The following is a 117840-nucleotide window of genomic DNA, read 5'->3' as shown; positions in this document are numbered from 1 at the left end:
GGCGGTTAAGAACAGGTATAAATTAAAATAAAATTAGATGGTGTATATTGGAATCAGCACAATTGTAATGTTTAAAACTAAGTCGCCTATAAGCAAACTCTTTAGTTTAAAAAATAAACTTTGATATAAAGCAAAGGGTGTGTTTATACTGTCGCAAAAACGAGCGAAGCGAAAAGGAAATGCCGTCACTCAATATGATTACTCCAATTTCATATTTCGTTTACGTCTTCCACTTCTACCGGTAGAGATCTTACCTATATATTTTATATAATACTATATTATATTAATATATACATACATAAATTCACGCCTGTAATACCTAATGGCGTGACAGAGATCTCTCGTATTTACTTCAGTATTTTTTTTTTAAGAGCATTAAAAGCATCCCCCAATATTAAAAAGGCCACATCGAAGCAATTTATCTAAACAGCAGTATTGCAATTTGACATTTGCGCATATAAAAGTAAGTGCACAATGCTAACAAAAAAAACATTATTGCTTTTTAGATGGGTGAGGATAGAAACTGCCTATTTGCCCCACCAGGTATCGCTGCTGTTGAGTGTTAGAATAGAATAGAAATGTTTTATTGCGACCATGTGTTAAGAGTTTTTTTGTAATTATTTCTTTTTATTTTGGTGCAATAAAGTGTATTTGTATTGTATTGTATTGCTGCCGTCTGCATTTGAGCTTCTAGTTTTTATCTTCATTGCTTAAATGTGGCCTTTTTAACCTTTATGGCCTATACATGAAGAAAGAAAAAGAAATGGCGCTTTTATACTTAAGCGTACGATAAAAAAAAATGTATTGCTTGAAGTGAAGACAATAATATGTTTTGTATTTAGATTCCACGCTTTAACAAGAGTGAGTGGGAAAGATGATGTTGTCTCGTTCGCTTGTGTATCCTACCTATCTTAGTTACCTTTCGTTAACCTCGTCACAAACGAGGAAATGATTGATAAAATGTACTTTATCTTAATATAATGTTAAGCGTTACGGTCAACAGCGAATGGGAAAGACTTATACTTCTCTCTCATTCGCACTCGTTCGTAAACTTAAAAAAACAGGGTGACCTCCGCCGTCTGTGATGTTATGATAAAGCGGTTATTATACTGTCGATGCTGTTGATGTGCCGATCCAAGGAATGTTCCCAGTATCCGAACGTTTCCAGCGTGTAAGCACACGCCCAACGCGATAAAATTATCGATCGGAACAATAGATTTAGTCAAAATCGATAAGCTTGTTTTTTCCCTAACATGCGTGGCACGTGATTTCGTTCGTTTGACAGAACGTCAAAACTTATTTGGGTTCACATATTTGCATCAGTAGACATAATTATATCGTCAGAATCGATAAAATGAGCGTGACAATTTTTTATCGCGTTGTGCATGTTCAAATTCAAATTCAAAAATATCTTTATTCAGTAGGTAACATAGTTACACTTTGAATCGTCAACATGTTAGCGACAGCATGTTAGCCCTGGTGCAGTAAAAAGACTTATATAAAAAGAAAAGTATTATCTAACCCTTTGGCAGATAAGACCAGGGGGGTTAAAAAGGCCACATGAAAGTAATTAATTTAAAAAAGCAATATCTCAATTTGACATTTGCGCATACTTATATAAATCATGGCATCTGTGCATGTCCTAACACCTTGTCAGTGCGCTCAAGTTTTAAGTTTTAATATTTTTATTATATTTTATATAGGTGGAAACCTGTTATTGGCTTAGTTTTTTAGTATGATATTTTTGCTATAGTTGTTAAGAGCTGGTGGTCTCCCAAATATTAAATAAATAAAAGCAAGTGTGCAATGCAAACAAATGTCAAACAGCAATACAATACAATACAATACAAACACACTTTATTGCACCAAAATAAAAAGAAATAATTACAAAAAGTCTCTTAACTAAGTACATGACAAATAGCGGCCTTATCGCTTAAAGCGATTTCTTCCAGACAATCATAAGGTGAGGAAAAATGCAATATTGCTTTCTTAGATGAATTGCTTCGTTGTGGCCATTTTGGCCCCTCAGATAAGAAGGAATAATTTGAAAATGGAAAGCCAATGTTACATACTGTTAAAGAGTTTTTACAACGGGAACGTTCTGGAAGTGGAAGCATTGACGAACAATTTGAAAAAGGAACGTGAGACGTGAGTGCATTGCCGGGAACGGCTCGTAGTTGATTAGCTAGCCTAATAACCGCTTAAGGCAAGATACACACAGACGGTCAGCGCGCGATGGCTACTGTCAGCAGCGCGACGGGCAGGAATGTTGCTGTGACGCTGTGGCCCGCGTTGCATTCATCCGTGTCACAGCAGAACGTACGAGCGCCCCACCATTCTGTGGACAACGGCTTGTGTTAGATCTTCAACTGTCGTGTGGATTGTGAGGTGGAGTACCATCCTCATCAACCAATCAGGGTCACTATTGAGCCGCCAAAGGCCCCTGACATGGCTCACATAACGACTACTTACTTACAACAGTAAGTAGTAGCCGGGACCAACGGCTTAACGTGCCTTCTGAAGCACCGATCATCTTACTCTCGGACAATTTGGTGATTAGCCAGAAATGTCCTAATCAAACAAGGGACCACAAAGTAATTTTTGTTATATGTCTCCACCGGGAATCGAACCCGGGACCTCCGGATTGAGAGCCCAACGCTTAACCACTGGACCACGAAGGTCGTTGTGTTAGATAAAGACTTATTACACCTATCGACAGGCTAGACGCGTCAAGGTCACGGTGGTTGCTATGGTTACTCCCCACCAACTCCCGTTTCCCGATCAGATTGTCTAATAGCAAATCGTCGGGAAGTAGTCACGGAAACCACGAACTCGAGCGAGTTGGTAGGGAGTAACCATGGCAACCATTGTGACCTTGACGCTTCTAGCCTGTTGGACAGGTAGGTGTAATAAGCCCTATAATCATTTCAGTTTATCAGCTACTTTAACTATAATAAAGTCTATTGTATTCGCTCTTGTTATACGAAGGGCGTAATATACGATCCCGACGACCCGATTACTCTAGCCATTGAGGCAGCCAATCAGCTCGCGACACTAGAGACTTCAGGACCCCGATACCGACCCCGCCGGCGTGGTCGATGATTTCCCTCATTCAGCGCTTACCGCTAAGTCTTTCAAATATTTTTCCTCTCAGACGACGCCCTGAGCCGAGGTTCGCGCCCCTCAGCCGTTGTACCGGGTGAGAGCCTTCAGCGCTCCTCATTTGTCCGGCCAAGTAGTTAATGCCATCTGCGGCAAATCTACAATAAGTCACGTCAAAAAAGAAAGGGTTTATGAGCGCGACTTTATGTAACCCTCCTTTCATAAGACAAAAAAACTATGGCAGTAATAAATCACGTTCATAATCAGATAAAAGTAATTATCTATCATTGGCAATCATAGAATAAAGAATAACTAGCGACCCACCCCGGCTTCGCTCGGGTGCAAAGCTGAGGAAAAATTGCAATTATTTACGACATCACATTAAAAACCTCAAAAATAACAGTGTTTCTCCACTATTTAATGGATGTTATTACATATATAAACCTTCCTCTTGAATCACTCTATCTATTAAAAAAAACCGCACCAAAATCCGTTGCGTAGTTTTAAGATTTAAGCATACATAGGGATATAGGGACAGAAAAAGCGACTTTGCTTTATACTATGTAGTGATACTGCTTAAAGAATGGTCACTCTCCGTCCCCCGCGCCAAGAGGAAAAAAACTAGCACAAATCATGGCTGACTTTGCAAACTGACGTATGTGCAATTTTTTTCTAATTTGTGTAATCTTATTGACAATGGCAAAAGGTGTAAATCAGATACGCCAAAAATTGCAGATACGTCAGTTAGCGACATTAGCGACGAAATGTAGGTGGCAGCTCTGTTGAGTGTTCATTTTGACAGTTCTCCATAATGTCCAGCTAAAATTCGTAATAAATCGCTATTAAATGTGGAGCTACGTGGAGAGTATCCCGTCATTTGCGGTAAATCTACAGTAACTCACGTCAAAAAAGGTACAATATAACGTTAATTATCTTCAGTTACTTGATAAGGAAAATTAGGAAAGCGTTGCGTTTCTCCAACTTTCTTTTTCATTTAACGAATATAATTGTGTTTGAACGGAGTTAGGGAGAAATTATAATTAATGTATCTATTGAATACATAAACAGCTTATATACGTCCCACTGCTGGGCACAGGCCTCCCCTCGATCAACCGGAGGGGGTATGGAGCATACTCCACCACGCTGCTCCACTGCGGGTTGGTGGAGGTGTTTTTACGGCTAGTAGCCGGAATCAACGGCTTAACGTGCCCTCCGAAGCACGGAATCATCTTACTTTTTCGGACAATCAGGTGATTCAAGCCTGAAAAGTCCTTACCATCATCATCATATTCTTAGCGTTATCCCGTTGTCCGCTTACCTAACCTGAAGATTTGACATATCAGGTATTGTAAAGAAACGACTGCCTGTCTGACCTTCCAACCCACGAAGGGGAAAACAACCCACACAGGTTAAGGTCACATACCTCCGAAACGCATTAAATAAGGTAAGTAGTGAATAGGTACATACTGGTGCTAATTCCTGTAAATACCATCTAATTTTATTTTAAGTTATATCTGTCATTTTCTTATCCGCCGAAAAGGAAAGAGACGGGTAATCGACAAGCATAAAATTTATGGAACACACGTCAATTTTAAGCACAAATCTAAACCAACCGTCAATAATTTTACATCAGTTAATAACCCGACACATTTAAGTAGACAGCACGTCAAACGGATTGCATACCAGCGACGTACCTTTTTGATTCGCCCGGGTTATTCATTCATTTACTCATTCTTCCTAAAATTAAGAGCTGTGAATCATCCGTCCCTTTCCTTTTCGACGGATATGAAAATGACGGATATAACTTAAAATAAAATTAGGCGGTGTCTGCAGGAATCGGGGCCATTGTATTTTTTATTTGATTGATCTTTATATTACAATAAAATACGGCCTCTGTGGTCCAGTGGTTGAGCGTTAGGCTCACGATCCGAAGGTCCCGGGTTCGGATCCCGGTGGGGAAAGATCACAAAAATTACTTTGTGATCCCTAGTTTGATTAAAACATTACAGGCTGATCACTTGACTATCCGAAAGTAAGATGATCCGTGATTCGGAAGGCACGTGAAGCCGTTGGTCCCGGTTACTAAATACTGATGTAAGTAAGTAGTCGTTACATGAGTCATGTCAGGGGGTCTTTGGCGGCTCAATAGTAACCCTGACACCAGGGTTGATGAGGTTGGTAATCTACCTCTTAACCCACACAAGAGAAGAAGAATAACTACTCCTACTGTATAGTAATTACGCTAATAAATATATTTTAAATTCAATCAGGGACTTTCCAGGTTATGTTCCGCAAAACTCTCTCTTCTCATTGCTCGGGTAAATACATACATACATAACATACATAAACTCACGCCTATGTCACACCGGGGTAAATAAAAAAAAAAAAACTCGGGCAAATAATTATTTCAAAATATAATGTAATGGCAGAGGTGTATGTAAAAGTAATTGCTGCTTGATATTTGGATCACATTATGTATAGATTTATATTGCTTCCTATAGACACCCTCAGGCCAGTTGTCTTATTTTTAGTACCGGGTGAGACCCCTCAGCGCTTTTCATTCAAATTTAATTCTAAAATATCTTTATTCAGTAGGTAACATAGTTACACTTTGAATCGTCAATTTTTACATAACGAACGTCTCAACCGCCTAAAACTACTGCAGCTTCTCACAACCTGTATAGCCGGGGAAAAGAAGCTTCGTTCTTAAAAAAAAACATATAATATTGTTATACAATTAAGTAATTTAGCTGCCTAATATCAGTTCTCCGACAGTTAATCCCATGCATTCATTTCTTCTAAATAATCACTAACTTTAACATTCCCAAGCAGGTAATGCCTTCAAGTGATGTCAAAAAATGTCCTAAAAAGAGGTTAGGATAGAAGACAATAGATGCCAATAGCTCTTCGTCCATCCTCCATCATTCCGCCATAATGCGGTCGCGGCTGTAAAACTCAGTTCGCATTTCACTGATCCTGAATTATTGTCCGGCCAGAGCCGCAGTTAGAACAATGGTTCTTGTAGCGGACCCAACTAGTTGGCCACCTAGTTCCGCTCACATGCAACAGATGGCGCCACATTCAATAATGCAGTCTTCAAGCGGTCGTGAAACGCGATATCGAAGTTTACACGGCAAGACGCATATATACAACTTCCAACACAACACTGTCGGATCGTCGATCCCTAGTCACACTACTAACTTGTGGCTAGCGGGGTACTATGCTCAGTTCGGTACCCCGAAAACATCCTTTGGCGGCAGTACATCTTTGCCGCTAAAGTCCTAAGGACTTGAACGACCTCCGTGGTCCAGTGGTTGAGCATTGGGCTCACGATCCGGAGGCCCCGGGTTCGAATCCCGGTGGGGACATATCACAAGAATCACTTTGTGATCCCTAGTTTGGTTAGGACATTACAGGCTGATCACCTGATTGTCGGAAAGTAAGAAGATCCGTGCGTCGGAAGGCACGTTAAGCTGTTGGTTCCGATTACTACTTATTTATTTATAAAGTACAACCACATCACATACGTATATTAAAACATTTTACATTTATAAGGTTACGGTTTTGTGACTAATATATGTATATGACAATTACGGCGTACGTAACTTATACAATTAAGGGTACTTAAGTATTTAAAAATAAAGTAAAATTAGAATTACACATCAAACATAAAAATTAGAAATTAGAAATATATAAGTATAAGTAAAAAAAGTAAACTATAAGTAAGTAAGTAATTAATATCTGTTGAGCTTTAAATAATCTAAAATTACTCTATAATTATTTCTTTATACTTAACTTACTGAAGTAAGTCTTCTTCTATCGTGTGGGTTGTGAGGTGGATGACCAACTTCATCAAGCCTTTGAAATCCACGTCACGCGAGGTTGACAATAATAAGAGATGAACTCAATAGAACTCAACGACGATGACCATTTCGTCATCGTCGTATTGAGTTCGTCGTGGATGAGTGTCGTTTATATAGAGGAGCTCGGTGGCGCAGCGGTAAACGCGCTCGGGCTGCGTTTGTTGAAGTGAAGCAACTTTCGCAAAGGCCGGTCATAGGATGGGTGACCACAAAAAAAAAGTTTAAATCTCGAGCTCCTCCGTGCTTCGGAAGGCACGTTAAGCCGTTGGTCCCGGCTGCATTAGCAGTCGTTAATAACCACCAATCCGCACTGAGCCCGCGTGGTGGTTTAAGGCCCGATCTCCCTATCCATCCATAGGGAAGGCCCGTGCCCCAGCAGTGGGGACGTTAATGGGCTGGCGATGATGAATGTTGTTTATCACTATAAAATCCTAGTTGAGTTCGTTTCAGCTGGCAGGGTCATATTGAACTAGCATTTCGAATCACGCTGCTTTGACATGACTTATTGTAGATATGCCGCAGATGGCATTAGCGACTTGGCCTGACAAATGGGGAATCACGCTGCCTTGGCCAAGGGATTCTATGGTTTTATTATACATCAGGGGACCCACGCTCCATCCCTGTCTCGGGAGTCCTATCAGGCATAGAAAGGCTCTCGCAAATATATTACGGGTTCCGTACCCTCATTAGGTTTTGATATATTGTGAGGAACGACATATTATGCTCTAGTTTGGCTAAGGACCATTCAGTAACCTTTAAATAGGGTTTCGGAATCTAATTGCTTGTGATTATCCTGGGCTCTGTGTAGTGGTTGTGTAGGTAATCACTTAGTCGCGTCAATTTATTTAATCATCACTGTATAATTGCAGATGACAACTATAAAAGAGTCCATTATCCGAAAAGTTTGACCATCGGGAGAATTATTCCTGTTGGACAAATTAGTTTGACTACCCAGTTTGAACATTTATGAAACAAATAAAAGAAAAGGTGCAGGTCGTGTCGTATCATGAGGTGAAGAATTTGGCAGGAAGAAGAGAGGAATGGCGATTACTCCACCGACAAGAGCGCTGCTCTTAAATAAAGAGAGATGCCCAGTTTGACCACGTGGTGTGGAAGAAGGGGCGAAATCCAACCCTGGACTGGTAATCAGTTTTTCTTTCAACAGTTTTAAGACAGTGATTAAACAGAAACTTTGTGAAAAAGATTATGCGTATTTAGATAGAAATGCATGAGAATAAGTTTAGTAAGAAAGTTCCTGGAAACAAATATTAGGAAGCCAAATTACTGAAATTGCATTCAATCTCTTTTTTTAACGTTTAATAAAACTAATAAATAATTGAATTTTATTAAAAATTCGCAACATCATCAAGTTCAAAATGGTTTACTCATAAATCGTTTCGGAGTGAACCCTAAAACAAGCAGTAAAATAAAGCAGAATATGTGTAGTGGAATAAAATAACTGCAACTTAACTGCCGCTTGCGCAGTTTATGGTAATTGTGTCCGAACCAGATGCTTGTTTCATTTTCGTGGATTACTCTTGTTTTGAAATAAGAAACCTTTGTAGTCTTGTGGTTTATCAGCTTGCCTCCTAAACTACCTCTGTGGTCCAGCGGTTGAGCACTGGGCTCACGATCCGGAGGTCCCGGGTTCGAATCCCGGTGGGGACACATCACGAAAATCACTTTGCGATCCCTAGTTTGGTTAGGATTATACAGGCTGATCACCTGATTGTCCGAAAGTAAGATGATCCGTGCTTCGGAGGGCACGTTAATCCGTTGGTCCCGGTTACTACTTACTGATGTAAGTATGTAGTCGTTACATGAGCCATGTCGGGGGCCTTTGGCGGCTCAATAATAACCACCAGGGTTGATGAGGTTGGTAATCCACCTCACAACCCACACGATAGAAGAAGAAGAAGCTTGCCTCTCAAGCAGGGAATGCCTGTTCAATCCCCAGTACCGAAATTGCAACCATGAGTTATTTATTTATCTCAATTTTACAAGTCACTATGGTCCTGTGGTTCAGGACTTGCTTCTCAAACAGGGGGTGCCGGTTCAATCTCCGATCCCCGACATGGACATTATAGACGGCGATACGGCTCTTTTTTTGACGTGACTTATTGAAGATTTGCCGCAGATGGCATTAACTACTTGGCCGGACAAATAGGGAGCGCTGAAGGCTCTCACCCGGTACAACGTTTAAGACAACAGGCCTGAGGTTGCCCAGTTGGGCGCGAATCTCGGCTCAGGGCGTCGTCTGAGATGAAAAATATTTGAAAGAATTAATCGACGCTAGTGGGTCGATAGCGATAAGCGCTGATTGAGGGCAGTCATCGACCACTCCGGCGGGGTCGGTATCGGGGTCCTGAAGTGTTTGGTGTCGCGAGCTGATTGGCTGCCTCTATGGCTAGAGTAGCGATACGGTTCACCTATCACGTTGGTCTAACACAGTTCCGTGAAACGCGCGGATGGGATACCGAGTTCTTTATGCTGTAACTATCTTCTTATAACTTTTAAATTTACCTTCTATTTTATATTTTTCTAGTTAGTGAGATAGACATAGTTTTTTATATAAGTACCTTCCTATATTTTTTATTAATTAAGCTGGTTTGTGATTGGCTAAGACTTTTGAGATTTTTGTATAAATACAGCGACACTTCCTAAATAAAACATTAATATTCCAACTCTCAACTACTGCGTTTCTCTTCTCATAACACGCACTGAAACAGCCGCGCCACAATGCTATGACGCTTCCCCTGTCTGTCCGAAATGGGAATACAGTCATATTTATTCATATATATTTATTTTACTCCAAGTACAAAAATGTAATAGGATGCCATAGAGCTAAGAACCTCAGCTGATACACATCAATAGGAGCATCATTTAGGAGCAATCAATAGGAGCATATAATAATGTATATTTTTGAATTGAATTTGAATATATACACCATTAACACATGTTTATGGAATACGATGTTCGTGCGTCACCTAACAGGGTCCACATAATACCAGCGTCGTGGTTCACGCCGCGACTTGTGCTGAGTGAGGCCCTTTTATCTCAGGACGTCCACCACCACCTTATGGTCATTTCGACAAACATCCGTCTTGCTTTTTTGTAATTGTTTTAGTGGAAATTTGATATGATGTTGTTGACTTTTTTTGTGTGTAGCGTCCTTTTATAATAAACTTTTTCTATTCTATTCTATTCATTTATAAAGCAGCTTTCAAACCGCATTGGACGACAAAGTTACAAATGGTTTATGTCCGGCGCGATGTCGAATAAAACATTTATTTTACTCTGTGGTCACTTACAAAATGGCCGATGGACTGTCTTGTGTGCTGGCATAAGCTCACGACTATATCTTAATTGATGTAGCCAAAACTACATCCATATCGAGGTGAACTAAGTAACCACACCTCACCGAGCTTTCTGTTAGCACAACGTGATAGGTGGTGAGCCGTATCGCCGTCTATAACGGTCGAGCTAACTGTGTTACTGAAAACTGCACTTAAGATTTTTTGCCATTACATTTTTGCACTTGGAGTAAAATAAATAACCAATATGTTCCCAATTTAATAATCAAAGCACATAGTAACGGGTTCTTACCGCGTTTAAATGGAGAAAACAATGTAAAACAATGTTCCCAATGTTATGTTATGTTAGTGGGCTCTGTTTTCCGCATTTAGACTCTAAGATGGCCCATTATGCGTGTAATTGTTGACTACGTAAGCCAACCTATCTCCTTCCAGAAGCTCAGAAGCCTCCTGGGGTTTTCTATTCCTTTGAGGATTTTTACCCGCATGTTCCCTATTTGGACAGACAGGGGAAGCACCATAGCGTGTGGCTTGTGAGTTGAATTACCAACCTCATCAACCCTGGTATCAGGGTTATTACTGAGCCGCCAAAGGCCCCTGACATGGCTCATGTAACGACTACTTACTTACATCAGTAAGTAGTAACCGGGACCAACGGCTTAATGTGCCTTCCGAAGCACGGATCATCTTACTTTTTGGACAATCAGGTGATCAGCCTGTAATGTCCTAACCAAACTAGAGATCACAAAGTGATTTTTGTGATATGTCCCTACCAGGATTCGAACCCGGGACCTCCGGATCGTGAGCACAACGCTAGGATCATAATGAGATTAGAAAGCGTAGCGTAGGTACTATAAGTTTTATAATAAATATGGTTATAACGACCTGTGAATCATTATTTATTGTATTTCTTTTACGACCGTTATTATACTTAAAATAAAAGATGCTATAAAATAAAATATATTGCCATAATAGACTGCCGATATGGAATAAGTTGGATAGAAAGGTTAGATAAACGTCGAACGGCTATTGGTCGAAACTCTCGATATAATTCGCTGCGTGTGCGTGAGCGGTTTCGTGCCGCGAGGGCTGGAGGTCCGACTTCGGTTCCCGACGGGGACATTGTCGATATCACTTAATGAAACTTCTCTAGCCATAGAGGCAGCCAATCAGCTCGCGACACTAAACACTTCAGGACCCCGATACCGACCCCGCCGGCGTGGTCGACGATTTCCCTCATTCAGCGCTTATCGCTATCGCCCCACTAGGGTCGATTAATTCTTTCAAATATTCTTCCTCTCAGACGACGCCCTGAGCCGAGGTTCGCGCCCAACTGGGCACAGGCCTGTTGTCTTAAACGTTGTACCGGGTGAGAGCCTTCAGCGCTCCCCATTTGTCCGGCCAAGTAGTTAATGCCATCTGCGGCAAATCTACAATAAGTCAAAAAAAAAAAAAACTTAGTGAAACTATTTTTTTAGCTAGTACATAACTATGACTACTTAATGTATGAAAAAATAAATTCCAACTCTTTTATTCCAAGTTATTTTCCGTAAAAAGAAAAATATTCTTTCATCCATATCGCTTCGGGCGGTCGAGTCGTAAAACACCAGAAACTAGAATTTAAAAAATTAATTACTTTTTTTTGCGCGTGGTGTTATTATCCAGAACAAAGCCTTTAGAGTCCACAGTCTAATTAATTAGAATGCGGTGTACAAACAATGTTGGAGTTTAGAAAAGGTTTATAAAACTGCGGTTTATCTGGAGTCGATTAGCTGTTGCACACTCCGGACACTTGATACAAAGCACCTTGTTTTACACAGACACTACACATTGACGTCTATACGCGCATCTGTGTGTGTGACGTCTGACACTATACGATTCTTCTTCTTCTTATCGTGTGGGTTGTGAGGTGACGTACCAACCTCATCAACCCTGGTGTCAGGGTTACTATTGAGCCGCCAAAGGCCCCTGACATGACTCATGTAACGACTACTTACTTACATCAATAAGTAGTAACCGGGACCAACGGCTTAACGTGCCTTCCGAAGCACGGATCATCTTACTTTCGGACAATCAGGTGATCAGCCTGTAATGTCCTAACCAAACTAGGGATCACAAAGTGATTTTTGTGATATGTCCCCACCGGGATTCGAACCCGGGGCCTCCGGATCGTGAGTCCAACGCTCAACCACTGGACCACAGAGGCCGTACTATACGATTGAAGACTAAACTAAGACCGAGGGGGATGAGGTAAACCTAGCACAGCCGCTGGTGGGGAGCGGAGAGTTGTTGTTATGTACGTAGTATTATTACTTATTCTGTGGATGTAGCTAAGGCGAAGTTGAATTGACTTGTATGTAATCCGCTTATGCCTAACACATGAAATCCACGTCTTGTGAGATTCGCCTCTTCTACAGGGTGTAATTGACACCAAAAAAAAAATCCAAAGGAATTCCATAGTCTCTGCTTACCCCGGTGGGAAATAGGCATGAATCTATGATAATTCAGCTCATGAGTCTGATTTTATATTGGAAAATTCCACTTCAATTATTCCTCTTAGTTTTTTGCACTGTCTTCCTAACACACAAAAGTATGGAATTGAAATTTATTAAAAAAAAACGCAAAGAAATGAATTTTGCGACGGAAAATTCCACTTCATATTAACTCAGGATTGATTACAGTGTCAATTACACTTCGGTATTAACTGTGGCTATTTACTTATTGTGTGTTCGCTTTTCAAAAGATTTGTTTTAAAAACTGTCGCGATCTATACGCTTTTATACAGGATTGGTAGCGAATAAAAAACATACATAAACTCACGCCTATTTAAGAAAGAAAGAAACGTTTATTATAAAGGAACACCACAGTAACAAATACAAAACAAATATATAATTTAAAACACGGAATAACACACAGCTTACAAACAAAACACATAATAAAAACAACATTATTAAGTACATTATTTCCCGCCGAGGTAAGCAGAGACTATGGAATACCATTTGCGTCGATCCTGACATACTTCTCTTGCTTCCGCCACATTCATCAATCGTTTCATACACGCACGCCGGTTCAGAGTAGATCTTACTGAACCTTTTCTATGGACATCTCCAATTTGGTCAATGTACAAAAAACAAAAAAAAAAATGTAAAAACTTAAAACGCGTTTGTCATTTGTTTTTCTTTCTTTATGTCGTTAAACAGACAGAAATATTGGATGTCCTTTCTAACGTGGTGGACCATTATAATTACTATGGGCAGATTCTGATTTTTGTAGATTTGCCGCATTTACTTGGCCGTACAAATGGGGAGCGCTGAAGGTCAGTCACCTATCACCTACAGCACATTCTATCCATCTTGGGGTTCGTGTCATAAGTTCAATATTCTTTATTTAAGCAATGGATGAGTCTTGCACAGGACCGGAAAGGATGGCGTGAAAGAGAAGAGAACTATGCCCAGCAGTGGGTGGATACAGGCTGAGTAGATAGATTATTTATTTGCATACTATGTTATTTCCTAATTGTGGCTTGCCTTTTAGGGATTAGGGGTGTGAATTTATCCATATATATATGTATGTTGACCACAAAAGCAGGAAAAACGTAAGATAAAGAAAAGAGGCGTCCCCGAGCTGTCAGTTTGCGGGTAAACTGCTTTGTGCAAATAATCCCTAAACGAGGCATATTAAATTATCTTTATCTGGTTGAAAACAAAGCGGTAGATATAGCTTTGCTTAATGAAAACTAACGACGCGGTTGCTTTATCTCGCCAGGCTTATTTCAGCCTCGGAACTGTTTATTGTAGTTTAAAATTATTATAACATTTTATCCCTCTTTTAAAATTCTAAGCTGCACGGGAGCGAATATAAAAACATATACATAATATCATCACCCGTGTATACCTTTTCTTCTTCTATCGTGTGGGTTCTGAGGTGAATTACCAACCTCATCAACCCTGGTGTCAGGATTATTATTGAGCCGCCAAAGGCTGTGTATCCCTAAGGCGATAGTATATAGGGTGTTAATGACATTAGCCCCGATTCCTGCAGACATCTCTTAATTTTACTTTTAGTTATACCTGTCATTTTCTTATCCGCCGAAAAGGAAAGGGGCGGATGATTGACAGCTCAATATTAGGAAGAATGAGTAAAAGAATGAATAACTTGGGCGAATCAAAAAGGTATCTCGCTGGCATGCAAACTGTTTGACGTATGGTGTCAACTTAATTCTGTCGGGTTAATTTTAATTTTGTGCTTGTCGATTACCCGTCCCTTTCCTTTTCAGCGGATAAGGAAATGACAGATATAACTTAAAATAAATTTAGATGGTGTCTACAGGAATTAGCACCATTGCAACAAATACTAATGGGGATGATTCAGACCATGATTCTGAGTTAATATATTCATTACTTTTTGTGCGTTTTTTTTTAATTATTTTCACTTTTGCCATGGAAAATTCCACTTGATATTAACTCAGAATAATGAGTTGAATCATCCCCCTCAGTATTCGTTACGATGTCACTTACACCCCGTACAAGTACGTACAGGTGTCAGAAGAATCTTTTAAAGTTTTGTCATGTACACTCCTCGTCGTTGTGACGGTTATGTTTAAGTCCCATGTCCTATGTTAAACTATACAGTAGGATACATTGTTTTAAGTTTACGCGGTTATTATCATAATTAAAGCACATAATAACGGGTTCTTACCGCGTTTAAATGAGGATATGAGACTCTCGATATTTCGACACTGTTGCAAGTGCCATGATCACGGGATGACTGATGAGATTGGAGTGGAGTAGGTAGATCCATAATTTTCTATATATTTTTTAATTTTCATTTTTCATTTTTTTTTTATTTTTTTTCCGTTTAAACGCGGTAAGAACCCGTTATTATGTGCTTTAGTTATACAGTAAGATATCCGAAATATTTCATATCTTATTGTTACAACTGGAAAGTAGCCAATTAAAAGAAACATCTGTTGGCATCACCTTTTTCGCTGCACGTTGGCACGCAATCCCTCACTGTCGTTAACTCGCTCACATATTTCTGAAACAAACAGACAGACATAATTAGTTGCTTATTTATAAAAATAAAATTAAGCTCGGTGACGTGTGGGTCTCCCACACCCTATCCATCCATAGGGAAGGCCCGTGCTCCAGCAGTGGGGACGTTAATGGGCTGGTGATGATGATAGTGGTATCTATACGTAGTTATCTACTACTGTCGCTTTGCCAACACAATATCGTAAGACAAAAGAGAGCTTTAGTTCGTACAAGTAAACATTTACCGGCTTTCCCTTTCATATAAGTAGGATTGTAATGTCAACATTTACACATCACACAATATTGGTGTAGTGTTAGGCGAACAACAACAAATATGTCAGGATAAATGTTATCTCTACGAGCATTTGGTGCGTCACGTAACCCCACAATAAAGACCGGCGCGGTCGACGATTTCCCTCATTCAGCGCTTATCACTATCGACCCACTAGGGTCGATTAATTCTTTCAAATATTTTCCCTCTCAGACGACGCCCTGAGCCGAGGTTCGCGCCCAACTGGGCACCCTCAGGCCTGTTGTCTTAAAAGTTGTACCGGGTGAGAGCCTTCAGCGCTCCTCATTTGTCCGGCCAAGTAGTTAATGCCATCTGCGGCATATCTACAATAAGTCACGTCAAAAAAAAGCCCTTTATTTACTATTAAGTGTAACATAGTGTGAATTAAGCTGTCTTATACTTAATAAGACACTCAGTTCATTTTGCGATGGCTGTACCTATGACAACTCATGAGCTAATCATTTTTATATTAATCAGTTCATCAGGACAAACCCCTTTGGGGTTTATTGATGTCATTTATTGTTTTTAGTTTATAAGTTTGTATAAGTTTAAAATAAATAAAAAAATAAGGGGGGAGTATTTGTAGGCTACGTGCGTCATCGACGCGAGTCATACCTACCTGACTAAACACTTTACGTATAGTTATAAAAGCAATTACGTTTCTAATAAAGAGTTAGTTCTTGGTACCGCGTCTTCGTCATTTCATCTCCTTAACACAAAGGACAACAATAGCTAAGAGTCTATAATGGTCGAGCCAACTCTGGTCAACTTATGATAAATTGGTAACTCATTGGTGCGGTAGAGGAGCTCGGTGGCGCAGCGGTAAACGCGCTCGGTCTGCGATTGTTGAAGTTAAGCAACTTTCGCAAAGGCCGGTCATAGGATGGGTGACCACAAAAAAAGTTTTCATCTCGAGCTCCTCCGTGCTTCGGAAGGCACGTTAAGCCGTTGGTCCCGGCTGCATTGGCAGTCGTTAATAACCGTCAATCCGCACTGGGCCCGCGTGATGGTTTAAGGCCATATCTCCCTATCCATCCATAGGGAAGGCCCGTGCCCCAGCAGTGGGGACGTTAATGGGCTGATGATGATGATGATGATGATGGTGCGGTAAAGGGGTTCGAACCGGCGCTCCCCGTTTGAGAATCAAGCCGTCGGTGTGCTACACCTTTAAAACCACGGAATAATTTACTTTCCGACATTCAATTCAACGACGTTGCATTAAAATGCACAGAAGAAAGAAAACTCCGCAATGAAAACTGTTTTAACAACGGCAGAGGTTTAAAATTATTTCATTTCGTTCCGAATTCAGGGATGCCATAGACTAAAGAACCTCTAGACATCCCTAATAATATAAGGGTCCTATCAAAACATCTGATAAATAGATCAGATACAAGATTATACTTCACACACTAAGTTCTAATAAAATCAAAAATTGACAAATATTGAGAGTTATTGAGGACAGAAGATAGAGCCGTAGTAGCCCAGTTGGTACAAGGCTTGCCTCTGACATATGAAGTCGCAGGTTCGAATCCAGCACAGGCCTAAACAAAAGATTGTCGAATTTGTTTTGGGGCCTTTAGCGGCTCAATAGTAATTGACACCAGGGTTGATGAGGTTGGTACTCCAACTCATAACCCACATGATTGAAGAAGATTTTTTCTTTTTTTTTAACAGTATTCCTCCATCCGGCACCAATTCGTATCGTGACATATCGATAGGCAACACAATAAACATAAAATTTATGGAATACACGTCAATTTTAAGCAGAAATCTAAAACAACCGTCTAAAAATTTTACATCGGCCAATAACCCGACAGAGTTAAGTAGACAGCACGTCAAACGGATTGCATACCAGCGAGATGCCAATTTTATTCGCACGGCTTATTCATTCATTTTAAAATTAACGTCGGATATAACTTAAATTGAAATTAGGAGGTGTCTGCTGGAATCGGGGCCATTAGGCGTCTATTTATTTATTTGGCTGTGACGCCGACTAAGGACGCGAATAAGTAAAATATTTTCGTCTTTAATGAGGAGCTGTGTCGTTGGAATTGTAAATGAAATATCTCGGATATTTTAAGTGGCAAAACGAAACCAGATTCGCTTGAAAATAACTTGCTTGCTTTGCTTGCTACTTCGCAAGGTAAGTAGACTTACCATTACGTATACAGGGTGTTAGTGACATCGTAACGAAAACTTTGAAGTATGATTGAGGCCATGATTCTGAGTTGATATCAAGTGGAATCATGAATTTTCCGATAGGAAATTCCACTTGATATCAACTCTGAATCATGGTCTGAAACATCGTCCTCAATATTTGTTATTGTGTCACTTACACCCATACGCACTTGTATGGCTACTGTACGTACAGTCATGAGCAATATAATGTACCCACTTTAGGACTCTGTCGCACTAACATATTTGACATTTAGTGAGACTTACAGTTCAATTTGTCAAAAAAGTTAATGTGACATGGTACCAAAGTGTATTATTAATGCTCGTGACCGTACTTGTACGGGGTGTAAGTGACATCGTAACAAATGCTGAGAGTGGTGATTCAGCTGATTATTCTGAGTTAATATCAACTGGAATTTTCCATCGCAAAAGTATAGAATCTAAATAATAAAAAAAATACATGAATTTTGCGACGGAAGATTCCACTTGATATTAACTCGGAATCATGGCCTGAATCATCCCCTTCAGTATTCACTAACACCCTGTATACTATGTATTTTTTTGGGACAAATAAAAGAATATTAGAGAAATATACCTACCTAATTTCTTTTCCATACTTTTTAGAGCGAGATTTTCCCGTAGTCGGGTTTTAGTTTTTAAACAGAAGAATGTAATGTCTTGTAATGTCTTTTGACATAAAGTCGAAATTTTAAAAGGTCGGGTACCCTTCTGAACTTAAATTATATTTATTAATTTTATCAACCTGCCAACCGCTGACACAGATGTCACAGATAATTTGCACAACCTTGTACATAATGTTGTGCAAATTATGGCAACACCGTATTTTATTCGTTCTGTTTATTGTCTTTCTGTCAGGAGAGAAAAATTTACGGAAAATTAAATTGCAAAGGATTTTGATGGAATATAAAATTTTATGAGATTAAATTAATTTTTCGGGTTGTACACAAAGGGAGGGACTAGAAATGAATTTATTTCATAAAATCCAAAACCTGTCATGTGTATTGTCGTGAAATATATTTGAAAATGAATAAGCGACGATTTCATGTAATTTTTTTAACCTATTTGCAGAGCTGGCGACAAGTGGGTGTGTATGCTATGCACCTCTGTCGGGGATAAAGGCGTGATGCTACGTATATATGCATAAATTAAATTATATAAAAAAAAATCTTTAACAGAGATGGTACATAATAATATTTGCAGTTGTGACCTCCTAGTAAGTGTGAAACACCTGTGTCAGAAGGTCAAGCTCCTCCATATCCATAAGTACTTATTGGTACCAAAAGTCTGAAGTATACATACATCGTATTATAAGTAAACAATGAAGAAAATATAAAAACAAACATGTGAAAAATCAACAGGAGGGGGGTATGGAGCATACTCCACCACGCTGCTCCACTGCGGGTTGGTGGAGGTGTTTTTACGGCTAATAGCCGGGACCAACGGCTTAACGTGCCCTCCAAAGCACGGAATCATCTTACTTTTTCGGACAATCAGGTGATTCAAGCCTGAAAAGTCCTTACCAAACAAAGGACAGTCTCACAAAGTGATTTCGACCATGTCCCCATCGGGAATCGAACCCGGACCTCCAGATCGTGAGCCTAACACTCTAACCACTAGACCACGGAGGCTGTTGCTGTGGCTACCCCCCTCTGGTTGATTGAGGGGAGGCCTGTGCCCAGCAGTGGGACGTATATAGGCAGTTTATGATTATGTGAAAAATCCAGATCCAGGATGTTTCAAAGAAGGATTAGGTCAAGAGTACTCCAAACTGGCGAGCATGCATGAAGTCAATGGAGTGGAAGAACCAAAAGTGGTGTGTCAGGAACTTAGTAAGTGGAACTTCGTGGTCTCAAGCCATGGGGGTAGGCAGAGGCGTAACCAAACAAAAAATAGGCATCCCGGTGATATTCAACCTGTTTGACATGTGCTGTCAACTTAATTCTATCGGGTTATTGTCCAATATAAAATTTTGGGAGGGCTTTTTAAATTACTGCCTCAAATTGACGTGTGTTCCATAAATTTTATGCATGTCGATTGTCCGTCCCTTTCCTTTTCAGTGGATAAAAAAAACTACAGGTATGACATGAACTAAAATTAGATGGTGTGTACTGAAATCAGCACCAATATCTTGTTGAGAGTGCATACATATGAAATGATTATTGAGAAAGCAAAAAACATCGTGCTGATTTTTATAATGAACAAAACTGAAAGACATTTAAAAAAACTATGGAACGTACTGAAATTTACAAGTAAGTACTTATATAAAAAAAAAATCTTATCATGACCAAGGAGACCGTCGTTAACACTTACACGGGTAATACATTCAGGTTACATTGATTTAAATAGCCCCGTACTATTCTCTTGGTCCAGAATTAAGTTGGTCATACATCAGCAGCTGAGGCAGCGGACTCACCCCACCCCGCATTGGTGTCAGCACTATTAAAATAAGCTCATTCATTACTCTTTCTGCCCCAGGGGTACCCAGGGGAGCTCTTATGTAATCTAACCTTTAGCCTGGGACAAACATGCCATTAATTAAGATGAGATAATTTATTTCAGTATAATATATAGAATGGCCCCGATTGCTGCAGAGACCCTTGATTTTATTTTAAGTTATACCTTAAACATAGTTGGTGAGGAGTGTATTACTACATACACTTCTGCCTACCTTCACCTGATTGTCCGAAAGTAATTCAAATTCAAAAATTCAAAAATATCTATATTCAGTAGGTAACATAGTTACACTTTGAATCGTCAATTTTTACATAACGAACGTCTCATCCGCCCAAAACTACTGCAGCTTCTCACAATCTGTATAGCCGGGGAAACGAAGCTGTAAGAAAAACCTCGGCACAGGGCCCTAGACGTTCTTTAAAATAAATAAAAATAAACATAAAATATTGGTATACAATTGAGTTTTTTAGCTGCCTAATAAATTATAATATAATTGGTTCCGGTTACTACTTACTTACATCAAGTGAGTAATCGTTACATGAGCCATGTCAGGGGTCTTTGGCTTAATAGTAACCGTGATACCGGGGTTCACGGGGGTAATTCACCCCACAACCCACACGATAGAAGAAGACTTCTGCCTACCCCTTCGGGGATAAAGGCGTGATGCTATGTATAGCCAAGCCACTCAACCTACCCCGACCATTTCCATTACGGAGTCTGCCACTAATGTATTCAAATTGCCCCGGTGGAGCCCGATTGTTGTCAAAATTAATTCCCGTTGATTGGTATTACAACGGTACTCCCACCGGTGGGCTTGAACTTCAATAGGAATTTGTAACTTCAAAATCGATTATTTAAACGAATTTCAGATGTTATTAACAAAGTTTAAAAGGTTTCTGTGCAGCCAAGTAGTTAATGCCATCTGCGGCAAATCTGCAACAAGTCACGTCAAAAAACAAAAAAGGAAGGCTTTTGGTTGGCGCGACCGTAATTAAACGAATAAAGTAAAATAATAATAAAAAAAACATTCATATTTTAAGTTATACCTGACATTTTCTTAAAAGAAAGGGACGGGTAATTGATAGACATAAAATTTATGGAACACACGTCAATTTTAGACACAAATAGAGACGGGTAATCGACAGGCATAAAAATAGAACATACGTCAATTTTAGGCAGAAATTTAAAAACCCTCCTAAAATGTTATATTGGTCAATAACCCGACAGAATTAAGTTGACAGTACACGTCAAACGGTTTGCATATCAGCGAGATGCCTATTTCATTCGCCCGGGTTATTCATTCAATTACTCATTCATTTTAAAATTAACAGTTGTCAATCATTAAGTCAGTAAGTAATTACTTACTTATAAGATCTTAAAAAAACAGAAAATATTTCCGTTACCTTAAGACGATTAGCAAAAGAAGTAAGTCGAAAGTTCTCGAATTTCATTTCGGCGTTTCATCAGTGTCGGGGTATTATTCAAATGGTTTCTTTAAAAACCAACCAAGTGCGAGTATTTCTCGCGCATGAAGGGTTCTGTATCAATGACTAGGTAAACAAATGTCATATTGTTTACATGTTGCCATTATTGATAACGAGTGAAAAGGGGCATAAATGGGCAAAGGGGCATAAAAACCCCCCTTGACGTTATGTGATAGGTGGGACTCCCCCCTTCTAAAAAGGAGGATGGAGCTTCACACTTTAGAGTTTGTTTTTATGATCGCCTGAATAAAGTCTTACTAACACTGTTTTATAAGTCGTTTGTATACTAACATTCTATGGATTTTCTCCGATTTTCATTTATTTTTTATTTATTTATTTAAATATTGATTTTATTTGTTGTTATAGCGGCAACAGAAATACTTAATTAGTAAAAATTTCAACTGTCTAGCTATCACAGGTTCTTGAGATACAGACCGGTGGAAGACAGACGGACGGACAGACAGACGTCTTAGTAAAAAGGTCCCATTTTTACCGTTTGGGTACGGACCCCAAAGAATGCCTGAAGGACGACGTTTCCATCATAATAATCTGCAGTCCAATCAACAGCCAGGAACTTAGCGTCGGGTAAACAGAGCAGTTATTGTCACTTGAAGACTAGTGATGTGCTGTGGCCTGTCAGTGATCTTGTCGATAAAATCTGTGGTCCTATCGATAAAATAAATCAGGTGATCAGCCTGTAATGTCCTAACCAAACTAGGGACCACAAAGTAACTTTTGTGATAGGTCCCCACCGGGAATAGAACCCAGGACCTCCAGATCGTGAGCCCAATGCTCAACCTTTGTGCTCCCTAGTTTGGTTAGAACATTACAGGCTGATCACCTGATTGTGCGAAAGTAAGATGATCCCTGCTTCGGAAGGCACGTTAAGACGTTGGTCCCGGTTACTGCTTACTGATGTAAATGAGTAATCGTTACATGAGCCATGTCAGGGGCCTTTGGCGGCTCAATAACAACCTTGACACCAGGGTTGATGAGGCTGGTATTCCACCTCACAACCCACATGATAAGAAGAAGAAGAATACATACAAACCATAACCATGTATACTAGGAATATTTTTTTGTTAAACTTTACCATACTATGTTGATACTTTATTGCACCGAAAAGAAACAATGACAAAAGTAAAGAGAGATGTGAGAAGGGATGTAATAATATCGATATCGACAAAATAACACTTCCCATCACTAGCCAGAGCAAACGACCGCCCAATAACTCGGGCTGTCATCGCGGTCGGAAGCCAAACTGCCGTATCTCAATCGCAATAATTTTGATAGATATGTCACTGTTGAACTGGTATTAGTCCATTGTGGTGAATTATTGGGTTACGTTATTAGCTCACGCGTTGTTTGTTTCGTTCGGTTCGTTGTTATCAAGTTGGGGTTGGGAGTTTGTTATTAGCCGATGTAGGTATGGTAGAGGTATAATTACTGTACTGGCATAGAATAAAGGACACAGGGTGTTAGTGACATCGTAACGAAAACTTTGAGGAATAATTCACACGTCAATCGGATTGCATATGTGCGAGATGCCTATTTGATTCGCTCGGTTTATTCTGTCATTATAAAATTAACAATTGTCAATCATGCGTCCCTTTCCTTTCCGGCGAATAAGAAAATGACCAGTGTAATTTAATATTGGGTGTCTGCAGGAATCGGGGCCATTATAAGAATAAGAATTGCTTATTATACTATACTATACTATTCATTAATTAATTTTTTATTTTAATAAATATGATTTTTATTTTATTTTATTTTTATGTTTTATTCCCCTATGTTATGATTATGACATTAAAAAATAATCGTAATAAATCATTTTAAGTCTTGATTTTAATAATTTTTAACTTTATTTCATAATTATTATTATTATTTTCATTGTAATAACTTTTAATTTTAAAGGGACATACTTAATTATATCTTACAATATGGGTACCTACCTGAAATAAATTCAAAAATTGGTACCCATATTGTACTACCTGCATTTTTTTATTATTTATTATTGCTATCCACATAACAACAATACCAAACTACTAACGTTCTATAATAGACAAGACTCAGCATATGGCGCGACGTGAGCCACGACGATGGTATTCTGTGGACTCTGCTGAGTGAGGCACGAACCTTAGATATACCCGGCTATCCGAATTGGGAATATATTTCTAAGCTTAAGTAATGTTATGTATGTAGGCTGTTGCAGGGTAAACACGCCAGTAGCGGCCAGTTCGAAGTTGGAAAACACTTTCGCAACTAACACAGGAAAGCTCTATCGCAGTCAACTGTTCTAGATTTTTGTTGCGAACTGATAATTGTTGTACAGTTGTTGTATTGCATTCGAGTGAGTTACTTGTATTGTATTGTTTTAGATTTTAGCGGGAAACGGGTTAAAGTGGATAAGTTAGCGTTACAATTGATCCGAAGACAATTACAATCGATTGTGACAATTCTTAATAATTTTATATCTTTAATAATGTAAAAAATATAGGGCATGCATAATTAGTAGAGAATTCTAATGTTTAATTCGTTTATAATATTAATGTTTAATTAATTTATATTTGTACGCCGACTGGCAGATCACAGCGCTCTAACCTATATATATGTAAGTATAACAACCTACTCTACCTGTGTTTCACAAATAAATCAATTTGTATTTGTAAGAAAGGATCTTACTTTCGGACAATTAGGGTGATCAGCCTGAAATGTCCTAACGAAACTGGAAATTGTGCTTTTTGTGATATGTACCCACCAATCGAATTCATGTTTGGATCATAAGTGATTATCACGTGCTCAGTGGTGAAGGAAAACATCGTGAGGAAACCTACATTCCCGAGAAATGCAATTTGAGTGGACAGTAATTTGAGTGTATTGTAATTTATTGAGTTTGAGTGTGTTCCAATTTTGAGCCGTGGTAGCCCAGTTGGTAGAACGCTGGCCTCTCACTTTGAGGTCGCAGGTTCGAATCCAGCACAGGTCTTAACCAATGATTGTTAAATTTGTTACGAATTAATGTTTGGATCGTAAATGATAATCACGTGCTCAGCGGCGAAGGAAAACATCGTGAAGAAACCCACATTCCCGAGAAATGCATTTACGAAGGTATGTGACCTAGCATGTATTGGGCTGGTTTTCCATTCGCGGGTTGGAAGGTCAGACAAGCAGTCGCTGCTGTAAGAAATCGGACCTGTCAAATCTTCAGGTTAGGTAAGTGGACCCTGTGAAAAACGGGATAATGCTAGGGAGATTTTGATGGGTTTGCTCGTGGCCCCAGACTTGTCCGAAGGCTTTGACGAGGCCTAAGATGGAGCGAAAGCACCAGGGTTATATGCATTCGGAAATACAGAAGACGGCAGAGGATTCCACTTTCTAGCAGTGGCATAATGAAGGACGATGCGAAGCGCTTTGTGCGAATAGTTGGTATATCCACCATTTGTTTTTATTTGTTACGGCGATGTCCCTATATAATAAAGGTTTCATTATTTCTTTCTTTCTTTTGGAGTCCTGAAGTGATCGACAAGATGTGAAAGCATGTGAAGACTTTGTTCCTTACTTTGATCTAGCAAACCAGTGAGTAAACGTAATTAAAATGTAGAACCCCGATTCTGCCGTCGCTTTTGTAAAGGGTAAATGGCACTGCTTTGGGACTGCGCCAAATGGATAGCCAGTGGCATCGGCGATACAACCTCTAGACTCCTAAGAATCGACGGACGGGACCTGTCGACACATCTGATTAATGGGTCAGATAATGACAGATTTTGAGCAACCGCGATCGCTTCTGTGATTTTCGACTTGTCTTGAGTGAGCCAATCAAAACGCAGCGTGCCGCTTCCCCCACCCCTTACCTCAAATAGTTGTAAAGGCTTATGACAGGGCATATATAATGACTACATACTAAGTAACTTAAGTAAATAGCAGCAGAGACCGACTGCCTAATTTAACGTGCCCTTCGAAGTATGGAATCATCCTTCTATACCATCCTTCCATAGTAGGTGAATTCTTTGAACAGATTCTCATACGACCACAGTTATTTTGTAAACATCGTTATTCCAAAGAACTTTAGAGAAAGAATTATGCCATGCATTTGCCATGTACTTAGTTAGGAGACTTTTTGTAATTATTTCTTTTTATTTTGGTGCAATAAAGTGTATTTTTATTGTAATGTATTGTAAGAATTTCTTTAGAAACTTTAGAGAAAGAGTCGTGTTCGATTCCCGGTGGCGACACTTTTAAGAAATTAAAAAATAAAAACTAAAACCTTACTACGGAATGCTCTAATGCTCTATTCCCTGATTTAAACGCGGTTAGAACCTGTTATTATGTAATATAATTATAATAATAACCGCGTAAACTTAAAACAATACATTGTTTAAACGCGCCCCATTTAAACGCGGTAAGAACCCGTTATTATGTGTTTTAACTTAAAACAATGTATAAAGAATTTATTGTTTCATACTTTTTAGAGCATTTTTTAGGTTTTAGTTTTGAATTTTTTATTTCTTAAAAGTGTTGCCACCGGGAATCGAACAGGACCTACGGATCGTAAGCCCAATGCTCAACCGCTGGGCCCAGAAGGCCATGAGTTCCGGTTACGGCTACGAATTAAAAGACCGTTCCTGAAGATAAAATCAAAAAAACAAATCAAATATACTTTATTGCACAGAACTAAAATTTCAACAATCAGACATAACACATGAATACAGATCCTTCTAGATATGCGAAAAAATCCTGAGGCGTCTATTTGGTTGTATGGCCGATGCCCAGCAGCTACGTTGTACTACGGGAATGTCATTAATGTCGCGAAACAATGGCTGGTTTTTGTTCCGCGTACATTCCTGTTTTGTCATGTTTTGTAACGGTTCACGTTTACGTTGTATTCTACTTCTTTTATCGTGTGGGTTGTGAAGTGAATTACCAACCTCATCAACGCTGATGTCAGGGTTACTGAGCCGCCAAAGGCCCCTGACATGATTCATGTAACGATTACTCACTTACATCAGTAAATAGTAACCGGGACCACCGACTTAACGTGCCTTCCGAAGCAGGAATCATCTTACTTTCGGACAATCCGGTGATCAGACTGTAATATCTTACCCAAACTAGGGATCACAGAGTGATTTTGTGATATGTCTCCACTGAGATTCGAACCCGGGACCTTCGCATCGTGAGCTCAACGCTCATCGACTGGACCACAGAGGCCGTCGATTCACGTTATATGAGACATGGTTTATCATCCGTTTCGGTTAATGAAATATTGTTCTAAAGTCACTGTGGTCCTGACGGGTTGCGCCGGTTTCAACCCTTGTACCGGACTTGCACCAATAAGTTTTTTTTTTGACGTGACTTATTGTAGATTTGCCGCACATGGCATTAACTACTTAGCCGGACAAATTCGGAACGCTGAGAGCTCTCACCCGGTACATAACTTAAGACAACAGGCCTGAGGGTGCCCAGTTATACCCGGGGGGCATAGCTCAGCCGCTGGTGGGGAGCGGAGAGTTGCCATTCTATGTATACGTAGTATTATTCCTTACGTACCACTGCTGGGCACAGGCCTCCCCTCAATCAACCGGAGGGGGTATGGAGCATACTCCACCACGCTGCTCCAATGCGGGTTGGTGGAGGTGTTTTTATGGCTAATAGCCGGGACCAACGGCTTAATGTGCCCTCCGAAACACGGAATCATCTTACTTTTTCAGACAATCAAGTGATTCAAGCCTGAAAAGTCCTTACCAAACAAAGGACAGTCTCACAAAGTGATTTCGACAATGTCCCCATCGGGAATCGAACCCGGACCTCCAGATCGTGAGCCTAACGCTCTAACCACTAGGCCACGGAGGCTGTTATTTACACGTGTGTATTTTATTATAAAAACTTTCATTTTTCAAACTTTACTTGAAGCCGTAAATAGCATCTCAGATTTTACCAGTTTAGCAAAAAGTAGTATACAAGTACTATTAAACGTTCGGGCAGTAAAAATCTGCTACCGTTAAGATAAAAGCTTAGTTACCGTTTACTCTGTCCATGTTTACGGAAAGGGGTGAAATTTAAATCGCCTTGGAAAGCTTTTGAAGTTGCCATGAAAAAGTTACAATTCCCCATTGTTGAGCTGCAGTCTAGCTAAAAGATAACAGTGGGTTCACTTCACTAAGAGATTTGCGACACAGACGCCACGGTACGTTACGTTCTAGCGTGACGCATAAACACACACACACACACACACACACACACACACACACATACATAAACACACACACACACACATACATACATAAACTCACGCCGCTAACGGAGTGTGCAGAGCCACCATAAATCCAAGATAATTTGCCACTGTTGATGCAAACTCCTCAGAATTCTGATGAAATTTAATCGTGATAAGGGATCAGCCTATGATGATGGAAAAGTCACAATGCCTCTGTCAGATTTTATGACATTCCCGGGAAGACAATCAGCTGCGTTTTTTTTTTATTGACTTATTGTAGATTTGCCGCAGATGGCATTAACTACTTGGCCGGAGAAATGGGCAGCGCTGAGGGCTCTCATTTGTTACAAAATTTAAGACAACAGGCCTGAGGGTGCCCAGTTGGGCGCAAACCTCAGCTCAGGGCGTCGTCTGAGAGGAAGAATATTTGAAAGAATTAATTGACCCTAGTGGGTCGATAGCGAAGTGCTGATTGGGGGAAATCGTCGACCATGCCGGCGGGGTCGGTATCGGGGTCCTGAAGTACGATGGGAGAAAACATCTTATAAAAAAGAAAAAAAAACGTGGGAATCGGCATAGAAGCCTTGTATCAAATCAAATCAAATCAAATAATACTTTATTGCATACAAACAGATATTACAAAACAACATAATTACTATAGTACAGCCGTAACTTTTCATTTGAACAAATACAATTAGTTTATTTATCGCGTAGCCCATGGAGATGCAATATTTATCGCGTCGTGCGCGATATGCAGGCTTCATGCAACGGCAGCTGAACTGTTTGCTGAAGCGAACTGATTGACTGCATCTATGGCTAAAGTGATAGGTTCAACAAGGGGAGTTACGGGGACCTAGTATGAGTTGAGTATGCGGTGTGAGCGCGTTCCTGCTCTTTGTAGTGAGTCTACTGGTATAATTTTACTATGTCAGCAAGTACAATAAAATGCAGTATGCTAATGGTTAAGACTACCTACAGTTGTTCCCGGAGGATACAAGTTTTAGTATTCCGGTGTTAAACTGACTTCGTAACAAGAAATAAAGAAGAGGCTGTGGTAGAACAGTATTTTTTTTTTAATTATCGAGAATATGGTGAGTGCGTTAATTTTCATTTGCACTTGGGAGAATTCTTCTATTATGTGGGTTGTGAGGTGGAATACCAACATTATCAACCCTGGTGTCAGGGTTACTGCTGAGCCGTCTAAGGCACCTGAAATGGCTCATGTAACGGGTAACCGGGTCCAACGGCTTAACGTGCCTTCCGAAACACGGATCGTCTCACTTTCGGATAGCGGATCAGCCTGTAATGTCCAACCAAACTAGGGATCACAAAGTAATTTTTGGAATTCTATTGGCTCTGTTTACTCCGGTGGGAAATAGGCGTGAGTTTACGTATGTACAGTTATGAGCAATACAATGTACCCACTTTAGGACTCTGTCGCACTAACATAGTTGACATTTAGTGATACTTAAAGTTCAATTTGTCAGAAATGTTAATGTGACATGGTACCAAAGTGTATACATATTAATGCTCGTGACCGTATGTGTACGTTTAATTCCTGCTTTTTTTTAAAAACATAACATAAATAGCCACTGCTGGGCACAGGCCTCTTCTCAATCAACCGGAGAGGGTATGGAGCATACTCCACCACGCTGCTCCACTGCGGGTTGGTGGAGGTGTTTTTACGGCTAATAGCCGGGACCAACGGCTTAACGTGCCCTCCGAAGCACGGAATCAACTTACTTTTTCGGACAATCAGGTGATTCAAGCCTGAAAAAGTCCAAACAAAGGACAGTCTCACAAAATGATTTCGACAATGTTCCCATTGGGAATCGAACCCGGACCTCCAGATCGTGAGCCTTACGCTCTTACTACTAGACCACGGAGGCTGTTCTTTCTTTTAAAATTAATCCAAAATTAAAATTAATAAATTCCATTTGCTTCCATCCTGACGTACTTCTCTTGCTTCCTCCTCATCCATCAATCTTTTCATACACATGTAAAACATGAAAGTATCTTGAACTCTAGGTTTCTTTAGATTGGTCTTACAATTATAGAGATTAGAGAAAAGAAATAAAGTTACAAAAGAGAATAAACCAATAAGTATAGTTAGGGAATTTAACAGTATTTAATAGTACTGCAGAGCTATATTAATTTGAACAATAATTACCGCTTTCGTTACCATGGAAACTATCGGGACCGGTAACGGCGGTAACCGTGTCCAATATCCGGATAATACCCGGATATAACACGGGCACTACCGGTTTGTTATCGTAAACATCCGGATGTGGATCGCACTTTGTTATGTACAGCACAACACATCATAAGCTTACGACTATAACCCAATAGGGGTAATCAGAGGTACACCAATCACATTTATTTATTTATTTATAAAGTACAACCACATCACATATATTAAAACATTTTACATTTATAAGGTTACGGTATTGTGACTAATATATATGACAATTCATAATCATCAATTTAAGAGCCACGCTCTTGTCGGTGTAGCATTTTCCATTCCAGTCTATCAAACGCCAATTCCTTGACTTCCCTATAAGACACGACGTTAACCTTTTCTTTAATCTGTTCCATGTTAGCTCTTCTTGGTCTTCCCCTTCTAGCTTTCCTTCTATGATGTTTTTAATGAATTCGTCGTGTCTTATTAGGTGTCCAATCATCTTGCCTCTTCTGTCCTCAATAATTCTCAGTATTTGTCTCTTTTCCCTTACTCTTACTAGCACTTCCTCATTTGTAACTCTTTCTGTCCAACTTATTCTTTCCATCCTCCTCCAACACCACATTTCAAAGGCATCGAGTCTCTCTCTGTCCTTCTGTGTCAGTGTCCAAGTTATGACAATTAAGGCGTACATAACTTATAACTCACACACACTCACTCACATTTATCTTAAGTGCAGTTTTCACTGACACGGAGAAGGGGAAGATGAAAGACAAACTGGCTGGATAATAATATAGTGTAAAAGAGTATTTATTTAAACTATAAAAATAAATAATTATATTATTATTAACTCCTAATTGTCCAAAAACTAAGATGATCTTTGCTTAGGAAGGCACGAGTGGACCCGGTCATCGTAAGTCATCACCTATAGCATTATCCCGTTTTCCACAGGGTCCGCGCTTACCTAACGTAAAGATTTTGACAGGTCTGGTTTTTTACAGAAGCCCCTGTGAAAAAATAAAAAGGAGATGATGATGCGTACGGTTACGAGCATTAATATGTATACACTTTGGTACCATGTCACATTAACTTTTTTGACAAATTGAAATGTAAGTCTCACTAAATGTCAAATATGTTAGTGCGACAGAGTCCTAAAGTGGGTACATTATATTGCTCATGACTGTACATAAATACTTGATCACATAAAATGTATTCATATTCATATTCGACGAAGCATAGTGTGTATCTCAAATCACTGAATTTTTAAATTGACCTGTTTCCCGTTAACCGTTATTTTCGACTGACATGATTTAGCTTTTAGGTCTTAATTGCTCTGGCTAAAATTAGCGCAGATTCAAAGAAATAATTGCTTTTTGTACAACTTCATTTGTTCGTTTAATATTACGAAAGCGGTATTACTTACAGGGCGTTAGTAACATCAAAACGAAACCTTTAAGGATGATTCAGACCACGATTCTCAGTTGATATCTACTCGAATTTTTCGTCGCAAAAGTATGGAACTGAAACAAAAATTTATGAATTTTAGGACGGAAAATTCCACTTGATATTAACTCAGAATCATGGCCTTTTCTTGACGTGACTTATTGTAGATTTGCCGCAGATGGCATGAACTACTTGGCCGGACAAATGGCGAGCTAGTGGGGAGCGCCGAAAGCTCTCACCCGGTACAACGTTTAACACAACAGGCCTGAGGGTGTCCAGTTGGGCGCGAACCTCGGCTCAGGGCGTCGTCTGAGAGGGGGGCTGTGCCCAGCAGTGGGGCGTGTATAGACTGTTTAAGTATGTTATTTTATTTATTATTGTTTTAACTAGCCTTCATACTTCAATAAATCGCATCACTGTTCATACTTGAAAGCTCCCGACAATGCTTTTATTATTTATTCAGTCGGATGCGAAGCTTTGCTGAGCTTTTAAAATGCATAAGCTGTCAGGTGTAATACCCAGATACAAATAACAGACCGTCCTCACGGCACGATGGAATTCATGCGATATCGAAACAAGGAGGGACTTTCCAGGCTACGGTCCCAACAATAATATAGATGGCGCTGTCCAGCTTTAACGTGATAAATACATACATACATACATACATAAACTCACGCCCGTAATCCCTAATGGGGTGGGTAGAGCCACAAGTAATCAAAGACAACTTGCAGCCACTGTTGATAAATACCTATTTTCCTATTACTCGTGCACATAATTATTCAAAAATGTAATGTAATGGCAGAAGCATATTCTTCGATCGTGTGGTGTAGGTTGTGATGTGGAGTACCAACCCCATCAACCCTGACAGGGTTACTATTGAGCCGCCAAAGGCCCCTGACATGGCTCATGTAACGACTACTTACTTACATCAGTAAGTAGTAACCGGTACCAACGGCTTAACGTGCCTTTCGAAGCACGGATCATCTTACTTTCCGACAATCAGGTGATCAGCCTGCAATGTCCTAACCAAACTAGGATATTATCATAATTAAAACACATAATAACGGGTTCTTACCGCGTTTAAAGGATGACAGTCATCCCGTGATCATGGCACTTGCAACAGTGTCGAAATATCGGGAGTCTCATATCCCTACTTTAAACGCGGTAAGAACCCGTTATTATGTGTTTTTTGTCACATGTCGAATGCTAGCGACCGTATCGTGAAGTCGCACATCCTTGCGATATCTAGGGACCGTGAGGAAGGTTCCTTATTTTTCAGCATTTTACAAAGTTGATTGTTCAATTGCTCTCGAAAAGATGGAATAATTTTATCCAATTTTTGACGGACGTACAATGAACAATACACCTCTTTCCTGACAAAGTTAAATAGACTATATAATACAGGGTGTTAGTGACAGTGAGCCGTGGTAGCCCAGTTGGTAGAACGCTTGCCTCCCAGTTTAAGTTCGCAGGTTCGAATCCAGCACAGGCTTAAACCATTGATTGTCGAATTTTTATTTCTAATTCATGTTTGGATCGTAAATGTTTATCACTAGCGGTGAAGGAAAACATCGTGAGGTAATCCACATTCCCGAGAAATGCATTTACGGAGGTTAGCCTAACCTTTGGGCTGGTTTTCCCTTCGCGGGTTAAAAGGTAACAAAGGCAGGCGCTTGTGTAAAAAATCGGACCTGTCAAATCTTCAGGTTAGGTAAGCGAACCCTGTGAGAAACATAACGCTCTCCCAGTCGAGCGTAGGAGCAATTTGCTTTACATAGTTTACTTAAACCCCGTTTTTCGCCCCCATTTGCTAGATTAACCCTTTCTAACAAAAACAGTTTCTTTGTCTCACTCGTAGCTAATAAGACTTGGGCATAGTTAAAAGAAAACAGTAGATCAACTTGATATATGCACCCAAAAAGCGCACAGAAGCGTCTCAGCCAAGTGTCAAATAGAAAGTAATCTCACTTGTTGTTACGATTAAGATCTACCACAGCGATTTCTAAATTGGGTTCCGTAGAGAAATGATCAGAGGTCCTCGGAATGGTGTCAATAATTGAGTAGTTGCATAAATAGGATAAATTATGAAATTATGATTTTTAAGACATATCAAAGAAAGGTGACAAAAAACGTTTTCTTTTTCTATTTAACTTATTTATGGATCTTAAAAAAGTGAAATGTAATAATAACCTAACCTAACTAACTAAATTATTTATAAATTTTAATGAAAAAAGAAAACCTTAATAAGTCCGACATTTTGTCACCTTTTTCTTTGACGTCAAAGGTTGCTTTTTCATACTTTCTTAGTAATTTCGTGTTCTGACGTTTAGCAAAATGTAACTGATTTGACCACAAGAAATCTGTGAGGAAAATAGTATGCGCTCATCAGAACTTTTATATTTTACCTTCTTCAACTTACGATTTGGAACTATGCCACTGTAAATTTTAGTCTATGTCAAGGGTGTTCTTACGGCATTCAATGCTCTGTATACAGGGTGTTTTTGTGGCAACGTGAACCCGACCGCCTTTTGTTTTTAGTGGAGATTGCGTCTTTATACGACCAGTGGGGTCTTGCTGGCTTGGAGTACGCAATAATGTGGAAGTTTAGTGCGGTTATTGCGAACTGAAATATTACTTAGCATATTTGAGAAAGGGGTAGACCTAGGATAACATTTATGAAACAAATAAAAGAGAAGGTGCAGGTCGTGTCGTATCCGGAGGTGAAGGTTTTGGCGGGAAGAAGAGGGGAATGGCGATTACTCCACCGACAAGAGCGCAGCTCTTAAATAGAGAGAGAGAGAGAGAGATTTGAGAAATATACATGAGGTTGAGAAGAGAATTTTGAATCCTTATGCGGATATTCTTAGTATATTACTATTAATTATGATGTATTTTATTTGTTCCATTACTTGTTTTGTTTGTATGTGTATAGTCTATTATTTATTATTATAGTTTCTTTAAATTATGGTTAGGTGTATTTTTTATTTGAGAGAGGAAGGGGAAGACCAAGAAGAGTATACATGGAACAGATTAAAGAAAAGGTTAACGTCGTGTCTTATAGGGAAGTCAAAGAATTGGCCTTTGATAGACTGGAATGGAAAATGCTACACCGACAAGAGCATGGCTCTTAAATTGAGCAGCCAATCAGCTCGCGACACCAAACACTTCAGGACCCCGATACCGACCCCGCCGGCGTGGTCGACGATTTCCCTCATTCAGCGCTTATCGCTATCGACCCACTAGGGTCGATTAATTCTTTCAAATATTCTTCCTCTCAGACGACGCCCTGAGCCGAGGTTCGCGCCCAACTGGGCACCCTCAGGCCTGTTGTCTTAAACGTTGTACCGGGTGAGAGCCTTCAGCGCTCCCCATTTGTCCGGCCAAGTAGTTAATGCCATCTGCGGCAAATCTACAATAAGTCACGTCAAAAAAAAAAAGCTCTTAAATTGATGATGATGATGTATTTTTTAGTAAATATGTATTAATACCTCTATTATATTGAGTATTTATTATAATAACTATAGTATTATATGATCTGTGACTATAGTTTCCTTTTACTTTATTATTTCTTGTATTTATTTCTTGTTGCACCATGCCGCATCCAAGTTTGGTAAATGTTTGTGTCCTGTTAGTGGTTGCCTGGAAGAAATTGCTCGAGAGCAATACGGCCGCTCATATTGTGCAATAAAGTGTTTTTGATTTGATTTGAGAATGTGTCCCCGGTACCGGACTTGCACCAATGAGTTATTGATGTATCTTAAATGCAGTTTTCACAAACTCATATTTTATTTATTTATCGAGCTATCCATTTTCCGTGATAGCCTGGTTCGGAGAACGAGAATCTCGGCTCGGGCACTAAACCACTGAATTCAACTCTTATGAATTTCAATTCATGTTTGGATCATAGATAAGGTACGCTAAACTAGTTTCCAACTAGTCAAATCAGTTACTTTTTTACTTAAAGTCAAAACACGAAATTATTAAGTATAGAATTTGTTTGAAAAAGCACACTGTGACGTCACGGAAACACGTGATAATATGTCGGGCTTATTATTAAGTTTCTATTTTTTTTTCGAGTTTTCGCATACTTAAGATTTTTTTTAATAAAAATAAATAAAACAGCAATAAAAATTATATTTCATCAAATTACAAATAATATCTAATCAAATTACAATATACCCGTATAATACCTTAAATAGTCACTTATATAATAATTACAAATTAAATATTAATCCAATTATAAAATAGTATAGTTTTTATAGTTATTTATGAATTTTAATAAAGAATTAAAAAGATTTGAAAAAAAAAATATAAAATAAAATTAATAAATAAGTAAAAAAAAGAAAATGTTTTTCGTTAGTTTTAGATGTGTCTTTATTTATTAATCAGAATTTCATAATTTATCTTGCACCTAGTACACGACCTAAATGATAGCATGTGGTTTCCAGTCGTCTATCATATGGAACTTAAAGATAGCTGGCGAGGAGTGGGTGTACTTACCATACAATTCTGCCTACCCTTTTAAGGATACAGGCGTGATGCTATGTTATATTTTGTTATAGTGTTAATAAAGATCGAGCCTATTGCCATTAACTGGGCACAGTATTAAAAAAGAAAGACTGAATAAGTCCATTGATAACATAACATAAGCTCAGTAATTATTTATTAATTAAATATTTAATTTTATTAAAAATTAATATTTAGTAATTAATTATTTAATTAAATATTAATGCGCAACGTGATAAAATTTTGTCACGGTCATTTTATAGATTTTGACGATATAATTATGTCGTTTTGTCGATTGGTGCTAATATGTGAACCTAAGTAAGTCATGTTGTTCTGTTAAAGTACGAACAAACTCACGTGTCACGTAGGTTAGGGAAAAAACAAACTTATCGATTTCGACAACATGTATTTAATCGATCTATAATTTTATCACGTTGCGCATGTTAGCCCTGCTAGATTATATCCCAATCACATTCATCGCAAGATGAACTAAGTACCCACACATCACCGAGCTTTCTGTTAGACCAATGTGATAGGAGGAGCTCGGTGGCGCAGCGGTTAACGCTCGGTCTGCGATTGTTGAAGTTAAGCAACTTTCGCAAAGGCCGGTCATAGGATGGGTGACCACAAAAAAAAAGTTTTCATCTCGAGCTCCTCCGTGCTTCGGAAGGCACGTTAAGCCGTTGGTCCCGGCTGCATTAGCAGTCGTTAATAACCATCAATCCGCACTGGGCCCGCGTGGTGGTTTAAGGCCCGATCTCCCTATCCATCCATAGGGAAGGCCCGTGCCCCAGCAAGACAATAACATCATTTAACATTTTCAAATTACATGCAGGACGGAAGGGACGTTTTTTTTTTGTTTTTTGACGTGGCTTTTCGTAGATTTACCGCAGATGGCATTAAGCTCTGACTACCCCAATTGGGGTATAGGAGTGATGTTATGTTATGTTACCCACGGAGACGGGCGGGCGGCTAATCATGTCTATTCTGTTCGACACCGGCAGCGCAATACGAGTACGATGACAAATTGGCCTATGTGACCACATTTTATTGGCATTTTATTTTTATTCTCGACCGTTGTAGACGGCGATACGCCTCATCGCCTATCATCATCATCATCATCACCAGCCCATTAACGTCCCCACTGCTGGCGCACGGGGCTTCCCTATGGATGGATTGGGAGATCGAGCCTTAAACCACCACGCGGGCCCAGTGCGGATTGGTGGTTATTAACGACTGCTAATGCAGCCGGGACAACGGCTTAACGTGCCTTCCGAAACACGGAGGAACTCGAGATGAAAACTTTTTTTTGTGGTCACTCATCCTTTGACCGGCGTTTGCGAAAGTTGCTTAGCTACAACAATCGCAGACCGAGCGCGATTACCGCTGCGCCACCGAGCTCCTCTACCGACGTTTGAATAAAATCTAATTACCTTTTTGGTGCTTAACACGTAAGTGCGAGTGAGACACTACATGCGCGCACTTTCACTTACTCCTCAGAGGCTTACGGCCATTTAAGTTGAAAGCATAGAATAAGGAATAATACTACGTACAGAACGGCAACTCTCTCCTCCCCACCAGTGGCTGAGCTAGCTTCACCACACCCCCCCTCGCTCTTACTTTAGTCATCACTCGTATGGGCGTCAGATGTCACACACACAGATGCGCAAGGTGGGGGATGATGTTTGAGCCACTTGTGCTGTCTTTTTTATTTCTGTTAATACGCCTAGCTACCCAAGGGAAACACAACAAAAAGACTTTATAAATTAAAAACAAATAATTAAAAACTTTTTACTTCTTGTGTGTGTGAGCCCCGACAGTGGTAGTGACGTTTTGTTCCTTTTGTTTTTTTTCGCGCGTGTACGATAACGCAATGTTTGTATAAAACGAGGTATTTTGCAATTTGCAATGAAGTGTCCGGGTGTGACTTAAGTAAGACCCAGAGGGGTAGGTCAGCGTCCCATACAAATTGGTGCGGGGCGGAAAGTTACCATTCTATTATTCTTTAACGATATGACGTCGCCTTGTGGAGGTGTGGACAGGCCCTTACTCAACGATATGATTAAGATACGGCGGCAAGATGGCCGGCGTTTGAGAGCTGCGAGAATTTGGCAACTGATAAGCATTTCAGTTTGAGTTCAGTCTAGTGATGTATTCTAAAATGTATCTGTTCGGTGAAATTTTTAAAAACAACCAACCGTTTTTTTAGAAACAACCAGTTTGTTGTAGGTACGGTCACGAGTACTAATATGTATACACTTTGAAACCATGTCACATTAACTTTTTTGATAAATAAAACCGTAAGTTTCATTCAATGTCAAATAAGATAGTGCGACAAGGTTCTAAAGTAGGTACATGATATTGCTCATGACTGTACTATCTATGTCGCGTACCTATTTGCATGCATCTTTTTGTTTTTCTTTTTTTTGACGTGACTTTTTGTGGATTTTTCGCAAATGGCAATAATTACTTGGCCGGCAAATGGGGCACTCACCGGGTACAAAATTTAAGCCAACAGGACTGAGAGTGCCCAGTTGAGCGCGAACCTCGGCTCTGGGCGTCGTCTCAGGGGATGATTTTTGAAAGAATTATCGACACTAGTAGGTCGCGATGAGCGCTGAATGTGAGAAATCGTCGACCCACGCCGTCGTGGTTCGTATCGGGGTCGTGAAGAGTTTGTCGTCGCGAGATGATTAGCCGCCTCTGTGGCTGGAGTAATTGGGTACCTGAGTCACTAAAGTATTTGTACCTATTCTGAAGTACCTTGAGCGGAGGCGGATCGTCACGTTTGGTGTCTCAGCTATTTCCTAAACAAAGAATTTCAGAGTAACATTTTCTTGTTTCATACTTCTTAGACCAGACCTACGGGGTATTATGTAGAATCCTTACCCAGGGATACGGGTGAAGACATCAACGTTTGCAGAGGCGGAGATGGGAGGCATCGGTGCGGCAATGCAGGATGGAAGGGGCAAGTCACAGGGACTGTAACATGGAACCTAACAGAGGGCAGCAGTAACTGTCGGTACTATTGAGAGGCGGAGGACAGGAGTCCTAGTACGGCTTTGAAATATACTACTCTGGGCGCCATCCCACTCGTGTCAGAGTACTGCAGGGCGGAATGCAAAAGGAAATCCCCTGCCCTATTTTTCTCTAAAAAAGTAGCATGGAGAATGCTACACCGACAAGAGTGTGGCTTTTAAATTAGTGATGATACTTTTTAGAGCCCTTTTTCCGTGGTCGGGTTTTAGTTTTTAAACTTATACTTTAACACAATCGAAGAAATAATTCATGATTGTCTGCATTTTCGTAGTACTTAATTTCCCTTGAGTTTCCCCAAGCACGGGTGAGTGATATAAAAACAAATATCGTATATGCAATTAGTGACATTGTATCGATAATTTTGAGGGATGATTCAGACCATGATTCAAAGTTATTATCAAGTGGATTTTTCGATCACAAAAGTACAAAAATTAAAAACAAACTTAAACGGCCTATATACGTCCCACTGCTGGGCACAGGCGCAAAAAAAAAAAGTAAAAAAATACAAACAACAACGCGAATTTTGCGACGGGAAATTACACTTGATATTACGAGTAACTCAGAATCGTGGTCTGAATCATCCCCCTCAGTATTCGTTACGATGTCACTAACACCCTCTATGTTTAGACCATTTGTCAAAAATACTATATTTCCCACTAGTAGTTGGCAACCCTACTAGGTTCTTATACTTACTTTATATACCTAGGTGCTGCAGACGTTTTCTCTCAGGCGGCGAAGTGATATCTTGAAACAGAATACGCTGTGAGAGGGGCAATCTCTCTAAATACATGGTTTATTCTGGCGGCAGACTGAAACGTGCGATCTATTTCTTAACTGACTGCAGCGAACTAAAAGGAGGGTTATGTGTTTGACCGCTATGCATGTACAATCAAAGAGCAAAAGTGCAGTCACTGAGCCCTGAGTGGTGAAATTATGGAATTATAAAATTTATATTTTTGTGTTGTTTTTGTTAAAATGACAGCGTCCTGTCGAACATGATGGATCATCTGTAAGAGCGATAGGCTGATCACCTATCATCATACGGTTTATCATTATCCACCTTAGGACTATGTATCAAAAGTGGCTGCAAATAGTTTCTTGATTATTTGTAGTTCTGCCCACCCCTTCGGAGAATACGGGCGTGTGTTATGAGTTTATGTATGTTTTTGTAGGTGTTTTTGGTCTATTAGAGAAACGACATGTAACCAGCTGGGTCTGCACGACGACCGAGCGAATTATATTGAGCGCTTCGAGCAATATTAGCCATTTGGCGTCCATGTACGTAGATAGCATTCGCATCGTTTATTGGTCCAAGCGTTCGATTCGAGCCGCGCGCGACGTGGATCTCATACAGGCCCGGCTGGAGGTCTTAAGTGCAACCAGATATTTTTTTACTTTACAAGAAACTGATTGGACTTTTGCACCTTATCGTACGTCTGTGCCCTCTTTACTCCTAAACCACAAATCAGAATTTAACAAATAAGGTGTCAGTTATCCCTGGATTGACTTGGGATCTACGAATAAATAATAAGTCAGGAAGAGTAACAACGCTCACAATTTGACGCCACTAAAATGTACACTGAGTGGGCGGGGCTTAAAAAGACTACTCGCACCTACTTCAATCTGCCTCGCGCCATCACTGACGTATGTCATTGCTCGATTTATGCTATATTTCTATGGAAATACAATGAAATATTATGTAAAATGTCGTCATGTGTAGTTAGTTGGTGTAGGAAACGAAACAAGCGCAGCAAAAAGTTAACTGGAATAACTTATCCTCGGTAAATATAACATTTCTGTTCTCGTAAACACATTGTACTTTGGTCCGCATTATTCAAAAAGTTCCTAGCTTAATTCAGATAAATTATAATTTGTAATACTATGCAGTCAAGTAATACTAACAATTTCCAGCAAAATATAAGTTTGTCTGTTATTTAGTCTTATCGAAATTTCAGTTTTTTATTTTCCCCAAAAATGAAAACCGACTGCAAAAATGGATAAAAGCAGTTCGATACGAAAGAAGAGAGGATGATCGGCTTCCATCCTATTACAGTAAATAATAAGTAAATAAAAAGTCACATTGTAATTATAAATATTTATATATCATCCAAGTAAAATTTGAAGTATTGAATAGTTGTTTTTACTAAATACCAATTAATTCAAAACACAAAACATGCAATATAATAATACTACTTGAATACATGATTCAGGAACACGCTTCATCCGAAATACAAAACACTGAAAATTATTAAATCCACCGTTAGTTTCGTATTTTTTTTTACTTATACTCACCCATGCATTGCATAACAACATCCTTGATTTGAGAACCCCGGAAACACACGCACCAACCTCTATTACGATGCCTGTTGATAACCAATCACAGCGCTTGTCGCAATGAAGCGCGTCACGGAATCGCTACTGATTGGTTTTATGGATTTACGACCTTTTAGAATGTCGTGGGGCCAATATTTCGCCGGCGTTTGTTCATAATTACTCTTCCTGACTTATTATTTATTCGTAGCTTGGGATACATTTTCCAGTCATTCTCTATGGACAAGTGTCTTTTCTATACTTGACTAAAGGACCAAGTGAGAAGTAGACCTAATCAGAAGTAGCCAAAATGAGAAGTTGTCTACTATACGAAGGACCGGTTGTCATAAATCATAAAGTTGAAGTAGAAATAGGACTTTTTGGCGGGAACGGGAACGGGACAGTTGCTTTCTTCATTGAATAATTTAAATAATTAATACAAAGTGATGTTTTGTGGTTAGTGATCGCATAAGGCCGTAGATCCATGAATCGTAGTTGTTACCATGTTGTTGCGGAGCTAAGTATATTTTATTGTAATATCTTTTATTTTGCGTCGTCTTTTCTCACCATAGTATTGTATAACTTGCATACGTTTAGTTGGGCTACAGTCTGAACCTCAAAAAGTGTATTATTTCATAAGATTTGTATCTGTAACCTGTTACGTGTGTTTATTAAATAAATAAATAAATTAACTTAGTCGGAAAACATTCGCGATAGTGTTATTATATCGGAATATCCAATAAACAAATCGTACCTATCTAGTTTCGCTTCGTGCCAACAAGCCGCTTTAAATATAACTCAAAAGTTTAAGCGAACTTTTGAGTTAATTTGTTTGGGTTCGGAGTAGGAGTCTGCTCCGAAGGTTGGGGCTTAGGTTTCATCATTCATCGTCATCACCTTTCATCATTCATTAAAATCATCAAGAAAAAAAAATACATAAGACATATATATGGCTGTATGGGCATAGTTCCCTTTGCCTTGCCCTTCGGGGAAAACCAAAACAAAAAAAATGAAGTTGGAATTATGTGTCACGTTTGTGGTTAATGATCGCATTAAGTTAGTCGGAAGACATTCGCGAGTGTTATTATATTGGAGTATTCAATAAACAAAGTGTATCTGCCTATTTTCGCTTCGTGCCGGGAAGCCGCTTCATAACTCAAAAGTTTATGCGGACTTTTGAGTTAATTCGTTTGGGGTTCGGAGTAAAGGAGTCTACTCCGAGGGTGGGGGCTTAGGTTTCATCATCATCACCTTTCATCATTTCATTAAAATCATCAAGAAATAAAATACATAAGATGGCCGTATGGGCATAGTTTCCCTTTGCCTTGTCGTTCGGGGAAAACAAAAAAAAATTAAGTTGAAATTAAGTGTCAATAGTGACTTGATTATCCGGTGGTTAAAGGTTGTGTGACGTCACGTTAAGTCTAATGTGGCGCCCTCTAGAGGACATATACAAGGGTATTGTGTTGGGTATCAAAAGGGCTCAACTTGCCCATTGAAATATTTACATATTACTAGCTTTTACTTGCGGGTTTGCGAGTAAACACAACTCGATAATTAGTTTAATTGATAATATTGTTCCCGATAGGTTACATTGCTTCTGTATGATAAAATATAGGTACATAACATACATACTGAGTTTGCACAAAATAAGCGAAGGACGTAATACATTATACGATCCCGACGACCCGATTACTCTAGCCATAGAGGCAGCCAATCAGCTCGCGACACCAAACACTTCAAGACCCCGATACCGACCCCACCGGCGTAGTCGACGATTTCCCTCAATCAGCGCCTATCGCTATCAACCCACTAGAGTCGATTAATTCTTTCAAATTTTTTTTTCTCTCAGACTACGCCCTGAGCCGAGGTTCGCGGCCAACTGGGCACCCTCAGGCCTGTTTTCTTAAACGTTGTACCGGGTGAGAGCCTTCAGCGCTCCCCATTTGTCTGACCAAGTAGTTAATGCCATCTGCGGCAAATCTACAAATAAGTCACTTCAAAAAAAAAGCACAACATAGATGGCGAGGAGTAGATGTATTACTAAATTATTACTATGCCTACACCTCTACGGATACAAGCGTGAAGCGAAATGTTATTGTTATGTTATATAATTTCATATTCAATTTTGGTCACTCAGTCTTTTTCTGTCATGTGGGTTCTGAGGTGGAATACCAACCTCATCAGCTCTGGTTTAAGAGTTATGATTGAGCCGCCAAAGTCCCCTGACATGGCTCATGTAACGATTACTCACTTACATCAGTAAATAGTTAACGTTCCTTCCAAAGCCCGGATCATATTACTTTCGGACAATCAGGTGATCAGCTTGTAATGTCCTAACCAAAATATGGACCATAATGTAATTTTTGTGATATGTCCCGACCGGAAATCGAACCCAGGGCCTCCGGATCGTGAGTCCAACGCTGAACCACTGGATCGCAGAGTGAATGTTGCTGTATTTTTGCTGATACCAATATCTTTGAAAGCTATTTATTAAAAATGAGAATTGAGTGATAACTGTGTGGGAGATAAATGTAAGCTAAGTGTTTTCACTTTGAAAGAGTTTTGTACGAACGGCAGAGAGATAAATTATGTTAGTTGTGACTTTTATTTTGCAGAAAGGAAAGAGGAAAATGTATAATTTATGGATGTTTTTGAACTAAATATGCTTAGGTGTCAACGTGAATAGAGTTGCCCATTTGTCCGGCCAAGTAGTTTATGCTTGGACAAACCTACTTAAAAAAAAAACAAAGATGTGATATGATTTGTTATACAGGGTGTTAGTGACATCGTAACGAAAACTTTGATGAGTAATTCAGACCATGATTCTGAGCGAGTATTAGAGTATTCAGCGGAATTTCCATGAAGGTAACTACATGCTATTGTAGGTTTATCTCGGATAACATTCACTCATTGGTCCTTTTATAGATTTTATAAGATTATCAAAGTAAACAAGAAAAAAATCTGCACTATATTATGAATTAGAAGTGTGATTTTCTGAATATAGGCTTACCTATAATCACACCCCGGATACTTCATACAAAACACCTCGTTTTACACAGACACTACACATTGACGTTATCGTACAAGCGCATCTGTGTGTGTGACGTCTGACGCCATACGATTTAAGTCTAAACTATCGAGGGGGGTGAGGTGAACTTATCTCAGACGCAGGTGAGGAGCGGATTATTCCTTATTCGATGTTATATTATAACCATCACAAATAACATAATCATAACTTTCGCTTCCGGGTAACTTCTACAAACACACCCGCATCCACATAGTTTATTAATTGTTATTCCGTCAAATGTTCAATTAAACTCCCTTCAAAATTGACATCTTGTTAGTTTAGTCTTGAGTTGGTAAAGCTTGGCAGGGGCATCTGATAAGATATCTGTTCCATGAATGCTTGTAAAATAAAGAATAAACTACGTGTATAACGGTAACTCTTTGCCAGGCTACACTACATTAAACTTCTCTATACTACACTATGATGCTCAATCACTTTGTGAGACTGTCTCGCACTGTAGAGTGTCTGTAGTGTAGAGAAGTGTAGTGTAGTGTATACACCCGGCAAAATAGTTTAATGTCGTATGCGACAAATCTACCGAGAAGTCACTTAATAGTATTTTATGCAACAGTTGTATAAGAAGGGTCGAAAAATGCGAGTGGCGTGAGTTGCGATGTGAGCCTTGGCGAACATCGCAATAAGAGACGCCACGAGCATTTTTTGACCTAGTTATACAACGTTGCATACAATACTTTTTCTACGACGACGTAATTTTAAACGAAACACAAAAATTTTCCAATTTATTTTCCAACGCGCGGGAAAATGGCGGCAAATGTATACTTTTTTTTTATAGTATACCTATGGCACCAAACAAAGTAAAGGTGCCAGTTTCCAGGTCAAAAAAAAAAAAACAACAACAATGCTTTTTTGGCGACATTATAGTACAGTTACACTTTGTAAACAATGCTTTTATAGGCCATAGAGCGTACACTTTTTCAAAGAGTTTAATTATGTATGTACTTATATTAGACTTTTTGGTTATTTAAATGCCAGATTAAAGTAGAGGAGTAGAAAAAAAATATATATATCCCTATACTACGCCGCAGATTATACCACTGTTTTATAACGCAATTAATTATTTTTTATAGCATTGTAGCTACTTAAATACGGAAATAAAACTACATTTTTAATAAAAATAGGTTCTGTGCCTTATCAATATTGCAGTTTACATTATAGTGATTAGAAAAACTGCATAGCCCGTAACATGCGACCTGTCATGCTTAGTTGCAATAACTGTTAGTGTTATAAATATTTGTTTTATTTTTATTTCTAACTAGCGACCGCCGCGACTTCGTTCGCGTGGATTTCTGTTTTCGCGGTAATAATTTCCGATATTTTAAATGATTAAGATATGAATGCATGGGATTAACTGTCTGAGAACTGATATTAGGCAGCTAAATTACTCAATTGTATAGAAATATTTTGTTTATTTTATTTTTTTAAAGATCGTCTAGGGCCCTGTGCCAAGGTTTTTCTTGCAGCTTCTTTTACCCGGCTATACAGGTTGTGAGAAGCTGCAGTAGTTTTAGGCGGATGAGACGTTCGTTATGTGAAAATTGACGATTCAAAGTGTATCTATGTTACCTACTGAATAAAGATATTTTTGAATTTATATTTTTGAATTTTGAATTTGAATTAAATTTAATTACTTATAGACTCTTATGTATATAGATCAACCACTACACAGCCGTAATCATAGGCCTGGCTTTTTTGTAGGACCATTTAAGATAAACATTTCCATCATATCATACATTACATATGTGTAACGGTTTTGTCAGCGCATGCCTGAATTGCTAGCCGATGGTAGACATCCATACTCACAAACTTTCACATTTATAATATTAATAAGAATAGGATAAGATCTACAGCTACTTATAACTTAAAGTAACAGTTTGCTGTACTTAATGAGGCTTTTTGGCGGGAACTTAAACGTCATGGTTGCTTTCTTCATTGAATAATCAAAATAATTAGTACGAAGTGGTGTTTTGTAGTTAATGATCGCATTAACTTAGTCGGCAAACATTCGCGATAGTGTTATTATATGGGAATATTCAATAAACAAAGTGTACCTATCTATTTTCGCTTCGTGCCAATAAGCCGCTTCATAACTCGAAAGTTTATGCGGACTTTTGAGTTTATTCGTTTGGGGTTCGGAGGCGAACTCTACTCCGAGGGTGGGGGCTTAGGTTTCATCATTTATCGTCATCACCTTTCATCATTCAATTAATCATCATCTAGAAAAAACATAATATTTAGTTGGAAACTATCTAACTAGTCAAATCAGTTATTTTTATTACCGTCAAAATAAGAAATTACTATGGAATTTGTATGAAAAAGCACACTGTCATAGAAAAATGTGATAAAATGTCGGATTTATTATTACATTTTCTCGACTAAAATTCATAAATAAGTTAAATAGAAGAAGAAAAAGTTTTTCGTTAGTTTTAGATCTGTCTTTATTTAGGAATCAGTATTTCATAATTTATCTTGAACCTAATTCACAACCCAATTGATGTCCCACTGCTGGGCAAAGGCTTCCCCTTCTCTTTCCAACCCTCCCTGTCTTGGGCATCGTTCTGCTAGGTGTTCTGGAAGGTGTCAAGCTCTTCCCTCCATCGTCGTCAAGGTCCGGTCGACGTCAACGACTCTCTAGGGCCCAGTCAGATGTAAATTTGGCCCAGTTTTCCGGATGCATACGGCAGACATGTCCCGCCCAATTCCATTTCAATTTAGCGGATGTTTCACCAACGCCTGCTAAATAGATGTAGGAGGGAGCAAGAACACTGAAGTCTTCATAACATCACACATCTTGCAATGAAAATGTATGTATGTATGTTGACAGGACTAAAATTAGCTCTATCCCTTTCATGCACTTATTGTAAGTGCAGGGCGGCACTCATTTGGGAGCTGTCGAACTGAAATTGGGTTGGGTTTGTGTGCACCCGAATGGGCACCAATTTATTTTATTTTATTTTATTTCGTGTATTTCATTTTTATTAATAATATTAATTTTATTTGATTTTATATATAATTTAATTTTAATTTATCTAATCTAATCTGATGTACTTATACTTATAATTATGGATATTAATCTGAAAATAACCCATTATACCTTAAAATGATTTTACACAGCATAGAATAGAATTAGCACCTTAATATTCGGATTAAAGAAAAAGGAAAGTGAACTGTATGTAACACAAAAAAATGTGCCGAAAATTTTTGTCTATTAGTTTTCACTAACAAATTTGGCTCGACCGTTATAGACGGCGATACGGCTCACCAGCACCACGTATCATCATCATCATCATCATCAGCCCATTAACGTCCCCACTGCTAGGGCACGGGCCTTCCCTATGGATGGATAGGGAGATCGGGCCTTAAACCATCACGTGGGCCCAGTGCGGATTGATGGTTATTAACGACTGTATAATGCAGTCGGGACCAACGGCTTAACGTGCCTTCCGAAGCACGGAGGAGCTTGAGATGAAACCTTTTTTTTGTGGTCACCCATCCTATGACCGGCCTTTGCGAAAGTTGTTTAACTTCAACAATCGCAGACCGAGCGCGTTTACCGCTGCGCCACCGAGGTCCACCTATCATGTTAGTCTAACAAAAAGCTCGGTGAGGTGTGGGTATTAAGTTCATCTTGCTGCCTTATTTTTTAAAAACGCTGTAGTAAACTATTTTTCAGAGATACGTTGCAACCATAACGATCATTAGATTTATTCATTGAAGCAGAATACTGTTCCTAGTAACAAGTAATCCAGGTCTATACGAGTCTGTTAGTCTCATCTTTATTTTTTGTATTTGTGGTTTGTACTTAACAATGTGTATAAAATAACTACGTGTTCGAAGATGATGCGTGTTATCACTTGTCTAATGAAAATTGATAAATAAAACTCATCATCACCCTAGCATTATCCCGTTTACAGGGTCCGCTTACCTAACACGAAGATTTGACAGGTCCGGTTTTTTACAGAAACGACTGCCTGTCTGACGTACCAACTCGCAAAGGAAAACCCATCCCAATACAGGTTAGGAAAGTGAACACTGTATGTAGCACAAAAAATGTGCTGAAAACTTGTTTACTTATACCTCCAAAATACATTTCTCAATCATCACACATCATCATTTCATTTTTATGACAAAACACTATTATTCTAAAAAAGAATTATGGATACTTATTTATATGTGAATCAAATTTATACCAACAAATATAAGTCCAATAATAAGTTATACCTAACAAACCAGTATTCCTAGATGTTATTATCGGTAAGTAACTGAACTTTATACTTATTTCATAATAAATTATGTTATACACATCTACTTGTCATAATATATATTGTTTATGAATCTCTCTCGTTATCTGTTTATCTGTGGCTTTTATTTTACACATCTGTTTATTTGTCGTATCTATTATGTATACTTTAACCCCTTGGCATACTATCTACCTTTGACTAATACTTTCATATTTTTCGTAATCAATTAATTCATTATATTTTCTTCATAATTATATTTGCTTATTTTTTATTTATTGTAAGTAAATCCCGACACTTTTTGTTGGCACGACAGTTCAAAGTATTTATAAGCGTAACTTAGGTACCGGCAGAATATCAGTGTTGCTAAGAGTGGTATTTCTACTATCCTTCGCAACAACATGCTGAGTCAGTCCCTTTTCCCTGGCAGTGTATTTTTGATTTGTATACTTATCTTTATTTTCTCTACTATTGTACTGCACTGTTTTGGGAATAAAGTTATTCTATTCTATTCTAAAGTACTATTATGCTAAAGAATGTTATGCAAAGAGGATTATGATAATTAAAATTATGACAAAAACATTTATGCATTTTAAGAGAATCCCCTAACGGAAACCTCGGTGACGTGTGGATACCATACTTAGTTCATCCTGCGATGGACCCAGAGTAAACCTATAGAAAATAGGAAGGATTTATAATATGTTTTATTGTTTGTAGGTTCTTGAGACCTTCAAGTAGTGGCAAAAAGGTGTAGAGCTCATTTAGCTTAGTTTATCTATGACAAAAATAATAATTTCGATCACCGAATGGCATGGCTACACTTGCGCCATCTAATGTCGCCGAGATAAGGTCCCAACCCAAAACCTTTGAGCAGTTGTCATTAGCGCAGAAAGACGCGATGGAATTTAACAGAGATTATTGTATTAACAAGAGTACTAGATTGAATTATATAAAGTATTTTATAATTGGTGAAGGGGCTTTTTCTTTCATAAATAATACCGTATAAGTACTTACATTATATAGTAATAATGTATTGGAAACAGACACAATCCTTTAGAATTCTTTTGAACCTAACCTAACGATTTTGGCTCGCAAAGCTTGCATAATAGGGATTGAACTGAGTTGAATCGCGATTCTAGTCGTTAATGGAATAGGTATCTATTAAATCCGCACCCGTGATCCATATCAGATTCCCATTATAGTTATGCCTCGTAAAAATGGCATTAGTCGATCGAATAGTACAGTTATTCGAGTTTAGTAGTTTGGTATTAGATAATTACTTAGTTAGGAAGATAGGCTTGGTTGTATGCCAATCTGCAGGGTCTGCACGACAACCGATTTATATCGAAGGCGACCTATAGACGTACGATGTCTATCTACGAGTACGTAGATAACGCTGCGTCTATTAGTGGAGGCTCTCGATATAATTCGCGCCTCGCGCGGTACGGTTACCGTGCAGACCCAAATGTATTAGCGGCCTTAAAAAAAACCTGGTGTAACTTTTTATACTGATCACAACCTAAGAATAAGCACAATTTACAAATAAACTCGGAATAACTTATACCTTGGTGTAACGTCTCATACTATCGCTAAACCAACCCTCACCCTAGTTTAAGTTCGGATACCTAAAACTGACTGACATTGACAGATGTGATTTTGTGATTTGTTGGTTTCTTCTTGGATTTTTTCTGCGCGCGCCGCTTGACCCGTTGCTTGACGGCTTCTTGACGTGGTGCTTGATGGCCGTTTGACGTGTACGAGGCATCTCCATTATCATCATCATCATCACCCTACCATTGTCCCGTTTTTCACAGAGTCCGCTTACCTAACGTAAACATTTGACAAATCCGGTTTTTTACAGAAGCAACTGCCTGTCTGAACTTCCAACCCGCGAAGGGAAAACCAGCCCAACATAGGTCACATACCTCCAAAAATGCATTTCGCGGGAATGTGGGTGTCCTCACGATGTTTTCCTTCACCCCTGAGCACGTGATAATCATTTATGATCTAAACATGAATTCGAAAACAAATTCGACAATCATTGGTTTAGGCGTGTGCTGGATTCGAACCTGCGACCTCAAAGAGGCAAGCGTTCTACCAACTGGGTTACCACGGCTCTTCATGAAGGAAAAAACGCTTAACGCCCCGCGCACCCTGACGCCACGGTTATCCCTGAACGCGGCCTAAGTATTGTAACGATATACTATTAAGTCGCAAAACAGTTTTACAACAGTTAGTACTGGAACCACTAGCCATTAGTAACATCTGTTAGAGTATGGGGCCAGTTTTATGGCACCAGTGCCGTTTGGTGCCTAGTTTCGGCCGCTTAACATGTTTCGGTTATTAGTTTTCTGTGTACTGGTTATACTGTCTTTTTTGTGGTATGCATTTGGATGTTATCGGAGCCGTGGTAGCCCAGTTGGAAAAAAAATTGAAATAATATTTTATTTTATTATTTTTTTTTATTTTATTTATTTAATATACTTAAAAATATTTTATGCGGAGCTCGGTGGCGTAGCAGTAATCGCGCTCGGTCTGCGATTGTTGAAATTAAGCAACTTTCGCAAAGGCCGGTCATAGGATGGATGACAACAAAAAAAAAAGTTTTCATTTCGAGCTCCTCCGTGCTTCGGAAGCCACGTTAAGCCGTAGGTCCCGGCTGCATTAGCAGTCGTTAATAACCATCAATCCGCACTGGTCCGGCGTTGTGGTCTAAGGCCCGTTCTCCCTACTCGTATCTATCCATAGGGAAGGCCCGTGCTTGTGCAGTGGGGACGTTAATGGGCTGATGATGACGATGATATTTTATTCATAACATAACATAACCAGCCTATATACGTCCCACTGCTGGACACAGGCCTCCCCTCATTCAACCGGAGGGGGTATTGAGCATACTCTACCACGCTGCTCCAATGCGGGTTGGTGGAGGTGTTTTTACGGCTAATAGCCGGGACAAACGGCTTAACGATATTTTTCTTTTGTTTTTTTTATTTTATTTTCTATTTATTTATTTTTTGGATTCATTAACTTTTTTTTTAAACAAAAGAGGCGTACTTACGATGCAATACTTCGCGTTGCTAGGGCACTCGTCGAGTTTGGCGGCGGTCCGGTTGGCGCATGGCGTAATGGAGCCGACCCCGTCACTGTACTGGCCACAGCGCCAGCACTTGATGCCGGCAGCGGTCGCCACCAGGGTGAGCAGCAAACACACACTCGCTAGCCGGGTTATCGGTGACATTTTCTGAGGGAGAGAGAAAAGTAGATTAATCAACTACATCGGCTAAATGATCTGATGCGTAGTCAGAGAGTCATAACTAAAATAATAGATCAATTAAGTACCCATGCCTCACCGAGCTTTCTGTTAGACCAACTTGATAGGTTCTTTCGCAACATGTTGGTCTAACAGAAAGCTCATTGAGGCGTGGGTGCTTAATTGATCTATTATTCTGGTTATGTATAATTATAATAATACATAATGTTGGTAACAGAAAGCTCATTGAGGCGTGGGTACTTAATTAATCAATTTTTCTAGTTATGTATAATTATAATAATACATAATGTTTGTCTAACAGAAAGTTCGTTGAGGCGTGGGTACTTAATTGATCTATTATTCTAGTTATGTATAATTATAATAATACATAATGTTGGTCTAACAGAAAGCTCGTTGAGGCGTGGGTACTTAATTGATCTAGTGACGGATGTACTTCTGACTACACGTAGTAAACTTATACATATACTAGATGTCGCGTGGTTCGCTCGCAGCAAGCTGCTCGCGTGTCCTGTGTTAGTTCGAAGCTTTTTCCCGCCATTTATTTACCACGATAGAATTTGACCAAGACTTAAATAGGTCTCGTGAAATCAAAAAAGTTCTAGGTGCTATAGTTTTGCCAGGCCGTAGGATGTCTCCCTGATGCGGAGCAGTTTTCCAAGATGACGTTCCGATAACACCCCTATACATCGTTTTTACACCCGAGACATTTTCTGGAAAAACAAAAATTTGTATGGCGGCCATCTTGTTTTTCGGCCATTTTGATTTTTTTTTACCGGCGATAAAATTTGACCAAGATTTTATTAGGTTTGGTGAAAAAAGAATCGTTCCAGGTGCGATAGTTTTCCCAGGCCGTAGGGTGCCGCCCTGATGCGGAGCAGTTTTTGAAGGTCGGGAAGTATTTCCATACTCAATATGACATTTTGATCTCATCCCTCTTTCATCACATTCACCCCGAGGCATTTTCGAGAAAAACGAAAATTTTGTATGGCGGCCATCTTGTTTTTCCGCCATTTTGATTTTTTTTCACTGCCAATTGAATTTGATCAAGGTTTAAATATGTCTCGTGAAAACCAAAAAGTTCTAGGTGCTATAGTTTTGCCAGGCCGTAGGTTGTCTCCCTGATGCGGAGCAGGTTTCGAAGATTGAGATCATTTTCCGTACTCTACAAGACGCTCCGATTACACTCCCATACATAATTTTGACCTCCGAGACATTTTCTGGAAAAACATTTTTTTGTATGGCGGCCATCTTGTTTTTCCGCCATTTTGATTTTTTTTCACCCACTATAGAATTTGACCAAGATTTAAATAGGTTTTGTGAAAAAAGAATCGTTCCAGGTGCGATAGTTTTGCCAGACTGTAGGGTGTCTCCCTGATGCGGAGCAGTTTTCCAAGATCTGGAAGTTTTCCCATACTCATCGGAACATCTTGATCACATCTCCTATACATCATATTTACCCCCCGGCGCTCCTTCTGGGAGAACAACCCTGTCAGTGAGTCAGTCAGTCAGTCAGTCAGTCAGTCAGTCAGTACATGGGTTTGTAGCTTTATATAATATAACTAGATGTCGCGTGGTTCGCTCGCAGCAAGCTGCTCGCGTGTCTTGTTTTCCTGCCATTTTTTTACCGCGATAGAATTTGACCAAGACTTGAATAGGTCCCGTGAAATCAAAAAAGTTCTAGGTGCTATAGTTTTGCCAGGCCGTAGGGTGACCCCTGATGCGGAGCAGTTTTCCAAGATGACGTTCCGATCACACCCCAATACATCATTTTTACCTCTGAGACATTTTCTGGAAAAACAAAAATTTGTATGGCGGCCATCTTGTTTTTCGGCCATTTTGGTTTTTTTTTTCACTGGCGATAAAATTTGACCAAGACTTTAATAGGCTTCGTGAAAACAAAAAAGTTCCAGGTGCGATAGTTTTGCCAGGCCGTAGGGTGTCTCCCTGATGCGGAGCAGTTTTTGAAGGTCAGGAAGTATTTCCATACTCAACATGACATTTTGATCATATCCCTTTTACATCATATTCACCCCCGAGGCATTTTCGAGAAAAACGAAAATTTTGTAAGGCGGCCATCTTGATTTTCCGCCATTTTGATTTTTTTTCAACGGTGATAAAATTTGACCAAGGTTTAAATACGTTGTGCGAAAAAAGAATTGTTCCAGGTGCGATAGTTTCGCCACGCCGTAGGGTGTCTCCCTGATGCTGAGCAGTTTTCCAAGATCTGGAAGTTTTCTCATACTCAACAATACGTTCCGATTACAACCCCATACACAATTTTTACCCCCGAGGCATTTTCAGGAAAAACAAAAATTTTGTATGGCGGCCATCTTGTTTTTCCGCCATTTTGATTTTTTTTCACCGGCGACTGATTTTGACCAAGATTTAAATAGGTTATGTGGAAAAAAAAATGTTCCGAGAGCGATAGTTTTGCCAGGCCGTAGGGTGTCTCCCTGATGCGGAGCAGTTTTTCAAGATCGAGAAGTACTTCCATACTCAACATGACATTTCTATTACATCCCAATACATTGTTTTTGCCTCCGAGACATTTTCTGGAAAAACAAAAATTTGTATGGCGGCCATCTTGTTTTTCCGCCATTTTGATTTTTTATCACCCACGATAGAATTTGACCAAGATTTAAATAGGTTTTGCGAAAAAAAAAAATATCCAGGTATAATAGTTTCGCCAGGCCGTAGGGTGTCTCCCTGATGCGGAGCAGTTTTCCATGATCTGGAAGTTTTCCCATACTCACCGGGAGATCGAAATAACACCCCCCATACATCATTTTCACCCCCCGAGGCTCCTTCTGGGAGAACAACCCTGTCAGTGAGTCAGTCAGTCAGTGAGTCAGTCAGTGGGTTTGTAGCTATATATATTATAATAATAACTAGATGTCGCGTGGTTCGCTCGCAGCAAGCTGCTCGCGTGTCTTGTTTTCCCGCCATTTTTTTACCGTGATAGAATTTGATCAAGACTTAAATAGGTTTCGTGAAATCAAAAAAGTTCTAGGTGCAATAGTTTTGCCAGGCCGTAGGGTGTCTCCCTGATGCGGAGCAGTTTTCCAAGATGACGTTCCGATCATCAATTTTACCTCTGAGACATTTTCTGGAAAAACAAAAATTTGTATGGCGGCCATCTTGTTTTTCGGCCATTTTGTTTTTTTTTTCACCGGAGATAAAATTTGACCAAGATTTAAATAGGTTTCGTGAAAACAAATAAGTTCCAGGTGCGATAGTTTTCCCAGGCCGTAGGGTGCCGCCCTGATGCGGAGCAGACATCGGAAACCCAGACGTAATTTCATACTCGACTTGACGTTTCGATGACACCCCTATACATTATTTTTACCCCCGAGGCATTTTGAGGAAAAACGAAAAATTTGTATGGCGGCCATCTTGTTTTTCCGCCATTTTGATTTTTTTTCACGGGCGATAAAATTTAACCAAGGTTTAAATACGTTGTGCGAAAAAAGAATCGTTCCAGGTGCCATAGTTTCGCCAGGCTGTAGGGTGTCTCCCTGATGCGGAGCAGCTTTCGAAGATCGAAAAGTATTTCTATACTCAACATGATGTTTCGATCACATTCCTCATATCATTTTTACCCCCCGAGGCATTTTCGGGAAAAACGAAAATTTTGTATGGCGGCCATCTTGTTTTTCCGCCATTTTGGTTTTTTTCAGCGGGGATTGAATTTGACCAAGATTTAAATATGTTTCGCGAAAGAAAAATTGCTCCAGGTTTTATAGTTTTGCCAGGCCGTAGGGTGTCTCCCTGATGCGGAGCAGTTTTTCAAGATCAAGCAGTATTTCCATACTCAGCTTGACGTTTCGATCACATCTCACATACATCATTTTTACCTCCGAGACATTTTCTGGGAAAACAAATTTTTGTATGGCGGCCATCTTGTTTTTCCGCCATTTTGTTTTTTTTTCACCGGCGATTGAATTTGACCAAGAATTAAATAGGTTTTGCGAAAAAAAATCTTATCCAGGTATAATAGTTGCGCCAGGCTGTAGGGTGTCTCCCTGATGCGGAGCAGTTTTCCAAGATCTGGAAGTTTTCCCATACTCACCGGGAGGTCCAGATCACACCCCCCATACACCATTTTTACCCCCCGACGCTCCTTCTGGGAGAACAATTATGTCAGTGAGTGAGTGAGTGAGTCAGTCAGTCAGTGGGTTTGTAGCTATATATATTATAATTATGTTTGTACTCTTTTTTAATAATATCATGAAAATAATAGCTGTATTTCTCCTTCGTTTAATTTTATCAGATCCAGTGAGCTTTCCGAAAGAAGTATTTTTAAAGAAACACTGTGAGGCTAATAAATATTCCTAAGACTGTTATCAACAGACAGTTAACCTGGAAATAAATGGGGAAGATTAACGTTAAACAGTGCTTGACCTCTCATTGTTGTCCTTTGGGGGCTGGCCTAGTGAGGGCGTGAAGCTATAAACATTCTACGTTTCCCAAAAATAATATAGATGGCGTGCTATACCTAAGATTTTTTTTTAAGTGTGTAATTAATTAATGTAATATGGACCATCTGAAATAAATGAGGTTTGATTTGATTTGATTAAGGAGTGGGTATACAGGGTGTAAGTGACATCGTAATGAAAACTTTGAGATTCAGACCATGATTCTAATTTGATATCAAGTAGAATTTTCCGTCGTGTATAGATATAGAACTGCAAACAATTAAAAAAAAAACACTAAAATTTTTATGAATTTTCCGGCAGGAAAATCCACTTGATATCAACTCAGAATTATGGTCGGAACCATCCCCCTCAGTATTCGTGTCACTAACACCCATACCTACTTGTACGGCTACCTGTTTGCACTTGTAAGCGACAATGTAACGAATACTGGGAGAGATGATTCAACTCTTTACTCTGAGTTAATAATTATCAAGTGGAATTTTCCATCGCAAAAGTATAGAATTAAAAATAATATAAAAAGACTAAAAAAACGTGAGTTTTGCGACGGAAAATTCCACTTGATATTAATTTAAAATCGTGGTCTGAATCATCCCCCTCAGTATTCGTTACCATGTCACTAACACGTACGAGTGCTTACCCCGGTGGGAAATAGGCGTGAGTTTATGTATGTATGTAATAATAAAACGAATTGTAATAAATAAATAAATATCGGATTGCGCTGTGAGGAAGGTCACTAGGTTACATTCTATGTCGGACCTTTATTGTCAGGAAACATTATTTACGATCCCAAGATTCCGGATTTATTACATTTTTATTGACGTTTATTTATCGACTTTCGTTATAAAAATTAATGGCCGAAAATACCGGGATTGGAGAGGAGTTTTGTTACATGAGCCATGTCAGGGGCCACCTCAGAACCTACATGATAAGAAGAAGGTGGTAGATTGGTGATTTCAGACCATGATTCTGAGTTGATATCAAGTGGAATTTTCCGTCGCAAAATTCATGTTTTTTTTTTGTTTTTTTTGATTATTTTCAATTTTATACTTTTGCGATATTAAATTCCACTTGATATTGCCTTAGAATAATCAGCTGAATCATCCCTCTCAGTATTCGTTACGCTGTCACTTACACCCCATACAAGTACATACAGGTAGCCATACAAGAAAATTTTACTTGATATCATCTCAGAATCATGGTCTGAATTTATCATCCCCTCAGTATTCGTTACGATGTCACTAACACCCTGTATATCGCATATAGTATATCGCACCGTGCGCGGCGCGGTAGCCGTGCAGAGCCTGCAGACTGTCCGATAAATAAAATGATTTTGTGTTTCGGAAAGCATGTTAAGCAGTCGATCCTGGCTACTATTTACTTAAGTAAGTATGTAGTCGTTACTTGAGCCATGTCAGGGGCCTGTTGCGGCTCAATAGAATAGAATAAGAATTAATACTACGTATAGAATGGTAACTCTCCGCTCCCCACCATGTCCGCGTCTGAGCTAATTTTAACATAGCGTCAGACTGTCGTCTGACTGTCCTGTAATGTCCTAACGAAACTAGGGATCACAAAGTATTTTTTGTGATATGCCCCTTCCGGAATTCGAACCTGGGACCCACTGATCCACATAGGTCGTTAGGGAGTGTCTCCATTGAATTTATATCCTAGTTCAGTAAACGAAGATTGCGATAAGTGAGTTACAAAGTTACTTTCACTTTGAAATTCAATGAAATCTATAGCTTTGTTTTCAGCGAGTTGTTAAATGTCTTTAGAGGGTGATTGTTGTTATTAGTTTTGACTCTTATCGTCTACTTCGCTCGTAGGGGATGAGAGTTCAATGACCGACCTGATCAATCCTGGTGTCAGGGTTAATTACTATTAATACACCCCGGACACTTCATGCAAACAACCTCGTTTTACACAGACATACACATTGACATTATCGTACATGTGCATCTGTCTGTGTGACGTCAGACGCCATACGATTCAAGTCTAAACTATGTTCGAGGGGGGTGAGGTAAACCTAGCTCAGCCGCTGGTGGGGAGCGGAGAGTTGCCGTTCTATACGTAGTATTATTCCTTATTCTATTGAGTATTTACTTTCTCACTCTCTGCCACATACCTAACCTATAGATACACCACACCATCTAAAGTCCTATACACACCTAAGTCTGTAACTTACTCAAAGTGCCCCTATTTCTGGGGTAGGGGTTAAAATTTGCCCCGCACCGAAGGTATTCATCATGTTGTCTGATTAATGCTGAGAGCTCGGCGCACGTCGCCTGTCAACTGGCAATCACTATAGGGCCCTGTCTGGGCCGGAGATAGAGATTGTGGGCCAGAAAACAAAAACTGGCATAAAAAAGGAACAAGTCACATCCGTGATAGCTTTTGGCGTCACAAGTCACCAGAAGACCCTGTTGCAGTTAATCTTGCTTTTTCTCTCGTGTGGGATCCAGGGGTGTGCCGTTCCCTAGAATGTTCCCACTTCGGGAACTTTCCCGGCAGTAAAAAGTCGTAAGATTTATGTAAAAAGCACTTTATTGCTGCGGGTGCAACATGTTGGCACGGAGATTCCACAGATGTACAAGGGAAGTTAAAATAACCCTATTCAAGGCGTTTTGTCAAAACTTGTATGCCAGTAACCTGTGGATTCAATGCACAAGAAGAAAGTTTAGTGCCATTAGGGTTCAATACAATGACGCGTTTCGTATCCTCATGGCAAAGCCCCGTTTTTGTAGTGCATCTAGCATGTTTGCCGAGTCTTTTTTGTGATATGTCCCACCGGGATTCGAATCTGGGACGATCGTGAGCCCAACGCTAAGCCGCTGGGCCACGGAGGCAGTCCGTGAAGTTAATATTAGGGATCCGGATCATGTTACTTTCGGACAATCGGGTGATCAGCCTACAATGTCCTATCCCAATAAGTTCCTACCGGGATTCAAACCCGGGACCTTTGTGATTGAGATAAGTACGGTCTGGAAGAGAGATCTTAATATAAAAAAGGGCAGGCCTGTTCAGTGTACTGCCTACTGTAATTCCATTAGGTATTATAACTTTAGTAATAAGTATTATGAAAAAAAAAAAAACAACCTATCAAACCAGCCCACGAGTCCTTCCAAATACATTCCTGTTTACAATTGTTTCCCAGAAACTTCGCGAGTCCCAACTCAAAATGCACATAGTATAAAGCCGAAATTCGATCAAAATCGTTCCTGGCGCGTCGCCAGAATTCAGTATTGAAACCGATAGACGCTGGGCGAAATTTTAATGCGCCGCGAAACTTGGGCTCGCTAGTGATGTGCTATTTCGTGGAATTTTCCCAAAATGGGAATGTTCCTGTTGTAAGAACTCTTGGATAATCAAATCAATCAACGGCTGTGGTCCAGTTGAGCATTGGACTCACGATCCGGAGGACCTGGTTCCGAATCCCAGTGGCAACAAATCACTTTGTGATCCCTAGTTTGGTTAGGACGTTACAAGCTGATCACCTGATTGTCCGAAAGTAAGACGATCCTTGCCTTCGGAAGGCACGTTAAGCCGTTGCATGAGCCATGTCAGGGGCCTTTGGTGGCTCAATAATAACCGTATTCACAAAGTGATTTTTGTGATATGTCCCGACTGGGATTCGGACGCAGGACCTCCGGATCGTGAGCCCAACGCTCAACCACTGGACCACGGAGGCCGTTAAAATAAATACTTAAATAGCTAAATAGTAAAGTCCTTTTTTCGTAACTTTTCCGGAGTGGGAATATTCTCAGGAACGGCAGATCATTGCTTGTTATCAATTTGACTAGTTTTCGGAAGTTTAAAGGATAAAAGGATTTTGCTGGATTGTTTTCGAGGATTTCGAAATTCGAAGTTATAGATGAATAGAAAACTAAATTTTGCACTCGTACGAAAGGGTGTAAAGCGTCTCTGAGAGGCGTACTCTGTATGAGTTAGTCACTCTGAGTGAGTGAGTCACTCTGTTTAAGTCAGTCATTGTGTGAGCTAGTCACTCCGTGTGAGCCAGTCACTCTGTGTGAGTCAGTCACTGTGTTTGTCAGTCACTCTGTGTGAGTCAGTTACTCTGTGTGAGTCAGTCACTCTGTGTGAGTCAGTCACTCTGTGTGAGTGAGTCACTCTGTGTGAGTGATTCACTCTATGTGAGTGAGTCACTCTGTCTTCTTCTAAGTAAGAAGAAATTGAATTTGTAGTAAGTAGTCGTTACATGAGCCATGTCAGGGGCCTTTGGCGGCTCAGTAATAACCCTGACACCAGGGTTGATGAGGTTGGTAATTCACCTCACAACCCACACGATTGAAGAAAAGCCACTCTGTGTGAGTCAGTAACTCTGTGTGAGCTAGTCACTCTATGTGAGTGAGTCACTCTGTATTCTTCTAAGTAAGAAGAAGAAGTTAAATTTGTAGTAATTAGTCGTTACATGAGCCATGTCTAGCTTTGGCGGCTCACATAATAACCCTGACACTAGAGTTGATGAGGTTGGCAATTCACCTCACAACCCACACGATAGAAGAAGAGTCACTCTGTGTGAGTGAGTAACTCTGTATGTGTCTCTGTACGAGTTTGAATTACTTTTGGCTCTGCCCACCCTATTAGGGATTGCGGGTGTGAGTTTATGTATGTATATTAATTAGTTATCTCTGAATACCTTAAGGGATCTATGCTGCTTCTATGCTGTTCTGGGAGCAAATAAAAAACATAGAACACGTTCAGCTGCTTGTCTTCCCGGGCATGTCGTAAAAACCGACAGAGGGATTGCGTCCTCTAACATGATGGACTAATGTTATGGGCGATAGGCTGATCCCTTATCACCATAAGGTTCATCATATCCATCTTAGGACTTCGTATCAACAGTGGCTGCAAGTTGTCTTTGATTACTTGTGGCTCTGCCCACCCCATTAGGGATTACGGGCGTGAGTTTATGTATGTATGTATGTACCTTAAGGGATGTAGTAGCGAATGTGTGTTATGTGTGAAAATCAGCACAATCTCAGGCAGCTAGCAACAATGACAACTCAAAGTAGACTATGAGTCCAATTAACTTCCGCATTGTGTTTTGTTCGCAAGCATCTCTTATGTGTCGCTACGAGCCACCACGTAGAATCTTACGTAGATGTCACCCTATATTGTACACTGATAGTTGGTATTAGAACACAGAAAGGAATAAACTATGTTACGTTATTTAAGTTGAGTTATAATTAAAGCACATAATAACGGGTTCTTACCGCGTTTAAATGGGGATATGAGACTCCCGATATTATATAGGGGGTTTATATCGGGAGTCTCATACTCCCATTTAAACGCGGTAAGAACCCGTTATTACATAGTAACAAGCACATGCTTTAATTATGATAATAACCGCGTAAACTTAAAACAATGTATACACAGCGGTCTTATTATTATCTTTGTAACATCTACCCTCTGTACCTGAAGTTTATGCATTGGAGCACGGGATGGTGCAATACACATACAATTACACCAACATAACTAAAAAAACACCGTAAATAAAATATATATAAATAATAAATATACACAAATAAATATACAAATAACATATAATATAAATATTATTTGTGTATATTATATAACGCATATAATATATACACATACATACAAATAGCCTACCCCAGCCTAGCCAAGTGTTCTCACGCAACGTAAGTATATATTTTGTTTTCTTTTATTCGGCCTATAAATCTAGAGGAGATGGCTTCTAAGCGAGCCACAAATAGCACTCGAGTGGCCCAACGTGAGAGGTCGGTTACCAGTCAACTCCGATATACACCCAATTTAACGTACACCCGTTGCTTTATGGCCTCTACGTCACTATTTCTGGTAACGACCGTACCTGTTATAGCCTGAGCTGGGAATCGAACCCGCGAATATACAGCGAAAATCGAGCGCAAAGCAGTCCAAGTCGAGTTTTGGCTTTAGCAGTGGGATATAAACGCCTTAAACAATAACAGTGTTACTACAAAACAAAGACTAAAAATAAAATAAAATATATACGGTCGAATTGAGAACCTTCTCCTTTTTTGAAAAGATAAACTATGTTTAAAATATAATCCGTATACGAAAGAAGTCCCGAAGGCCGCGGCGCTACTGTCGCAGATTCTGCATAGAATTATTATGACTTGTCAAGTTAGTTTCATTAAAATCCGCCGACTTCTTTCGTGGCGCGAAATACTATTTAAAACCTAGTTTATTTTTAGTTTGTGTTTTGTAGTAACACTGAAAACATCAGGTTTTTCCTTCGGGAAATGGAAGGTCAAACTAACAGTCGCTTTTGAAAAACCGGACCTATCAAATCTTCAGGTTAGGTAAGCCATTTAAGCTGACGATCATCTCCAATGGGGTAGTCAGAGGTACATCCATAGTAAGGTACTAAGCTAACTAAGCACCCACATCTCACCGAGCTTTCCGTTACACCAACATGATAGGTGGTGAGCCGTATCGCCGTCTATAATGGTCGATAAAACTGTGTTAAGGTAAAGTTAGGTAAGCAGAACCTGTGAAAATGGGATAAAACTAGGGACATGGTGTTTATACCATATTATTTGTAATAGGTTACTTCGTTATAACTTGTACGATTAACCACAATTAAGCTACGCAGAAACTTCCAGAAGTTTTACCACGAGACACGAGTGTAAGTATGTAGGTATCAAACACGGCAAAAGATGTAAGCCACTGCTAAACTTCGCACTTTATACTCTTTGCCTACTTTATAAAGAGGTTGTACTATGGTTTGGAGATGTGGTATAGATACACCATTTTGTAAAAAGGTTGTATAGCACTCCCCGGACACTTCATACAAACAACCTCGTTTTACACCACACAAACACCACACATTGACGTTATCGTATCCGCGCATCTGTGTGTGTGACGTCTGATGCCATACGATTGAAGACTATGCCGCTGGTGGGGAGCGGAGAGTTGCCATTCTATACGTAGTATTATTCCTATATACGTCCCACTGCTGGGCACAGGCCTCTCCTTAATCAACCGGAGGGGGTACGGAGCATACTCCACCACGCTGCTCCAGAGGGGGTTGGTAGTGTTTGGGCTTGGGATCATGTTACTTTTTCGCACAATCAGGCGATTCAGTCTGCAATAATCCTAGCTAAACAAAGGACAGTCTTACAGTCATTTCGACAATGTCCCCATCGGGTATCGAACCAGGACTTCCAGATCGTAATCCCAACGTTATAACCACTAGACCCTCCATCGCATTACATGGTAAGTATAGACGTCTGTTAAAGCCTGGGATATTTTATTCTTTAGGTACATTTTGCAGGTTTTTCAAAGGATTCTGCGATTTATCTTAAACCTATTCCTATTCCAGTGCACAAAATAACGGGATTTGAAATACGTGATACTGTAAAAGTGGTATATTTGATTCAAACGTGCGAGATTGTGGAAATTGTGTCTTTTGAGTTAATATCCGATTGCGCGACGCAAAGGAGGGTAATTTGTTTATTCATAGTAGTTCACGCCGCAGTTTATACTGAGTGTGGAAGACCTAACTAGTTGACGAGCTAGTTCCGACCTCATGCAACAGATGGCGCCACCATTCAATAATGCAGTCCTGAAACGCGCTATCGAAGTTAACACAGCGTGACGCATATATACGATTTCCAATATAACACCGTCGGATCGGCGATCCCTAGTCACACTACCAACTTGTGGCTAACGGGTACTGTGCCCTGATCGATACAGCACATCCTCACCGCCAAACTGGAGTGAGCCAGTTTTTCTTTTATTCAGGATTTCTATCACCACCATATTATGATCATTTCGAAGGTCAATAATTATAGGACAATAAGGTAAATAATTTCAAAGTAAAAATAAAAATAAAACGTATATTCTGTTATCCGACATACCCGTCTAATTGCGCCGTTTCAGACAGTGAATTAAGTAAACACAATGTGAGGAGTATAACTGCATTACATGTTAAATACTGCCTCTTAATACACGACCGTCCCTTTCCTACGTCAAATATTCAGGATATTTCGCACACATTTTATTAAGGGACCTCATAGGGCCCTCATATATATTACAAGGGCCACATTCTCTCGTTATCGTATGCCCTCAGATTAGGGTCCAAATTTTGAATAAACATGAGGCCAAAAGTTGTGATAGGAAAACTTTTAATTGGGTATTAAAATAAGTGGATGCAGAAAAGTTGTCTTTAGGCCTCTTAACATTGTTGAAGTGTCTTAAGACAGATTTGTTAATGAGGGTAATATAAACCGTGTCCTAATTAACATTAACTAGGATGAGATAACATAGACAGGGACGCTAGACACTCGTGGTTCCTTTCTGGGTGTGTAAATTAAGGTTCGGCCTCTGTGGTCCAGTGGTTGAGCGTTGGTCTCACGATCCAGAGGCCCCGGGTTCGCATCCCGGTGGGGACATGTCATAAAAATCACTTTGTGATCCCTAGTTTCGTTAGGACATTACAGTCTGATCACCTGATGATGATCCGTGCTTCGGAAGGCACGTTAAGCTGTTGGACACCTTACTGATGTAAGTATGTAGTCGTTACATGAGCCATGTCAGGGGCCTTTGGCGGCTCAATAATAACTATGACACCAGGGTTGATGAGGTTGGTAATCCACCTCATAACCCACACGATAAGAATAAGAATTAAGGTAGTCTTTCACAAATTCATTTTAGGTATGGAACGGCCTCAAAAGAAAAAAAACAGAACCCTTATAGGATTACTTTGTAGCACGTCCGTCAGTCTGTCCATCTGTCAAGACCCTTTTTCAGTAGGATCATTTTATTCAGAACGTGTACCATCGCTGCACGAGAGCTTGTACCAACTATCACTGGGTTTTTTCGGTTGTCACTTTATGTGAATTTTAACATACTACATACATAAACTCACGCCCGTATTCCCCAAAGGGGTGCGCAGAACTACAAATAATCAAGAAACTATTTGCAGCCACTTTTGATACATGGTCCTAAGGTGGATAATGATAAACCGTATGATGATAGGTGATCAGCCTATTGCTCTTACAGATGATCCATCATGTTCGACAGGACGCTGTCACTTTGTCGCCTTTTACGACATGCACGGGAAGATAGGCAGCTGTACGCATTCTATGTTTTTTCTTTACGTCCAGCAGAGGAGTAAATTAAAGGATGTCAATGTTAAAGTAAAAAAAAACAAAAATATTTTTTGAAACTTCACAGAAGTAACTCATCACTAATTTAAGAGCCACGCTCTTGTCGGTGCAGCATTCTCCATGCTACTTTTTAGGGAAAATAGGGCAGTGGTTTCCCTCTTGCCTTTCGCCCCGCAGTACTCTGTCTGACGCGAGTGGGATGGCGCTCAGAGTGTTCATAGAAGTAACTAAAGTGTTAAAAAAGTAGAAGTGTTAGGATCGTGGCCCGGTGCGAATAGCGACGGGACACGGCGACGTCACGTCGACGTAATTTTCCGCGTTGCGTCGACGTGGCGTGGAGTCGTGAAAATGCGCGAATCATATATTTTATAATGAAGCAATGGAATGCCAAAACAAACTGTTACCATAACTGACGATTTTTTGACCTATGCGTCAAGGTCACGGGTGCGGCGATCAGAATCGTGTAGTCTAATAGCAAATCGGCGGGGCGTAACCATGGTAACCACGATCTCGAGCTAGTGCAATAGCGTCGCTCTAAATCTACGATTGTTACCATAGACTTGGTTTTTGTTTGCTATTACGCGGTTTTGTTATTGTGTAGTGGTGGTCTTTTAATAATAAATTATAAGCTACTCCGTTCAAAAAATTCAAAAAAAATATTTATTTTTCAAAATTGGCTTACAAAGTTAACGCTTTTTGAACGTCAAAAAATTAAATTACATATTATGTAACTAGCTGTAAAACTACTACCACATCGGAATCTGTAACGCTGAGGGAAAGATGTGGCCAGAAGACCTCTCAGTACAGGGCCCTAGTCCTACTATTTCATGTTTTCCTTTCTTTTCTTTTTTTTTATTATACATTTATTTCTTTAAGTAATTTAATTTTATTGTTATCGCATAAAACGGATATTTCCTCGTACTGTAACAGTGTAGCATTGAAAGACTCGGGTCCGTCAGTCAAGCAGCTTGTGTTGTTAAGCCCTGTTTGAATCTGCATGTCTGTGACATTTGGGCAACAGTGAAGTTACGAATAGTTTGTAGTACATTGGTTAACTAGCATTTCTCTCCTTTAGGGTAAATAATACAAGGTGTTAGTAACATACAGCTTCCGTGGTCTAATAGTTAAAGCGTTAGGGTCAAGATCTGGAGGTCCAGGTTCGATTCCCGATGGAGACATAGTCGAAATCACTTTGTGAGATTGTCCTTTGTAGGGTAAGGACTTTACAGGCTTGAATCATCTGATTGTCTGAAAAAGTAAGATGATTCCGTGCTTCGGAGGGCACGTTAAGCCGTTGGTCCCGGATATTAGCCGTTAAAACACCTCCACCAACCCGCAGTGGAGCAGCGTGGTGGAGTATGCTCCATACCCCCACCGGTTGATTGAGGGGAGGCCTGTGCCCAGCAGTGGGACGTACATAGGCTGTTTATATTGTGATGTTATGTTAGTGACATCGAAACGAAAACCTTGAGGGATGAATTTTCCAATTTTCCGACAGGAAATTACACTTGATATCGACTCAGAATCATGATCTGAATCATCCCGCCAGTATTCGTTACGGTGTCCCTAACACCCATAGGTACTTACAGCTACCTGTACATACTTGTACGGGGTGTAAGTGATATCGTAACGAACACTCAGGGCGATGATTCGTCTCATTATTCAGAGTTAATATTTATTTATTTTATTTATTTATTTATTTATTTTCATGGGATAATAAACAATTATACATGATATATTAACAACAGGTGTATGATTTTTTCACATAAGCACATGTACAATCAACCACATTATCCACGTATTAGTTTACAATGTCGTCTAGTGAGTTGAAATAGGTTATGTTATAAATTAAACAAAAAATAAATCAGCTTAGGGCTTGAATAATAGATTTTTTAAATTTAGAACTAGATACATTGAATATGTCTATAAAATGAAATGAATCATTGTATTGAGCGAGAATACGACGTAGAGGTACTCGCCTGCCGGCGTTGGTGCGGCAGCGCATCGTTCTAAACAGCGGGTAGGATCGAGCCGCTCGTCGATGAACTCTCATAGGCACGTTAAATCCAATGTCATTAACAAGGTCTGGGCAGTCTATTAAGTTATGGCAGATTCTATAAAGTGTTACAGATTGAAGAAGCATTCGTCTATTGTGTAGTGTTAACATTTAATATCAAGTGGAATTTTCCATCGCAAAAGTATAAAATTGAAAATAATTAAAATTGAATTTATAGATGAATTAAATTATTATATTTATTTAATTATTATTATTATTATTTTATTTGAATAGAAAAGTAAAATGTTGTAACGTTCAATTGTTGCTGATCACGCTTATTAGGGAAATAAATGATATAAGAAACAAAATAAGAGGTGTACAGTTTATACAACCAGTTCCCGCCAGCTTTGCCAGGTGAAAATAGAGCTTGAAATTTCATCTGATTGCGAGTAACACTATAATTTGTTGATACCCAAAACGGTCCTAAACCAATGATTTTCGAATTAATGTTTGAATCACAAATGTTTATCAGGTACTCAGCGCTGTACCAAAACATCTTGAGGAAACCCACATTCCCGAGAAATGCGTTTCGGAGGTATGTGACCTAACCTGTATTGGGCTGGTTTTCCTTTCGCGGGTTGGGAGGTAAGACAGGCAGTCGCTTCTGTAAGTAACCGGACCTGTCAAATCTTTAGGTTAGGTAAACGGACCCTGTAAAAATGGGATAACGCTTGGGAGATTACTACAATTTGTTGTTGACTAATTGCCTATCCAACATATAAGGATTAAAGCCTTCCTGCTATAAAACTTTTATTTTTGTCTCCACAATAACAAGGATCCTGTATTACAACAACTATTTTCAGAATTGTTTTTGCTCTCGTTTCTCTTCGCGTTCCTTACAAAACCACACGCGCGCGCTGTCAAAAAAAGTTGCCCGTCCAAAAACTGCAGGTGGCGCTGGGCCACCTGCGTTCAGAAACCGAATGATTTTCTAATAATTAACTTATCAAAATTATACACTTCTCATCAAAAAAATCGAAACACTTCCGTTTTCATTGTTTCTGTCCGAATTTAACACAAAAAAGAATTCATACGATGAAAAAAAATACATAAATGTATAGCTGGCAGTTTGGCCATTACAGTAATAAGCGAAAATTCTAAATTCAAAATTAGAATTTCATTTGTTTATCTTATAAACGAAATGAATCACTGTTTTGAGACAAATGTGTGTTTAGGGTTGGAGTACATTTAGCGTTTAAAAACTGAAAATTGGCGCCTATCCTTAAACTTTTTGTTTTTTATTTCAATACTGTGACTTTGGGACGTCTGAAAAAAGGTTTTTTTTTCTAAAACGTATGGATACTTCGCCCACAGAAGCCGCCCAAGTTGTGGCATTGCTGGATTCTGGCCTTAGTCAGCGTGTTGTGGCTGCAAGACTGCATCTAAGCCTGTCATCTGTTCATAGAGTCTATAAACGTTATCGGGAGACTGGTTTGTTCACGCGCCGTTCAGGATCTGGCAGGAATCGGGTCACTTCTGAGCGAGATGATCGATTTATTGTAACAACTTCTTTAAGAAATCGACGCCTTAACGCTTTTCAACTGCAGCAGCGGCTTCGTGTTGTACGAAGGGTGGCTGTAAGTGACTCTACAATTAGAAGAAGGTTGAAGGATCGTGGACTGGTACCGCATAAGCCAGCAAATGGGCCGAAATGAACTGCAGACCATCGAAGAGCGCGCCTTAACTTTGCACGTGAGCACCTAAATTGGTCATACCTACAGTGGAGCAAAGTTCTCTTTTCTGATGAGTGTAAAATTATGCTGTATGGAAGGAACAAGGTCTACAGAAGAGACGGAGAACGCTATGCACAATGCTGCATTGAAGAAAAGGTCAGCTATGGTGACGGTTCTGTAGGTATGACCAATTTAGGTGCTCACGTGCAAAGTTAAGGCGCGCTCTTCGATGGTCTGCAGTTAATTTCGGCCCATTTGCTGGCTTATGCGGTACCAGTCCACGATCCTTCAACCTTCTTCTAATTGTAGAGTCACTTACAGCCACCCTTCGTACAACACGAAGCCGCTGCTGCAGTTGAAAAGCGTTAAGGCGTCGATTTCTTAAAGAAGTTGTTACAATAAATCGATCATCTCGCTCAGAAGTGACCCGATTCCTGCCAGATCCTGAACGGCGCGTGAACAAACCAGTCTCCCGATAACGTTTATAGACTCTATGAACAGATGACAGGCTTAGATGCAGTCTTGCAGCCACAACACGCTGACTAAGGCCAGAATCCAGCAATGCCACAACTTGGGCGGCTTCTGTGGACGAAGTATCCATACGTTTTAGAAAAAAAACCTTTTTTCAGACGTCCCAAAGTCACAGTATTGAAATAAAAAACAAAAAGTTTAAGGATAGGCGCCAATTTTTAGTTTTTAAACGCTAAATGTACTCCAACCCTAAACACACATTTGTCTCAAAACAGTGATTCATTTCGTTTATAAGATAAACAAATGAAATTCTAATTTTGAATTTAGAATTTTCGCTTATTACAGTAATGGCCAAACTGCCAGCTATACATTTATGTATTTTTTTTCATCGTATGAATTCTTTTTTGTGTTAAATTCGGACAGAAACAATGAAAACGGAAGTGTTTCGATTTTTTTGATGAGAAGTGTATTATTAAATAATAATTATTTATAATTTCTAACAAACATAACCTGCGCAACGTAATAAAATGTTGTCATGGTCATTTTATTGTTTTTGACAATATAATTATTAATATCGTTTTGTCGATTAGTGCAGTGCTAATATGTGAACGTAAATAAGTCATTTCGTTCTGTCAGAATACGAACGAAATCACGTGACACGCATGTTAGGAAAAAAAACACTCTTATCGATTCCGACATATTGCATTACATTGTTCTATAATTTTATCACATTGCGCATGGTAGCTCTGCTAAAGTATCATACAGTCAGCAGTACTGTTATCAAACTCTTATTCAACTGTTTATTAGCAACCGGTGAAACTCATCGTTTAAACCATTTTAAGTAATATTTATAATTAAAACACATAATACCAGGTTCTTAGCGCGTTAAATTATGGATCTACCTACTCCACTCCAATTTCATCAGTCGTCCCGTGATCATGGCACTTGCAACAGTGTTGAAATATCGGGAGTCTCATATTCCTGATAAAAAAGTGTTTTCATTAAGATAATAACCGCGAGAATCTCAAACATTTGAATAATTGTATTTTTTTGTAGATTTGCTGCAACTGGCATTAACTACTTGGCTGGACAAATGGGGAGCGCAGTAGGCTCTCACCCGGTACAAAATTATAAGACAACAGGCCTGATGGTGCCAAGTTGGGCGAATAAGACTATCCTGTATAATTATGTAACTTCTCAAACAATTCATGGCCCGAATCATTCTGCAAGGTTTTCGTTACGATGTCACTAAAAACCAAAAAGAAAATGTTAAAAACTTAACCGATTTAACGATTGAAAGGCCTTTTATTGGACTTTTTAAAACAATCACCTATTTGATCCCTAATTTTTAACGCTTAAGCTTTTTTGTTAGAACGGAACGTTTTACAGTAAATTCCAAAATGGCGGAATATGGCGAAATTTAAAATTCGAAGCCAATTTCCAGAGAGTACTTAACGACAAAAAACTTCGTTCCAGTTCATTAGTATTTCCCGTTTTGTCAGACACTCCTCCCCCTCAATCCAATAAAACATTGGGGGAAAGTATTGGGATTGGTTCAGATCTATAGACTTAATAAAAAGTGTGTCAAAACCGTTCGTGTAAATAGTGCGAGAGAACGTAGCCTGCACACTTTTGTACGCGTAATACTTAATATATTTTATTTTTTTATTTTATTTATTATTATTAAGGCTTTAAATAACATTTTTATTTTGACTGCAGGATCAGAGTCTCACTAAGACATAGTTAAATTACAAAAATTAAGAAATAGGCGTGGATGTTTGTTAGCAACTCTTACAAGTAAAAACTACTAGACAAATTTTGATGAAAGTTATCAGTCAGTAAAAAAAAAACAAGCCCAACAAGAATATTGTTCAATCAAATGCTAAAACCAAGCTATGGAATATAAAATGGATTCGTAATCGATAGTTAAATAAATAAAAACTTCTTCTAAATACTAACAAAATGTAATTTATAAATGTTTCTGGAAAGTATCGCAAAAGACCAACATGACTGCCACCAACGTAAATACCAATCATATTCTTATTCCAGGCTTATCTTTAGGTCTCTCTCTCTCTATTTAAGAGCTGCGCTCTTGTCGGTGGAGTAATCGCCATTCCTTTCTTCTTCCCGCCGAAACCTTCACCTCACGATACGACACGACCTGCACCTTCTCTATTATTTGTTTCGTAAACGTTCTCCTAGGTCTACCCTTTCCTCTCTTCCCTTCAATTTTCCCTTCTATAATGTTTGTTACAAATGAATCGTGTCGTATCAGGTAGCCAATCATATTTCCTCTCCAGTTCTCTACAGTCTTCAATATGGTTCTCTTTTCTTCAACTCTTTCCAGCACTCTTTCATGTGACACCATTTCAGTCCAGCTTATACCCTCCATCCTTCGCCAATACCACACCTCAAACGCTTCCAACCTCTCTCTGTCTCTCTGTGTCATAGTCCACGTTTCACTTCCATATAGTGCAATGCTCTTTAGGTAAGACCGTCAAAAAACTTAAAACATTTTGTCTGCGATTTTTTGGAACAGACATCTCAACTTAAATGCCAACAAACGGAGTTGAACCTTATATTTCACTTCTAAAAATAAAAATTCTCACTCCCAAGTCTAAATTATTTTCGTGCCCATTCAATCTGTAGAAATTCCTAATTGGATTTATATTTTTCATAAAACGGGCATCTTCACTGGCTTCTTTTGAAGTCCAACCACGTAAAAACGGAACGAAGAACCGAAATATTATTTATTTATTTATTATGATACTTAGCTTACCGCCCGTGACTTCTTTCACGTGGAATTTGGTCATAGAATAAACTGTTAAGGCTGCAGTCTCCGCGTTGTTGGTGACAATTATTTTCCTTTTGTAGGCAATGTTAGGGGTGAAAATATTCAAATTCTGGACTCTGCAACCAGAGACCGAACCCTTAACAGTGCGTTAGTGACGTAACGAAAACAAGAGGAATTTCCTATTGAAAAATTGATGAACATTTTAGTGATTTATTAATTATTTTCAGTTCCATACTTTTGCGACAGAAAATTCGATTGTTTTTGTTGTTGGCTCGACTATGCCTGATGGTAAGCATAGAGAAGCCCTAAGTGCAATACAAATTGATAAGCAACGCAATGAGTCAGTTTCCATTCAATTGCAACTACCATACTGGCCTACTAAATGATTCTTGATATTAACTCAGATTCTTGAGCTGAATCATCCCTCTCAATATTCGTTGCGATGTCACTTACACTCCACACAGGTAGCCATACAAGTAGGTATGGGTGTTAGTGACACCGTAACGAATACTGAGGGGAATGATTCAGACGGAGTGGAATTTCCTGTCAGAAATTCTGGTCTCTTTTAATTATTTTCAGTTGCATACTTTTGCGACGGAAAATTCTACTTGATAGCTACTCAGAGTAATGGTGTGAATCAGCCATCAAAGTTTTCGTTTCGACGTCACTCACCCTGTACAGTCAGTCATGAGCAATATCATGAACTCACTTTAGAACCCTGTCGCATTATCGTGTTTGACATATAATGAGACTTATAGTTTAATTTGTCAAAAAGTTAATTTGACGTGGTTTCAAAGTGTATACATATTAGTACTCGTGACCGTACCTATAGAAGGCATACTCTCCGCGCTAAACTAATACGAGCTTGGAGTGAGCTTCATTTGCTTAATTCTACCTTATATCATTACGCATATATGTTGTTTGAACTCGTTAAGAACTAGAAGTAAATTATCAGCAACGGAATTCAACATACATTCTTAGGTAATAATGATTGGTATTCCTAGAAGCTAGAAGCGTTTCTTGTTCAGTGGAATGTCTAGTTGGAAAGTAGTAGTAGTCACGGTAGATTCCAAGTAAGTTCTAGTAATAGGTTCGTAATTTATAAAGGTCGAGCGCAATATAGACCTTGAAGTTGTTTTTTGACGTGACTTATTGTCGATTTGCCGCAGATGGCATTAACTACTTGGCCGGACAAATGAGGAGCGCTGACGGCATTCATTGATTCAGCTCATTCTGAGTTAATATCAAGTGGAATTTTGCGTCGCAACAGTGCGATTTATTCTATCTCTATTTAAGGGCTGCGCTCTTGTCGGTGGAGTAACCGCCATTTCCCATTTTCATTACTCCATAGATACGGCGTGTAGAACGGTGGTTGCCCCAATCGCCTTCCGTTCCGCAGTACACCGACCAATTTATTATAAGCTAATAATAAAAAAAAAGTAATATAATAAGTAGTATAATATTAATAATAATAGTTAATTATAAGCTAATTATAATTTATTATGTTATCCTAAAGTTATTGCCATTTACTTGCCATAACATAAGCTCACGGCTACATCCCAATTGGGGTAGTCAAAGATAATATTCATGATTCATCGCAAGATGAACTAAGTATCCGCACCTCACCGAGGTTTATGTTAGACCAACGTGATAGGCGGTGAGCCAAATCGCCATCTATAATGAAAATATAGTGAAAACTACACTTAAGAGTAATTAATAACTCATTGGTGCAAGTCCGCTACCGGGGATCGAACCTGAGAAGCAAGCCAGAAAACAGGACCACAGTGACTATAAACTGAAGTTTCCGAAACCTTCTTAGTACGGTTGCCTTCCTTATTTACTAGCTTTGAGTTTCATTTCAATATGGTCGTATTTGTTCTATGTAATTTGTTTCCGCTACCAGCTAGGAATGAGTTTGCAGCCCGACAACATGAAAATCGTGATTCTGTTTTTGTGCTAATTCATCACAAATTCGAGGTCACCACCAATTTAAGAGTCACGGTCCTGCCGATGAAGCATTCTCCATTCTTGACTCATCATCCCCCAATCTAACCTAACCTAACCTATATTGGGCTGGTTTTCTCTTCGCGGGTTGGAAGGTCAGCCAGGCAGTCGCTTCTGTAAAAAACCGAACCTGACTAATCTTCAGGTTAGGTAAGCGGACCCCGTGAAAAACGGGACATTTATACCGTTGGATAGATAGATAGAATCTTTATTTAGGTTTAAGACGTTACATAAATTTCTTAATATGTAATTCGTTAAATACGGGATTCTGTTCCCTTTAAACACGGGATAAATGTCCCATGTGAAAAATCACGGGGTTCCCTTACCTAATCTGAAGATTTGACAGGTCCGGTTTTTTACAGAAGCGACTGCTTGTTTGACCTTTCAACACGCGAAGGGAAAACCAGCCCAATACAGGTTAGGTCACATACCTCCGAAAATGCATTTCTCGGGAATGTGGGTTTCCTCACGATGTTTTCCTTCTCCGCTGGACACGGCAATGTGTATTTGTAGTAAATGAGTCCTCTATACCATGATAGACCATGATAGACAATCACCTACAGCAAAAAAAGAATTAGGCCAGTGTTTTATAGTCTGCTTTTCAACAAGGGTCTAAAAAGTTCGTTCTAAAGAATAACTTAAATTGGTTACATATAAATATTATGTAAAACAGAGGCAGTTTTCGTCGAGTTAAATTGTTATTCCTTTCGGAGTTTACCCTAAGTTACCAATTTTTACCCCGAGTTACCAAGTTTTACCCCGAGTTTTTTAAGTTTTACCAATCGAAGGGTAAGGTGCTGAAAGTTAGGACAGATGGGTAAACTTGAGAATTCAATGGGGGCCCAGGGAAAATCGTATAGGGTAACGACAGTAGGTTGTCGCTGACTTCGTCGTTTAAGTCAATGCTGTCTTTGATTTAGTAGATTTGCCACAAATGACATTAATCGGCTGTACAGGTTGTGAGAAGCTGCAACAGTAGTATTACGCGGATGAGACGTTTCGTTACGTAAAAAATGACGATTCAAAGTGCAACTATGTTACCTACTGAATTATTATTATTGCGTATGGCAGACAAAAAGAAATATCCTGCGTGGATCAAATATCCAGCTTAAGCCCATCTAACCAAGCCTCTGCCGCATCCGTCACACAATGCAGCTCGGCTATGCCACCTGGGAACCGGTACTGAGGGCACTCGTTCACTATGTGAGATATGGTTTGATCCAGGTGACCACATTCCCAGTACCTACTGAATGAAGATATTTTTGTATTTTAGTTTGAAATACTTGGCCGGAAAGTGCTTTTTCGGACAATCAGGTTATTCAAGCCTGAGAAGTCCTTACCAAACAAAGGACAGTTTCACAAAGTGATTTCGACAATGTCCCCATCGGGAATCGAAACCGGACCTCCAGATCGTGAGCTTGAGCACTAGACTTGGGTTATAGATAATTGATATCACGTGATTTCCGGGATTTGTACCGGGACTTTGACACAGCAGATGACAGCAGATGTGGTGTAAAAGACGATATAGTGACTAGGATTGAGAAGGGAATGTTAGGTTGGTTTGGACACGTTGAGCGGATGAAGGATAATAGAATTGCAAAAGCGGTATATAAAGCGAAAGTTGATGGTAGGGCTGGCAGAGGAAGACCGAAAAGGACTTACGATGATCAAATTGGAGATGTCCTTAAAAAAGGTTCAATACGATCTACTCTGAACCGGCGTGCGTGTATGAAGCGATTGATGAATGTGGAGGAAGCAAGAGAAGTGTGTCAGGATCGAAGCAAATGGAATTCTATAGTCTCTGCTTACCCCGGTGGGAAATAGGCGTGAGTTTATGTATGTATGTACTTTGACACAGCCGGCGAGGAGTAGATGTGTATTTTGTATAACCTACCTCTTCAGGGATACAGGCATGTTCTTACCATGTTTGAATCTTGAAATTAAGGTAACGTTAGGATGGTGATAATTTACGACTAACGTATTCCATTCCTTACCAATGCCAAGAAAGAAAAGAAGTAGGTAAGGTAAATAAGTTAGCAGCTCTTTGTCTAAGAAATATTGCCTTCATTTCGTAAAAACGGTATTCTCTAGATATTTCCCGGTATTTCGTATAAAGTTTCGCCGGCTGACGAATCCAGCAACTTTCTTAGAAACTTCCCCAAACGACAAACTTCGGTCCCACTGTTTCATACTGGTTTCCATATGAGAATTTTAATTTATGATTTGTGGCCCAAGTTGCTAAAAGAAGGCCCAAAAAAGTTTTTAAATTAAACGCCTGTTTTGGCCGTTTTTTGGGACTCAACAATCTCTGCAGTATCTTTTTTTTATTTATTACCCACGAAAGTTTGGTAAAAGTCTCCGTAAGTGTATTTGTAAGTTTCGGGGCGAAAGTTATTAATGAAAAAAATACTTTTTAAAATGTCTTTTTTTGTTATTTACTTATAGGTAGCATTTTTAATTGAGCCTGTAAGTAGTTACTTACTTTTGTTCCTATTTTAATTTAGTTTTAATAGTTTAATTATAATTATTTGTAATGTTAAGTTTATGATTATTTATTTAATAGTTAAGTTTTTGTTATAATAATAAAATTTATTAAATGTTGTGGAGGAACACATTTAATACAAAAAAGTACTTAAATTAAATATTATTGTGGTTGATTTACGGTTGCAGAGGCGGAGATGGGAGCCATCGGTAAGGCAATGCAGGACGGAAAGGGCGTGTCACAGGGACTGTAACCTGGAACCTGACAGAGGGCAGCAGTAACTGTCAGTACGATTCCGAGGCGGAGGACAGGAGTCTACTGGAGACTGCTATGGGCGTCATCCCACTCGCGTCAGACATAGTACTGCGGGGCGGAAGACAAGAGGGAAACCACTGCCCTATTTTACCCTAAAAAGTAGCATGGAGAATTCTACACCGACAAGAGCGTGGCTCTTAAATTAGTGATGAAATTAAATATTATATCTTATATCCTAATATCTGAAGATTAATAGTAATGATTCTCTTGTTGTGAACATCTATATACATATAAAAGCGACAGTCACTCACTGACTGACTCGCTAATCATAAAATCTGAGAAACTACAAGTGGTAGGACGGTGATACACCAAGATAGGATTGTGCAAATTGAAAATAATTAAAAAAAAACACAATAAAAACAGAAATTTTGCGACGGAAAATTCCACTTGATATTAACTCAGAATCGTGAGCTGAATCACCCCTCTCAGTATGCGTTACGATGTCACTAACACCTTGTATGCCAGGCAACGCTACTTCTAACATACTTTACGATCTTTTTTACTCAATATCTCCCAGAAGAGCAACAGAACAACATGCATAAAATAGAAAACGTGCTGGAGTTATCTATATCTGCCTTAAGGGAGTCTTAGATACACAGTTTGATGGTCCTACTGCGTATCGCTGTAGATAAAAATGTCGAGAGGAAACTAGGACGAAGCATAAGCGTGTACGGTCACGAGCATTAATATTTATACACTATGGTACCATGTTACATTAATTTTTTTGACAAATTGAACTGTAAGTCTCACTAAATGTCAAATACAGGGTGTTAGTGACATCGTAACGAATACTCAGAGGGATGATTCAGACCATGATTCTGAGTTAATATCAAGTGGAATTTTCCGTCGCAAAATTCATGTTATTTTTTTAGTTTTTTTTTTATTATTTTCAATTTTATACTTTTGCGATGGAAAATTCCACTTGATATTAACTCAGAATAATCAGCTGAATCATCCCTCTCAGTATTCGTTACGATGTCACTTACACCCCATACAAGTACATACAGTAGCCATACAAGTAGGTATGGGTGTTAGTGACACTGTAACGAATACTGAAGGGGATGATTCAGACCATGATTCTGAGTCGATATCAAGTGGAATTTCCTGTCGGAGAAGTCATGAAAATTTTAGAGCTTATTTAAATTATTTTCCGTTCTATACTTTTGCGACGGAAAATTCCACTTGATGTCAACTCAGAATTATGGCCTGAATCATCCCTCAAAGTTTTCGTTACGATGTCACTAACACCCTGTATGTTAGTGCGACAGAGTCCTAGAGTGGGCTCATGACTCATGACTGTACGTATATTGTATACTTGTGCATTATGAGGAACATAATCTTTTAAGGGGCAATGTATACGTTTTTACAATAAGATTCCCATTGACATTCAGAATTTGCCTTTCAACTCTTTTAAGACAGTAGTTAAACAAAAACTTTACAAAAAAGGTTATTATAAAGTTAGTGATTATTTAGAAGATATGAATGCATGGGATTAACTGTCTGAGAACTGATATTAGGCAGCTAAATTACTCAATTGTATAACAATATTTTACGTCTAGGGCCCTGTGCCGAGGTTTTTCTTGCAGCTTCTTTTCCCCGGCTATGTAGGTTGTGAGAAGCTGCAGTAGTTTTAGGCGGATGATACGTTCGTTATGTGAAAATTGACGATTCAAAGTGTAACTATGTTACCTACAGAATAAAGATATTTTTTAATTTGAATTCATTAATCGATTATTACAACGAATGAATCGTTAGATGTTACATGTCAGTGTTTTTGTGATGTGTAAGTAATGTCTTTTCTTTAATGAGATGGGAATGAGAGAGATGGGTTTATTGATAGGAATTCCTATGTTAGGATTTTTTATTTGACCCAAGATAGATATTACTATCTATCTAACTTTTACAAAAGACAAATAGCGAAGTCGCTACCTTTTTTTACATTATTATATATTAGATGACACGTTCGTTATGTAAAAATTGACGATTCAAAGTGTAACTATGTTACCTACTGAATAAAGATATTTTTGAATTTGAATTTGTTCCACGTAAGCTCTTCTTGGTCTTTCCCTCCCTCTCTTTCCTTCTATGATGTTTTAATTAAATTCGTCGTGTCTTAAAGGGAAGTCAAGGAATTGGCCTTTGATAGACAACCCACACGGGGTTGTGAGGTGGATTACCAATTTCATCAACCCTGATGTTAGGGTATTGTTACACCCTATATTAACAAGATTCGCCTAACATTTGTATTAGTTATTTATTTATTTAAAAGGATAGTAACAGCTTAGCCACCCATGTTGCAAGCCAATTGCAACTATCCACGGTTTACATTTTGTATGATTGAAGCAATGTAGGTACGCATACATATACTACTAGTATCACCCCTCTAGTTTGGCTAAATAAATGATAGTGATCCGACTTAGCAGTTAATTGCGCGTGAAATGACATCTTCTTGCAAACGCAGGCTGTCAGGCCTTAAATATACTGTTATTTGAATAAGAAAGTGGAGCGCTGAGCGGCGCTTTTCCAGTGTTTTTTCACAAGACAAATGTACCATTACTATTAAAGAAAAAAATAGAAGCTTACAGCTGCTTATTTTACCGGGAAATTTCTAAAAGGAAACTAAAAGGAATCCGTTGTAATATGACGATAGAATAAAGAATGATATTGCTCCATAATACATTGTTTTAAATTTACGCGGTTATTATCATAATTAAAGCACATAGTAACGGGTTCTTACCGCGTTTAAATGGAGATATGAGACTCCCGATATTCATGTCATTCCGTGGTCATGGCACTTGCAACAGTGTCGAAATATCGGGAGTCTCATATCTCCATTTAAACGCGGTAAGAACCCGTTACTATGTGCTTTAATTTTGCTCCATAATGTCCCTAACATTATCCCGGTTTTCACAAGGTCCGCTTACCTAACCTGAAGATTTGACAGGTCCGGTTTTTTACAGAAGCGACTGCCTGTCTGACCAGCTCAGTACAGGTTAGGTCACATACATCGGAAATGCATTTAACGGGAATGTGGGTTTCCTCACGTTGTTGTTTTCTTTCACTACTGAGTTACAACACGAAGCAAGGGCGCTTTTCATGTAAGTAGGTGTTATCTACGACTAAGTTTTATGGTTGTATGTGTACGTCCCAAGCCGTTGTTTACATCAACTCTGAAGTTTCAGCCAGTAAATTAGTCTTAATTTCCAGCAGAATTAAAAGATTAAACGGTAAGCGTTTCGTTCAGGCTTCGTTGGTCACAAGGTGGATTCTTTAAGGGTTGCCATATTGGCAGGTATTCTTAAATTTTGGGGTAAAATAGTTTTTTTTTCAGCGAATCCAGCCAGTGCTTTTACCTATTTAACAGACATTGAAATATATAATGTGTCGTGGCCAGATCGTAGAATTGATCATTTCATGATGTGGTCGACCATTTCATGAAATGGTCATATTTCATGAAATAGCCAACTTAAGTTGACTATATCGTTGAAATGTCAAGGTTTAATGATATTTCACTTCATGTTTGGCCATATCATTAATGTACGCAGTGTCCGTGCTATGTGTTGTAATAAAATTGCGAATAGTCGATTAATTTCTTAGGTTCTAAATTATGTTGCTTCTATGCTGTTCTGGGAGCAAATAAAAAACATAGAAAACGTTCAGCTGCTTGTCTTCCCGGGCATGTCGTAAAAACCGACAGAGGGATTGTGTCCTCTAACATGATGGACTAATGTTATGGGCGATGGCTGATCCCTTATCACCATAAGGTTTATCATCGCTTACGACATCGTATCAACAGTGGCTGCAAGTTGTTTTTGTGGCTCTGCCCACCCCATTAGGGATTACGGGCGTGAGTTTATGTATGTATGTATGTCTAAATTATGTACCTATTCGACGTGGAAAATTGTACAGTTACATTGATTCATCGATTATAATATCAATCAAGTTTTAAATATATTTAAGCGACACCAGCGCCACTACCGGTAGATAATGTTACGATATGATTGCTAACGTTGGGCCATATCATGAAGTAATCAACTAATCATGCATTTAGTTGCTCATATCGTTAAACGTTTTGTGCCAACGAATGATATTCTATTTCATGAAATATGACCATTTCATGAAATGGTCGAGCACATCATGAAATGATCAATTCTAAGATCTGGCCACGACATATGCACGGTCAATATACGGCGGTGTTTTGTCATAGAGTAAAGCATTTTATAATACTACGTATAGAACGGTAACTCTCCGCTCCGCACCAATTCGTATCGGACACCTACCTCACCCCTCCAAGTCTTATTTTAGTCTTAAATGGCCGTAAGCCGGTAAGGAGTAAAGAGGAGAGCGCGGACTTCTCGCTCGCACTTACGCGTTAGGCGGCACACGGTAAGAATGATCTGAATAATATTTTTTGTATGGAGTGACCGGGCTGTGTATTGTCACACCCCGGACACTTCATACAAACAACCTCGTTTTACACAGACACTACACATTGACGTTATCGTACGGGCGCATCTGTGTGTGTGACGTGGGACGCCATACGATTCAATTCTAAACTATGTTCGAAAGGGGGTGAGGTAAACCTAGCTCAGACGCTGGTGGGGAGCGGAGAGTTGCCATTCTATACGTAGTATTATTCCTTATTCTATGGTATTGTTTAATACTATGACGTTTTATATCTTTCGTGATATATTTAGGTACTTCACAAAACAGTTGTGAGTATAATTCTATGACTAACGAAAAAAAATGTAAGAAATAAAATGTTGCGCCTTAACAAGAACATTAGGCAAATTCAGTATGTTCGCCATTTATTTCAGCGATGCGGATTTTTTAGATTTAATTTACCTAATTTTACGAACACTATGAGAGAAGTTTCTTTTGCGCCGGGCCTGCGACAGAAATGACCAGTCTCCTTTATTTATAAGAAATGGGGAAGTTCCAAAATACATTCCTGGCAACCCTGGATTCTTTATGTAATTAACTTATTGTGAAGGAAAAGGGTTCGGGTTACATGTTCTTTTTTCTTTTAAAGAGTTTTTGTACCTCTTAGTACTGGGAAAGGCTGTCTCATTTGTACGAGTTAAAAAGTAATAGAGTTGCCTAGTAATTACGGTTGAGTAGATGTTTTAAAATCTGTACCTAAGTTAAGGTCTTGTCCAGGTGGAGCGGATTACAACGAAAACGCCGAGAAATAACGAATGATTGAGAAGATTCTTGTGATGTCGCTTCTCCTTAAGCTGAATGCAGACAAAGTACTTCTGTAGTGTAACAGATCTGTTCTAATTAACAGATACTTAAGGTCGATTTTTGTTTCATTATGTTGAAAAATTCTAATGAACAAAACGAAAAACGACCTTCTCTGTCTGTTGTGTGATAGTGATTATAAATTCATAAAGAAATGTGCATAAGTGATGGTAAACATACATACATAAACGCATGCTTATTTCCCACTGGGGTAAGCAGAGACTATGGGATTCCATTTGCTTCGATCTTGACACACTTATCTTGCTTCCTCCACATTTATCAATCATTTCCTAGTTGCCGGTTCAGAGTAGATCGTATCAAACCTTTTCTAAGGACATCTCCAATATGGTCAATGTACGTTTTTTTGTTTGATGGTGAACAGCACAAAATAAACAAAAATATAATAAACAATCATTCTAAGATATTCTCCGCCCGTACCAACATCTACGAGTTTGGATATCGGACATAATTTTTCTCAAAACTATGTTTACCAGTTGCCTAGACAAAATTTTCCCTAAACCAAAGGATCTAGTACATTCACAATATAATTACCACACAAAATCTTCATCGATATTCTAGAAACTAAATAACCTAAAAACTTAACTTTGCACTCACCCTAAACGTTTTATTCGAATTTGGAAAACGGTTTAACGAATCACCGTTCGGCGCTCGCCAATAAAAACACTCCAAACCTCTCATTCGTAGTCGGAGGGATTCCAATTTCGAATTTTAAATAGAGCGCCATCTAGTATGCGTTTGTTTTTTCTATTTTACATACATACATAATATCACGCGTATTTCCCATAGGGGTAGGCGGGTAGGCAAATATCACGGAATTCTATTTTGGAACAGGCGGTATCGGGTAGAGGAAGGTTTTCTCAATCGAAAGATATATTTTCCATTTTGAAACTCACGCCGAAATCCATAACAAATCACATGGCGATAAAAACAAATCACATAATATTATGGGTTTGGTATACACACTAGATAAGGCGAGAAGTCGAGGAAAATGTAATAATATTAATGAGAGTAGTTCTGCGTTCCTAATTGATTGATATAATACTTAGGGTTTACTTAGTTCTCTCTAAGTTCAAATAAATATACTTATCATCATCATCATCACCAGCCCATTAACATCCCCACTGCTGGGGCACGGGCCTACCCTAAGGATGGATAGGGAGATCGGGCCTTAAACCGCCACGCGGGCCCAGTGCGGACGACTGCTAATGCAGCCGGGACCAACGTCTTAACGTGCCTTCCGAAGCACGGAAGAGCTCGAGATGAAAACTTTTTTTTTGTGGTCACCTATCCTATGACCGGCCTTTGCGAAAGTTGCTTAACTTCAACAATCGCAGACCGACCGCGTTTACCGCTGCGCCACCTAGCTCCTCATACTTATAAAACAAAAATATACTTATAAAGATATCTAAAATTAAATATAGGATTACGAAACCGTACACTTATAAGGCGAAGGTTGGTAGAGTTGCCAGAGGAAGAGATCGTCCATTGACCAAAAAGAAGGACGTACATTGACCAAATTGGGGAGGTAAAACGCTTCGTTTTACACAGACATACGTTACCACACACGCGCATCTGTGTGTGTGACGTCCGTTCCTTATCCGTTCTATACGTAGTATAACTCCTTATTCTATGATCAAAGTGTGCCTAACCCAGGCGCTTTTGCAACAACCAACAATTTGAACTACTAAGTAAATCGTTTCGCTTGAACAATGTCGCAAACTGTTACAAGATTCATAGAACAATCAAGAGTTTGATACCAAACTGAGAATCACTTTGCTTGTTTGTGACAAGACAGCAGATTGCTTTATATCTAATCTCTCTTAAAAGAGCTTATTGGAATTGCAACTAAGCACTGAATGAAGGAAACGGTCGACCACACCGCGCCGGCGGTGTCGGTATTGGGATCCTGGATTTTTACTTTTCTATAGTGATTATATTATGTACAAATCGGGCCTGTTTCAGGTTAAGTAAGAGGACCCTATAAAAACGAAATGACACTAGGCAGATGATGATGATGATCTGTTACCCGCAATTTTCAGGTTAGGTAAGCGGATCCTGTGAAAAAAGTGATAGATTTTATGTACAAAAATAATTGAAATAAGTCAGAAGTCTCATATTCCTGCTTTAAACGCGGTAAGAACCCGTTAATATGTGTTTTAATTATGAAATAAATCAAGTTACGTGCACATCAAGGAAAACAAAACACAATCAGTGTCCATAATCCCATATTATTACATCGCCGAACAAAAAAGCGGTCCACATACTTATTAGAGAAATGGGATGGGAAATTAATCAAGTATCCATCAAGTAATTCCCAACACTAATTTATTTTAGAAATTACATTATCTTCTTATATGGAGTAGGGTTGCCAGGTGCCTGGATAATTTGCGAGAGGAATTTTGTATTATATTATGTCCCCTTCGGTTTATTGAGGGGAGGCCTGTGCCCAGCAGTGGGACGTATATAGGCAGTTTATGTTTATGTTTTATGTATATATTATGTTGTTGTGGCAACACAACCTTGCTGCCAAATAATTTTAGTATCAAAAAATAAGGCTAAAAGTGTTGATATCTTTCGATTGCATTGATCAAAAAAGCCTTGATTTTTATACAGCTTTAAAAGAACACAGACATAAGTATTACATTTTAATTCATCCACGAGTTTCTGAGAAATAGGTCTTGACAGACAGACGAACAGACGGACGGACGGACAGACGGAGGTAACCTATACTGGGCTGGTTTTCCCTTCACGGGTTGGAAGGTCAGACAGGAAGCCGCTTCTGTATAAAACCGGACCTCTCAAATCTTCAGGTTAGGTAAGCGGACCCTGTGAAAAACGGGATAATGTTAGGGAGATGATGAAGCCCTAGAAACCACGTCATAACAACTATCTATGATCCAAACATGAAATCAGACTTCAGTTAGAAAATCAGAATTCGAACCCACATCGTATGGTCACATACGCCCTATCATAGAAGTAATGATCCTATTGGTACCCTCTTATAGATTGTACCCGCAATCTTTCAATTTCAGTTTTTTACATTTTTCCTCACCTTATGGTTTTCTGGAAGAAATCGCTTTAGGCGATTACTTAGTTAAGAGTCTTTTTATAATTAGTTCTTTTTTTTGGTGCAATAAAGTATATTTGTAATTAAAACACATAATAACGGGTTCTTACCGCGTTTAAATGGGGATATGAGACTCCCGATATTTCGACACTGTTGCAAGTGCCATGATCACGGGATGACATGATATCGGGAGTCTCATATCCCCATTTAAACGCGGTAAGAACCCGTTATTATGTGTTTTAATTATGATAATAACCGCGTAAACTTAAAACAAAGTATATTTGTATTTTGGTTTTGGTAACCCTAATTAGAGAGTGTTCTCGAAAGTTCCGGATCTCCTAACCTTCAGGATCTCCTAACACAGAGATTTAGTAAGTGTAGCAATCACCTGATGGAACACTAATGGGAGTTTAATTTTATGAATAGTACAATATGGCCTCCGTGGTCCAGTGGTTGAGCGTTGGGCTCGCGATCCGGAGGTCCCGGGTTCGAATCCCGGTTCGAATTTCGGGGAGTCGCTGTCAACTTTACAATTCGACAAAACGACATAATTATATCGCCAGAATTGATAAAATGAATGTGACAACATTTTATTATGTTGCGCATGTTAGCCCAACTGGATAGGCAATTAGTCAACAACAAATTATAGTCATCTCTCTACCGTTGTCCCGTTTTCACAGGATCCTCTTACCTAACCAGATGATTTGACAAGTCCTGTTTTTTACAGAAGCGACTGCCTGTCTGACCTTCCAACCTGCGAAGGGAAAACCAGCCCAATACTGGTTAGATCACATTCATTTCTCGGGAATGTGGGTGGGGTTCCGCTGAGCACAAGCTCCGGCCAAGTAGTTAATGCTATCTGCGGCAAATCTACACAATAAGCCACGTCAAAAAAAAAAAGCTGAACACGTGATAATCATTTATGATCTAAACATTTATTCGAAAACACATTCGACAAGCGTTGGTTTAGGCCTGTGCTGGATTTGTGAGAGGCAAGCGTTCTACCAACTGGGCTACCACCGCTTCTTGTTTTTCCAAAATATCTCACTGAATTCTCCCTCAAACTATTCGTTTTATGCGAATATATTTTTAACTCTGATTCCTCAATCTGTCGGGGTTTACAGCGTCGTGTTTCTCTAAAGTGATTTACGTTCGGATTCCGGAAGCGTAGTGACTGCTCCCACTCTGACAAATATTAAGACTTACCTCACGATTTTGTTGGGAGAACGAAACACCGGAAAGACCGACGGAGGTCCCGGGTTCGAAACCCGGTGGGGACAAAAATCTCTTCTGTTAGGTTAGCTACATATAAATGCAGTTTTGCTAGAACGGAACGGGGCAATAAGATACTTTTTACGAAAAGTCAAAACGAAAGTATGGAAATACTGTCCTGTGACGTCATCACTAAAAGTGATCAAAAACCATTATCCCTTAGCATTATCCCGGGTGATTCTAAGTTGATAGTATCAAGTGGAATTTGCCGTCGCAAACTATAAAACTCAAAATAATTTAAAAAAAAAACTAAAATATTCACGAATTTTCCGACAGGAATTTTCACTTGATATCGACTCAGAATCATGGTCTGAATCATCCCCCTCAGTATTCGTTACGATGTCACTAACACTCTTACCTACTTGTATGGCTACCTGTAGGTATGTATTTCTAAGGGGTGTAAGTGACATCGTAACGAATACTGAGAGGGATGATTCAGCTCATTATTCTGAGTTAACATCAAGTTGAATTTTCTATCGCAAAAGTATGGAACTGAAAATAATTAAAATAAACACTAAAATTTTCATGAATTTTCCGATAGGAAATTCCACTTGATACCGGCTCAGAATCATGGTCTGAGTCATCCCCCTCAGTATTCGTTACGATGTCACTCCTTGTATAATTGTTTTTTTTTTTTAATTTCCACCTTTCCTTAGGTCTTCTTTAATGAGTATTTCTTCCTAAACTGTGAGGTTGGCGCGGGTCCAAATCCCGACCGCGGCGTCAAAGTGCTATTGTGGTTTACCCCGCTTCGCCATTGTTCCAATCTTCGTCAGCTGTAACTAAGATGGCCGTGATTGCTATTTAAATTATATAATAAATGACAACCATCATTCTCACTTTTGCAGCTCATCATTCATTAATCATCATCACTCATTCATCATATCATTATAATATTATCATAATATTAATCTTCTGTCAAATCTTCAGGTTATGTAAGCTGACCCTGTGAAAACGGGAAAACGCTAGAGATATGTGTGTGTGTGTGTGTGTGTGTGTGTGTGTGTGTGTGTGTGTGTGTGTGTGTGTGTGTGTGTGTGATGTGATCACTCTTACTTTTGCTTACAGAGTAATGATACCGTAACAAAAAATTTGAGGGATAATTAACACCATAAATCCGAGTTGATATCAAGTGGAATTTTCCCTTGCAAAAGAATAAAAAATAAAACAACACAATAAGAGTTCGGTGGTCTAGTGGTTTGAGCGTAAGGCTCACAATCTGGAGGTCCGGGTTCGATTCCCGATGGGGACATTGTCGGAATCACTTTGTGAGACTGTCCGTTTTTTGGTAAGGACTTTTCAGGATTGAATCATCTGACTGTCCGAAAAATTAAGATTATTCCTTGCTTCGGAGGGCACGTTAAACCGTTGGTTCCGGCTATTAGCCGTAAAAACACCTCCACCAACCCGCAGTGGAGCAGCGTGGTGGGGTATGCTCCATACCCCTACGGTTGATTGAGGGGAGGCCTGTGCCCAGCAGAGGGACGTATATAGGCTGTTTATGTACCTATGTATATAAAAAAAAAACATGCATATCCATCCTTGTTCTTCTTCTTATCCTGTGGGTTGTTAGGTGGAATACTAGCCTCATCGACCCCGGTATCAGGGTTATGATTGAGCTGCCAAAGGCCCCTAACATGGCTCATGTAACGATTACTCACTTACATCAGTAAATAGTAACCGGGACCAACGGCTTAACGTGCGTGTTAATATAATTATGGATATTATTATTAATATACATATTTATAGTGACTGAGATTGAGAAGGGAATGTTAAGTTGGTTTGGACACTTAGAGCGGATGAAGGATAATAGGATTACGAAAGCGGTATGTAAAGTGCTGGTAGAGGAAGGACGTATACTGACCAAATTGAAGATGTCCTTAGAAAAGGTTTAGTACGGTCTACACTGAACCGGTTGATGAATGTGTAGGAAGCAGGAGAAGTGTGTCAGGATTGATGAACTCGGTGGCGCAGCGGTAAGCGCTCGGTCTGCGATTGTTGGAGTTAAGCAACTTTCGCAAAGGCCGGTGTTAGGATGGGTGACCACAAAAAGAAAAGTTTTCATCTCGAGCTCCTCCTTGCTTCGGAAGGCACGTTAAGCCGTTGGTCCCGGCTGCATTAACATTCGTTAATAACCATCAATCCGCACTGGGCCCGCGTGATGGTTTAAGGCCCGATCTCCCTATCCATCCATAGAGAACGCCCGTGCCCCAGCAGTGGGGACGTTAAGGACGTAAGAAACAGGCCACACAGACCTCCCCTCAATCAACCGGAGGGGTATGGAGCATACTCCACCACGCCCAGCAGAGGGACGTATATACGCTGTTTATGTTATGATGATCTAAGAAATGGAACAAAAGAGAAAAAAAAAATTACTTATCCTTAAATTAACATACCAACAATTACAGTTTACGATATGTTTATATTATCGTATAAACATAATTAGGTACTTATATTTTGTTAACAAGAAGTTTTACAAAAGCAGATACAATATCATGGTAAATATCAACATCAATGTTTACAGTACTCTAGACCTGGCTTTGTTTTAAAATATCTTGGATCTGATCGCGGTATGTACGCCTAGACCTTCCTCTTCCAACACCTGCATCATAATCTTTTTCGTAAGTCTACTTTCATTCATTCTCTCTGCATGTCTCAACCATCAGAGCATCCCTTTCTCAATTCTCGTCACTAGATTTTCTTCCACACCACAAAACTCTTGTCACACTATTTCTTATTCTATCATTAAAATTCACCCCACGTACTCCTCAATGTAAATCCTCATCATCATCAATTTAAGAGCCACGCTCTTGTCGGTGCAGCATTTTCCATGCTACTTTTAAAACTTTTTTCTTCTTTTTTTTTGTAAATCCTCAATATATTCAACCAAAAATATTTTTACGAAATTGCTTAAACTAATTACATACAACATTATCAGTTGCGGGAGAAATGGAGGAGCGTCAGCATTGCTGCTGCTTTTCAGTCACCCCCTGTACTAATATAATCGCTACACTGGACGCTGCGATAACATTTTATCAAAACAACAACAAAAAATTAATATAAACTAACATATTTATGTATACCGCAATTTGATCGACCAACTGACTAATATTCTACTCTCGTGGAGAAGAAGAAAATAAGTAATAAATACTTAAGTATATTTGTTTTATTTTTCTTGTTATAAGGATAATGATATAGTATCGTTAAGTCGCGGGGCGAACCGTGAAAATAGAAGATAAAAATAGGTAAGAAAGCTTATGAAATAAAAATGGCCGGGATTTCAGGCTGTATCTGAGTCTGTATGGACATTTTAAAATGTTTAATGTTCACTTGTGGTAGCTTTTCATTGGCATTTGTTTGTATTTATAAGTATTCATTTTGTAAAAAAGGCTGTAAGCTACCCAAATAAAATAAAATAAAATAAAATAAATAAATAAATAAGGTAGTAAAAGTACAGTTAAGTACAGGTAGTTTCCTACTCATCGCAATGGGGAAACTTTTATATCAGCGAATTATTTTACACCAACGAGTTATTAAATTTGTCTTAAGTGCAAGTTTTCACTAACACAGTTGGTAACCTGTCACATTGGTCTAACAGAAAGCTCGGTGGGTATTTAGATCATCTTGCGATGGATGTATTTACTCGCCGGCTTATGTATATGTTAAACATAACATACGCATATCTACACCTCACCGAAATAATAAAACACGCTCAAAGTCGCAACCCTAAAGCGAAAGTGTTTACAAAGCAGGTTGACTCTGAGCAAAAATTATAAGCAACTTTATCTTATGTTCCATCATGTTGTCCCGTAACTATAATGCCATCATCCGGAGTGCTACGGACATGTTTTTCTGGGCCATTGCCTAACAGATGTTGCTGTGATAAACGTACACGAGTGGAATTTGCTTCTTATTTGTTTGTTTTGCTGGATGAGGAGGAAAAATTCGGCAAGCGAGTGACGGTTTTGCTTACCCATACTTTCCTATCACTATACAATCAAAAAAAAAATCAAAAAGTATTTATTTTCTTTTCTTACATGTTTTTCTTAAACTAGTTACTGGAGCCTCCTTTTAAGCAAAATTTGCCTGTACCAGGAGACCCCGCTCTTCTCTGACAGTAGTAAATAGGTAAGAAAGTTTTGTTACCCTTACGTTTTACAAATAAGCAATTAAAGAATGTTTGTATAATGTGTGTATGTATGTGTCTGTGTGTGTGTGTGTGTGTGTGTGCGTGCGTGTGTGTACGTGTGTGTAAGTGTGGGCATGCTCGGGCAATGAGGGTAGATTCCTCCTACGACGAAAGTCTTGGGGTCGGTTTTGAAGCCACTAGACAGGAGGAGGACAATAATTACAATCTCACAACCTCCGTGGTCCAGAGGTTGAGCGTTGGGCTCACGATCCGGAGGTCCCGGGTTCAAAACCCGGTGGGGAGATATCACAAAAACCACTTTGTGATCCCTACTTTGGTTAGGCCATTACAGGCTGATCACCTGATTTTCCGAAAGTAAGATGATCTGTGCTTCGGAATGCACGTTAAGCGGTTGGTCCCGGTTACTACTTACTGATGAAAGTTAGTAGTCGTTACATGAGACATGCCAGGGGGCTTTGGCGGTTCAATAGTAACCCTGTCACCAGGGTTGATGGGGTTGGTAATCCACCTCACAACCCACACGATAGAAGAAGATTACACAATAATTACACTAACACAGTTGGCTTGACCATTATAGATGGCGATACGGCTCACCACCTATCACGTTGGTCTAACAGGAAGCTCGATGAGGTGTGGGTATTTGTTGATCCTGCGATTTATGTACTTCCGACTCCCTCTGACCCTGGGATATAGTCGTCAGCTTATGGTATGATATATTTATACATTGATATATTTTATTATTAAGTCTTCGAAGTATGTCAATTGGCCAGTACAGCGCTGTATGAGACATTGTTTATGTATGTGTATAAAATGAATGAGAAGTAGTCCATTTGCGAGTCAGTTGCCATAATGAGAATTAGTCCTAATGCGCCTAAAACCATTCATCAAACATTAATGTTACATACATGTATGTTATGTATGTCGGCGTTAGTTATGAATTAAGAAGAGAAATTGATCAAATCGGAAAATAAAATGAAGTTACATCACTTCCGTTATGAAGTTGCAACGCTCCGACGAAAGGTGGCGTACGGCCAGAGCTGCGTGAAGTCGAGGGAGTCACTACGGAGCCGTCGTGTCGAGCGGACGTGCACTGCCGTTCTAGTCTGGCAGTCTACCGCGAACCATCGTCATGAGCGGACGTGTCGAATAATTACGAGGAGTGCTATAGTCGCTCACCTATAACTTGTAGGGACGTCAAGAAAGTGTGATCGGAAAAGAGTACCTAGCAAGTACGTTCACATGTCCCGATGATTCGGTCCGAATATAGGAACCATGGGTGGTGGAGGGCAAGTAGAGGGCGAGTAGCCCCTTCGCGCTAACGTCCTTATGCGCGCTAGATAACGAGAGACTGTGTAACCGTTACGAATACCGTGACGTTGCCGTGAGTGTGTACCTTGTGCTGTGACTTTATTTAATCGTGATACAAAAACTATGTGGAAGTAAATAAAATGATTGTGATACTGATGACGGCCATTATTGTCTTCTAACGCCCACTCTTCAAACGCCCACCCTCCATTCTGATGATGATGTTACGACCGACACCCACTGTTACGACATCAGAAGCGGGATTAGTGAACTTGGATGAAGACAATGTGATGCGACGTTCACAACAAGACAATGCAAGTTTCGATTATCACAATCAGAAGAAGATTATGATGACTATCACATTCGTGTGATCACGTGATGAAGATGTAGTGTCCATTGAAGATGGACCTGAATTTGAAGTGACCTGGACCTTGTTAATGATCGGCATCACTACATGCCGTAAGATATGATGGCGTGAACATCACAATATTTCCATAATGTGTGCAGTCGTGTTTGGAAATTGTGGTACCTCAACTTGGAAACTGTTATTACGGTGAGTCGTTTTCATACTGGAACCTTATTGTTATTGACTTCATTGCTGGGTGAATTTTCGTTTCTAATAATGAGGAAATTGATTTAAAATTAACTTGGAAATTACTATTTCCCTTTGTTTAAAAAGAAAATTGATGAGACATATTGTGTCAATCCGTGTCAATCATACCGCGTTTTCCAATCTGTTTTCATCATCGTCAAATCTTTGTATTTTGGTCTAAAAATATTTCGAATTGGTGTAGACACGCTTAACCTGCGTGATTAAAGTTGTATTTTCGCACTCCAAGCAAAAAGAAATTAATCATGACATGATAATTAAGCCTCGTTAAATAACGTGTTTTGTAATCTACCGTCATTCATAAAATCTTTCAATATTCAACATTCTTTATTGAAATCTTTTTAAACCGATTGAAAGAAAGTCTTGTGAATACGATAATACAGTGAATTCTTTTGTTTCATGTTATAACTTGCCACGTGGTTCGGCAACTGGTGGATTGCAAGCGGCGACGCAAGTGGCGCGGGCTGAGCTGTAGTCGTGTAAAGTGACGACATCATGGCAGCGAGTTGTATACCAGCCGGACTTGCTGCACTGGCGCTGGTGAAGACCTAAACCATGTCACAAGACCAGTGGTTGATCTTTTATTGGAAATTCTTATAAGGCCTGGTGAGTCGTATCTGTTTTACCTGATTTGAAAGATGGGAAGTTTTAATAGGATACAAACGAATATAGTGCAGAAAGTTCTCTTTTGTTAACTTTAGTTAAATTAGAAATCGTAATGAAGTGAAGTAAACATTGCGAAGTAAAATGATTTGGATTATGATTAAGTGAAATAGACTTGAAAAAAAAGCCTCGAAGCGAATTGCCTTCTGAGTTAAATGTTACTGATTTAGAGAGTGAATAAGATGTTACACGGCACACATACTTTGGTATTGTTATTTTCTCTTTTGTTGTTGTGCTGCATTTCCAGCGTAGTCGTAACTGCAGTCCCGTTAGAGGCTGTTCAGGGCGCGGTGTGCGACTGGAGGTGTGGTGAGTGTGTAGGTCCATGGGGACCTGGTTTTAGTGGTATATGATTACCTTGTGGAAATGACCAATGATGGTCTGTTATGAAAGTGGCAAATGGTTGCCAAACTGTGGCTCCAGCGTAGTCGTAACTGCAGTCCCGTTAGAGGCTGTTCAGGGCGCGGTGTGCGACTGGAGGTGTGGTGATTGTTTAGGTCCATGGGGACCTGGTTTTAGTGGTATATGATTACCTTGTTGAGTTGACCAATGGTGGTCTGTTATGAAAGTGGCAAATGGTTGCCAATATTGACTTATCACCGAGTATTTATGTGCCCGTGTATGTGTGTGTGTAGAATGAACAGTCTAAGATATTTTTTGTTTTTTTTGATCATTGTTGTTGTTGATGTTGATTGAGGCATTCTTTCAATTTCAAATTGTTTACTCTGTGTGGTGATGCACACGGGAAATCCACTTGATGGATATGTGTACTGAAGTCTCATGTAGAGTCACAAGTAGAGCTCATGTAGAGTAACAAGTAGAGCTCAAGTAGAGTCACAAGTAGAGCTCATGTAGAGTCACAAGTAGAGCTCATGTAGAGTCACAAGTAGAGCTCATGTAGAGTCACAAGTAGAGCTCATGTAGAGTCACAAGTAGAGCTCGTGTAGAGTCACAAGTAGAGCTCGTGTAGAGTCACAAGTAGAGCTCGTGTAGAGTCACAAGTAGAGCTCGTGTAGAGTCACAAGTAGAGCTCGTGTAGAGTCACAAGTAGAGCTCGTGTAGAGTCACAAGTAGAGCTCGTGTAGAGTCACAAGTAGAGCTCGTGTAGAGTCACAAGTAGAGCTCGTGTAGAGTCACAAGTAGAGCTCGTGTAGAGTCTCAAGTAGAGCTCGGACAGAGTCCTTTAGAGTCTCATGTTAGGTCAGGAATGACCGAGCGAACTTGGATACTGTGCTGTGGTATATTGTTTCAGATTAACACACGAGGACGTGTGTCACGCAGGATGGCCGTGTCGGCGTTAGTTATGAATTAAGAAGAGAAATTGATCAAATCGGAAAATAAAATGAAGTTACATCACTTCCGTTATGAAGTTGCAACGCTCCGACGAAAGGTGGCGTACGGCCAGAGCTGCGTGAAGTCGAGGGAGTCACTACGGAGCCGTCGTGTCGAGCGGACGTGCACTGCCGTTCTAGTCTGGCAGTCTACCGCGAACCATCGTCATGAGCGGACGTGTCGAATAATTACGAGGAGTGCTATAGTCGCTCACCTATAACTTGTAGGGACGTCAAGAAAGTGTGATCGGAAAAGAGTACCTAGCAAGTACGTTCACATGTCCCGATGATTCGGTCCGAATATAGGAACCATGGGTGGTGGAGGGCAAGTAGAGGGCGAGTAGCCCCTTCGCGCTAACGTCCTTATGCGCGCTAGATAACGAGAGACTGTGTAACCGTTACGAATACCGTGACGTTGCCGTGAGTGTGTACCTTGTGCTGTGACTTTATTTAATCGTGATACAAAAACTATGTGGAAGTAAATAAAATGATTGTGATACTGATGACGGCCATTATTGTCTTCTAACGCCCACTCTTCAAACGCCCACCCTCCATTCTGATGATGATGTTACGACCGACACCCACTGTTACGACATGTATATTATCATATTAATGTTTGAAGAATGATGTCTTATTCATCATCATCATCATCAGCCGTACGACGCCCACTGGGCGGCATAGGCCTCCCCAAGGATCTCCACGACGATCGGTCCCGCGCTGCCCGCATCATTCACCAGATCGTCGGTCCACCTTGTAGCGGGCCTACCCACTGAGCATCGTCCGACACGTGGTCGCCATTCCAGAACCCTTCCGCCCTAGCGGCCATCGGTTCTCCTCGCTATGTGTCCTGTCCACTGCCACTTCAGCTTTGCAATTCTCCGAGCTAAGTCGATGACTTTAGTTCTCCTGCGGATCTCATCATTTCTGATTCGATCCAGCATGGAAATACCGATGTCTTATTAAAAGGGATAAAATAAAGGGCACCATAGAGCGGATGACGGATAATATGATTACGAGAGCAGTGTATAAAGCGAAGGTTGGTGGTAGGGCTGGCAGAGGAAGACCTAGAAGGACGTACATTGACCAAATTACAGATGTCCTTAGAAAAGGTTTAGTACGATCTACTCTGAACCGGCGTGCGTGTATGAAAGGATTGATGAATGTGGAGGAAGCAAGAGAAGTGTGTCAGGATCGAAGCAAATGGAATTCCATAGTATCTGCTTACCCCGGTGGCCAATGAAATAGGCGTGAGTTTATGTATGTATGTATAGAATAAATGATCTGATATAATTGATACGCACAACAAAGGTACTTACAGGAAAGAGTTTTTCTAAAACGAGGCAGACATTACGAAAGAAAAGAAAACACCTTTTCAAAAGCAACTTTTTATAATATTCGTCACGTTTTTGTGAAATGTTAAATCACAGTATTTTCACAAAGGCGGCCATGATAAATTAACAGACGTCGTTTAGGAAAAAATATAGAAATAATGAACCTATTGTCATATTTTTCGACAAAAATTTAGTTCACAAAGATGGTCGCCTGTCGTAATAATTTATCATTTCATCTTGTGACTGAAAAACTGAAATATCCTTTCCAAAATGACGTAGCATCGTGGCATGACGCTAGAGAAAGTTCTAAAGCGTTATCCCTTCATAAATTAAGCAGGAACCTCGTAACTAACTTCTTATTTTCCCAAAGATAAGTTTTTGAATATGATCAAAATATTTATATGCCCAACTTCTTCTTCTTCTATCGTGTGGGTGAGGTGGAGTACCAACCTCGTGAACCCTGGTGTCAGGGTTATTATTGACCCGCCAAAGGCCCGTGACATGGCTCATGTAACGACTACTTACTTACATCAGTAAGTAGTAACCGGGACCAACGGCTTAACGTGCCTTCGGAAGCATGGATCATTTTACTTTCGGACAATCAGGTGATCAGCCTGTACCTGTTCTGTGTACAATAAACATATACTTTGAGGTCACAGGTTCGAATCCAGCACAGGCCTAAACCAATGATTGCCAAATTTGTTTTAGAATTCAAGTTTGATCATAAATGATTATCACGTGCTCAGCGGTAAAGGCAAACTTCTTGAGGAAACCCACTTCCCGAGAAAAGCAATTTTCGAAGGTATGTGACCTAACCTGTATTGGCCTGGTTTTCAAATTCTGAATTCAAATTTTGAAAACGTTTCTTTGTTTAATTTGTTTCAATTTGTGTGTTTGGAATGTCCATAGGCCGATCACCGTCCAAGTCTCATGAAGATAACTCTGCTCACCTCGGTGGGATATAGGCGTGTTTATGTAGTTGATAACATAGCACCACGAGGCTTGTAATACTAATCTGAGGATTGGCTGCAAGTGTGTCTTAGACTGAAAACTTATTTGAAGTCGACTAATTGTCTTATTAATGGCGTTTAGCTGCTCACCCCTTTAGGTATTACATCTCGATGAATGGCTCGATTATTTCAACAGATGCTCCATTAAGTGAGACAAAAAACCCTATCAGTAAAACATGGGGTCCCATTCTTTATGTAATTTATCTCAGTTAGTAGAAGACGAAAAATGCGTAAAAAGGGACAGCAGTTTTTTTACTGCCTTCATCAATCAGTAAATTACTTAGCTGAGTAAGTAAGGTTGATCAATCTCAAACTAAAAAAATATTTTATCATCTCCGCATTGCATCTTAATTCGAGAGCGCTTACCTAATATTATTGATAGGTTTTTTAAGGAAGCGACTGCCAATCCGGCCTTCCGACCCGAAGGGAAACCTAGCTTAAATACAGTTTGTAACTGGTACCTACCCACAATATAAGTACTTACTTAAATATTTGTTGAAATTTGCTTTAATACATAAAACATATCATATCTGTACCCCCTAAGGGTCAGGGGCTTTTAATAAATAACTAAACATATATTTTTAAGTGATTTGTTAGTTATTGCTTGCCGAGTTGCAAACGATTATGATTATGGCTATCGACAGTGACAGTGATGAAAATGTACGGAATTGACATGTCACCTTGTGTCAACCCCATACATTTTTAACACTGTCATTAAAATTTTTAACAAATTACTTTTAAAAATATTTAGTTATTTATTAAAAACCCCTATCCCTTTAATAAACCACTGGTCTATTTTTCCCTAAAAAGTAGAATGGAGAATGCAACATTGACAAGAGCGTGGCTCTTAAATTAGTGATGGTGATCCCTTTAGGGGGGTACGGACATGATCTAATGTTTTGTGTGTTAAAAATCAAAACAATTCAATAATTACAACAAGTTTCAACACATACTTGAGTATTTATATATTACAGCTTACCAGTTACAAATAAATACGACAATGTGTTAAAAAAAAAAATCAAATACAAGCTAGATCGCCATCGACTCGCAAAGAAGAAGAAGCTAGAGCAATTAGTTGTCTTAACTTATACCCCATCAGGAAGCATAAAATAATCGAAACTGTTACTTCTCTTTTAGAATTTAGGGCACCATTTAACAGAAAGGGAATTAATTAATGCCCCTTGATGGGGTATTATATTAACACACCTGATAATAATTTGTAACTGTTATTTCACTTGTTTATTTTGTTTCTACCTTTGAGGGATGTCCAAAATAAATTTGGGGTACTATTTTACGTGGAAGCATTAGCCAGTGGATCATTATGACTGAGGAAGGTTTTCTTTTCAGAAGCTGATTAAATATGCATGCTGCACTCGCCGGTAGAGGGAAGGCAGTTCAATTTCCGCTGCAACAAACTCGAAAGTTTACGACCGGTCACTGTGGGAACATATAGCCAGGGTTGCCATTTGTTCAGCCAAGTGTTGAATGCCTTATGAGTATACAAGGCGACAGAAAGTCATACATAACACTCCCCTTAATCAACCGGAGCGGGTACAGAGCATACTCCACCACGCTGTTCCAATGCTGGTGGAGGTGTTTGGGCTAGTAATTCGGGACCAACGGCTTAGCCTACCTACCTTCCGAAGCACGGAATCATCTTACTTTTTCGGACAATCAGGTGTTTCAAGCCTGTAATTTCCTTACCAAACAAAGAACAGTCTCACAAAGTGATTTCGACTTTCTTTTTGACGTGACTTATTGTAGATTTTCCGCAGATGGCATTAACTTATTAACCAGGACAACCCGGACGTTGACCTGTACAGCTGTTCGGTGGCCAAATTCACAGATGTGGCATTTCGCTATTAATAATAATAATAATAAAAGCACTTTATTGCACACAAATTCACCAAACATTTACAGGATAAACTTATTCTAAGGTGGACAAAGGCGGCCTTATCGCTAAGAGCGATTTCTTCCAGACAACCTTCGGCAGAGGATATAGTACACTTGTACAGCTGCAGTAAAAAGTAAGATGATCCGTGCTTCGGAAGGCACGTTAACCCGTTGGTCCCGGTTACTACTTACTGATGTAAGAAAGTAGTCGTTACATGAGCCATGTCAGGGGCCTTTGGCGGCTCAATAGTAACCCTGACACCAGGGTTGATGAGGTTGATAATCCACCTCACAACCCACACGATAGAAGAAGAAGACAGCTGCAGTGTAGCGCGCAAAAAAGTAAAATAGAATAAGAGAAAAAACATACTTAAATAAATAAATAAAAAATTATATATAATTATATATTCTATTGTTGTAGTTAATAATAATAACTGTTATGTCTTATATGTGTTTATTTCAGTCGAATTGGTTTTTACTGTAATGGCTGAATGTAAAACTGTAAAAAAAAACTATTTGGCCGGGTGATTTCGACAATATCCCCATCGGAAAAGAAAGTCATGTCGGAAAAAAATATGGAAAATCTGAATACTATTTACCCTCTCTTTTTTTGTGTGTTTGACATGACTGACATGAGTGAGTTATTGTAGGTTTGCCAAGATGGAGAACCAGTTACACTGCGATGTAAGTCACGCTTTCTCTGAATAGGGTTGTCACTCACTGGTTCGGATAAAGAATAATATATTACAATATCATACCAGAAATGTCTACTTGACAGTTTTAACAATAAAATATGAAATACTAACGTCCCGCCCCGGCTTTGCTCGGGTGCAATGCCGAGGAAAAAATGAAATTATTAACGACAGCACATTAAAAACTAAAAAAACCAGTATTTCTCCACTATTTAATGCATGTTATTATACATATAAACCTTCCTCTTGAATCACTATTTATTTTAAAAAAAAAACCGCAACAAAATCCGTTGCGTAGTTTTAAAGATTTAAGCGTAAGTACATAGGGATATAGGGACAGAAAAAGCGACTTTGTTTTATACTATGTAGTATGACGGATTTGGTATATTATCATTTAACGATAATTATCTAATAGTTTTTTTTTATTAAGATCATTTTTATATATTTTATTTTTACATATAAAAGCGTTTTTTTATCTATATATTACAAAACCCGAAACGAGCGGTCATAATTGAACTTCGTGGGACGTCACATTTCACAAAATAAACAAAAACTCAAAAACAACAAAAAATAAATGTCTGTTGACCAAGAGGAGATGTCCTTAGAAAAGGTTCAGTATGATCCACTCTGAAGCGGCGTACGTGTATGAAACGATTAATGAATGTGGAGAAAGCAAGAGAAGTGTGTCAGGTTCGAAGCAAATAGTTCCATAGTCTTTGCCTACCCCGGTGGGAAATAGGCGTAAGTTTATGTTATGTATCATATACCTACTTATGTAGGTACGTGATCGTATAACAAACAAAGTATCTATCTATCTGTCTACTCAGCCTGTATCCACCCACTGCTGGGTATAGGCCTCCTTTCACGCCATCCTTTCCGGTGCTGTGCAAGTCTCATCCATTGCTTTCCGGCGTACCTCACGATGTCATCCGACCACCGACCAACCTAACAAAGTTACTATCGCATTTATGTTATGATTGGTACTTACGTACAAGGTTAATTTGAATCGCGATTAAATGCTATGAAAGTTGGTTTTGATAAATAACATTATTTTATGATTAATCATCATCATCAGCCGTACGACGCCCACTGCTGGGCATAGGCCTCCCCCAAGGATCTCCACGACGATCGGTCCTGCGCTGCCCGCATTTATGATTAATACAATTTACAAATCATCAGAACTTCTGCAGTGAAATAGAGAAAGAAGGATCTTTGTTTAGAGATTAGCTTACCTGTATTGTGTGTTTTCTTTATGTACTTATGTTCCTTATGTCTCTTTTATTGTGTGTCTTTATGTACCACATTTGATAAAAATAAATTATTTTGATTTGATTTGATTTGCAAATAAATAAATAAGGATTAATTAATTTTAATTTAGCATTTTGAACACATTAATGGAATATAGTATTTACCGAAAAATAATTATTAGAATATCTAATATTAACAAGACGAGTAATATCAATGCAAAAATGTGTACAACTATATTGCAAATATTTTACTACCATTCTAAATACAACCTAATAAATTATTTTTTTATTTATTTATTTATAAAATCTTAATACTAAATATACAATTTGTCAATATCCTGTAAAACTGTTTAAACAGTTTGTCTACAGGAAAGAGTCTCTACTAATAATATGAACTTATATATCTAATAGTAATTTGTAAGTAGGAGCACAACGAATGTATCACATTATTTAAAAAAAAAAACAATTAATTACATAAATTAGCTAGGACACGAGTCTAAAAGATATTAAGGTTTCCTACAGTGATTACATAAACTCCTGAAAAGATCAACTTTTATAAAAGCCTTTTCTTTTTTGTGTTTTGCACATAATTTATGACTTTATGACCTTTATCATTTCCTATGAATACAATTAATAAATACTTTTAAAAAAGTTTCAAATCAAAAACTTACCGTTAAAATTCAATTCACAATTTTCTTTACCACACAGGAATTCACTAAACTTTGAAAAAAATAATTTAAATTCCAAATTCAAACTTTGTAATATAGTTGAAACGTAGTTATATTATCGCGTTCTATTTTCAAAGAAAGGGCGCGTGTAACCGCTACCACGCCTAACGCGATACTGAGTTGCTCAAATCCGGCTCCGTCCTGTATAATTTGACCCCTATACCTATTAAACATACCTCTATTTTGCTCCAATTTCGGCAAGAATAAGTTCTGGGGCAGGTCAAGTTATTTTGGGAAAATATTTTTAAGTACGTGTTCTTTTATTTGAAACAATATAGTATAGAATATTTAAAACTTTTCTGCTGTAAAGATTCTATATTTGAATACTTACCTACTAATTTTTATTTTTAATCTACTAAAACCACAAACTTTAATATGAATAGAAATAAATTGCTGTAAGGGTGGAAAACGGTACCTAAAAAACTCAATAAAGAAAACCGGTCAAGTGCGAGTTGGAATTCCATGTCACGGTTTCCTCTTTTCCATAGTAGTGCATACACTACTAAAAAAAATACGTATATATACATAAAATATTTATTGACTTCAATATATTACTTTTAATATAGTTTATGTAGGTATACTTATATTTTTTAACTTTTGCACTACCCGCTACGCTTTTATACCTTTTGCCTGGAAAATATTGCTACCTTAGCAACAAGGCCGCCTATTTTACTAGGTACCTAACTGATTGTAATTGTGTTTTTATGTAATGTTTGTTTTAAGTGCAATAAAAAGTTTTTTACTGTATTGTTCCGCACAATATAAATGAAAATATTTATAAACTTAGTTGGTTTTAATAATTTTAGGTAATTCTTTCCAAAATATAAGTAAAAGACTACTTAATGGTGAAACAAATAATATGCCTGCGTTAAGTATTTAAAAAAAAACAAGAACAAATAGCACGTTATGGTTGCACACGTTAAGTAAACATTCGAATAATTCCTAATTCTATAGTTATTTTCATTTAAATGAATTATTTCGTCAAAAAAAATCGAATATCGTTCTCGTTCTTTTCTTTTTATCGTTCGTTCGTTCAAGTTATCGTTCGAATTATGAATTATCTTTCGAATACACATCGCAAAAATATAGAATTAAAAATAATAAAAAAAAAACACAAGAAAAAGCATGAGTTTTGCGACAGAAAACTCCACTTGATATTAACCCAGAATCATGGTCTGAATAGTGCCCCTAATTATTCGTTACGATGTCACTAACACCCTGTATAAATCTTTTATCTTCGTTTTTGGCTGTTAAGTTGATGGTAGGGCTGGCAAGAAAGACCTAGAAGGACGTATGTTGACCAAATTGGAGATGTCCTTAGAAAAGGTTTAGTACGATCTACTCTGAACCGGCAGCGCAGGATACACACCGGCATGTGTGAATGAACGATTGATGAATGTGGAGGAAGCAAGAGAAGTGTGTCAGAATCTAAGCAAATGGAATTCCATAGTTTTTGCTTACCCCGGTGGGAAACAGGCGTGAGTTTACGTATGTATGTATATAAGTTTGGGTATAAATGATAATTTATTACCCTTTTTATAACACCCAAAATTTCATTTTCAACCCATTATTATTCTGATCAAAAAAAAGAGAAGTAATATAGGTAGCAACTTAATTCTATGCATAATGTGATCCAAATATCAAACAACAATCATTTTTATATATGCTTTTGCCATTTATATTGTATTTTGAATAATTATATACCTGAGTAATGAGAAAATAGGTAATTATAAAAAAAATAAATATTATAAAAGTGTTTTTAGGTAAAACCACGTTACCTCGTTATCACGTTAAATTTCGATAGCGCCATCTATACGAGTATTAAGTACTTTTGGAGAACGTAGCTTGGAAAGTCCTACGTTAATTTCCCAAGTAAGATGATTCCATATTTAAAGATATTCTTTCTGATCTAGATAAAAATAGCTATATCCTAATACCACGTTTTACCCAAGGTTATAGATACAACTGAATCGTTTTAGGCATACAGACGTCAAATTGAGCCAACCATAACCATAGTCAACAAAAAAAGAAACTGAATTGCTGACTCCAGCAGACACCAATTTAAAAAGGAAAGGGACGGGCAATCGACATGTATAAAATTTACGCAACACAGTCAACCAAAAAGAAACTGAATTGCTGACTCCAGTAGACACCAATTTAAAAAGGAAAAGGACGGGCAATCGACAGGCATAAAATTTACGCAACACACGTCAATTTTGAGCAGAAATATAAAATAACCCTCTTCAAATTAAAATAGAATTAGGTCTGGAAATAGCACCAATGTTGTATTTTTATTTATTCTTTAATTTCCAATAAGTGTAGGCGAGTCTTTGCTTATCCCGACAGAAGAGGAAATTAAATGATCGATTGATGTTTCTTTAGCGCCGTGTGTCAGAAGCATATTTCCCCCGTCAGTCAAGCATGTAATTTCCTGTGGCCATCGCTCCGCTACCCACCCCCCAAGCGAGATAGCACTAAGTTATTTTATGCACCTAATAAACCGCCTCTCGACTTCGCTGATAGAATTTTGTTACGACATATCTGTTACTTTGTAGAGGTACAAAGTTACAATATTTTATAGGTAAGTACTGCTACAGAATTTATATACGACTACGTACTAACTAACAGTATCTGTGGTGTAGTGGTTAGAGCGTCGGGCTCACAATTATTGGGACGCTTACCTTACTGAAACCTATGGATACCACAAGAATAACGTAAAAAAACACAAACAGCCTATAAGTACAGGGTGTTAGTGATATCGTAACGAAAACTTTGAGGGATGATTCAGACCATGATTTTTAATTGGTATCAAGTGAAGTTTTCCATCGCAAAAGTATAGAACTGAAAATAATTTAAAAATATACTACAAATTTAATGACTTTTCCGACAAGAAATTCTTGTTATCGACTCAAAAACATGGTCTGAATCATCCCCTTCAGTGTTCGTTACGGTGTCACTAACACCCATACGTACTTGTATTGCTACCTGTACGTACTTGTGTGGGGAGTAAGTGACATCGTAACAAATACTGAAACGGGTAATTCTGCTGATTATTCTGAGTAATATCAAGTGGAATTTTCCATCGCAAAAGTATAGAAAATAATTTTAAAAATATAAGAATTTTGCGACGGAAAATTCCACTTGATATTAACTCAGAATCATGGTCTAAATCATCCCCCTTAGTATTCGTTACGATGTCACTAACACCCTGTATACGTCTCACTGCTGGGCACAGGCCTCCCCTCAATCAACCGTAGGAGCTCCACAACGCTGCTTCACTTGGGGTTGGACCCAAAGAATAACAAAAATAAACTACTTCAGCTACGTGGTTCACTGACGGATCCCTATCAAGAACCCTCCAACTAAAAATAAAATTTTTAACAAAAAAAAAACCGACTTCAAACGCAAAACTAAAAAGCAATAAATAAATTTACTTCGCACAAAGTAATTAGTACGTATTTTCAATTAGTTAATTAATTTATAATTCTGAAGCCGGTGCCAAGGAAATGCTACAACGAAGTACCGATTCATATATTTTTCAATACTGATTGTTTTGTAATTTTTTGTTTGACATTGTTTTGTAATTGCTTTGATATAGGTATTAAACAATATTGTGTGTACATAGTAATTTGATATTGTAGTAGGGTTGTTGTAGCATTTACTTGGCACCGACTTCAGAATTATAAATTAATTAACTAATTGAAAATACGTACTAATTACTTTGTGCGAAGTAAATTTATTTATTGCTTTTTAGTTTTGCGTTTGAAGTCGGTTTTTTTTTTGTTAAAAATTTTATTTTATTTTACGATTTTAAGTGATGGTTAGACCGAGCAAGGATGCAGACAGACAGATTTTCTGATTTATATTCATATATAATAATATAATATATTATTAGTAGTGATCACAATTATTATTGATGAACATGTTTACACACACACACTCACACACGCGCTAACGCACACGAGCACACGCGCACGTACACACGCACACACACAGATACACGCACACACACAGACACACGCACACACACACACACACACACGCGCGCGCGCGCGCACACACACGCACACACACACACACATGTGTATGTGTACATTCACACATGTGGTTGTCAGTGGAAGCTGCTATCATACACACTCACACATACATATAGATACAGTAGATTTCGCGTGGTTCGCTCGCTGCTAAAGCAGCTCGCGTGTCCTGTTTATTCGAAACTGTCCCTCTTCGTATGGCGGCCATCTTGTTTTTCCGCCATTTTGTTTTTTTTCACCGGCGACAGAATTTGACCAAGATTTAAATGGGTGTCGTGGAAACAAACAAAATCCAGGTGCAATAGGTTTGCCAGACCGTAGGATGTCTCCCTGATTGGGAGCAGTTTTCAAAGATGACGTTCCGATCACACCCCTATACATCATTTTTACCCCCAAGACATTTTCTGGAAAAACAAAATTTTGTATGGCGGCCATCTTGTTTTTTCGCCATTTTGTATTTTTTTCACCGGCCATTAAATTCGACCAAGATTTAAATAGGTTTCGTGAAAGAAAAATTGGTTCAGGTGTGATAGTTTCGCCAGGCCGTAGGGTGTCACCCTGATGCGGAGCAGTTTTCGAAAATCGGGAAGTATTTCCATACTTAACATGACGATCCGATCACAACCCCGATATATATTTTATATCCCGAGACATTTTCTGAAAAAACAAAATTGTGTATGGCGGCCATCTTGTTTTTCCGCCATTTTGTTTTTTTTTTACGCGCTATGGAATTTGACCAAGATTTAAATAAGTGTTCTGAAAGAAATATTGGTTCACGTGCGATAGTTTTGCCAGGCCGTAGAGTATCTCTCTGATGCGGAGCAGTTTTTGGTGACCAGAAAGTATTTCCGTACTCTACATGACGTTTTGAGTAAGCGCCCCATACATTATTTTTACCCAAACGGGCTTCTTCCAAAATCGACAAAATTTTGTATGGCGGCCATCTTTTTTTTCCGCCATTTTGTTTTTTTGCACCGGCGATTGAATTTGATCAAGATTTAAATACGTTTCGTGAAAGAAAAATTGCTCCAGGTTGTATAGTTTTGCCAGGCCATAGGGTATCTCCCTGATGCTGACCAGTTTTCGAAGGTCGGGAAGTTTTCCCGAAGCCTAAAGATCGATCCGATCAATATGACTTTACAAACGCACTAGTCGCTCCTACGATTTTTGAAAATTCCCCTCGATTTCTCTGGTCTTCCATCATCAGATCCTGACTTCCTTGACATGGGACCCCCTTGGGTATATCTCCTTTCAAACAAAAAAAGAATTATCAAAATCGGTTCATATACGACGAAGATATGCCCGAACAAACATAAAAAAAAAAAAAAAAAAAAAAAAAAAAAAAAAAAAAATACGGTCGAATTGAGAACCTCCTCCTTTTTTGAAGTCGGTAAAAAGGGATTTACTAATTGCTGTTTAGTAACATGAACCCTGATATCAAAAGTCACTTGACCTATATCTTTCAAGATAGTTTTAAGGAACCGTGATATGGTACGTACACACATCATTCACACTGATTAATATTAATAAACAGCCTCCGTGGTCCAGTGGTTGAGCGATAGGCTCACGATCCGGAGGTCCCGGGTTCGAATCCCGATGGAGAAATATCACAAAAAATACTTTGTAATCGCTAATTTAGTAAGGACATGACAGGCTAATCACCTGATTGTCCGAAAGTAAGATGATCCCTGATTCCGTGTTAAGCCGTAGGTCCCGGTTACTACTTACTGATGTAAGTAAGTAGTCGTTACATGAGCCATGTCAGGGGCCTTTGGCGGCTCAGTAGTAACCCTGACACCAGGGTTGATGAGGTTGGAAATTCACCTCATAACCCACACGATAAGTAGTAGTACTTACTAAATAAAGATATTTTCGAATTTTTATTTAAATTGTTTATTAATTTGGGGCTCAGCCATTATAGACGGCGAGATCTATCTTAAGTGCAGTTTTCACTAACAGTTTATTCGTTCATTATAGACGGCGATACGGCTCACCACCTATCACGTTGTAACAGAAAGCTCAGTGAGGCGTGTACAAATAACTAAACTAAACTGCCTATATACGTCCCACTGCTGGGCTCAGGCCTCCCCTCAATCAACCGGAGGGGGCGTATCCAATACAAAAATAAAATAAAATATTGCGTGTTATAAGATATTACAGTGTTGTCATCGGTCTCAGCACATTCAGCCAAGAATTGGCATACGAATTTAAAATTGTCATGCATATAACAAACTAACACTTTTGTGAAACAGAGTAGTTTTACAATTAACCAGTCTCAGTTTAAGATCTCGCCTCGCACTCTCTTATTTATTGGCGTAGTTATTTAGTTCTACTTCTAATGAATGTAGCTGTGACTACCCCAATTGGGATATTATCGTGATGTTATGTTTGTTACGAAAAGCACTCAACATAACGAATGACAAACTTTATTCTGTCGCATTTGTAACAGACAGTAAATGTAACTTCACAAATAGAGCAAAGTTTAATAACAGCCTGTCCCTAGTGCCTTGCTCGCCTTTTGTCATAAGGGTATGAAAGAGTCAAAGTAACGCGGGTATGTAACAGAGATATATCATAGAATAAATAATACATATTTAGGGTGTTAGTGACATCGTAACGAATACTGCGGGGGATGATTCAGACCATGATTCTGAGTTAATATCAAGTGGAATTTTCCGTCGCAAAATACATGTTTTTTTTTATATTTTTTTTCATTTCTATACATTTGCGATGTATTCGTTGCGATGTCACTTACACCCCGTATAAGTACGTACAGGTAGCCATACAAGTCAAGTAGGTATGGGTGTTAGTGACACCGTAACGAAAACTTTGAGGGATGATTCAGACCATGATTCTGAGCTAATATCAAGTGGAAATTCCAGTCGTAAAATTCATGAAAATATTTGTGTCTTTTTAAACTATTTAAAGTTTCATACTATTGCGATGGAAAATTCCACTTGATATCAACTCAGAAACATGGTCTCAATCATCTCGCAAAGTTTTCGTTACGATGTCACTAACACCCTGTATACTGCGTATAGGACTGTAACTCTCCGCCCCGCACCGATTCGTATCGGGCGCCGACCTCACCCCCTCTGGGTATTCATTTTTTTTTAAATAACGTCTTGGACCCTGTGCCGAGGTTTTTCTTGCAGCTTCTGTTCCTCGGCTATACAGGTTGTGAGAAGCTGCAGTAGTTTTAGGCGGATGAGACGTTCGTTATGTAAAAATTGACGATTCAAAGTGTAACTATGTTACCTACTGAATAAAGATATTTTTGAATTTGAATTACATTAGGTTTGGTCGTAAGCTACTAAGGAGTAAGAGAGCGCGTGGACTATGTCTCGCTCGCACTTAGGCGGTAGGTGGCACACGGTGACAACGAGATTTTTGTATGGAGTATCCGCCCAGTTGGTAGAAAGCTTGTCTCTCAGTTTGAGGTCGCAGGTTCGAATGCAGCACCAGCCTAAACCAATGATTGTCAAATTTGTTTCCGAATTCATGTTTGGATCATAAATGTATATGTCTTGTTATGACATGACATATAACGTCACGACTATATCCAAATTGGGGTAGTCAGAGGTACATCCATAGCAAGATGAACTAACGACCACAATTTCCAATTTCCAACACAATGTAAAGTTGTTCTAAGGAATAAATGAATATGAATATGAATACCACACCTCACGTTTCTGTCCTTATTCTTTCGTGTTGATAATTCTGATACTTGTAAATTACTATTTAAGTAAATGAATGAGTTCTTTTTCAAGTATCAGCACTGTAACTGTTCGGCAGCGGGAAATTCTTAGAAACTTAGGAGATGTATATAATTATCAAAAAGTATAAAATCCATATAAAAATGTCCGTGCGTCGTTAACAAGCACACTTCAGATACCACATAAAAAAAACTCGTTTTACACAGAAACTACACATTGACGTTATCGTACACGCGCATCTGTGTGTGTGACGTCTGACACCCGACTAAAGTAAGACCGAGGGGGTGAGGTAAACCTAGCTCAGCTGCTGGTGGGGAGCGGAGAGTTGCCGTTCTAAACGCCGACTAGTCGTCGACTATGATATTGACAAAATATTTAGCAAAACTTTGGTTATTGTTTACAAAATAGAGTGACAACATAACCTTGTATTACTAAGTAATATAATTGTTTTGTAACATTTCATAAAGTTTAATTTATTTATGTGGAATGGCATAAATTCAAAACATTAGGTTTTCTCTTGAATACGTATAAGTACTTATCTCTAATTTAAGTAGCACAATTAAATATTTATTCGTTTTCGCAAACGTAATTTCGTAAATGCGTAACCCTTTAAGTACGAGAATAGAAAATTACACGGTAAAAACTTTCTGAGTATACGTTTAAATGAAGGCCTACGGATAAGTTCTTGTAAGTGAAGTTATAACGGCCCACAGACTACCCCATATAGACACGTTGTGTGAATCAGATTGTTATAAGTACAATATTTACATACATACATAAACTCACGCCTATTTCCCACCGCGAAAAACAGAGACTATGGAATTCCATTTGCTTGCCCACTTGTCCACATTCATCAATCGTTTCATACACACACACCGATTCACAGTAGATCGTACTGAACTTTTTCTAAGGTATTTGGTCAATATACGTCGTTCTAGGTCTTGCGGGACAGGAAGTATGGTATTGTGAAGTTTCGATTCAGCGTACCAAGTTATAAGTTGTGACTATTATGTAGAAATAAATTGTGTAAAACTGAAAAAAAAACAGCAATTGTGTTAAAAAATTAAATTAAAAAACCCCCGACCGAAAAAAGTACTCAATTATTATGACAAAACATGAAAAATGCTCAACCCTATAAAAAGCAAAAATAACTTATCCCACATATGCTTGCAAGCAAACTGAGCGTGTAACATTCCTATCACACTTAACAAACGACCTGATGACCTTGAAGACCTGAACCGATTTCCACTAAACACAGCTAAGAAGAATCTCGAATGTTATACCTTTCAAAAAAAATAAACCGCAATAAAATCTGATCATCCGTTTGGGAGCTACGATGCCTCAGACAGATACATACACATTTACACAGACACGTCAAAGTGTTATAACACCTCGTCGTTTTTGCGTCGGGGGTTAAAAATACGAAGCGTCATCGTATTTTTTTTTGACATATGTCCATCCGTGAGGGCCCATTTCCACCCTAACTTATAAGGAACGGTATCTATTGTAAGAATAAAGTCTGTGTCACAGCCATCCGCATCTAAACTCGTTACAAAGTTAGCGAGTCTACCGGTGGTACTTCGGCTCTATATCGTGGATTTTGTCTAAAATAAATGCCTGGCGCTTCGCTGTGCTCGTCTTGGCGGGAGCACTACCGTGCCCCCAGATGTTAGTTTTTCTGGCCAAGTAGGTTTGCGGCAAGTCTACGAATTAAGCCGGATAAGAGCCCATAGCGCTCCTTATGCGGGAAATCTACCTACACAAGTAAACCGGACCTGTCTAATCTTCAGGTTAGGTAAGCGGACTTTGTGAAAAACTGAATAATGCTAGGGAGATAATGAGACGGGAATAATAATAAAGTACCAAGGAAAGAGAAAGCGATATAGCAGATTTAAAATATTACTGCTTTAAACCCCTGTGAAATATAATATTCTCCTATTAAATTGTTTACTCCGTTCGTTAGGAAATCCGAACACGAGATAGGAATAAAAATAATATATTCCAGTTATTTATTTACTGGAACTTCTGCTGGAAACAATATAACGTGGTAAAGCGTGTGTCGGTCTGATGGGAATAAGGTTCCGTATATTCTTCAACAAACTATCATCGTACGGTTCATATCTATTTTGAAACGAATATCTGGGGGGTTAAAATGGCCACATCGAAGCAATTCATCTAAGAAAGCAATATTGCTATTTGACGTTTGTTTGTATTGCGCACTTAGTTTTATATGTTACTTTTGTATTTTAACCCCCAGGTTGTATTTTGGTTAAAACCGTGAGTTTACCGTATGAAGTCAGATGTTTATTTACAGACAGGTATGATTTTTACTTATAATTTCCAAAAATCGCATTAGTGTCGACCGGAATTAAAGGGCTCGGTGTAGCATTCTCAATGCTACTTCTTAGGGAAAATAGGGCAGGGTTTCCCTTTTGCCTTCCGCCCCGCAGTACTCTGTCCGACGCGAGTGGGATGGCACCCAGAGTAGTCTATTTCATAGCCGTACTAGGACACTTGTCCTTTTGGTTTTATCATCATCATTAATTTAAGAACCACGCTCTTGTTGGTGTAGCATTCTCCATTCTTATCTTCTTCTTCTTCTATCGTGTGGGTTGTGAGGTGAATTACCAACCTCATCAACTCTGGTGTCAGGGTTATTTTTGAGCCGCCAAAAGCCCCTGACATGGCTCATGTAACGATTACTCACTTACATCAGTAAATAGTAACCAAAGTCTATCAAAGGCCAATTCTTTTACTTCCTTATAAGACACGACGTTCGCCTTCTCTTTAATCAGTTCCATGTAGGTAAGCTCTTCTTGGTCTTCCCCTGGTAAGCTGTTCTTGGTGTTTGGTTTTATACGGAACCCTAAATTGAAGAGGCTCGACTTAGTTTGATAAATGTGCTCTGCCTGAAGGAGATCCCTGCATGGAATGGAAGTAAGAAAATAAGAGGAAAAATTTGATATAGAATTTTTGTTACTATGGCAGTCATCCGTGCTTATAGAAACTCAACAACAAACTTCACGACTATATCCCAATAGGAGTAGTCAGAGGTACATCCATCGCAAGAACTAAGTACCCACATTTCACCGAGCTTTTTGTTAGACCTACGTGAAAGGTGAGCCGTATTAAATAGCCAATGAGAAATTCTAGTCTTTTTTTTAATTAAGATGGGTTTGCTCATGACTTCGTTCTTCCACGAGGAGAAGAGGTCGACGGTGGAACGAACTTACCCAGAAGATGCATATTCACTCGTGATTTTTTTTTATTCTTACGAGTATGTACGGTCAGGAGCATTAATATGTATACACTTTGGTACCATGTCACATTAACTTTTTTGACAAATTGAACTGTAAGTCTCATTAAATGTCAAAATATGTTAGTGCGACAGAGTCCTAAAGTGGGTACATTATATTGCTTATGACTGTACCACATTTTATGCAATAAACGACTATTCTATCCTATCCTATTCTATATCATACTGTGCTGTTGGGGATAAAAATGGCCACATCGAAGCAATTCATCTAAGAAGACAATGTTGCAATTTGACATTTGCGCATATACCTAAAAGTAAGTGCGCAATGCAAACAAATGTCAAATAGCAATATTGTTTTCTTAGATGAATTGCTTCGATGTGGCCATTTTAACCCACCTGTTCTGGTCTATTCTATTTTGTTACCCTACCCACCCCACAGGGGATTGCAGGTGTGACTTTATGTATGTATGACTTAAAAGACTTAAAATAATAAACAAGGAAGTGAGTGCCGCAAGGAATAACATTTACGTTTGTCAATAAAAGTTTTCATTAAATTCATTGAAGCCTTGAAAAGTTTTCACAATAACCTTCTACGTTGAAACTTTGTTTCGATTTCAATGTAAGGAAAATAATAAAGGATTCTCACACAGTATGGAATATAGCAGTATGTGTATATGTGTACACAGAGTAACAATACGCAGTGACTCCGCTGAATGTCCGCAATATGGTAGAGAAATAACTGCGGTTTGCCTACATCGAATTTTTATTATAATTTATTTACATTATTTTTGTGATTTATTTTATTATTTTTGACCGATTACGATTACCGTGTTTCCGAAGGCACGTTAAGCCGTTGGTCCCGGTTACTACTTACTGCTGTAAACGTAAGTAGTCGTTACATGAGCCATGTCAGGGACCTTTCGCGGCTCAATAATAACCCTGACACCAGGGTTGATGAGGATGGTAATTTACTTCACAACCCACACGAAAGAAGAAGAATAAACCGATTCAAATAAATAAATATTAAATTATGTAGGTATTTCGGAGAGTCATACATGAGTACAAACTAGTGTACCGATGTCATAATATAAAATTAATAATAAAATGACAATCATAATAATAATAATAACTTTACAATACTATTATAATATAATAATAAATAAATAGGTAATGAAATAATTAAATGGAATATCTGTTTAAGTTCTGTCATAGAATTAGGAATAGTACTTACTATGAATAGAACGGTTACTCCCCGCCTCGCACCAATTCGTATCGGACGCCGATTTCACCCCCTCTAGGTCTTAATTTAGTCGTAAATGGCCGTAAACCGCTGGTGAGCGAGCGCACGGTCTGTCTATCTCGTTAAGCGACATACGGTAAGAATCTTCTTCTATCGTGTGGGTTATGAGGTGGACTACCAACCTAAATAATCCTGGTGTCAAGATTATACTTTTACGGTAAAATTGAAATTTTAGTATGGACTGTCCGGGCTGATGTAGGGTCACGAGTACTAATATATGTATACACTTTGAAACCATGTCACATTAACGTTTATCACAACTTAAACAGTAAGTCTCATTAAATTTCAAATATGATAGTGCGATAGGGTTCTAAAGTGGATACATGATATTGCTCATGACTGTAGTCCAGGTAAAACATTAGTGCCTACTCTTTGATAAATTTGTAGGGCTAGCTGAAGACACGTTCGCCAGGACGGGAAGTGAAAATGCGAAAATGCATTACACATTCTATTTCCACATGGAGCCGAATAGGAATAATATAATATATTCTAATATAACCTGGCCTTGTACGAAAATATTACAATTGATATTTTGTAATATTGGAACACAATCGTTTAAAAGCTTTCGAAAGTAGGTAAGTTTGTTTTAGGTATAAAAGTAGGTATAATTGAAAGTTTTTCATCCCGTATTTCACAGGGTCCGCTTACCTAGCCTGACGATTTGATAGGTCCAATTTTTTACAGAAGCCTGTAAAAAACGACGCCTGTCTGACCTTCCAACCCGCGAAAGGAAAACCAGCTCAATACAGGTTAGGTCACATATCTCCAAAAATGCATTTCTCGGAATGTGGGTTTCCTCACGATGTTTTCCTTCACCGCTGAGCACGTTGATAATCATTTATGATCCAAACATGAACTCGAAAACAAATTCGATAATCATTGGTTTAGGCATGTGATTCGAACCTGCGACCTCAAAGGCAAGCGTTCTACAAAGTGGGCTATTACTCCTCCAAAAGTTTTTCATCCTATTGGAAGAAATTGCTATTTAACCGCCATTTGTTTTTTCTGTCTACTTCTAACTGCCCTATACATACGTATAATATGTATCTATATGCAATAAAAATTATAATTATAGATTCTAAGTATAAGCTAGGCGTATCCCTTTTTACCATAAGGTTCATCATAATTCATCCTAGGACTTCGTACCAACAGTAGCTGCAAGTTGTCTTTGATTACCTACTTGTGGCTCTGCCTACCCCATTAGAAATTACGCGCGTGAGGTTTCATATGAATCCATCACTAATTTAAGAGCCACGCTCTTGTCGGTGTGGCATTCTCCATGGTACTTATTTAGGGAAAAATAGGGCCTTCCGCCCCGGTTCGCGGAGGTCCGTGTTGCTCTATGCTTCCACCTCGAAGTACTCGCTCTAACGCGAGTGGGATAGAGCCCAGAGTAGTCTATTTATCAGCACCGTGGTTCACGACGCGCCTTGTGCTGAGTGAGGCCCTTTTATCTCAGGACGTCCACCACTACATTATGATAATTTCGACGAAAATCCGTTTTGCTTTTTTTAAATTGTTTTGTGAAAATTTGATATGATGTTAGTCTCTTGTTTTTGTGTGTATGCCCTTTCATAATGAACTATTTTATATTTCAAAGCCGTACCTACTAGGGACTCCTGTGAATAGTACTTTTAAAATGCTCAAATAAAATACAATCTAAGAGAAAGGGTACTCACATGACTTCTTCTGTAGGTGTTGTTTTCTGATTCCAGTTCATTCTGGGAGCTGCTGATGCACTTTTCAATGCATTTAGGACGAGATACTTTGGTTAACCACACTTTTATCACGGTTTAAAGTTCTCGCAAAGCTACGCGCGCGACGGCGGAGCGTCAACTGACATTTTACTTTTTTTTAACGTCTTGGGGTAGTGACGTTTTTAGCCGGAACCAAATAAGTTTTTAGCTGAGATTTTATTTGGTTTCCTAACAGTATTTAAAATACAAACGTACATAAAATCACGCTCATGATTCCTAATGGGTGAGCAGAGCCTACAACATTGAAAATAAACGATTTATGATTTTATAATACCTATTACTGTTTTATGGCGTGACTGTAACGTGTAACACGTGTTCGTTAGCGCGTGTAACGGCAATCGACACGCTTTACAGCACGTTTTGTTATCTACCCACATATTGGTAGGGGACGCGGGAGCGGATAATACAATCTAGAAGAACTTCTAAGCTTAATATTAGGCAGCCAAATTACTAAATCGTATAAGTAACAATATATTACGTTTTTTTTTAAAGAACGTCTAAGGCCCTGTGCCGAGGTTTTTCTTACAGCTTCTATTCCCCGACTGATTAGGTTGTGAGAAGCTGCAGTAGTTTAGACGGATGAGACGTTTGTTATGTAAAAAATGACGATTCAAAGTATTACTATGTTACCTACTGAAGAGAATTTTTTGAATCTGAATTCGAATTGAACTAGTAAGATGGGCCATTATGTAATTATGTGGAAGACATTTGATCACCTGTCAGCATACGAATTTTATCCTATCCATCCATCTCATCATAATATCTGATCTTCTTCTATCACGTCGGTTTTGAGGTGGATTACCAACCTCATCAAATCTGGTGTCTGGTTTTTTATTGAGCCGCTAAAGGCACCTGACATGACCCATGTAACGACTACGTACTTACTTATATCAGTAAGTAGTAACCGGGAACAACAGCTTAACGTGTCTTCCAAAGTATGAATCATCTTGCTTTCGGAAAAGTAACTGAACATCCTGCAATGTCCTAATCAATTATTGCTTACAAAGTGATTTTTGTGACATGTCCCCACCGGGATTTGACCCTCGGGATCGTGAGCCCAACGCTCAACCACTAATATTTAGATTGAATTGTCTTAAGGGGCCTCTACGTGTTTGCTTCGGCCCCACACACGCCTTCCAAACGTCCGGACCTCAATAAGGCCGAGATATAGCAACAATATAACATAGGTACTTACAAACAATAATAATAAAATATATTTATTACGAGTAAGTACTGTAACCGCGCACATCATCCTGGCTGGCGCGTTATTTAAAAAGTTAATTTTGATTGAGGTTATTTATTTATTTTTATTTATTTTATACTTATACAAACTTATAAACTAAAAACAATAAATCTCATCAATAAACCCTAAAGGAGTTTGTCCTGATGAACATTCCGCTGAAATAATTTTATCCGCTTCGGGCATAAGGTCTGCGGGCTTAGCACCGTAAGCGTGCGACTCTTTCTCGCCTCGACATACGTCACCCGTCACTCTCTCACAGTACTGCACAGAAAGGGACAGATGATCTCTGTCGCGGCGAGAAACAGTCGCGTGCTTACGGTGCTGATGACAGAGAGTGTCGATCGCGCTGGCCACAATGTTGTTTTCTATCCAGTTTCCCCCTTTTTACATATTATATATTTTTTTGAGGTGACTTATTGCAGATTTTCCGCAGATGGCATTAACTGCTTGGCCGGACAAATAGGGTGCGCTGAGGGCTCTCACTCGGTACAAAATTTAAGATAACAGGCCTGGAGAGTGCCCGGTTGGGCGCGAAGCTCGGGTCAGGGCGTCGTTTGAGAGGAAGAATATTTGAAAGAATTA

General features: G+C 39.0%; 1 protein-coding gene across 2 annotated transcripts; it reads right to left on the bottom strand.

Moving 5' to 3' along the window:
• Positions 1-2062: 2062 nt before the first annotated feature.
• Positions 2063-116074, bottom strand: LOC126377251 (uncharacterized). Of its 2 annotated transcripts, none has more exons than XM_050024972.1 (4): positions 115938-116074; positions 51808-51990; positions 15259-15316; positions 2063-2338 (listed from the first exon to the last, which is right to left on the bottom strand). In XM_050024972.1, the coding sequence occupies exons 2-4, from the start codon at positions 51985-51987 to the stop codon at positions 2226-2228; spliced, it is 351 nt and encodes a 116-aa protein (XP_049880929.1). In that variant the 5' UTR covers positions 51988-51990; positions 115938-116074; the 3' UTR covers positions 2063-2225. The 2 variants fall into 2 exon arrangements, with proteins under 2 accessions (XP_049880929.1, XP_049880931.1); XM_050024974.1 differs by lacking the exon at positions 115938-116074 and adding an exon at positions 101896-102002.
• Positions 116075-117840: the final 1766 nt, after the last annotated feature.

Source organism: Pectinophora gossypiella, chromosome 22 (genome assembly GCF_024362695.1).
Source record: "Pectinophora gossypiella chromosome 22, ilPecGoss1.1, whole genome shotgun sequence".
Lineage (NCBI taxonomy): Eukaryota > Metazoa > Arthropoda > Insecta > Lepidoptera > Gelechiidae > Pectinophora > Pectinophora gossypiella.
This window is presented reverse-complemented; position numbering and strand designations above follow the sequence as displayed.

Coding starts and splice junctions, on each gene's coding strand:
- LOC126377251 (XM_050024972.1), bottom strand. CDS start 51,987: ATGTCACCGATAACCCGGCTAGCGAGTGTGTGTTTGCTGCTCACCCTG. Junction 15,317..51,807: donor GCAACGCGAAGTATTGCATC/GTAAGTACGCCT, acceptor TGTTTGTTTCAG/AAATATGTGAGCGAGTTAAC. Junction 2,339..15,258: donor GCCAACGTGCAGCGAAAAAG/GTGATGCCAACA, acceptor CGTTGTCCACAG/AATGGTGGGGCGCTCGTACG.